The sequence below is a fragment of the Anas acuta genome, chromosome 1 (genome assembly GCF_963932015.1).
Source record: "Anas acuta chromosome 1, bAnaAcu1.1, whole genome shotgun sequence".
In the NCBI taxonomy this organism is placed as follows: Eukaryota; Metazoa; Chordata; class Aves; order Anseriformes; family Anatidae; genus Anas; species Anas acuta.
In genome coordinates this window covers 20,246,333-20,390,511 of record NC_088979.1, presented here as the reverse complement: position 1 = coordinate 20,390,511, position 144,179 = coordinate 20,246,333, and the positions used below count along the sequence as shown (strand labels likewise).

Sequence of the window (144,179 nt, the reverse complement as noted above, 5' to 3'; positions counted from 1 at the left end):
GCAAGTAAACTTAGTAAATATCCTTCAAATGTACTTGGGCTTCAGTCTCATCATGCAGATGCATGTTTTGAAGTAAAATCACAGCAAATATCTTCAGCAGATGCATTTTGCCTTTCTGAGACACAGCTCAGATAGGAGGACCATTTGAATGCATCTTTTTGTTATAGTACTTCCAAATGAGGAACATAAACTACACCTAATAAGTAAATGCTGCTGTATCTAGGTAGTGATACCTGTTTTAAGGTAAACCAAACCATTATCCTCATCAAATATCCTGTCCTGCGATAGTAGGGATACTGGGCAGAAAATCATGTAGAAGTCTGTATTTGCCATTCAGATGGGTTTTACAGGCATTTAGACGGTTGACACTGTGTGCAGCAGTATTTACGTTGGCTGTGTTGACACAGACAGTCACAGAAGCTGGTGCCACACGCAAGGCAGAAAGGAAAGAGAGCAGAGACTACACAGACAGAAGCCCAGAGAAACAGCGTTACACAAGACTTTGTTTTCCTGAATAATGCAAATCTCAATTTCTGGCTGGCGGTTGCTTATCTGTTCAAAAGGACACCGAGTTTGCTGCTGGCTTCTGGAGAGTGAAATTCCACTGGGATTTCTTTGCTCTGCTGCTAAGTCCAGAAGCTGACGACTGCCAGGCAGGGGGCAAGGAAATCTATCTGTTTGCCTGTTTTTGTAGTGTCTGGTAGTTTTGTTGCCAGAGATCTGTGTTACTGAGCTTGGAAAATGAATAGACGTTTTGCACAGGCTGGATTCTTGAATCCATGTGATGCCTCTAAAAGCAAGCAATCTTCTTTTTGGCTCTTGTAAGAAGTGGAGATAAACTAAATAATAATGACCACTCGTTTTCCTGCCACTTCTTCCTGAATGTGCTTGGTGTTGAAATCTGTGTGCTCTGGGGAATGCAGTATTCTGCTTTTACTCAAAACTTTTCTTCAAATCATAGCTTATTTCTCATCTATTGTGAAGTTTCCATTTACCGTGGCTGGCCGTGCAATTGATAACGCTGTCTGCTTTCAGAATATCTCTCCTGGTCTCTTCTACCTTTGTCTCCAAGATGCCCAGAGAGACTTTCTTAAAAAGTATCAGGTGACCCTTTGATCAACCCGAGACACGATCAAAGTTTCTCCCCATGATCTGTTACTTAGTCCCTTGCCTGTCCCCCAAGTTTAGACTTGAAATCTACTTTCCTTTGAAACAGTCATCAAAATTTAATGATACACCATTGTTAGTCCTGCGCCAAGCATAATAATTCCTATCTCCTGCTGTGGGTTTTGGTTCAATATGGAAACAAAAAGTGAGACACAGGGTAAACAAGCTCTGCATTGATAGCGGAGATTGCAGCCTCCTGCAGTTACAGGAAAGAGTTCCTAATAATGAGGTAATTTTACAACAAACCCCAGCTGCCCAAATCATCATAGGTGATTTTTATTTGTGAAATAATGAAGTAGCTTGAAGTTTTGATTCTTATTTTCAGAAAAATATTGTGGACTTGCGTATTAACCATTTGTTTTAATAGCCTTTCTTCATTCTACTCATGGTAGGAGACGCTCGTTTGACTTCTGATTGTGAGGAGAAATGGTTTTGAAGAGCGAGGCACAGTGAATCTCTGTTCTTCTGTAGATTGCTGCCAAATAGTCCATTTTGCAGTTTTTAAAATTGTCACCTTAAGTTTTTTTTAGAAACTTGGAAGGATTTCTTGTGTGATACTTTAATATAAAATATAAGTTTTGGAATTAACCCACACACATCATTGCAATTACGTGCGGTAGAAGGGAATGTGTTGCTGTGTGAGGAGCCTTTTGATATTTTTTGGAACATGAAATAATTTGCTAGTATAAGTTTTGGTCTAGCATGTTGACACGCATTAGTTCAGAAGGACCACTTCTAGTGGTGGCCTAAAAATTGCATTAGGTTACAGGTTTAATTATGCTTATATATTTTTGTCCAGAGTGCAGTTTTCTTTTCAGTTGGCAGTATAAGAAGTTCTTAATGGCTACGGTTACCAGTGATTGGAGAGCCCAAAACATCTGTGAGACCAAATATGTTAGCCAGCCAAGTTTGCCAACAGAAAACAAGGCAGGTATTGTTATAGATACCCTAGAGGGAAGAAGGGTATGAAAACTGGTGCATCACCAACTTGGTTGTTAGGCTTTCTTCTTCCTGCAGCTGGTGGGGACTCTGCCCAGACAGGGATCCTGACCTTGGAAAGCTCCACCTAGGTCCTTGTTTGAACTTGCTGGGATTGTCTGTTGTGTTCTTCACAAAAGAAATCAATGGATGATATGCAACCTAACGTTTGGAGTGCTTGCTTGTGGGAACTGTCAGGCACTACAGGAAGATGTGGCTTGCCCATGGGTGCTGAGGGCAGAAGGGTTTCATTCATGGATGCAAATAATCTGTTAAGTTGGTCAGCTGAAGAGGAGTTGGTGGCAGTAGGCATGCAGAACTAGCTTCTCTGCAGAGAGGAGATGGTTCTGACATCTTTCTGCAGCACACATTGTCACCTCGTGCACAGTTCCCCTTTTTATTGTGCTTAAGAACACCTGAGAGCAAAAGATCTGTATACATTTTCTTTGCTAAGAGCCTTTTCTTTGGAGTTTGGAGGTGACCTGACCTCATATTTAGTTAAGTAAGCCAGAGGCCAGAAATTGAGATCACGGAGATGATGTGTTTTTTGAAGTTCAGTATTGCAGTCTTGTACTGGTCACAATCACTGTCAGTTGTGGTACTGCAGTGAAGAGGAAAGTATCATTCCTAACACGTCTGCTCCTCAACTCACTTAGGGCTGGCTGGCAGTTCGAGTGAAGTATCTTGTTATCGAGTCTGCCATATGGGTCTTTGTGGCATCTGTTGTCTTACAATTTCTTCTAAGGTCTTTAGAGTGATAAATAAGAATATGTAGTCATAACTGCTGTCCCGTTTAACAGTTCGTGTGAATATCAGTAACACATAAAAAAGAGAACAGTCAGGCTGAGCAAGTGAGGAGGCAGCTGTCTTAAGATAAATAAGTGATAACCCTTAACCTCTGAAAAGAAAAGTGGTTTTGAATTCTGAAACCTTGACTCAAGTGGTGAACATGAATCTTGAAATTATTAGTAACAAAGGGTAGGTAGTAGCTACCTATTAAACTTAAACTATGGTTTCATGTAATACTTATTTTATCTATAACCTTCCCAATTTTGTCCTAGATTTACTAAGTTAAACTCATGCAATCTTAGGGCCTAAGCAAAACTAAATGCCCTGTTTTAAAGGAAATGAAGAACAGCTAAAATGTAGAAATGTTGCTGTTGGCAAAGTTTTTTTTAAAGCACCCATACTGGGTTGGGGGTGAGGGAATAACATTTATGGTGTCTATCAACAAAATGCTGAAAAGAACCAAGGCAGGGGGAAAGCTTGTATAGTTAAACATCTGAGAAAAGGAAGTTATTGGAAATGCAGAAGCCATGTAAAAGTGTGAAAAAGAGAAGACACAATAAGCTCTAATGAGCTAAAACTGTTGAAGTTTCAAACAGCTTAAAAAACAAAAAAGTCAATAATGATTTAAAAATTCATCAGAAAGAGAAAGCTTGCCAGATATTTGCTGGAAATATAAAATACATAACTGTGAAGATTCAAAAGACGAAGTGTAGTTATCAAGGGCATTGAATCAATGACACAAATCACCCTGATGCGAAGAAGTTTTGGGACTAAGGAACCAAGAGCTTTAAAGACTTTATTAAGATCATAAAAAATAGAGATCATAATATGAAAAGGTAATTACTAAAAGAATATAAGAATTCAAAAGAAAAAAAGTCTTGAAAAGCTGAGATGCAAAATGCAAGCAGTAAAGGTAATAAAAAATTTAAATAACTACTGAAGAACTGAGATGATCAAGGAGAGTATGGATTTAGTAGGAGACAGAGGAACAACCGATATTAGAGAAAGCAGAAATATTCCCTGTCTGTGCTTCAGTATTTTTTTCAAAAAAAATAAGTGAGTTTTGATTAGGTAGTCAGAATATAACTTTTTCAAAGCAGTCACTGAGCTAAAGGAATTATCGCTCACAAACTTAGGAAAAGTGGAAGTGCTATTATGATAGCTACTCTTATGAAGGGAGGAGAACTTGGGAACTGTATGCTAATTGTTCAGACTTTATCACTCAAAAAGTAGTAGAATCACTTATTAAGGAGTCTGCAAGCACCTTGAGAACAATCAAGTGAGTAAAAGAAAACTTCATGGTTTTGTTAAGAACCATCTGAGATAGCAAAATACACTTTTCATCTTAATAAAGTGATTGACCTTGGGAACAAGAAAGTAGCAGTTAATAGCATAACTCTAGACTTAGCAAGCTTTCTGTCACTCGCAAATTATAATTATTTGGGCAAGCTTTGGGGTTATGGCTGAGGCAACATGCAGAAAACATGCTGAAAGAGTGAGTGAAAGTTTCATTTGACTGGGACTTTTTAAGTGAAGGCTACCAGGCATCTGTCTAGGAATTACTGCTGTTCTGTGTTTTGATTTGGATGAGAGCTCATTTATAAGATTTATAGAAAATCCTCCCGTTGACAAAGATTGCAGAAATCATGAAAAATATAATTGAAACGATCCAAAGAATTTGGAAAGTGTTCAAAATATTGTGAATTTTATCCCGTCAAAATAAATCCAAAGTAGTGCATCAGGAAACCGATTAGATACATATTTAAAGAGCAGTAACTGCCCAAAGAGCACTATTTATGGAATGCTGCTAAAGAAAATTGTGGGGATATTTTGGTATTTGGTGTTGGGGGTTTAGCAGTGGCCAAATGTTGCGTCCTGCAAACTCCTAAAAATATTTGGACAACCTGGAAGAAATGCAGATGAGAGCATTTGGAAAGATAATAGGTTTGGAAATCTCTGAGAAAAGTTGAGAAAACTGAGTTTATTTGGCTAGGAAAGAAAAAAATTATGTGGGCACATACGAACATGTATGTTCTGGTACTGAAAACCTCTTAAGAAAAACACAGAATTGGAACTGAGACTGTGATCATGGATTTTTATGTGCAAGCAAGCAATAGTAGAAAAGAGAAATGGTTTAACACACAACAAATGTGATTATGGTTAGCACTAAATCTTTTAAACTCTTGTTAATCTTGTCCCTCTCTTGTTGAAGAGGGAAATACACCCAGCAGTTCTAGGATCTCCTTTATAGGGAGTTTTAAAGAAACTGCTGTTCTAGATCACAGAGACGTACATTTCATATTAATTGCAGAGAGTTTTCATAATGGATTGCTTTTCCACTTTTTCTCCCAACCAATTACTTGAAGAGACACTGATGGTGCACTTATTCAACTTTTTGGAGTGTTTTGAAGAGACATGAAGTCATACATCATTACTCAACCTCTTGAAGTTTGTGTAACCCCTTCAAAGTAATCTTTTACCTTGCTGTGTTGGAAACCAGAGTTGTTTACACAAAGTGCAAATCCCCGGATTAGTTTTCTTATGAGCCTTCTTAAAAGTATACTATAAAATCAAGTTGAAGAGTCTGGGTCTGAGGAAAAGATTAATAAAGAAGTACACAGTGAACTCTGGGGAAGTGATATTTCTATAAATAATTAATAGCTAAAAGCCATTTCAGAAAGATTGGTGCCCTGCTGAGTTCATTATTAAAGTAGTTGCTGGAACTTTCAAAAGCTCTTAAAGTTGCCCTTCAAGGTTTGTTTAGGTTTCTGTCTTTCTGGAGTTGAGTTCATTTTATGATAAAAAAAAAAAAAAAAAAAGCTGATGGCAAATATTGTGAAGATTTGCTTTCCAGTGGAAATATGACACTATTCACTGGGCAACTATCTACAGCAGTGGAGTGTTTACAGATATCAGAAGATATGAAGCACTTTTAAGGACATTCTTTTAGCAAGTGTTAGCCCCATGAAACTCAAACATACTTTAGCGATAGTATTTACATTTAGTAGCATTTTAAAGAACAGTGACGGAAATTGTTGCATACATTGCTTAGTAACATTTTGAGATACATATATGTTTTTTATAGATATCTAAAATATATAAATACAGATTGCTTTGTTTAGTTGTACGTATTTTTGTTCTCATATCTTACATTTCCTTTTTTTTCCCCCCAGGATTGCAGTACTGGTGCTATGTTTGATAGGAATAGATAAAACTGAATGTATCACTTCCATAAATACAGGCTAAAGGACCTGACTGAAATCCTGTTCAAACACAGTGGGAGATTCTCCTGTCTAAAAAAAGCTTGTAGTCAAACCAGAGAAGGATGAGAGAGGAGTCCTGTTTATCTCCCTTACTAGGAGTTGGCAGTTAGACTGAGTGGGGACAACAAAGCAGTTTCTTCAAGTTCATATTGCATTTTATTGCAGAATCAGGATTAGAATCGTGATTCCCTATATCCCTGTCTGGAATGGCTCTGGCAGAAGGTAGTAAATGAGCCTTATTGTAAAACATTAGCTATTTCATGTTCCAGTGTAGGTACAGATAATTTACATGAGTAAGATGTACTGGCAAATAATATTTTGCAGCTACAGCATTATTAAAAATATTTCTTATATTTTTTGTAAGAGCTTATGATGTTTTGTAAGAGTTCATGATGTTTCTTTTAAAATAACGGGGCAGTACTTAAAATTTGTTTTAATTGATAAAGTATAATAGAAACCTTGGGCTTCAAGGTGAATCTATACCCAAAGGAAAGCTTGGTGACCTGATTCTGGTTATCTGGGGCTTAAGAATTTTTAAAACTTAGGCAGTGCTAAAAGTTATTCACTGGTAATAGAGTGGTGTGTGTGTTTGTGTACGGAGTTATGTGTTAGAGCAGTAAGGACTCTTGGAAATTCTCTTGATGGCACACATTTTTTTCTGTTTTACTTTTCAAACTAGTTAAAATGTTTACAGGTAACACTGTCTCTCAGTGTGTCCAAGTAAGATCATAATATATCAGTTTTCATATCTCTGTGTCCTTTAATCAATGTTTTAAGGATCATAGAGCAATGCATATCATAAATACAACTTTTTGATGTTGGTATTCTTTGTTGTCTCCTATGTCCCCCTTCCCCCAGTCCCTTTGCGAGGAGGAGAGAAGAGAGTGAAGAGGAAATAGTTTCAAATGATTTTGCTATAGCAGCTCAAATGCATTAATAGTTTATAAATGAAAGTGAAATGTTTTTCTTTAATTTAAGTAATTCAGAGACCATATGGTACATATCTAGAATCACCTAAGTGGTTAATTGCATGTTAAATTCCTTTCCTCTTCCCTAGTGTAAACAACTGCAAAAATATTTACATTCCCTGCCTTGCTAGATTTATTTATCATTTTATAATAAAAACACAGAAGTGTTATAAATTGAATTCTTAATCTCTTGCTTGACTTGCTTTCTAAAATGTCAGCGATGTCTCTGGGTTGGTTTACTTTGTGCTCTCTCCCACTCCTAGCACAGAAATGCACCACTCTGAAAAACTGTGGAGTACTGACATTAAGCAAGTTAGGGGGGGCAGTATAAAATGTGGTTTCTTGGAATTAACTTTCTGTTATTCTAAACAAGATTAGAAACTGCAGCTAAGGAAGTGGCCTTAAAACTTTTTATTGGATTTTTTTATTATTGTGAAACTCTAGAATGATGATGATGTAATTCTATAAAACTTAGAGGAGTTCAGGCCAAAAATACAGAAAGAAAGTTGACCAAACAGGCAGATGCATACCTTTTGAAAGAATCGTCACTCAGTAGGGTTTCATCAGAGGTAGCCCCTGGCACAGAGAGTTTGCAACATCTGCACCCCAAAACTCATTAAATTGTTTCTTCAAGTGAGAATGAGTTGAGGATGTCTTCAAAGCACACTGCAAGCTTATGTAACCAATAGGGGAAGAAATCCTGTGATTTGTTTCAGAATCAAATTCTTTAAGCTATAAAATGTATGTGATAATCCTTTTCTCATGTCATAAGTAAATTAGTAGTTTAAAGAGAAAGGTGGAAAAAATAAAAAAAATGAGCAAAGAAGACATTCAGTAAGGGGCAGTCATTCAAGTAGATTAGCACATTACTTCTGGAAGTCATGGGTTTGAGTGAAAGAGATTTCAATTTTCTCTACTTGATGAATGGTGGTTGTTGCATCAAGGTGTCTGGTCCTTGTGGTGAGACCTCTGGAGTATCTTGCTTGTGTTTTGAGAAGGGGGATATTGAACTTCCACCTGGGAGAGAATACAGGTTTGAAGAGCATGACAATGCAAACTGGAGTCAAAGGTAAATAGTGAGACCAGATCTGCTGGTCATGAGATAATACCGTTTTTTATTTTGCTAAAAGCGTGCTTTTCCACTGATATTTTAAAACAATGTCTGCACAGCTAGTGCATCAGAATGGGAAATGTGCTAAGGTGGATGTGCAGTGTCTGATCGTATCTGCACCACACCATGAATTTACTGGTTTTGTGTGCTGAAAACTGGCCGTGGAGTTCTTGCTCCATAAACTGCAGCTCTGTGTTCTTCATGTGTATAGCTAGCTGGGAGAGGGAAGGGGTTGTCCCGCTCCACTCTCAGCTTGTGTGGCCTCACCTCAAGTACTGCATGCAGTTTTGGCACCACAGTCTAGGAAGGACATAAAACTATCAGAAAGTGTTCAAAGGAGGGCTACAAAGATGGTGAAGGATCTAGAGGGCAAGACATATGAGGAGCAGCTGAGGCCCCTTGGTTTGCTCAGCCCCAAGCAGAGCAGGCTGAGGGGAGGCCTCATGGCGGCCTGCAGCTCCCTCACGAGGGGAGCGGAGGGGCAGGCGCTGAGCTCTGCTCTCTGGGGACAGCGACAGGACCCGAGGGAACGGCATGGAGCTGGGACAGGGGAGGGTCAGGCTGGGGGTTAGGGAAAGGTTCTGCACCCAGAGGGTGCTCAGGCACTGGGACAGGCTCCCCAGGGCAGTGGTCATGGCACTGAGATTTCTGGAGTTCAAGAAGTGCTTGAACAATGCTCTGAGACATAAGGTCTGATTTTGGGGTGGCCCTGTGTGGAGCCAGGAGTTGGACTTGATGATCCTTGTGTGTCCCTTCCAACTCAGGATATTCTGTTCTATTCAACTCCAGCTCCCGCTAGAAGGAGTGGCTGACATTGCCACAGGAGTGCCAGTGCTCACTCTCAGTGTGCTTGTTGGCCTGCCAGAAGCAGGAGAATTGCTGTCCTAGAATCCCACTATCTTACAAACCTTACTTCTCAGCAGAGGGAAATAGCTTGTACTGATTTCCATGCTAATTGCTGTTCTTTTCTGGCTCATGAGTTACCAGAGCCTGCAGCTTCTTTGTGATTCTCAAGAGTTTTCCACCCATGCTGATAGCCAAGTTCAAGGGCATTAGGAACAGTAATATCAGCTTACTGCCAGAGCCAGGGGTTCTCCACCCAGTAGCCCCTGAGATAAGTTGGCTGCTCCTCCGTTGAGTTTCCTGCCAGAATAAGAATTTAATTAAGAAAGGGGATGGGGGTGGCACCGAATCATCTCCATCATATATTGTTCCTCATGGAAACTGTTCAACAACTTGCTCCTTGATGTAATTACTGTAGCACGCATTTTGTAATTTGAAGACTTAAATGATGTAAATACTTTTCTTAATTTAGTGTTGGTTCTTTTCAGGTCCTCACTTGTGATTTTAGTTTTAAGATGCAAAGTAAAGTGGACTTAAATATACTTTGAAAGAGCTGAAGTAACAACACAAGCTGCTGAAGAGCATTTTGAAAAGTCCAAGCACTAGTCAAGAATTTCTGTAGTTTGCTCTTCCTTTTCAAAGGAAATAAGAGGATTTTATACCATTTATACCATGTAATTAGTGGAGTCCATGAATAATGATTACTCACAGTCAAGCAAAAACTAGATTATTGTGTAGTGAGTTACCTGTAGTTTTTTGCTTTCAGTTTTGTCTTTTTAGGATCACATCTGAATTCCTGTATGAATTGATGTTTGTGGTAATCTTAACACTTGTAATTTAGAAATCAAATGATTGAATCTTTAATTAGCTTATGTAGTCTTCAAACCAGTTTATGTGAGCTGATCCTACCATGTTGTTAAAAGGAATGAAGTGGCTTAACTTTTAAATAGAAGCTAAAAGTAATAGTAAATTATTTATTTTCTCCAAGAACAGTAGTCCTATCCCCATCCAAAGGCAAAAAGATAAATATTCCTGTCCCCTGACTACAAAGGCAGCCTTTGTGACTAGTTTGGGCAAGGCTCCTAGTCTGAGGTAGCTAAAGGAAAATGAACTGAATCTTACCCAAAGAATGTATCCTACAAGTACTTTACTTAAAATTCCTGAGAAGGTGTAATGTATCAGTATGGCACGTGTATCAGTGAGGTATTTTTGTTTGTTACAGGAAGAAATGGAAAGGCTTCACACATTGGAAGCATTTCAGACGTGGTTATAAGGGAAGATTGATAATGTTGGTGAAGAAAAGGCCCTTTTAATAATTGCAGTGGATCAGTCGCACACCTTTATTTCAGCCTGTTGTGTTGGATAAAAAGCAGGCATGAACATGACCCGTGAATGGCATATTATCATACCCCATGGGCTATGCTGTAAAATGCACACTGTTTTATAAACTCCTGGAATGGGTTCATGGAACTTTTTGAAGTAGGTGATTACTCAGAGTCTTCATTAACTTTCTAACTGCGTACCAAAAATGTAACATTTAATAAGGAGAGTGCCCTAGTTCTACATGTCTAGCTTTTATCCTTTCCAAAAGGGAAATTGATATGTCAGGATTTTTATATATATGAAGAAGTCATTCAGCTATACAAATAACATGGTTAAGAAATTAAGACGTTTTTCATCTATAGGTAGTTTTAATAAAACAGAATTTCATGCTAAAAGGTGAATCATGTAGTTTTAAATACCTTTACAGTGCTGTGGTTATTTTTTATTGTTCATAGAACTTCTTAAAAGAGTACTAGTCTATACGTATCAACAAGACTAAGTGCTGGGTCCTGCACTTGGGTCATAATCTGCCAGGGTAATTTTAGACTGGATATTAGAAATAATTTCTTCATGCAGAGGGTGGTCAAGCACTGGAATGGGCTTCCAGGGAAGTGTCCCCGGGAGGTATTTAAGTGACTTGTCCATGTGGCACTAGGGATATGGTTTAGTGATGGGACTTGGTAGGTCAGGTTGATGGTTGGACTTGATGATCTTGAAGGTCTTTTCCAACCGAGATGATTCAATTATTTACTTGGGCTTTTTGCATGTTTGTTACATATATCTTAATCTCATCTGTATAAATTTTTTAACAGTTTTTAATGCAGGCAGGTAACTCCTTGTGGGGGCAGAGGGAGCACCTTAATGTTTAAATATTTGTTTACAGGTAACAAAGTCCAATTTGGAAAAGTTAATTACTAGAACATTATCAAATAGGAAAATATACTTGAGTAATGTAATAGATAATGGGTAATGGTAGAATATTGAAGACACAGAATGAAGGGATTGAGAGCGTCTGATCAAAAACTTTGTGTGAGGACTGAAAAAAAGTTAAGAACAGGGAATGATGACATCCTAGAGCATTTTGTACTCTGGAGTGTGGAAAAAGTCTGCGCTGATTATGAAAATATTTAAAAATCAAATATAGACTTCAAACCTCACTAGGAAATGGTGTGTTCATAATCTGATTTCCTGGATTGTTGTTTGCAACATGAATAAAATCTCAGTTGCACAATTCCTTTGAAGACTGAAGTTATCTTATATTACTCTAGGTATTTAAAAGTGTGTTCCTTTTGTACTCCCAATGAAGGGAGAGTTGTCTGTACTATACCTGTCTTAGGCATCTATCTCAATACAGATTAACTCATCCCAATTTCTCTCTCTCCCTCTTTTTGTTAATACCACTTTGTCGCCAATGAATTTTTGAATTCTCAGCTTCATCATATTTGAGAGCCTTCCCAAATGCAGAGAGTTTAATAGCACCTTAGCTTGGTTTGCTGTATCCCTTCCTTTTATGTTTTGAAAGGAAGTGATGTGAAGTCTCTTACTTAAATAAGCTAGCAAAGACAAAGTCAAGTAAATTTTTGTGTAGACAGAGGGAACTGAGTCCTGTTTTAGGTGCACTCTCTGAAACGGGGTTTTGGTTTTGGACAGGCTGCTGAGAAGCTGTTTTCCTTGCTTGCTTGTGATAGTTTCAATAAACCTGATGAGTGGAGTAGCTCATCAGGCTGATCATCAGCCCATCAGAGGTGAAGATGAGCTCTTTTAGGCCCAGAGAATTAAATGTCTTAGAAATAGCACAGGATCTTACTTATACCAGGGTATTTTGTGGACATTCAATGTAAAGAAAGGCAAGATGAGCAATGTAATCTGGGCTGTTGAAAGACTCTGTCCTTGTTAAAGCTTATATGATGCATTAAAATCATTCCTTTCTGAATGGAGTGATATTCTTCTATATGCCAAGCTCACGGAAAGTATTTTCCTTTGTAGCAGAAAAAGCAACTTGGATCTTTCACTGAACAGATCGATTTGGGAATTACTTAAATTTCTGGGTAGACGAAATCAGTTCATCATTAAAGCTTTTCACATGCCTGCAAGAGTTACACTCTCAAGTCAAAACTTTGAATCCTCAGTTTGAAAACTTAGTATGGAATAAAATAAAAACTGACGTGATTTTCCTGTAAGCTCTCTGGTCTGCTTCAAACTGTGCTGTTAATTTAGTGATTATGGTTATAATTAAGGGACTAGTTAGAAAAACTGGAGGCAGTAAGTACAAACACGGCAGCCATGACACTTTTCAGAGCAAACTGGAGAATCTGTATCCAAGCTGACTCTTTTTGTATGTTTGCATTCTGGTGAGATATGGTACAGTTGGAGTTTACTTTAAAGAAAAAAAACAAATATCAGTCATTCTTAGGCATTTGCATCATGCCACAAAGCCCACAGGAAAATTGAGGACTGGGGACATCTTTCATCTCCCCTAAAAGTTAGGCTTCTGCTTTAAACTAGTTGTGTAGGCTGCTTGTAGAGTCTAGGTTGGGTCACCTGTAGCAACATCCATGTATTTTGGACACCTGCATTAGGGTGGAGGAAACCACCTTTGGATGACTGAACTGCAGCTGACTAGAACTTTTTTGTGAGTGCTCCTGAGAAAAGAGAGCCAAGAGCTTTGTTTCTCATCAAGGAGATGGTCATGGATCATGGATGATGGTCATGGATCATCATAGATCATGATGATCTGGATAATAGGCTGCTGTTTGCTACCTTTTTTAAGGTAAAAAAGACTGATTAAAAGCCAGATGGTTTATTTTTCCACAGTCTTGGTTGCTGTTCTTTTAAAAATATACATACATCTTTGTCTTGGCAAATGGAGAGCAAGATGATGATTGTCACTTTCTTGAATAAAGAAACGTAGTTTATTTAATCTGCCAGGAGTCGAGAGATTGTTACTTAGAGTGTGAAGAAGAATTTCAGTCAAAGGTAAATACTTCTAAAAAAAACTGCTAATACCCCCTCACTTTTCTCTTTGGCTGCCTCAGAATTTCAGCCATCAGGTTTAGGATAAGAAAACAAGCATATGACAGGCTATGGGTTTAAATATAAAACATCTGTTAGGCTACTTTACTGTTTATCTTCTAGTTCCTCTTTAAAACTCTGTTTTCTATAGTACCTAAAAAAAAAAAATCTTGACACCAGTCATATCACAATAATATTAAGACCTTTGTCTTCATATAGGAGGACAAATAAGATATGGGAGCTGACTCCTCTTTGGTTTCCTCAGAGAGCCAAAAGGGCAGGAGTACGTTTCTCACTCCTTCATCTCTAGATTCATCATCTTCAGTTAAAAAAAAAAAAAAAAAAGTATGTAAGCCTTTAGGGAAACAGTCTCTTTTCAGCCTCCACAGGGCCGTGAGAAATCTCATAAAAGTTGGCTCTGCTTTGGGCAGAGGTTGGACCAGATGACCTCTGGAGGTCTCTCTCAATCTAAACTACTCTGTTGCAGTCAAGGAAAGAGGGGGAAAAAATGTATTTATTTCTGTGAAAGTAAGGCTGATACTTCTGATTGTATCTGCTAAGAAAACAGAAGAAAATAGTTGACACCAAAGCGGATTATAAAAGAAGTCCACCATCACTGGAATGAGTCATAAAGTAACAATATAAAAATGAATAAGAATATAATTACAGATGGTAATCTGCTATGTACATACATTCGAGAATGTGGAAACAAATCTGTGAACAATGACATTGTGTATGGATGTAATTCATCTACCTATGAGGCTTTTGGCATATGGTAGGCTGTATTTTGCATGGTATTAAATACAAATTCCTATGATCGTTTTTTTTTTTTTTTTTGTGGCAAATATTTTTAGCAGTAACTTTTCTAAGTGTGATACTGCCATTATCTGCATGGAAAATGGTAAAATGTGGCATTACATGTAATATGGTGATTATGTTTTCTTTTTGAGACCAGTAGAGCAACATGGCTTTTATCACATTTGGCCACATTTTTTATTTCTTGTTTTTCTTTCCTTCTGACCCTATTTATGTATAATTTCAATGATGATAATCAGCATATTGGATGTACAGTATTTAGCTTGGAAAATGCTTTGTATAGTAAAGGATGTGTTCATTCTGGGATTTCTGGTTGTGGTTGCTTTTTTTTTTTTCTTTTTTCAGCCGTTCCATATTGTAACACTAAAAGATTTTTTTCCATCATACTTAGGAAAACACAGAATAATTTAAAGAATTTAAAAGATTGCTTCTGTTCTGTTTTTTGTTCTCTTCTTACAGGCCTGGCATCTGAGATTCAGTCATCTTGTGGGCTATGGTGCCAAATACTACTCCTACCTCATGTCCAGGGCTGTTGCCTCCATGGTGTGGAAACAGTGTTTTGCTCAAGACCCGTTTGATAGGTAAAAACAGAGAAACTTATTTTCGGTGATGATTGAAATGATGAAGTGTTGTGCCACTTGCTTGTGGAAAGCAAGAAGCAAATGTTATACATGGGGCAACGTAGGTTGATGGGCTTTTTTAATGCCAAATAGTTTTTAGCCTTTTTGTTTAAGAGTATAACTAAATAGGAAATAGCCACAGATATAAAATGTACTTTGGGACGTGTTCATTAATGCAAAGAATTTGTGTCTATGTTTTAAAATGCAGGTGTGCCCAATGGGAGGCACTGAAATCCATATTTAGATGTAATTAGAGAACTTGACTTTCATAGGTGCCTAATTACTTGTAATTTTCTATTGAAATCAAAAGCAACTGCAGGTGTTAAACAAGCCTCATGTCACCAACTTCAAAGCTAAGTACAGCTGTTCTACTCATTTTGCTTTGTGAAATTAAAAGGTAAATTGTGACATTAAAACTTTTAACTGTTCTTACAGCTTAAGTAATTGTCCTGAGTGTTGTAGCAGAGTAACTTTTCCCCTTGGAGCAATGAAGGTTAAAATGTCGTCCACAGTTTAACTTCCATAAACATCAATGCATATTCATATGTATAAATTTTGCCTAGTTCAGTTAATTAAAGTATAATTTTAAATGTAATTTGAATTTGAGGAATCAACATGGGATCAAGGCAGTCGTTATTTCAGGGTGGAAGATTTCATTTAGTCTTTGTCTCTGAGTTATGCAGAGATCCTTGAAGAAAATACGACAAAGCTGGACAGGTTGCATTTGCAGATTACTCTAACATCTGTGTTTCTCCAGGGCGATGGGTGAGCGGTATCGTCGAGAGATGCTGGCACACGGTGGTGGAAAAGAGCCCATACTTATGGTTCAAGGTAGAAAAAACATTGGAACTGTTTGATTCCCTTGATCAAGGAAGAAATATCTTAGCTTTATTTCCCAATCTGGTCTTTCTAGTTTCATTTTGGTTTTTATTGGATTTGTTAAAGAAAACTTGTTCATTTATTTTGTTAAGTGGACTGGTTGTCAACTTTGTGTCTGGTTATCAACGTGGTGTCATGGTCAGTTGAACCATTGTTATCCACAGAACAAAACCTACACAGAGGTACTTGGGATGAATTGTTGGAAGAGGTTGTATTACAAAGCAGTCTAAAGAATTGAAAATAAGTACATCATATTTGAAAGAAAATAATTACAATTTTTAGATACAAAAAATGCATAACTTTTACATACATTAAATTTCGTAGATCTACTTATTTTGTACACAAGAACTTGAACTTTTTATAGCATCATCAAAATAGCTTCTATTATATTAATACTTTCAGTAGACATTCTTGTGAAATGGAAGTCTGAAGGTTGTAATAACGAAACATGGCTCATCATTCCTCTCAGTATTACATTTGCTTTTTGAATATGGAAAACAACTTTTAAAAATCACTTATAGCTATAGAAAACATACTACACTTAATCTATTTAAAAAAATGTCAGGAAAATGAAAAAAGTTAGAGAAACTACTACTTCTATCTCAGATCTGTCAATGAGATCAGGATAAAGACTTCCTCTGTAATGTTACAATATTCAATATTTTTTCATTAGAGTCACTATTCCTGCTCTGAGCACTTGTTAAGGACTTCATTTTAGGAGCATCTTTCAGTTTGCTCTGAAGTTGTTAATATTATGAATGTTAATTCATCAGCCACTGATCACTCCAGCTTGAATGACTGGAAATTGCATTTTTTTAAAGACAAGTAATATGGTAGTAATGTGTTTGTATTTCATCATGAACTCAACAGTTTCACAGCTAGAACATTCAGTTCTTTGACCTATCTGTTTGTCTTTGAGGCCATAACCTCAGCACTCCTTAGACTCATCATATATTAGGCAACTATATATCTTTAGAGTAGTCTTATTTTTATTTCTGATCTACAATTTTACTTTTCCTTCAGCATAAGTCTACATCTTTTAAACTTGCCCTTCTTTACCGCTCTTGAAGAGTCTGTTTTTGTAACCTAACTTTAAAAGCTGCAGCTTGAGTATGGGCTAAGTAGTCGCAAGACAAGAACTTACATCTTCACAAGCAAATCCAATTAATATTGTAGGTCATATCACAGAGGAAGAAAGAATGTTTTAAAATACCAGTTACATTTGTTATATTTTCTGTTTCATATTTCTGGGGCATATTTTCAATCGTTGAGCATTATTGGAGTCCTATTGGAATGCCCGAGAGGCTATGCTGAAGTTGATGGCAATGTGCTCCTTTAAATCAAATATTATTTGAATGAAATTTGCAAAACACATTTGTGGATGGACATACATAAAAATCTATGGACCTACATCTATGGACCTACTGCTGGCTTTCCCCCTTGCATATGGGCGAATACAGTTGAACATGGTACCATCAGTTTGGGGTTGAAAGTATGTATCAGTTATTTTTGGATAAAATTTGTGACTGAAATTGATCTGAAGAAGGAGCATTATAGTTTATTTTTTTAAGTTTAAAGGAAATCTGAGTATGATGAAGTATGGAAAGGCACAGTGAAATCACACAAACGAGTTTAGCTGTCTTGTAATGCAATAATCAGATGTTTTAGGCATTTCAGTATTCGTATTACTCATGCTTGAAGTCCTCAGCTCATTTACTGCAGATAGTTCATCACTGAGTGCTCAGTATCAGTGGTGAATGATGAAGTGACAGCTGTGCAGCCTGGTGTTTGAAGAAGAGAGTGAGCCATGTTTAAGGAATAATTGTGCAAGTTGATGTTAATGATAGAATAATGGAATCCTTTGTGATGTAACCAAAGAAACCTATGTATGGAAGATACGCAGTTTGATTTTTTTTTCATTTTTTTTTCTTTAAATCAGTAAGTTCTTAAATCACTAAACAGAATAGTGACTTTACTACAGTTTGTCACTTTAAGACTAGTAACTGTAGTGCTCCTGCTGGTACATCTGTTCAGTCGTAAAGGAGAACCAGGCAGCAATAACTCCTTTGCATCAGCTTTACCATGAGTGATACCTTTGATAAGAGCACAGACTTGCAGAAGACAGCGGATGATTTCAAGCTGTTTTCACTTTTGTATTCTGATTTTTTTCAATATTACTTTAGACAGAAATTTAAAAAGATATTCAAGATCATAACATGATTAGAAAAAGGCCTTTATTAATTGTCAGTGTCCTTGCCTGTGCACATTGTGAAGTTCATTTGTAGACAGTGTGAAACTTAAACAAGCAAGCTTGAGTTACTCCCTGAAAATTGAAATTCAGGTGACTCAGGCCTTTTGACAAGTTAATAATTTGATTGCTTGTTTTGGATTATGTGAGATTAAATCACAGAACACAAATGATGGAAAAGCTTATTGTATGTTTACACTCAAACACTCCACATCTATTAGAAGAATTGAGAATTTAAGGAGAAAATTAAGAACAACTACTTGTTCTTTAATTTGTTTAGGTTGCCATTTCAATCAGCATTTATTCCTTTTTATTTGTTATGGATATTCTATAATACTTGATTTCCATCTTCTATTGATTTTCATCAGTTACAATGCCATGCTCCCATAGCAGATGACCAGACTCCTGACTAAAGACAAATTGTACTGGGTGTAGCGGCTTGTTGGTTTTATTATTTTCCAGAGAAACACTTCAGATTTTGTGCTCAGTAGTACCCTATTTAAAAGAAAGAAAGAAAGAAACAAACAAATGAACAAACAAACAAACAAACAAAAAACCCCACGATTCTATATTTTTTTTCCTGATTTTTATTTAACTTTAATAAAGGCATGCACTTGTTCAAGCCTGACTTCTGTATGTGGCCTCACCCTTGAAGTGTTTCCATATCCAATTGTGAAGTTAGCCATATTCATTGATGGTTTGATAGCAGATAACTTCACAAGCACATTTCATTTATTCCGTTTCTTTATTATGATTTTCTTCTCAGAAGCTCTCTATTGTCTTTCTTTTGTGCTTGGATATGACCCTAGCTTTTCATCTTTCTCCCATACAACTCCATAGATGTACTGATTAGGGAAGATAAAGGATCTGACCTGCCATCCGGTGGAGTCAGTGACAAGATTCATGTTTGGGCTAGTCTTTCATTAGAAAACACAATACACTTTTTGGAGTTTGGGTTTGATTCTATTGGCACCTGTTCCCATTAAAAAAAAAAAAAATCAGCTCAAAGGCTTTTTGAAACCTTTTAAAGCATTTTCTGAAGTGACCCCTTTTATGTTACCCCTTTGATAATACAAAAATAGTCACAAATATGGATAGCAGGAGTAATAAAAAAAAAAGAAAAAAAGTGGAAAACTCTTTGTCCAAGAGGTTTTCTTCTTTTCTTTAAGGAGAAAATGCAGTTTGAGATGAACACGATGTCTCTGTCCTTGTGGGATGGCCACATGGCTCTCCTTCACTGGATTGCATGGCATTAGGGCTTCCAAACTCCTTCAAAGATAGGTAACCCAGGTCGCTTCCAGGTCCAGTTGCAGGTCTGAACAAGACTTAGGTGTGCACCATCCCTCCCCCTCTCCCTTGGCACTCCCTGGCTGGAAAGAAACCCAGGTGCATAGGCAGAAAGTGAATTGCAGAGTGGAAAAAGTACAGGGCTGGATGATTTGGGTACTGAAAGCATGGAACAGACTCTGGAGCGTGCTTGTCCTGCTGCTTTTGTGCAGGCAGATTGCCCTTTGGGTCTCTGAAGAAGCCCATGTGGAAAATCCACGTGCGGTTGTGTTCTTGATTGATCAATGCTGCATTGTTTTGCAGATAGTCATACTCAGTTGTGTGCACATGTAGTAATCAAGCCGCCTAAATCTGTAAATAAACATGCATTTGCTCCAGTGTAGTTTGAAAATTTGTTTTTCCATGCCTCAAATTGTACTTGATAGAATACTTATGATTTGAAGAGGCTGTAAAGATCTTCAGATAATGATTTTGTCTCTTTGAAAGTACAAAACCATGCATAAATCCTGAAAGGTGGTGTGAGTGGCAACATATGTTAACTCAAAATACACGGACCCAAAATAATTAGTGTTCCAAAGGGGCAGAGGCCAAATTCTGCCACAGGCTTTATTCTTCTCCCAATTTCCAGTGATTGTAGGTTACAGCTAACCATCTCTCAAAAGGGTGTGGTTAACCACAGCGCTGTAATGTGAAAGAAAACTTCAAAGCAGGGAAGATAAGCTATGCAGTTGCCTTAGGCTTGGGAGAGACTGAGCTGAAATAGGAGGGCTGAATGTATAAAACACACTCCTAGATTTTAAAACTGCAACCATCAGACGTTGTGGACATCTTACTAAATCATTTAGACCGAAGTGCTGAGCACATGCTGATCCTAGTTTGATATATTTTAATGGAGTTTAAAGGGAGACGTGGACCATTCTCAACACAGCTGGGTAGAGTAAGAGGTTAAAACACGGAAATACCATCAGTGTCTGTTTCTTATGGAGTTGTCTGCTCTGAAATCTGTAGTTATTTATTTCATAAGGGCATGCTTATTTTACTGCAGAAGTTCTTCACTGATGACCTCAGTTACTCTTCGTCCTTCCCTTTCAAAAGCAAATTCTGCTGGTGTCTGCTTTTGATGTCAGTGATGGGAAAATAGCAATGCAGTAGACCGCTAATGCAAGAAATCTGAAATCTGTTTGTATTATCAACAGCTGGAACTACTGGGTACGAGGTCATTTGACATCACTATTGCCAGAAAGGCTTTGAATTCTCCTACTTAATTAAAACAAACCATGTGGAGACTAACTAAATATAGTTTGCAGCAAGTTTTGAGTGAGATTTGGTAAGACTGTGTTTGGCTGCACGTCCGACTGTATTGTAGTTAATTATGTTTCTTTTACTCAGTTTGTAATATCCAGGGATGGAATGGTTTTATTGTGTTTTGCTAACTTTATACAAGAGGGACGTTAAATCTGCTCAAAGATAATCCCAGCAGCAGTTTTGTCTCTTCCCATACCTCAGAACTGAGCATTATATACTGTTAACCTTTCTGCTTTTGTGACATATTGATAATCGGGGCTTTAAGAATTCTTCACAGCAAAATAAATTTTAGAGTGTCAAGAGAATTAGCTAAATGTCATCCAGCCAAACTGGTTTTTACAAACTTAATATTTGAAGGTTTGCGTTTCTTTTTTTTTATGTATTTTAGGGTTTGCAGAGGTGGAGGTTATGTGTATTATGGCCATTTTTATACTTCAATGAAAAATACCGCCTAGACAGCACTACAGTCATCCCTCCATATTGATATCTGGTAGAAAAGGGCATACTGGCTATAGAAAAATGGTTCTTTTATAGAACATCTTAAAAATTGAAAGGCTCATGTAATCATTTAGGTTGGAAAAGAGCTTCAAGATCATCAGGTCCAACCATCAGCCTGACCACTGAGTTCTATCACTAGACTGTGTATATCCCTTTGAGTCATGTCCACACATCTCTTAAATACCTCCAGGGAAGACATCATTTCACCCAACTTCACATTTTTATACCTAAGCTGGTCATCTAGGTTTCTTTTTTGGGCTGTGGAAAAAAAATAGATGCTTCGTAGGCACAATTCATCTCATTATAAAGTAGACTTCTGAAAGAGATCAGATGCTTGGCAGTCATGAACTTCTTTTTACTGTTCAGTCTCTAGAAATAGAGCCAATTAGTTGAGATGTAAATGTCTGAGGTAAAACGATGCCAAAAAAAAAAAAAAAGCAAAATGATTTGCACTGTTGGGACTGGACCACTTCATCTCCATGAAGGACAAAGCTCCAGCAGTCGTGCACGTCAGTCTGTGTTCCAGTGAGCTGCCATCTGCATCTCTTCCTTAAGGCATTCTCTCCACTTTTGAGCAAACTGCAGGAAAATACTATGGGTTTAAACTGTTTATCTGTGTTAAGGCTGCTGGGGAGCAAAGATACGTGTCCCCCAGCCATCCCAGTCAGGAACCCGGGATAGTGAGCCTGCAGTGCTCTGGGGAGCACAGGTTAGCAGCTGGTGTGGGACACATCTGTTTCTCAGCCCTGCGTGTTGCTTGTGATCTTTCATTGTGAACTGGAAGAAATTCCACAGCAATTTTACTGCCATTAGAGCAGATGACAAGTTTACCAAGTGCTTAGAGATATTTATTCTGTTCTCTTTCATTTTGAAAATCGCTTGATGCAGACTTCACTTAGCAGCATTTCAATCAACCTATATCTAGTACGAGATTTGTCTTCCTCTGAGTGCTCAGTGTTAACCTACTGGGTCGTGGCAGTTGGTGTTGACATTCGCAACGTGTTTAAAACAGATCAAAATGGGATTCTGTGAGGTGTCAGCAAGAAAATTCCTTCAGTTGCTCACACAACACTACCTCGAGCCGGTCTGTTTCCTGGTGGGTTTTGAATCATTGTGCTTTAGTAAAAGATTCCGGTCTTTTAGCAGCAGGCAATTATAGTTTCCACTGAAAGCAAATATTGTTAAGGATGTGAAAGAATATAAAATTATGTACCGTAGGTATGCTGATCAGAAAGGGTAGAACAAGGTTATATTTACATTGGCAGTTGTCAGAAAGAACAGAAAGAACAGAACACATCAAAGAAGTACGAAGATTAAATTCTACGTTATTTGGCAGCCATACTGTTTTTTTTCCCCCTGCTACAAGTAATGCAGTAAATTTCCATATATAATCTTGAAAATGTTAATAACAGTGAAAAGCCCCAACACTAATGTAATATTTGTTACAAAGAAACATCTGAAAATAATTTACATGAGATATTCTTGTGCTCTCTGAAAACTGGGATGCTGGGGAGGAAGGTGTGAGATTTTTGGTTGGTTTGCTTGTAGAATTAGCTGACAGAATACTTGAACATGATTCTTCATTGTGCTCATTTCCCTGTCTGTTATTCCGTAGCCATATGATACAGCTAACATACTAGTGAATATTCCTAATAAAAGGTAAATCCTTGTACTGTAAAAAAGCAAACTACAACTGCAGCACACTGAAAGTGTGATGTGTTTGGGTATGTTTCATGCCTCGTGATGTATTTCAGAGATGTTTGTACTTCAAAAACTAAATGCAATGTTTTTAAGGTGTGTAGTACTTTGAGAAAGCACGTTGTTTTTTCTGGCTGTACCAGGCTAGAGACTCAGTAGATAAGGCTTTAGATCCTTCTCAATCAACGTTTCCTTCCAGCCATTTGGAAATGACTGCATCTAGCCTGTGTCTTGGTTACATTCCTTTGCAACAGATATAATTCTCAACCTAAGCAAGATTGTAGTGATAAAAAAAAAAAAAAGTTCACAATCTTAAACCTGTCAATTCTGTGATAACATGTAATAGGTAGCTTGAATAAATTAATTACTGCCTGTATGGTATAATTGCATTTATTTCTTGACAAACACAGTAACCCTTTCTGTCATGTTGTGACATTAAAAGCTCATTAGTTTATCATTGGCTAATCTTTTGAGGTGATAGTGTTCTTGCTAACAGTCTGTTGTCTTGGTTTTATAGGTATGCTTCAGAAATCGCCTTCAGTTGAAGATTTTGTGGATGCCCTTGTTTCAGACTTAGACCAGGACTTCGAAACTTTTATCACGGATTCATAAAAGTATTAAACAGAACTGAATTATTTTACGGAAGATTGCATACATCTTAATTGTGGTTACAGTGTTGTTGTGACTGGTTTTGCTTCTTGGTGAGCACTTGTACATGTTTGAATATCTGTGTTGGTGGAAGAGTAATAAATTATCTCATTGGATCACCTGGTTTCATGTATGAAGATGATGAGATGATGGATTTCCATTCCACAGGAGCACAGAAGTTGAGAAAATACTCTAATACGTACCGTTAAAAAAACTGACCTTGTAGAAACAGATGGTTAAATGGGAATTGAATTCATCCTCAGGGTGGGTGGAGCAGTGCAAACAGTCTTTGAGTAGACAAAGTGGTTCAGTGTTAGCACATAACTGTCAAGTGTCATGACCCATAACTGTGTGCATGGGTCCTTCTCACACGTGCCTGGATATTCTTTAACCTTTCTTAACTGTTGTTCCTTGTGGGAGTTCTGCACTGGGGAATAGAAAATTGTGTTCTCAATGGAGAAGAGAAATTGGAAAGAAAGTTGCAGTGGAAAACCTAGAAACGATTTGAGATAGGCAACAAAAAGATGGGAAAAGAAAAGCTGTAGTCATACAGGTATGTGAAGGAAAATGTTAGGATGAGAAGGAAAGAAACACCTTGCAACATGAAAATGAGAAAAGAGGAAAAGAGGAAGCCCATAAATGTTTCCCAGTGGAAGATGACATGGAAAGTAGTCATGCTGTGATGATCCAATAGGTATGTGCATGGCCACGTTTGCAAGTAAAAATAGTATCATTTTGTTATACGAAGCCATCGAACAGGTCTTCTGTAGGGTTGGAGCAGGTGCACAAAGTTGTTTGGGAGGAAGAATGGAGTTTGCAAGGTGCCACAGAACTGGTATTGCTATTGAATTCATGGTGTCTACAATATCCAGCCAAGTTATAATTTCTTGTTCCTAGGCTTACCTTGTGCAGATGTGCCACTGAGCTTCAGTACTCACACGTCAGGAGTAGTGCAGTTGTTTTCTGAGAAGTTAACTGTGTGCTTAACATTAACTGTGTGCTTTTGTCCTTCTACCTGTTTATTTTGTTCCATAGTGGTCATTTGGGTTTGTGCACATTATGTTAAGGGCTTTACTGGATGAAGTATATGGTGAGTATGGATTTGCAGGCATTTTGGTGATTCCACTGCAGGGAACATACTGTGGAAATAAGTTGGCAAAATGTGCTGCTTAGCTGGGGCCTGAATCTGTTCCTGCATCTTTGTCCACATGGATTTTCCATTTCATGAGTGGACAAGTGTTGGGAAGCGGTTAAAAGGCAGGTCTGGGGGTACAAAATTCACTTGAAACAAAGATATTTTCCAGTACATTTAGCTCCAGATAGCTGGAGCAGCTGAAGGTTACACATTACATAATGAGTGACAAAGGAGACTCTATCAGTGAGCGTTTCTTCTCACGAAGTAAATTCTGAAATGCTATTTGAATGCCTGTTTATAAAATGTGGTAAGTTTTTCTCGAAACTAATAGTCTTGTCTTTTAGAAGACAACCTTGTCTGTAGATTGACGCAAAAAGTTTCATGTGTCCATGCAAGCGCAAGTGAAAGGAGCAACAAAACGAAGGCTGAGCGATGAGGGCAATTAGCTAGAGGAGTAACAAGGGAAAAATAAATATACAGACCTTTAATGAGAAAAAAAAAAAAAAGGATGTTTGGGAAGAGATAAATAAGGAGGGTGGGAGTTTATTAGGTGTTTGGGCCCTGCTTTTTAACAGAATCTGTGCTATTAGACATTGTTTGATATTTTAACCAATTTTTTCACTTTGTTTTTGTATGGTGGGAATTTGTCTCGTGACAATGAACAGTACTGCCATTTTATTAGAACTGATTTTAGGTGTTTTTAGACATGTTTTGACTAAAGAGTAGTCGACCTATTTTCAGATGTGCCACCATCAAGCCTCCATGCTTTGTGTCTGACTGCGTTCTGCATCTGCCGTGGGTCTTTAAGAGGGAACAGTTTGGTTTAACAAACTAGGTGGGTATTTCCCTGCAATCCAAGTGCTTAAAAAAATAATAAAGAAACTAAACAAATTTAAGCTTAAGTGTGAGTTAAAAACATATTTTGAAGATGGTAGGTTCACAAGAGGAAACAATAACTCTTAAAGGTAAGTTTAGCAGTCCTTGATAGAGTACTCAGTGGACGTGTGGGAATTAAAGGGTGTCGCCAGGGGAGTCCTGTGTTGTTGGTTTTGTGTTTTCTGTACCGAGCAAACTGCCAATAATGTTTATCTGGAGCTGGCGGATGATAAAAGATTCATTGTGACAAAAAGAACTTGGGAAAAGGAAATCCTAATGCCGGCGTGAGCCTTGGAGCATTACTGTAAAGAAAATAATGCCTCATAATTGGCGGAATAAGTAGAGCATTTAAAATTAAGAGATTGCCCGTGGGTTTTAATTCGAAAGAAATTGAAGCGATGTTGGTTCTAGAGTTTACATACTTTATCAAAATATATATGGTAGTCGTTGGTTTATGCCTGTGGCCCCTGTTACTTCTTTAATTCACTGTCTCATTTGATCCTTCTGTAAACAGCACTCCTTTCAAGTTTTTGTCAAGAGTGGCATCAGACAACATCTCCCTAATACGAAAATCAGATAGAGGCAAAGAAACGAAGAAAACATTGTCTTTTGCCAGAGCAAATTGGATTTTAGCTTGTTGTCACAGATTCATAGCTCTTGGGACATTTGACAAAGGTGGGAGCTGGTAGGAAAATAAATATAACTCAGAATGACAGCTTCAGGGTTTTTTTTGTGAAGAAACTCTGTTGACTCCACTAATTTTTGTTTTATGAAATAACCTTTGAGGATTGAACAGTAGACGTGATTAAGCCTCTTGAGAACACATTATATCACCACTACGATGCTTACTACAGAAAGGGAAATGTTTTTCTAAATGATTTTTTTCTCCTTTTTTTTTTTATAGTTTCTAAAAATGCTTCCAGCTGTTCAAATGTCTGATGCTTTTTTTTTCTTCCTTTTCTTTCTGAGAGACTTTTATTTTTCAGCAAATATGTGTACTTTCAGTAATGTGAGATCTCTCTTGTGACCAGCAGTGTAACTCCTCTTAAATGTAAAAACCACTGTAATCCTTTTCCAGCATTCCTTACTTTCCCACTGGGGCTGCTGATCTGGCCGTCCAAAAGCGGCTTTTAGAACCCTGCAACTCAGTGTCATGCTTTTAATCTGAAAGTGTGCTATGTTTTGGATTTTAGCTGCTATAGAAAATAAGTAGTGAACATCTTTGGAGGAAATTATACCCTTATGCAATTCTGAGATAATAACATGCAATTAAGACATACCGGAAAAACACACATGGATTACATTTGATAGTCTGAGGTGTCAGTTATGCTCTTATTTTTTTTTTCCCCTCCATGTTTGATGTGATTGTTTTTCCGATTCACCTAAAGCAGACTGAAATCTTGCTTAATAATTGCTTTCTGGTGCAGTAAACACGGTGCAGCGTGGAATTCTCTCGATCGGCAAAACGAGAGGAGCAGAGGAAAGCAGCCAAGTAGAGAGGGCAGGGAGGAGAAAGGAGATAGGGCAAGGAAGAATTGAATATAGATTAGAAACCAGGCATGAAAAACAGTTGATACAGAAGCAAAATAACCTCCGTGATACAGATTTAGGGAGACTAAAAGAGGGTTTTCTTCCTGCATGTATTTACAGACCAGTAAATCTAAAATGGGAATTACAGCACTAACAAAAATAAAGGCAGAGGTGTTCAGAAATATTTCTGCTCTGTCTTCAGTGAAAAGCCAGATAGAAGAATTCCTACTGTCTGATGATAAAATGCTTCCTAATTCTAAAGATGTTAAATAGCACCTTGTACAGTGGCTCAAGCATAAATCAGTGTACAAAAATTAAAAAAGAATTTATTATCAAAATAATGGATCTTGGTATTGTACATGATACTAAGGTGGAAATGAAGAGCATGGGTCATTGTAACAGCAATGTTGGTGGCTCAGAAAGGATGTATTTCAGATTATCAGAAGATTGAAATATCTAAGTCATGTTACAGAAGCAGAAATGTGAGTCTGGACATCAGTCTGACAAACAAGTGTCTATTGAGGCAATAGCTGAAATTGGAAGCATTTACCCCCAATTTTTTGTTTACTTTTTGGCAGCTGGGATATCTGAGCACTGCAGCACACCCGAAGGACTGTGCTGGGGTTGGCTGATCACCACGAGAAACATCCATCAAAAATGGACAGTTTTGCTCAAAAATATGCCTTAGTTTAGATTAATTCACAGAAGCCCCAAAGCCTTAGTTGCTCAAATGGGCAGTCGTCTTCCCAGCCTTAAGGGCTCTGGATGGAGTGTTTTTGGAGGAAAGCTGTGCCATGAAGGTGGCAGGTCCCCAGTCTCTGTGTGCCTATTCTGCTCATGGTTTCGTGGCTAGGAAAGGGTCAATGAGAGATGGAAAAGTGGTGGGAGCCAAAGCGCTTCCTTCGCTGCTCCTTAGGTGGGAGGCTCTGAGCATCTGGCATTTCGGAGAGCTTCTGGGCAAAGTACAGGAGATTTTCTTTTCCCAGAGCCAGGGATTTATTTACATGGTGTTGGGAACAAGTTCAAGTGAGTGCCTTACCCTGGCAAATTCGCCGCCTGCCAAAAGAGGAAGATTACATTAAAATCAGAAGACAACTTGAGAGCTGAAAGTGAACGATTGCAGAAAGCAAGCGCGCGGGTTTCCCGGGGAGAAGCACCGTGGGAGAACAGCTAGCATGCTCGGGGAGGAGGGGAAGGAGATAAAAGATAAGGCTGTATAAATCAGCCCCGGCAGGACAGCCGGGCGGCCCCTCTGATCTTCCCCGGCAGAGATTTGTTTATCTTTCAAGCCTGCTGCGGCTGCTCTTCCCCAGATGGCTCTGGAAAAGGGGCTGGTAGGAAATCCTCACGGCTTGCTGCTCAGAGGAAGCATCCGAAAAAATCTGTTAAAAGATAAAATACTTAAACCAGAAGCAAGCGGTGATAAAGATCTGACAGAGTAACTGGTCGGTGCTCTGCTGGTGCATAATTTTACAAACAGAGGGGAAAGTTGGTGGGGTGTCCCCCCTCCCCAAACACGCAGCGGGTTGCAGGGCAGCTTGCAGATGGCTGGAGCTGGCCATGCCGCTTCCTTCCAGACTGGTGGCACAGAACGGGTCCAGAATAATAGTCTGCTAGAATACCAGTGTCAGGAATCCTGTTTTAAATTCAAAACACCTGGAAGCACCAAACTTACTGTTGTGGGTTTGGGTTGTTTTTTTTGAAGGTACCATTTCTTCAGTAGTCAAATGTCACCATTGTTTGCTTTTCCTGCCTGTCATATGCGTGAGTTTGTATGTTAATACACTTTATCATGTAACGCTATTAAAATAGTTGCAGAAGGTGCTTTTCATTAATCTTCAGCACATCCTGGGTTTTAGGAAGGTTAGCAGGGCAGTGCTTAGAAATAAAGCCTGTTTATTAACAGTGCCCTTCTGAAGTACTTACCGAAAGCTCAGTTGCAGCCTACTGCCAGTGTTCAAATTTTGTAAAAAAGAACAAATGTTCATAAACTCAATATGAGTTGTTAGTGTCACTTAGTGCAGCCCCAGGTTTGTTTCTTCTGATTCACAGAATCATAGAATGGTTTGGGTTGGAAGGGACCTTAAAGCCCACCCCGTTCCAACCCCCTGCCACGGGCAGGGACACCTCCCACCACACCAGGTTGCCCAAGCCTGAAGGTGAAACCTGACAGCCTCACGTTCCCCTTCTCAGTACGAGACAAGTGTTCTTCCAGAATAAATTCCCAAAGCTCCAATGAATTTATTAAAGACCTGCAGCGCTCATGCCTGTTGAGCATTTTCTCCCAAGGTCGTTTAAATCTGTCCTTGTTCCCAGGAGCTGAGCTGCAGGATCCAGAAGTGATCTCATTCTTCTCATGGATTTTGGAAATGAGAAAGGCAGTAAAGTTGACTCGAATGTCTTAAAGTGCTTTTCTTTACATACAGATGTGAAGACATTTACTTGTACATACATTTTCTTTCCAGAAAAATATAGTTGTAACAATGTCATTTTATAAGCAGGCCCTAGAGAACACAAGTAACATAGCAACTTTTATAAGAAACTAAAACTACAAACCAATTATATTTCTTATCAAGGTGATTCATACTAGCCTAAATCCCATTCATTACAAATAAGTTTAAATCACAGTTCACTGCCTCTGAACAGCTGCACAAATAGTGTGCACAGTCACTGTGGGGTTAAAAAAGGAAGAACTTGTCACCTTTTAAAGTTTGTAAGAATTGGAGATGTAATTGAATGCTTCGAGGAAGAGGCAGTACTGTTAGGCTTGGTAACTTGGCTGTCAGGGACAGAGGTAAAAAAAAAAAAAGAACAATATAAAAAAATATGACTTTGACTGGGGTGATGCTCTATCAGACCTGTTCCCTCACCGTCCTGGAAATTTCTCTTCTTATTTTCCCCTATTTTGTCTTGTCTTGGCCTGCCGCCAGCCCCCTGAGCCTGTCCTTCATGCAGTACAAGGTGCTGCAGCACAGATCTTGCTGAAACCCTTTAACACTGCAGGCCGGCTGCTAAACAAAGTGCTGGCTTGCTGGCAGGGTTCTCCCTAAACAGGGATTTAGATAACTTGTTCTACTTAATCAAATTAGTTATCTTTCATTCAATCAGCTGTTTAAGCCAAATTCCCAAGACAAGGTGGTTTAAGTAGTTTGTTTGGTTTGTAATCTCTGTTTTCCAACAAAATCTGCTTTTTTGTTTTTTCTTTTGGTTTCTGACTGTCTCAGATATATGTGAGAGAAAAAAAAAAAAGAAAAAAAAAAAAAGCATTGGCTGGCTGTCTTCAGGGAAACGGCTAATTTGACATCGAACCTCTTGAACATTCCTTATTTCATCAGGAAGCTGTTACATTTTCCAGGTCTCTCCCTGGGTCTGCCAGAAGCACCTGTCCAGCTGCTCTTAAGCCAGTGTCTTGCTTGGTTTATTCTGATTTTTTTTTCTTCTTGCTCTGCTCCATATATGTTTCTCATCCTGTCTTGCACCTCCAGCTTTATCTGCTTCATTTTGAAGGAAAAAAAGATACATTTCAGCTTCTTTCTGCCTATCACAATTCAAGTGGTGGCCCTGCTGTGGACGTGGTCCTGGGCAGCCTGCTCTGGGTGTCCCTGCTTGGGCAAGGGGTGACACCAGGGGTCCCTGCCAGCCTCAGCCACCCTGTGATGCTGTGAGGCTGTAAAAGCTCAGCTCTTATCATAGTTCTTTCTCTCTTTATCAGGACCCTTTATGCCGACTGAAAGCATTTCAAATTCCAGTCACCACATCCTAGATAACAGGTCGTTTCTGTGTAACCAGCCCAGAAATGTGCAGGACTTGTTTAAATAAACAGGACCTTTGAGCTTTCCTCTTACTTTTTCATTGTTCACCTTGGTTTTTAGGCTGGTTTGCTGCAGAAATGGGACAGGCAGCTGTGCTCAAATCTTCACTGTCTGTGTTTCATCCACTGCTTTCTGATCCATTCTGTCAAAGAGCTGAAAGTCACAAAGGAGCTGATGGGCCTCTGGAGACAGGCGGTATGGAAATGGAGACATCCTCACGAAGTCAGGGCTGGGGAAGGTTGTGCTCCAAGTGCCTCCTCTGCCAGAGGGCCCAGAGGCAGGTGAGGACGCTCTGGTGCCCCAGCCCTTCATGGAGGATGGTCCATCAGTGCTCTTGGCCCGCCAACACACCACACGTCCACATTTCCTCAGCTCTTAGGGGACCTGCTTTGGCAGGGGGGTTGGACCCGATGATCCCGTGGGGTCCCTTCCAGCCCCTACAGTTTTGTGATTCTGTGACCCTTGTGCTCTGGTGAGGTGTTGAGGCACCGCAGTTGGTGTGGCCCTGCTGTGACTTCTCAGGAGGCTTTGCTGGAGGTGTGACCAGCTGGGCCGGCCATCTTTCCGCCATCACGGGCGGCGGTGGCAGCATGCACGTGAGAGCAGGAGGCACGCGAAGGCAGAGCTGGCAGTTTGGCCAACGTCCCAGGATTTTGTTTCATCTCCCTCTAAATGTCTTATTTCATTTCTCTCTCTCTAAATATCAGGGTGAGTGATGCGGCGGGTGAGAAGCCCGCCTTCCGGCCTGTGTGTCACAGGAAAGGCCTCTTCGTGCCAAATCATGAGGCGGCACTGGAGCCTCCCTTTTAAGCTGTTGCTACTTCCACTGACCCAAAACCTGTACTTTGTTAATCTTTTAGGTTACCTCTGAGTATATTTTATTTGTTTTCTTTTTAGAATCCACTCAGGAAAGGATCAGAGTCCTCCCTGCCCAGGAATACCCAGCTTGCAGGAAATCCCCCATGTAAGCTCAGCCCATGTAGGCTGACTTGCCCTGAAGAGGAATCCCACCTGGAAGCCACCAGCACCACTATTCCCCGTGCACATAGTTTCTGCTTGGCCAGCACACTTCTGTCATCCCTTTCAATACACAGCTATGGGGGGAGCGTGGATTTCTGCAGGCTGGTGGCCAGGTGACCGATGGCAGCACCCGACAGGAGCTGCAGGCTCAGCATCGCATGGCCCCGCTCCCCAGCCTCTCCAGCAAGGCTGAGGCTGGATGAGGTGAAACTCAGCTCCCAGGGCAGCTCAGCTCATCCCCCCACCTTGTATTTGCTTTTTGCCTACCTCTGCCATAAATACTGCGCCCTGCTATGCAGTGCTATTTGTGCAAATATCGGCACAAGGAGAGGCGAGTCTGTAACCTCTCTCTTCGTTAGTACTGCTCTGATGCTGTGAGTGCTATTAAAAATGTTAAACAAACAACCTGCAGAGTATCAAAGAAGTTTTTGTTTGCAATCTGACTTTCAGAAACGCCAGTCAAAATTCAGGGCAAAAGTGCCCCAGAGCACAGGAGGCTGGCATCTCGGGTGTCATCATGGGACTTAGGGAGTCCTGCTTGCCTTGTAGAAAAAATTTGGATTTTAACAGCAAGGATTTGGTATCGATATTTGATTGTGAAGATAGTGCTGTTATGTGACAAATAGTTGATTTGTGTCAATGTCTTTGCACAGAGGAGCAAGATAGAGTCCCCCTTTCATGAATGTGTGTGGGATGATGTGCGCTAGAATTTCATTTCAGTGGCTGAATTGTTGCATAATGTTCATAAGTGTGTAGAAGCATTTGCAGCCAAATCCTGTGAGGATGGGTGGAACTCAGTGGAATTGTTTCCATCTGGGTAATGCAAAAGATACTCTAGTGTCTTTGTACTTCATTAAAATAGGAGACTTTCTTACAATTAGATCTTACTAACCACGTTGTTAAAATGAGCAATCTGTTCTTCACTGGCATCTAACATCTTCTGCAGCTATCCTAGTGTACCCAAAGTCCACCAGACGCTACACAAAGGGCAGCTCAGTGGCACTGCAGTGACTGAGTTGCTCCACGTCTACCTGCAGCAGGGTCAGATACCCTCACCGAGGCAGGGACAGAAATCCCATTTACCTACAAACCTCATGTGCCCGTACATGCAGCTCCTTTGTGGAGCTCCGCAGGACCCAGCACTGGAGCTGTGAGCTTCAGGTCTTGCTTCAAGGCTCCCTCAGTGTTTCTGTTGTGCTTGTTCTTGGCTGGGAGCTCCCCGCTCCCCATGGCAGGGCTCCCCAGGGCTCCTGTTTCACCCTCCCTGTGGCACCCAGAGGTCCCTGGGACCGGTGGGGTTTGTTCCTGCTGGGCTTTGGGCCAGGAGCATTGGGTTTGTCTGCAGGAATCCTGTTAAATTTAGATCTCGAGTGACTTGGGAGCATAAAGAGCTGCTAATGGCTGAGTCACTTCTGCTGTGAGTGGGACTTCAAAAGTGCTGCCCAAGGCAGTAAACCTGACTATCCCAAGCTGGAAGGGACCCACAAGGATCACTGAGTCTGACTCCAAACTGAATATGCCATTAGAAGTCACGGTATAAGCATTTGCTCCTGGGGACGGAATCACTGTGGGTACAGCTGCCATCGCACCCTCATCATTTAGCTGCAGGCCCAAGGGATTCCTGAACTCAGGACTCGTGTTGATGTTGGCTTGCTCTTCCCATGTTTTGGCTGCTTGTTGTGTACACTAAGATCTCCTAAATATAGAAAAGGACGTGAAGAATAAGCAGCCACACAGTTTGCAGATGCACCCTGTGTGAGCAGCTCAGCTGGCAGTACAGATGTGTGTGGTGGCCCTGTGTCCGGATAATGACCATCCCAGAAAGGGCTGGTAATGGGACATGTCCAAAATATTGGAGAAGGCATGGAACAGAGCACCAGAAACACGCCTAGTGTGAGTGTTTCTGTAGTGGCAACACAGGCAAAGAAAAGAGGTGGCTGATCCAAGTTTCACAGCATCGTTACAGATATCCTGCTAGCCTCCCAGCACAGAGCAGCACCTCCCAGGGATTGTTTGGGCTACTGTACAGCTGTCATCTGCCCAGGCAAAAAGCGCTGGTGTTCAGTGTGCCGGGCGGGTGACGGAGCCCTGGCACAGGCTGCCCAGAGAGGCTGTGGGGTCTCCTCCTTGGGGAGCTCCAAAAGCCGCCTGGACGTGGGCCTGGGCAGCCTGCTCTGGGTGTCCCTGCTTGGGCAGGGGGGGCACCAGGGGCTTCCCCTTCCAACCCCAGCCCTGCCGTGACCCTGTCAGTGCCAGTGTCATCAGGCAATCAGTGGTGCTTCATTTCGAGTGGGAGAGGGCTGCTGTGCTTGGCTCAGCCCTTCCCTTGCACTTTCATTAGCCAAGGGCTGAAATTTCAGGTCCACCTGTAGAAAACCCACAGGTGGCATTAAAAAGGAAGATAAAACGCACAGGATGCAGGGGATTGCTGTGCTGTCAGCAGTGAAGTCACAGGCTGTCCTGTCCCTCTTTGTGAAGGGAAAGTGAAGGTGCTAGGAGAGCAGTTTCATTTCACAGCTCAACATATTTTAACTGGAAAATGTGCTCTTCCTCGGCCTTTGATGACACCTGCATTAGTTAGAAAAGTTTCTGCTGTCCAGCCAAGGAGTAATCCCAATGCCCACAAATATCCATATACATACATATATATATATATATATATATATATAAACTTGAAAAAGAAAATGCCAGGTCCCCAGGGAAGTCCTGCAGGTGGCTCTAGCAAAACCAAGACCAGCTCCTGACCTGCTCTCGTTGCAGCCACCCTGTTGCAGTTGTGCTGCCTAACGCAGGCTGCTTGCTGTTACAGGGCATCTCCACCTCTTTGGTTTTGCAGCACTACTCCAAGCACACAGGTTGCAAATTGGCTTCCAGGTGTGGGGCCAGATTCCTGGGTGAGGCTAAGCCCTTGTGATTTATATGTTCTTCTGGGCTTACACAGGTACACCAGCTCCAACACCCACACTTGCTCTCACTGCAGCTTTGCCACCAGCCAATTCCTGCAGCTCTGGCAGTGCCCTTGCAGCCCCAGCTGCTCCTCTGGGTGAGATGCAGACTTAACTGCCCTCAGAGCTGCCAGCTGGCTCGTCGTGAGCTGTGACCCCAAGCCAGAGGAAGCGACTCTGCTAACGCAGGATGGCATTGCAAGAGCTTGGAGCTGGTGACAGCAATATTTCCAGCCCTATCTGAATCTGGGTTTTTACAGATTGCAAACTAATTGCACCCAGGAGTACATCCTTCAGCTGATGGAAGTGGAGGAGCAGTGCTAACAAAAGGGCTCGCTCACTGAAACTGCTTTGCACTTTCCCACTCCATCACCTAATAAAGGGCCAGAGCCAAACGCACCAAAGCACAGACACTTGTTTAATGCCAAGCTTCACACAGCAGCACATTGCACCACAGACTGCTTCCTGCATGAGCCCCATTCACCCCCTGTAAGGCTTTGAGCAAATTTAGCAGAACAGTTTGCAAAGTGCAAAAAGGCAGCGGGCTGCCACAGTAGCAGGGCTGTGCTTGCCACCCAGGATCGAAGCAGGCAGCCAGCAGCACGGCCCCATCCCAGCAATGGGTGGATGCAGCCGCTTGGCTCACCTGCTCCTTGCATGAGGGCAAACGCTGCATCAGGAGCATGCAAAACAGATCTGATGCCAACAATCGCTCATTTTGCTGTAATATTTTGCAGCACGATTATCTCAGGGAAGAGAAAGTGACAGCTCCGGACAAAAACGGGAGGCAGGTTTTTGTTTCCATCGCAATTCCCTCATGTCCTTGCTGGAATAGATAAAAGTCTTTGCAGCACTTTATGGTAAGTAAAATACTGGCAATTGTTAGGAATCCATTTGGTTGGCTCTTTCTTATCGGCTGCTGTGACAAAATCCCCACCTCTGGTTCTCACAGAGAACAAAAATCCCAGTTAAGGCCAGTGCTTAAAAATCACCATTTTAAGCTGTTAAGCTCGGCTGTTAGATTCATTTTTGATGTGGGCAGAAGGAACCCAACCAGCTGGACTCCTGGCAGGTCAGTTTTGCATTTACACTGACTGCTTTTCCAAGAGCACCACACAGGGAGCAGCTGGCACTGCCACTGGGCACCTGTATCTCCTTTGGTTTCCTTCTTTTATTTCCTTTGGTTTGACATGGGAACAAAGCCTTTGAGACAGCTGTGCACTCTGTTACATCTCCTAGGTTGATGAAATCCCCATGATTTAAACCTGCTTTAAATTCTGCTTTCAGGTGGTGATAGGCGAGGGGACCAGCTAGGGGAGGCAGGAGAATGGGAAACACACCTGGGGAAAAGGAGGCAAAGCAGTGCCAGCAAATGGAAGCAGCGACAGGGAAATGAACAAAGCAGAATGCTGGGGAAGAGCCATAAAGGAGGAGGGGAAGAGCCCTAAAGGAGGAGGTGGGGGGTGCAAGGACAAACCCAGGTGCATCAGGAACGAGGGGTCAGTGCTGTGTGTGCCTGCTTCACAAAATCGAGTCTCCATCAAGAGCAAGGAGCTCCAGTGACAGGTATGCACCAGGGGCAGGAGAACTGCAGTGATCAGAGGGGTTTTCCTTCCTGCACATCCCCCTGAGCAGCCTGAGGTTATTTGGCAAAACCTTCACACCCAAGTGGGAGCTTTGCTGAGTGTCTCCACAGTGTAAATCTTTGTGCAGTTATTTCCTCCTGTCTCCAGCTGCCTTCTTTTTTTGTTTGAACTGCCCATAAACCACGACACAAGGACAGATTTTTTGCAGAATGGGTTGTTGGCGTAGGCTGGGGATGTTTTGGTGTCTCTGGCCTGATTCCTGGGCCTGGGGATAAGGCACTTTTCTATTCCATGAGAAAATAAAATCGGAGTCTCACTAAGGGGAGCTTTTAAGTAATGTAACAAGAAAAATTTAAATAGAGATAATCCTTTTTTGTCCCCCACAAATTGAGGTAACTGGGGAAAGAACAGAGATTGCCTGGCATTTACACCTCCTTCAGCTCCTGCAGATAAGTTATAACAAGGCCAGATGGAAAGGTAACTTCTGCTCCCTAGGATCGTGTGGGGATTGCAGGCACATCCTCAGAGCTGCAGCAGCTGAAGACCTTGAACTACAGGCAAAGTGAGTAAGCAAACAGAAAGCAGAGTCCTAAATCTTACATATATATATATATATATATAAAGCCCTAAAATCTCATATATATATAATTATATATATATATATATATATATATTTTTTTTTTTTTTCCCAACTAACAGATATTTCTTTCTTTTTGCTTCTAGCTTGCAATTACAACAGTGATACACCTGCAGAAGGTGCAGTGTTGCATCCTGAGGGGTATTTTGGCTTCCAAGCTCCTTTACAGCTGGTCTCTGCACAGCTGGGAGACTGGCAGTGCAGGTTGGACGTAGCAGGCTGCAACAGAAAGGAAATGAAAAGGCTTCTGCTCTAGGAAAAGAAATCCTCTAGTTGTAACTGCAGCAAGACCTGCTCGATGGCATTGTGTGCATTAGGAAGCATCATCTGGTGGACAGATATTTTTGGGAATCTCTCATACAGCACTTGCCAATGCCTTGAGTAAACTCAGACGCTATCTATTTGTTGTTGAAAGCCACAGGATATGTAACTTATGGCATTCTTGAGCTCTTCCCTGCAGGTCCCAGAGCCTGTTTGAAATAACAAGGGGGAGCTGAACCCACAGGCTTGCTTCTTTTTATCCCGTCAAGACAATAGGTGTTTTATCATCTGAAAGGCTTCAAGTTTTGTCTGCCTGAGCCCGTCTGTCCTGCTAGTTAAAGATGTGTGAAAATAATTTTGAGGAGTTTTCGTCCACATGAATAGGTTAGTCCTCTTCAAGTATAATAATAATAATAATAATAAACTGAAGTTTAAAATGTAGCTAAAGATTGATCTTAATTGATCAAAAGATTGATCTCTTATTGAGGGTTTCAAATTATTTAGGGTTTAACACAGAGGGTAGCTGCACGAATCCTTGTGGAGGAAATGCTCTTATCTGATTCCACAGTATTTTTTCATCATGCAAATATTTTTTCAAGCAAGGATTATTATTATTTATTTCAATTTGTCATCTCAAAACTTCAAAAAAAAGGGGAGGAATTTTGACAAAACATACTGCAAGTTTTATTTGGTAGACCGTTATATGTCTATTTTGACATCTCAGTCAGAAAGCTCTTCTCCCCCTTGAATAGATGTGGGGTCCCCTTGGCTTTTATTGTTGAACATCCTTAGGAATAAAGTTTGGTGAAGCTGAATCTGCGGTATCGATGACAAAGGACCCAGTGCTGTTGGGTCTACTGACATGGAATGGCATCACGTTGGCCAACAACTTTCTTTTCCCCTTGGAACAGAGTGAACCAAATTGCCCAACAGATATGTGGATTTCCTCAGGTTAAACTCTGCTACCTTATGTAGCAAGAGTCAGCAAAAGTACACAAGAAAGGGCATTTGCAATGTATGAGCTGAAATGGTTCAGTAAATGCTGCTATTCTGCTAATTCATTGTCCTCCTGCAAATACATATTTGCACTGGGCAGGTGCAGAGTTCATGCAAGTTCAAGTAAACGTGAAGTTAGGGAAAAGGTAGCTGTGGACTCAGCCTTTACTTTGGATTTTAAAATCCAGTTGTCAGTGGAGACCTGGTGAAAACGATGGCCGGGAGCCTCTGGGTGTGTGCAGACAGGGCTGTTAGGTCACTTGGTGAATGCAGCCGTACGCATTTCTGCCTTCACTGGCCATTATGGGGGGGTCGCCTGGTGCTCATCAGCCTCACCTCGGTTGTGTGCCCTGTCTCAGATGGCTCCTATGGACCAGGGTCTTCAGATGCTACTGACATTGGTGGAGAAATTGCATTTACTCAGTGAATATTCTGGTATGTTCCCACTGAAGAGCAAAAAATTGGAAGTTTTTTTTTTTTTTAAATTGGTTATTATTTTATTCCACTGTAGAATATATGCTTATGAACACACGGATATTCTGTATTTATATTTACCATTACATTCCAATGAACTATCTGATACGTATCTTGGGCAAATCAATGTGATTTCTTGAATTATAGTGGTTTCATTTTTTTCCAGGCTTTAACTCAGTGCTGCCGGTTAATTGATTACAGCATGGAAGTTGATATGTTGAGCCTACAATAATGACAATTTTTGCATGCTGAGTAGCAGGTGAGTTGTCCATCCACAGACTGAAACTGGGAGCTGGGCAGCAGCAACAGAAATCGTCACAAAGACTGAGGCTCGGAGAAAGAACTTCCTGCAAGCTGCGTTATTTGTGAGTGCTTTTCCACCCATGCTTTAGAAAAATCTCATTTATAACCTCTTGAACAAGCCAAACTCCCCTTTATCAGACTGACCAACAATATTAAACTGTGATAAGGAAGGATTAAAAAATCAAATGATGGGAAAAGCTAAATCTTCCTCAACATCACCTTCCATTGAAGTGGTGTCACCAGTTAGGAGCCACAGTGTGCCCCCACCAGCCACCCCCATCAGCATATTATTAGGAAACATTCCCACTAATCCCATCAATCGCTGCTCTTGTGTGGGGCAGCAGGCCTGCTCCACATCCAGCCCCCATTATTTCACCCTGCTGAAAGCACTGCTTTATCAGATGTCATCGAAAGGGCTCATTTGCCATGTGGGGAGCCAGTGGGTTTTACCAGCGCTCACACCAAAACTAAATATGGATGAAATTGCACCCCGCCAGCACAGAGTGGGCATCGTATGGCTGTGCAGTATGCAGCCTCAGCCTGCTCTGTGGCTCCGGGAACAGCGCTCGCTCGCTTCAGTGCTTTTCGTTTGTGTACGGCCGAAACAAAGCAGCAGTGTCTGAAGTGGAATGTGCTGCAGGTAGCAAGCTCAACCTCCACTGCCACAGTCAGCAAGAGGATTAATTAAAGGAATGAAGGTTGTTGCTTGGAGGGACTTCACAGGAATGCAAACCGAAGGCCCTCAAAGAGCCCACAACAAAGGGGAAAGCCATGCGATCTTAAACTCATGCGAGGATGAGTGGTATTGGATTAAGGGCTTGGCCTACCTTGCAGAAAGGGCAGGAAACATCGCTGCACTAGAAAGCAATGCAAGCAGGAAAAATTTTATTTATTTATTTATTTTCTTTTGGTAGGGTGGATTAAAATAGTGTAGCCTTGCTGATGACATTTGTGTTATATCTGATACAACCAAATGTGTGTGATAGTCTTAAGAACACACACAGAGTTTGTTTTGTAGTTTGCTTGCAAATAACATAAACACCTGCTTCAATCCCCATTTCTCTCTTGATTTTCTTCTTTATTTCATTTTTACATTTGGCAGGGCGATGCCACTGTGATCCCAGCCGTGCTGGGAGTCACGGAGCTGCCTTTATCAGTGCAGAGGGGTACAGCAGCAATAAACGCACCTCCTGCTGCTTTGTGCAGACCTGCGAAGCGTCACGGGGCTTTTCAGTTATCTCATCCCCTCCATTAAGTCAATCTCCCCGGCTGAAATACTGATCTGCTTTTTGATGTGCTTTCCACTGTGTGCAAGCTCTGATTTCACTGCTTGTCTAAGTGTCTACAGGTACTTGGCTGCTTGGGATCTGGCAGACCCTCTTGCTGTGACCTAACTTTCCAGTTACCTGTTGTTGATGTTGGTTTTAATATTTTCTTTTCAACGCTTGCCAGCTACATCTGTGATCTTCATTCAGCTACCTGGAAAACTTTTATCATCCTAAAAACTTTTATAATCCCAAAATAGCCAAGTGAATAAATAACAGAAGTAGCTCAGGCAATCCCAGGACTGTGTGGATCCTTTATTTGGAGCACGCTAGCATAAGCCCTTTCCACTGAAGTGTTGCTTACAGATTTTATCAATTTATCGTGGCCTGTAAAGACAATTTCCTCATCTCTGCCGTTGCACGTTACATGGCCAGACCAATTTGTTGACCAGCCTTGTATAGGAAAAGGATGAGTCAACATCTTTTTTTTTTTTTTTTTTTTTTTTTTTTCCAGGTATGTTACAGTCAGTATTTGTAGGACATCTTTGTGTTTATATACAGCCGAAGCATCTATCTTGCTCAGCTTAGCTGTGGGTCTCAGCATGGCTTAGCCTTTTGTAGACATTCACCCTCAGCTTTCCACATCAAACCCATAAATTTTGCTGAAGCTAATGTGAATCTTAAAAAACATGGTACAGAATTCATGCTAGCCATCACGAACTGCTCTGCATGTTAATTACACTTGTTAAAGCACGTGTCTTACACCCAGTTTGGAACCACTTAACTTCACCTGCCAGAGACTGGCTTATGCCTCCAAGAGGTCTCCAAGGATATTCTCTCCATGAAGATATTTATAAATGGCTAAGAAATAAAAAGCCTCTTTTGAAAACTCAGTTAGGCTTTGTAAGGAACTCTAAGACTAAAAAAAATTTGAGAAAGTAACAAAGTAATAGAAATACACAGATAAGAACTAATCTGAAATTTGTTGGAGTAAGCAACAGGTCTCTTCTGAGGAGATGGGCAGTGCAGCTCTCAGTTTATCTCACACTTTCCCATAAAACCAATAGTGCTACACATTCTCTACCACAAATATCCTGACTTTATATTACCTATCATTATTATTTAGATTCAGCTTCCAGTCACTGCCTCTTATGTCTTTGCCATTAGAAATCACAGTTGTATTAATTATCAATTCACATTCATTCCTCTGAGTTCACGACTCTTGTTTGTCAAACCATGCAATCCCTTTCTTAATTGTTTAAATATAAACATTCTGGAAAATGCTCTAAAATGGCCTAGATAATCCTTGGTAATTAGTCCATCAATATTCCCTATTTCTTCAGGCAAGGTCTGAAACCACCCTTTGCTGCTGCAATGCAACACAAGCAGATGCTCTGCTGGTAGTCGTCAGGTGCCACGGTTGGGGCATCCCTCTCTGAAAAGTACGGCTACTTGTTATTTACATCACCTATCTGAAGCAGTCTACTGCGTGTAGTACTTGGTTTTCTTTTTGAAAAGAAAACCAATGTCTTTGAAGACATTAACAGGCAGTTAAAGGTGGTGCTCACCATTTTTTTTGTCCTTTCTCAAGAAGAAAACCTTTTTAAGTATTGTCACTCTAAAGCTTGATGTTAACTCATTGCTTCTTCAAGAGGTATCAAATCATGCTGTAATTTCAATAAAATTAAATTGATATGGAATTCTGCTCAAAATAATAAAATTGACCACTAACTTTGTATAGAATGCTATTATTAATATGAAATTGACAAGTGACAACCGATTCATGTAACAGTTTATTCACAAGTTAAAAAAAAAAAGTATTACAAAATGATTTATACAAGGTTTTAATTTACATTCTTAAAAGGAGTAATTAAAACAGCACTGTAAGCCCCTAGATGTGATATGTGGGCAGTCTAAATGCGGTGGTAGTGTATGTTTTCTATTGGCATGTACAACACTGCTTGCCACAGGCAATATAAAAAAGACCAATTTGGTTAAATTAAGGAAAAAAGTATATACACAATATACATATATATTTAAAAAACACTGTCTTCATTTTTCCTCCCAATTTGCTCTCAAGCTATCTGTCACTCATTTGAAGAAATGAGTAGTTTCATCTCATCTAGAGTTGCCGGACAAAAACAATTGTACAAAGTGTAAATTCCAATGGGAAACATACTTACTGTGGCAGATGCTGGCAACATTTTTGAACAAAGCTTTTTGAAGAACTGTTATTAATGAAAAGTTAAATCTCCACATGTTCTAAAAATATCTTGCCATACAATGAAATGCACATTGGATTTATTTTTTTTCTATTTACAAAATATATACAAAGAAGCACACATCTCTTCATGCAAATGTAGTGAAAAATAATATTTCAACTCTTCTTAAATGTACAAAAGCATCCAAAGAAATTATTCAAAACTACTCTTATTTGAATATATACGTTTCGGTTTTTAGTTGTATAACTATTCTCTTTGTATAACTGCATATTATTCTACTATGTCAGTGATCAAATGGTAGTACCTACTACTTTAAAAAAATCCCTTATGTAGTTGGTTCACTTTGGTTTGAATTTGAGAACTGTTATTCAACATTTCTACATGCATGAATAAGCTCACTGATTTTGGCTGCCTACACTGGGCCAAGCTATTTCTTGCACAGGTTCAATCTTCTACTGGGTGCTTCAAAGCAAAAGCCTTTTTCCATTATGGAACACAACTATGGTCTCATCATTTCCAGTGCCATATGAACAATGTGCAGAAAGATGAGTAATATTTATTGCAAAATTACATTTGTTTTGCTGATTGCTTTGCTTTTGTCAAGGCACATTGGGTATTTTTAAAGAATAATTGCTAGAGGTCACAACTGACAGGTTTGAGCCTGTTGAATGTAATGAATCATCAGAGGTTACTGGGATTGCTCACAGAAGTGAACACTATTTTAGGGAAAAATGGCTGCAGAACAAACGGTATTATAGGAAGTGGTACAACAAACTGCAGTTAAAAACATCTTAAGGAACAAGGAGGGCAGAAGGTTGGTGATGACTGACTAGGCATGCACATAACTTTTAGGATTTGGTTCAGAAGTATCTTTAAAAAATGTTACAAATTCATTTTCATATTTTGTATGGACAAATTGAATTTACACAAAATTCTACAATGAGAAGGAGACAGTGACATGAATAAAAAGAAAAGAAGGCCTACTAAATGAGTCAATTATGTCACAATGAAGCTTGGCCGCAGAAAATAATTAATTACTAAAAAATAATCAGTCATAGGTCTCACTTACGAATACTTTGATGACACACCTGCTGTAGTTTGACATTTTGATGTGAGTTGATTACACATATTTCAACATCCAAAAGATACATGTTATAACAACAAGTGCTGTCTTCCAACACTGGGACTACCAATTAAACACAACATCCCTATCTATACGGCTGACTTTCATTAACCTAATCTAATTTAAAGCTAATCTCCTGCTACATTTAACAAAACAATGCTCCCTCCCACAAACAAAATAATTGGATGGAAGGGACTTCAATCATACATATTGTAACATGCAAAGTCTTTAACTCCCCAAACTAGCTTATTGACTATGATGTAATATATAATAAAAGCTTCAGTTTATCAATAGATGATCCTTGGATAAATAGAAATGTTTAAGTCCTTCAACAGCAGGAAACTGAGTTAAAAACTAGAACCAGACAAAAAAAATCCAAATGCATGCATAAATCTGCAAGCAGAATAACTGGCGAAGTCTTGTCCCAGGCCTTCTGACATCTGTAGCCATATTTAAGACACCCATCTAAACACACTAACTTATTTATATTTTTTGCAGTATTTACATATACTTTTAAGCTCACTCCATTAGACTTTTTGAGAATCTTATGGAATAAAAGGTTCTTTAAAAAAAAAAAGAAAAAGGATGCCAAAGGTCACAAATCCACTTTTCAGGGTTCTCCTAGGATGCTCCTTCAAGTCTCATGTTACAGCTGTTCTGGTTCAGATGCAACTGCTTGCTTGCAATTTGTGAAATTATGCCATTTTTTTCCAGCTGATTTTGAAACTGTGTATCATTGAAGACCAGACCGTATTTGATGACAATCAGCAGAGGAGAATTAGGGAAGCATTCTGTTTTAGTGCTGAGAGAAGTAGCTTGGTTTCCTAAAAGAAATTGATAGAACAGTGGTTATGTAAACTCATAAAACAACTGTATGTACTTCTGTACCTGACTAAATGCTAAAAAAAATACTGCTATACTTACTGCTGACTGTGAAAATTCACCTAAACCTGAGGACTGAACCTGTATCTTCTGATTTTGTCACATTATTATTTATTTGGCAATATAATAACAAAGTATGGCCCGATGCAAGACTGTAATCCATACACGTGTACTAAAACAACTTTCCTTCTCTCTAAGTATTTCAAAAAGATGAGAAAGATGAAGAGTAAATGGGAAAAAAAATCAAAGAATACATGATTTTGACATACCAGTAAAGATTTATACATACATATATGAATCAGTAAGAAAATTTACAATTTACACATAAGAAGTAAGATGAAAATGGGACTAGGACAGGATGGGTCAATGGGCAGAGGCCAATGGGATGAGGTTCAACATGGCTAAGTGCCGGGTCCTGCACTTTGGCCACAACAGCTCCATGCAGCACTACAGGCCTGGTGCAGAGTGGCTGGAAAGCTGTGCAGAGGAAAAGGATCTGGGGGTGCTACATCAATGCTTGCCTGACCATGAGCCAGCAGTGTGCCCAGGTGGCCAAGAAGGCCAACGGCATCCTGGCTTGTGTTAGGAATAGTGCAGCCAGCAGGGCCAGGGAGGTGATCGTCCCCCTGTATTCTGCTCTGGTGAGGATGCACCTTGAGTCCTGTGTTCAGTTTGGGGTCCCTCAGTACAAGAAGGACATCGAGGTCCTGGAGCGTGTCCAGAGCAGGGCTACAGAGCTGTTGAAGGGCCTGGAGCACAAGGCCTGTGAGGAGCGGCTGAGGGAGCTGGGGGGGTTTGGTCTGGGGAAGAGGAGGCTCAGGGGAGACCTCATTGCTCTCTGCAACTGCCTGAAAGGAAGCTGTGGGGAGCTGGGGGTCAGCTTCTTCTCACAGGTAACCAGTGACAGGACCAGAGGGAATGGCCTCAAGCTGTGCCAGGAGAGGTTCAGGTTGGCAATGAGGAGACATTTCTGCTCAGAAAGAGCAGTCAGGCACTGGGACGGGTTGCCCAGGGAGGTGGTGGAGTCACCGTCCCTGGGGGTGTTCAAGGAGAGGTTGGACGTGGTGCTTGGGGACATGGCTCAGTGGGTGACATTGGTGGGAGGGGGATGGCTTGACCAGGTGATTTTGGTGGTCTTTTCCATCCTTAAAGATTCTATGAAATTTAAGTTAATTTTTGTAACGGTTTAATGAAATTCTATGGTTCCTTCATCTACAAGAACTTGAAATAACGTTAATCACATAGGGCTTAAGTTAATGCTCAGTTTAGCAGGAAAAAACACATAAATGATCTTTTGATTTTTTTTAAATCTTGTTAATATGGAATTCTAGTCCATTAAAATTCACTGGAGCATTCAACCTCCATTGATTGCCTCTGAAAAACTGCAAAATAGTAGCATTAAGATCTGCATTTATAGCCATGTCATTGTCCTTTCTTATAAATACTAGAGAATACGACTACCACCTGATACAATATTTGGCATATTCCAAAGTGAAACTATGACAATTGGTTAATGACACATGGGATGTTTGTGGTAGACAATAACTATTTGTATTCCAGCATTACAGAGAAAACTATTTATTTCCAAACTGTAAATTGTAAATAACAGATTGAAAAACCTATGTGCAACCTAGATCAGGTTGCTATTTTTAGCGATAGCAATAGATTTTCAGGGTCACTTATAACTTCCATTGAAGTCAATGGCAAAAAAAAAATATCTTGACTTAGCACTGTTTATCTCCCTTTTCTCCTCTTGAAAATGTCATCTAAAGATTAAGGTTTGATCTGCAAAGAATTAACTTTTGCACTTACATATTTCCAGCATATGTATATTTTTGTTAAATACTAATTGCTTTCTACTTCTTATTTAAATTACTTTCTACTTCTTATTTAAGAACAACATGAAAGTGGCATGCAAACCGAATGGAAGAGGATCAAAGGAAGGCAGTTTTATTTCTGCAGATGACCTGAAATTTCCATAATTACAGATAGCATAATATTCTTAATTGAATGTGGTAGATTATTAATATTAGTGGCAAATGCTTCTATTCCTGTCTCTGTGTTCATGTTCAGAAGACTACCTCAGCTTTCCAGCCACAGCCTACATAATCCATGAATAACACCACTAGTATACGTGCCATACCTGGGGATCCTTTCACAGATTAGCTATTTGTTGCTCAAAGTTACTTTCAATAGTAGAAAGTAACTTTTAGTAATAATAATAATAAAACCAACAAAAGCAAAGCACAGCTAATATAAATGATACAATGATCACAACAGTAGCAGACTGAATTTCTGTGATGCTTACACTGCTACACAGTAGAGACAAGTGTTTATTTCCTCTTCTCGTTTTGACCTGAGACTTTTGTTTTCTCTGAGTTAGAAAACTGAGCATTTATAGATTAAATTATATTTATATTTTATGGACAAACTCATGGAATGTTTTATCTGATGACATGGAAACACAAACAACATTTTAAAACATTTGAGATTCTTGTCTGTTTCTCTTACTTCCATAAGAACTTCATAGAGAAGGCTTTGTGCTTCTTTATTTTTAGATGAACACTTGCCTGTATTTCATGCTTTGTGTAAGACAAGTCCTCAGTTCTTCCCTCATAAAGAAGGACTAGCCTCACATAATAGTTTGGTAATAAGACTGATTTTTTTCCCCTGAAATGTAAAGAAAAGTTGATAAAAACTGACTGATGTACAGGCTTACCCCTTTATTCTGGTTCACATTACACCTGGAGTAATTACACCTTTCAAGTTCAGTCAATCATTTTAAAATGTGAAACTGCTGGCTCTCTTGAAGAGTTTTAGCTTATTTCAGTGACAGCTAGGTGTAACCTATGGAGAAACACAACCCTATAACTTCTTACAATTCTATTTTTATCTATCTGTCTGCAGGACTCATTCTCACTCCTTCTTTGTAGTTATGTTCCTTACCTCTTTATCACTCTGTAGAGTCATCTGCTGTTCCATTACACTTTGTCTTTGGCTGGGTTTCAGCAGCCGCTGCGTTCTGAAGTGATGAAACTTCTATATATGTTCTGTGTTCGGAGATTTCAAAGGACTTTGCAATGTTTCCATCAAGAGACTTAGCTGAAATAAGTACATCACTTAGTTCCTGGTTATTATCTGACTCAACAGTAGTTGCATTTTCAGTCTCCGGACTGCAGGATTTTGCAGCAACTCCAGTCAGTTCTGAATATGATTCACAGAAAGAAATGCTGTCACAACAAGCTGAGTTTTGCATAAGAGGCCAAGCATCTGAAATGTCTCCACAGGCAGAGTGTGAAAGAGAACCAAGGAAGGTAGGAATCATTTCTCCAACAGAATCAGAAGCCCTGCAGATGAAAAAGACACATGATTCAAGAACATTCCAGAAAATAATAGTAATTATTGTCAATAGCAGTTACAGGTATTTCAAAAAGATTAAAGAGGGTCATACTAAGTTAGCACTCCAGAGGCACCCTGTCCAAAAAAAATTCTTTTGAAAGGGAAGCCAGTTTATCCTTCCCCTGGAAATGAAGAGAGCTCTGGAGATTGCTACTAGAGGTAAAGAAGGATGCCTAAAATAGAAAATATGAAACACAGTTGGAATGTTTAGTCTAAAGAATGGGAATGTGATGAAAAGTACTGTAGTAGTGTTCACATACAAAAAAAATGTTGCAAAGAGGAAGGGATTTATTTGTTCTCTAATTTGCGTGTGTGGAGAAGGGTTAAGATAAGACATAATGAGCTTAAATTGCAGCAAAAAAGATGTTGAGGAAGAGTATGGAATGTTCAACACTAGTGTTTTTTTTTCTTTTATTAACATCTAATAAATATATTAACAAATATTAACAATACATTGAGAAATATCTAATGGAAGTAAAAGAAAAAAGTGGCACCAGATTGAGGGAAGCGAACAGACCACATGACTGGTTAAAATTTTTTCTATTTGCATGATTTCATATTAACCATCCATTCACTTCAGATTTTTCAGTTCGTTCTGTCTAATCTTCAAAATGTGAACAAAAAAAGTTTGCCTCCAATTCTCTTTCATGTAGAAAGGGCCTAATGTTAAAGAAGGGTAAGGATTTTAAATTCTTATAAGAATTATTTTATGAAAAATGGAAGAAAGTGGAAGTAGAAACTCAATGATCTCAAATACCATGATACTGACATGTCTCAAAGCACTATACATGCCCATCTCTACTGAAAGGCCAGTAATGCTTCCTAATACAGTACACCAAAATAAATATTAACAAGAAATTATACAGTAACATACTTTATTTTGAAAACCATCTACAGGATTTATAAAAATGTAAAGGCTATATTAAATCCGATATATAATAACAATTTGTGAGTCCAAAACTCATCCCATGTTAACATTGCCTATAGCGTATTTTAAGTAGCTTTACTCATTTCCAAAAGATGATGCTTTAACAGCTTAGATATATACACAAAGCATTTTTATAGATGAGGGTAGAAGTCAGGACATTGCACCACAATTGAAGGAAATACATTATTTTGGCAAAGGAAATTGGAGCAAACTCCATTTCTGCTGGAAGGAACCACAGATCTTTGATGTCCACATAGCATGGATATGACATTTATTTTTAAAGCCTCAACCAAAAGACCTTTCAGAAAGTACACAACTCTCAATTTGTCAGCCTTGGTGGTATAAAAGGATGACTCAAACTTGCTGGTATTTAAACAAGTTGCAATAGAAAATTTAAGTATTTTACATCTACTTAAGTCACAAACCTAACTATTGCATAAGCAATACTTATGAAGAAGCTGCTCCTATGGTTTTAGTTACATTTGGCCAGAGGAACAAAACAGCTGGAAAGCAATTTAAACCCGGTATGGAAAACAATTCCAGTTAAAAGAAATAAATACATCTTGTGTTAATATCTGTAACCAGGAAACTCTGAATGACACCATAAATTTTATATATTTAGCTCGTTTTGAAGAAATACTACTGTATTTATTTTCATCTGTTTGGGAGAAAATAATGGTTACAATCTGGTAGCAACTCAGGAACAGTAGATATTTTAAGCTTCACAGTCATTTAGAGTTTCTAAAAAAAGAAAATCCTCATGACAATTCTAAACTGTATCTTAATCCCTCCAGATTCACCCGTTTATACAGCACCTTGATAACCCATAGGAGGAACATGGGTCACCAAAGCCTCTAAGGTACCATAGAGTAAGAGGAAGAATACTTCTCTCTACTTGTGAGAGAAATACTCACTTCAGAGAAACTGATGTAACATGTCAGCACTTATTAAATAATACTTAAACATTACATATTTTTTTCTTCATTTATTGATAGATGTTTTTACCATAAACCCATTTTTGCAAAGAACAGGAGGATATGGCTGCAGGATGAAAATCATTTATTCCATTGCAAACAGCTATTTCCTGTAAAAACATTAATTTGCATACAAAATAGCTAACGTTTAATAGACTTTTATAAAAGTAATTTACCTTTCATTGAGTGTAGTCTGTGAGTGGAAAGCACAACTGTGACTGCTGTGCTCCATGCTACAGGTCTCATCACAGCATAGTGATGGAATCAAGTGAACTGGTCCTGAGGGAATGAAACTTGAGTTAATAATGTTAAATGTGTTAAAGCTGTGTATAAACTTAGTCTCTGTACTCTTTCAAACTTGAGTATTATTTTACTAATTACACTATAATATATAGATTGAGGAAATACTTTTCTTATTGCAAAAAATAGGTTAATTTATACTTTTAAAAATAGTTATTTATTAAAGGCAAGCCCTTCCCCCAGGATTAATACAGATGCCAGTCAAGATAATCTGAATATCCACCTCTTAAATTAATTTACTTTTCAGTTAGGTACATGCAAGAGGAAGTACCACATTCTGACAATTAACATACTAGGCTATTTAAACTTGTGTTCTTGTGTTAAATTATATACATATTAATATCATAAATGCATCTGTTCTGATAGTGCTTCACAAAATCTCGGTGATCTGAATTGCTCAGGTTTTTGAATGTCCTTTAGAGGACATATCATGTTCTTACTGTCTGTGAAATCCTTCATACCAATTTAAGTCTCCAAGGCAGATGCAGTGCTATTTTTACCAGAATGAAATGAGATAGACATTTAAAGATTTTATATAAGTGAATGGTCATTGGAATGAAAACAAAACAAAAAAAATCATAACCAAATAACTACTTAGCAATTCTATGTTCTCATTGTGAAATTAGCCTAGGACACGTGGTAGTTTGACTATGTTTGCTTTGCAGTGAAAGCTAAATGTCACAACTCCATTGTTAGATAAATGTTCATCATGAGTTTCTGCTGCTTGTATTACTCCTGTTCCATAAAGTGACTTTTAAATAGACCTAACATACCACATGTCTGTGATGTGCTTCTCTGGCACTGGCAACAAGTTCTGTGGTCATACTCATTTAGCCGTGGTCTATCAAAACATGACAATTCAGACCCATTGTAGTGAATGTCTTGTGATCTCAGAGACCCTTTGGATAAAATGAATAAAAATATATATTAGCAAATGATACCTTTTTTCCTGTTCAGAGTCTCCTATCTTCAAAGAACACTTAAATGTCATAATATACGGCATTTCCATACATTTTCCACCCGAAGGATCCACAATGATGACGGGGTTTGACATAACACAAACCACAGATTTTGCAACAAACCCTACAACAGCTGGTTCAACTACAGCCTCTCGTAAGAAGACATCTGCTCTTATTTTGATGATGATTTGAGAGGATATCATATTCACTGTTCTATTTTCTCTGTGGTTAATGATTCTCAGTGATTCCAATCTGAAATTTTCTACATTCAGCCACTGGGGTTTTGTTTATGTTACCTTGAGGAGCTTTATATTAACAGCAGACTTCATTTAATCTGTATAACTGTAGGCCAGGGCAAATGAGTTATTAAATTTCACTAACTGAAGTTTGTATTCGCTATGTCTAAATTTTTTAAAACTTGTATTGGAAAGGTTAAAACTTATATTGTCTAAGCTAGGAACAATTCTTACAACTCCCCTCTAAATCTTTGTATTTTTGTTCGGGCTGTATACAGTGATGACATCAATTCTTCCAAGTTCATATTATTGTTTGACATCCAGGGTTCATTAAAATACCGTCATAAAATATTTTTTTAAATGAAAAATGGGAACTAGAATGCTTTCAACTTTTCTCTTTCTTAATTTAAACTCAGTGCCAGAAAATATTCATGATATGCAAGCTGTTGAATAATCCCATAAAAACGAATCTTTACTGAAAATTCTGCCATTTCCATTGGCCACATTCATTATCTCAACAAGCTCATCAGTATTTCACAATGGCATGTGACACACAAATCTTTCATCATGGTATTTCCACATTGTTATTGCAATTATATAATGACATCCCAGGTTGGATACCCAATGGTCCAAATATCTCTCTGCAGCATTTAACAGAGTATGTTACAGAATGAATGCAAAACTATTTCTGGACATCTGCACAGCATTTTCTCAGTAGGAGCTAGAACATCTTCACTTGAGCCAGCAGACGTGACTGGATATATAGTCTTGGGCTTCTGCTAGCTTGTTCATCTCAACGCTAAACATGTCTGAATGTTGTAGACATGTAGACATAACAATCCTTTCTTTTTTTTTTAATTCATATGTGGAAAGGTTTGTGAGCCTAATACCGATATATGAATATTACAAAGAAATAGTAATAACTGGAAACTTACAGCTGGGTTTCTTCTCCATGAATTGCCTCTTACAATAGATAACACACAGAATAAGAAGAGCCAAGAGCACTGTCGCAAGTGCGCTGCATATAACTGCTGCTAGAGCAGTGTCTCGTGGACTGGAAGCAGTCGATGGGATCTTCACGAGGTTTACTTTGGTGGTACCTCAAATGCAATTAAATAATAATTTAAGAAAACTGTAGAATTTCAGGATTATAAGGCTATGCAAATGAAAGTATGGAAAACAGAAGAGGCTCTTAGCACAGAATAAAAAGGATGTCCCATCTGCTAATGTATAAGTATTCACATAGGTAATCAATGACATGACAAAAATAAAAATACTAAAAAAATACATTGCAAACTGAGTGATAATGAGTGGAGGAGTATACAAGGGCATTGTCTGTCCATGAAAATGAAATAAGACCTTCACCATGAAAATAAAAACTTTTAATATTGAAAAAGATTTTAATATTGAGCACATTTCCCAGTGTCTCGTTGAGAACGCTGCCCACTAGAGGGAGTCAAAATTACGTGAACTTCCCTTCAAAAGGATATTTTCTGAGAGTTGAGGCACAGGAGTTTGAATGCTATCAAAGGTACCATTTTGCTTGGTTGCATGTCATGACACCATGCACTTCTAGGATCAAATCAAGGATTTCACCAGTGCTAAGTTTTTTTTTTTTTTTATTCAGTGTTAACTTTTAAAAATACAGATAATACCCTTAGTTAAAATTCAACGTATTTACTTTATATCTGTATTACTAAAGAAAAAGGTAGCATTTCTCGCTTTGGCAAACATTTTCTTTTACATGGGAAGTCAAAAAATACTAAAAGTATCACAGGCTTAACTATTGAAGCTATCTTAAATACAAGTGGTCTTTTTAAATTAAATAATTTTTAACAGATTATTAATCTTGATAGTTCATCTGTTTCAATCTATTTTGAAGGCTACATCAATTCAGCAGTATTTTATGAGGAAAGTAACAAAAATTTGAGTATTTCTCTGACAGCAAATTTTTAAAAAGCCACAAACCACATTTTATTAACTTATAAAAGTAAGTAAAACGTGCCTATTTCCACCAGAAAATTCTTGGTTAAAACCTAAAGACCATAATTTCCTAAAAAATAGTCTATGCAGTCATAAGTTTAAATTGGGAGATAAATGTCTGCCAAAGTATGTTAAAATCACTAATCAAGTCGTACATAACTACAACAGTTTGTTATCCTAACTGCAATATAATAACAGCAAGAGAGAACTTGCTTACTTGCTAACTTCATGCAATCAATGGAGTTGTATTACTCGGGAATACTTTTCTGAAATAATGATGCTATTTCCTTAACACACATCAAACATGGGCATTAAAGTATTTAAAATGCCATATCACTTTGTTATAATGGTCAGATTGCTTGCCAAAAAGCTAGGTATTTTGAAAATCAACATCATTACATCAAACTCTAAGTCTGCAGACTACTTATATCAAAGAAAACATTAACTCCTATGAAATAAAAAATCCAAAATTAAAACAAAACAAAACAAAAAACAATACACATGCATTACAAAATAAAACCACTGTGTCCGTCAGATCATTGCTATTATTCACAAGTATGACTATTTAGTTGTTAATTCCTTGATTTGAATGTGAAGAAACCCAAGCGTTATTGCATTTATAGATATATTTCTGTTAACCTTTGATTTGTACCACTGTGTTCTACCCTTAGATCAGAAGTAAATTTACAGCAGGTCTTTTTTGCATCCTTTTCATTTGCCAAACTGGACTGAGCAGGTCTACTGGAGAGCCCAGTGAAAGGCCACAAAGACTGTGGGACTGGAGCACCTCTTCTGTGAGGAAAGGCTGAGAGAGCTGGGGCTGCTCAGCCTGGAGAAGAGGAGGCTCAGGGGGATCTCATCCATGTCCCTAAATCCCTGAGGGTGCAGAGAGGATGAAGCCAGGCTCAGTGATCCCCAGAGAGGCTGTGGGGTCTCCTCCTTAGGGAGCTCCAAAAGCCGCCTGGACGTGGGCCTGGGCAGCCTGCTCTGGGGGTCCCTGCTTCGGCAGGGGTGGCACCAGGGGGCCTCCAGGGGGTCCTGCCAGCCTCGGTCCTTCTGTGTTTCTGAATTATTAAAAACCAGATCTCAAAACTCATCAATAAAGAGGCTGGTGTCTTCTATATGAAAAAGAAGTAGATTTTGAAGCTCTGTCCTTGTACTACAGTTTTGCAATTTTCCTTATTACAGCAGATGGTGTATTATTTGTATTTCAGCTAACAGAGCAAAATTCCAATTCATGGTTACAGGTACTTTTCCTTCTTAAAAATGATTACCTGTCCTTCTCTTCTATAATTCCCATTATTTACAGAGCTAAGTCCTATGACCTCCTTTCCAGATCTTCATTGTTTTTTTAAAAGAAAGAGCAACCAGTGTTGTAATCTTTTTGTCACAACTTCAACGCCCCTGACAGGAGCATTACCATCTTCCACAGAGAAAACTTTTCACTCAGTTTCTAGGATCCTTGCACCAGTAGCTTTAAGTTTACAGTTTCAAGGGATTGCAGCAATTTCGGCATGGTATGTATATATAGCCAGTATATAATTCTGTGAGAAGCAGTGAAATACTGCCAAATTTGTTAGCTTTGGTGTGAAAATTAAGGTCTGTACGTTGATACCAGGTTTTCAATTTGGGACAATTGCCTGATTGAGTATTTAGAAGGTTAAAGACAGTCAGGACATGTATTTAAAAACAAGACAATAAAAAACTATCAGAATGCCTTCAAATATTTTTCATGTCCATCTATCCATCAGTTCCAATGTACCTACCTAAAAGCACTAATCAGTTCCTAGAAATCAACCTTCAGTTAGCAGAAAAAGAGAATTGTTGATTTTGAAAGGAAAAACTGAACAAGATCACTGGAGGTGGAGCTGCTATATACTTGTCTCTTTGTTTGCTCACAAAATCTATCTATTTGTAAGTATAATTATGTATCAGATTTTCCTCTGGGAAACTGCAAATTACATATCTTTCTTTAATTCTCATCAGCAGCCTCCAAGTGGGAAATACAATGATTTTATTTTAAATGGGATGGCAAAAAAGATATATATTTTTTAGCCATCTAGCAACATAAAGATTTATTTTATTTGGCTTTTTTTTTTTTTTAACTTGAGAAAGCAATTTTCTGCTCTTGAGAATGTCTACCACTCATCTTCACCTTCAAAGAACTTTTTAGAATAGCTGCTGTGAGCAGTCCATTGTACTTTAGCTCTAATTATAATGATAGTGATCTTCCCTGCAGAGACCAACATTTCAGAAGTGGATTGCTATTGTAAAAGCGGCCCGTTGGGCATTGCTGAACTCTGCTTTCAGTGTTACTCAGATATGTATGCATTTTCATAAACTCTTTTCAGGCTCACAGACTTAATGGTCCCATTTCAGTAAAGCAAGGAGGTGTATTTTAAACTTGTACTTGCATCTATTACATGATTAAATGACTAACTTTAAATATGTAATTAAACACTGAATTGGACATGATACATTAAGAAAGAAGGGAGGAGGTGCATGCTGTTTTACAGTTCTTGAAACCATGTGCATATTATACATCACAAAAATAAAGTAACAAAAACCTTACTTTATTTAGGGAAAAGATTTTGTTTTCTAAGTTTTAGTTCCAACATATTCTGGAAATGTGCTGGTGCTAAATGTGAATTACCCCAAATACCAAGCTGCCTCCTCCATCATTTTGAGGAGTAAACTGAAATACACATTATTCCCCTAATTAAGGAACAGTACATTGTATATGCAAAGGTGTGGCTCTTAAAAGCAACTAAAGTTTTTGTTAATCCAAGGTGGTTAAATAGCAATAGCTCTGCTGATACTGAACATATGAATCCCAGCTGTATCGCTGTAAGGTCTGCCAATAAACAGAATAGTTGATTTTTTAGTCAATGATACCAAGCAACCAGAGATTGGACAAAACATAAAAAGACTTCCTTTATCATTTAGTTCATGTTTATTTTCTCAGATTTTTTTTGTCCTTAGAACCATGATTAGCTACAGTCACTACTGGAATCAGCATGCCTAAAAGGGAGTTTTCTATGGTAGATTAACCATTTGAAAATAGAACATGCAGCACTTTACATTCCTTCCATGGATATAATAAATGACTACTGAAGTTAAGGAGGACATAATGTGGAATTTTATGTGTGTTTTTTTTTCTTTTTTTTTTCTTTTAGAAACTACTATTACCACATCAAGTCAATGTTAACCCAAAGAGGGTTCTCAATAAAACATAGCTAATCAAAGCTCCACATAGAAATGACATGACAAAGTGCCATGTTTTACAATCAGGCCTGAAAATAATTTAAAAAAGTAAACTAAAATATGGTTTGATTCTTGGAATATGGGTATTTCTGCCCAAGAAAGGGAAAAAGAACATTTGTGAACCTTTATGATTTCTGATTGGTTCCAGTTTGCATTATCCATCTTAATTTTACAAGAATTAAGGGCTCAGATATACCCTCAAGTTACAATAATTTAATAAGCTACTGCCTGTCAGCTGAAATGTGGTGGCTATCTGTATGCGTGCTATCTATCCATGGAAAATACGAGGTAATGGGACTTATCTTGAAACTCCTTCATTTAAAAAAAAAAATGTTTAAGACATTTGTGTTCATTTAAAAGTAAAAATACAATATCTCTACCTAGTCCTCCACTCTGCTGCCCTATAAGCAAAAGAATGCATTATATATAAACATGAGGTACAGATAAATAAATCAGGTACTACATGTATTATAGGTATATATGCATAAAACACATGCATAAGGCATACTACTATTAACATCAATGGAAAGTAAGTTGTCCTGAGTATATTCCTGAGCCTGCACAAAAGAAAATACTGCATCCCTTCTGCAGATCTTTCATGTACGAGGTAAGGAACTTTATTACACATTACTGTTGCAGACTGTGGTAAACACTGGAGAGAATCTCCCAACATCTGCAAAAGGACAGCCATTTGCGTGCATGGCCTACACCCAAAAGTTCATCATGTCAAACCACATCTTTCAAATGTACTCAAACTGCTGACATTAAAGCCTTTAGATTCCAAGTTGGTGCCCTACAATTTTTGTTGTTGTTGTTTTGTTTTGCTGTTCTTGTTATTTTTTAATAAATGCACCAAGATGCCTTAAGGGAGAAAATGACTGTTCAAGTATTCATCCTTTGTTTGGAAATCCTGAAAAATGTGCTTATAAATTGAAATCTTTGAGATTTGATTTATTAATTTCCAAGCCCATTTCTCTTGCACTGTGTTATTTTACAGAACTCCAATTGTTGACAGCCTTTTATGTTTAAAATCGTAGAAAATTACGTGGCGTACATGCATTTGAAATACAGCACTGAATATACACTGCTGTGTCTGTAAGGCACACTCAAACTCTACAACAGGGTTTTATTTCGGTAATTAAGAGATGTTCTTTCTTGGTCCTACTATGGTCATCTAAATTGAAATGATACAAAGGCACAAAAGCAGCATTGCTTTATAGTTACAACTTACAGCTTTGAGAACTGTCTAGCAATTTAAAAATATAATGTGACAATAAATTCTCAAGTCACTGGTACCCTCAAATAAATTGAAAAAAAAAATCAGACAGTAAGAACAATAGCAGAGGAAGTGGAGATATATTCACTATATCACTGCTGAACTATATATCCTCCTGCCCCTCCTACATAATACCACTGGTTACTAATGGGAGAAGATGTTTTGTCTTTCCTCTATAACCAAAAATAGTCACCATGATCTGGTGGCGCAATGACTATATTGCTGTTAATATATGTTGGTGCCGGCAATTACTCTTCTGGCTTTTGCTTCTAGTAGCTCACTTTGTGCCTCTGACAGCTGAGGATGTCTAATACCTATTTTGCATAGAACGCAATTTCTTTCTCACTTTTTACAAGTGTTCTCATGTTAAATCAGTATCACATAATGCTTGTGTCAGAACATACGAGACTGCCAAGCACAGTAGAAAACCTGTTTTCCTACTTCATTTCTAACTTGTACGCTTACCCAAATTCTTTTCCATGTTTTGGAAAGCAATGTTTTGGGAACAAAAATATAAAATTTTAGGATATTCTCCTGTTCAAATCCAACTAGAGAATGCCAGTGCTTACGCTTATCTTTCCCCTTTTAAATCAAAAGTGGTTAATGACTGCCCTTCTGACAAACTTCTCTCTCCTGATGTAATGTTGGAAAGTAAAGGGGTTTTGCTGTTTTTGGATAAATGCTTAAAATCTCTAAGGTATCTAGAATAGGTAAATACTGAACTTCAGAAAATCTGCTTGAATTCCAAGTTATCACAAATTCTGACATTTGAGGCAAATGAAGAAATAGTGGATAAGCCCTCTGCCAACATCTTAGTAATGACAACTACTGCAGAACCGATAGCACATAATATGCGCATCAAATCTTAAGAAGCTATTTTTACTACACAGGGAAACACTCTTCACACAAATACCACTTTGAATGGTGTGTACCATTGATTATACGATTGGCATGCAAAATGCAGGATTGAAACTTTCTCTTCCTGTGGAATGTGCAAATTTTTTCCCTGGATGTGTCACAATTTTTCAGACATAAATCTTGCTGCATAGGAACTTTTCTTAAAAACCTCAGGGCTGTAATAGTTTGTTCTTGCATCAATCCCACATCAACCCCAGCTATGAAAGTTGCTTTGGTTTTTCAATAGAGATAAAAATATCTGTTTCATACCCTGGATGTACAGTCCCATTTCATCTTCAGAACTAACAAGTTAAAGAACTAAAATAACCTGGTGCAATTTTTGAGTCAGTTAAGTCTGTTCAGGACAGTTACATCATTAAAGCTTACAGTTCAACTAGCCGATGTTACCACGACTGAGAAAAGTTATAGAAGCCATGAAAAAGAGAATCAGAAGTGAATGATGCAAAGGATGGATCCACAACTCTTTCAGGAAATCCAAGATATTCTTGACTCCTGATGTTAGAATATTAATTTTGCTTGCATAGGAAGGAGGGAAGCTTATTGAGTTCAATGAGTATTACTTAAGATAACTGGAGGGCTGGTTTCTTTTGGTTCCGACAAATTATTCTGGAGTATGTTTAACTTTAACTTCTGCATGGACACAGTAAAAAAATTAAATAGTGAAATGTGCAGGGAAAAAATATCTTCCACAATTGGCCAAATAAACTGCTACAACAATTTCTTTTAAACCACTAGTCAGGGCACTGCACAGACTTCAAGAATAGATTCTCTGTGACTAAGCTAGCCACTCAACAGCCAAGCCACGCAGCATGCTTTACCATGCTTTATACAGACTTTGGAGGCAATTCTGCAACACAATTTGGACAAAGGGCATCACTGTCCAAAACATGAAATAGTGAGTTTTAGAGAACAGAGTGACTCCTATTGTCATGACTAAGTGAGCACTATTAAATTTATCTTGGCATTGTCCTTTCTAAACTTCCTATTAATTTTCTGGTAACTCTAAAAAGCAACTAGAATTGGAAAAAATGCGCAATAAAACACTGACTTCTATTGCAAGAGCTACAGTGGCCATGGAATATGGGTTGTGACTGCTGCTGGAATGGAAATCTTGTTATTTTCCTTGATACAAATGCATTTGGTTTAGAAAGACCTACATCAAAGCAGGTTCCTATAGTCTTAGTTTTCAGACTATTCTTATTCTTTCACAAAATTCTGCTGTAGTGATCTGTTAAAACACTTCATCATAAGAAAACACGAGCAGATGACGGTAAGGCTGTGGATGTACGTGTCCCAGAGTGACAGAAGGGGATGGACTTCTGGAAACATGCCATTCCTCTATCACTCATAAAAAGATGAGAGAAAAGGCTCTGTGGCTTTCGGTTCCACAACGCTTGTAGAAGTCATCCACAAAAGCAGACCAGGAGTTTGCACTGCCTAGAGATATAGTATTTTCAAGTGGGTAACTACTGCCATTACATGTTTTCTGGAAGAAGAGACGAAGACCGTATCCCCACTGGAATGTAATCATATATGCAGTAGTTACATGACAATAGCATGCATGTACATGTATACATGGAGCATAAGCATGGCTGAAGGTTGTTTCTTTAGCTAACAGAGATTAATCTACTTCCAATAATCAGAAGCATAACAACATTGTGAACTGCACATACACGGGCTACAGACCTGTATTAAAAGGTTCAAAGTAGATCTCAGTTGCTGACCTTGTAGAGTGATGCATGGACGGGTTTTCAGTATGGATTGAAACATGACAGAGTGGAAAGCTCCTTCCTGTAGTCATGACCAGACAGGCAGGATCAAAAGCTGACTGCGTAGCTATGACCCATCTTTGCTAGCACCTGGCCAGGGAACACACGTGCTCCTCCAGGCACACGTTGCTGAAAGTGTATGGATTTCAACATACAAGTAGGTATACACTTGGCATGTATCCCCCCAATCACTGAAATGAATACTATCTGTATTTATATAAATACCAGTAAAGCAAGAATTGAATCGTAAATGAGTCATAAAAGAGTTTTTGTCTCCCTCTTCAATCAGATTTCTAACATTTCTTTTCTAACACAATTATTTCCTTGTGATGGTTCAGCCATGGGAAAAACTTGCATGACAAATGCAGGCTTGTATTCTAACTTTATTAATACAGACTTTGACAAACATTGTTAATAAGCAGACATTTTCAAGAGCTATACCTTTTTTTTTAATTTTATTTCTTCTTTCTCAAAAAACGTTTTTAAATATTGAAGACAGAAGTATTCAGCTACCTTCTGCTTAGCAAATTACTAATTTTGCTTAATAATAAGATTACTAGATTGGCTAAATCATCTAGTCCAGAATGCTTGGAGCTCCAGCAGTGATGTGAAAATTCAGTAAAATTCTGGTACCAGGTACAAAAATGAAATCATAAACCTGATGGTTAGAGCCCAGTCTTCAAAATTTCTGTAATGTACTAACATTTTTGTTACTGCAGATGAAAACAAGGAACAAAACCAACATAAACGCTAAAGAAATCCTTGTAGCTGTTAGAAATCCCACGTAGAAAGAGCCTACTTCTAAGACATGATTAATAAATTTGAGCACTGAAAGAGATACGGAAATGTGTATTCTAGCATCCAGTTTGAACAGTGACAAAGGACTCGATCCTTTGCAACAGGTTTTAAGCATACAGAAGTTAACCTTAACATTTGCAATTTTTAAATTCAATGTCTCTGTCCAAGAAACTGCAGTCCTGGATTAGGCCACACACCTCTCATATAGTCTAAAGAAAAAATTAAACACAGAATAGATGGCAATAGCCATCACACCGAGTAACGTTAGGCTTAATGTCACCATACTCAGCCTACTTATAAGGAAACATGGAGAATTATTAACTTTTTTCTTCCATAAATTATCTAGAGTGGCTGAGAAGGGTTTCCATTATCTCTTAAAACTGCTGAAAACAAAAAATCTATGACCTTACTTTAAAATTAAATTAAAGGGATGCGGGAGAAGTCATGAACAAGGCTTGTAAATCCCTTCAGATACAGCTTTTGAAAGAAGATGTAATGATTGGATTTCTCCCTTTGGTAAAGGGCTCTTAAGCTTTTACTAAGAAGCACAAGACTGAAGTTCAGCTGCACCCTCTGCCACTTCCCTAGAAATGTTTTAGCCACTAAGTTATTAAGTGTTCTGGGTAAAACCTTACTTCACCTCTCCAGTTGAATTTGCCCAGTCATAAAACTTCAACAGAAGTAGTAAGCCCCCCTCTTAGAGCAACCAACATTCACGTGAAATGTATTTGTGGAATGTAAAAAAAAATCAAGTAAACCATACTCAAGCCTGCACACCACTTATGTTTCTCCTGTTTAGAATTATGCCAGAACCTAGTTTAGGTTAAGCTCTCCAGGCAAGGCAACTACTTCTGATTTTTTTTTTTTTTTTTTTTTTTTTTTTTTTAAGAAATACAGCCACTAGACATTTTCATGTACTGGGGGAAAAATATGTTTTTACTGTGGAAAACAGTGAGTTGATATAATTAAGACTATTTCATAATACTTACAACTGGGCTGAATTATGATTCTAAATTACGGTGGAAGTTAAGGGTTGCATAACCAACTCTACTGATATTTTCTAACTTTATGTTCAATTTTGTAACCTCCAGATTTTATAAAAACACTTTTTTTTTGTATGCAATCTGAAATACATAGGATTAAATATAAATTTTCAAAATTTTATAACTTGCACCCTTAACATCTGTAGAAGCTGGACATTCATCACCAGCTTATTTTAATACTGCAAATATCAAAGTAAATTTCATTATTTACTGCAAAGAAACTTAACTATTGTGTAACAGAAAGCATGCACGTGAAGACTACAGTACAGATGAAAAAGCTGTGGCTTTGAAGTCAGAAATAATAATAGCTTATATAAAGCAGTTTTAATTTACCACTTAAAGCTTTGGGGATAAAGTAAAGTCATACAGAACAAAAGGCTGCTGCATACAAGCTCCTTACTTTGCTATTTTACCTAAGCTGAGATGTAACATCTCCCTCCTTTTATAAGTCAATAGAAATTAGTCATACAACACAGAAGACACTCTGAAAGGTTATCTTTGAAAAATCAAGCTCTGTTGGTGATATTCATGTGATCAAAGCAAACATCTCTATGTGAGTGGGTCACCTGAACATTCTCTGCACAGTGAGAGGCACCAGGGAAGACTCCTTTAATGTTCAGTTAATCCAATTTGTTCTAAACAACATAATGGGTCTATGTGGCAATGGTTTGGTAGCAGTAGGGCTGCAGAGATGCTCTGTGAGAAGAATTCAGAAACTGTTCCATGTCAGATCAGAGCCAGCTCCAGGAGGGATCAGCTGGTGGCCAGAGCTGAGCCAGTAAGAAGAGATGGTCGTGTCCCTGGAAGAACAGATTGTAGAAAGGGACCCCTACCCAAAACAAAACAAAAACACTGCACAACAGCAGCTGGGAGAGAGGGGTGAGAAATGAGAGAGAAGCAGGCCCTGGAGGTGCTCCAGGCAGGCAGCAGCAGTTCCCCTGCAGCCCGTGGAGAGGCCCCTGGTGGAGCAGGCTGTCCCCCTGCAGCCCATGGGTCCCACATGGAGCAGATCTCCACGCTGCAGCCCCCCCATGGGTGGAGGAGCCCCCGGTGGAGCAGGTGGATGTGGCCTGGAGGAGGCTGCGGCCCATGGAGAGCCCCCGCAGGAGCAGGCCCCGGGCCGGAGCTGCAGCCCGTGGAGAGGAGCCCACGCAGGAGCAGGGGGTCTGGGGGGAGCTGCCCCCACCCATGGGGGACCCGTGCTGGAGCAGTTTGCTCCTGGGGGATGGACCCCGTGGGACGGAGCTGTGTGGGAGCAGTGCTTGAAGAGACCAGGAACAGTTTGGGAAGGACAGCATTTTGTGGGAGGGACCCCAGGTGGAGCAGCAGAGATGAAGCTTCAGGGACTGACTGCAGTCTCTATTCCACGCTCCCCTGCACCACTTAGCAGAGTTAGAAAAGGGTGGTTGGGGTGAAGGTGTTTTTAGTTTGCTTTTAGTTTCTCCCTGTTTTAGTCTGCCAGTGATAGGCAATAAATCATATTAATCTCCCTATGCTGAGTCTGTTTTGCCCATGATGATAATTGCTGAGAGATGTCCCTGTCCTTATCTCAACCCATGAGCCCTTTTCCATCGTGTTTTCTCTCCTCTTTCCTCTGAGGAGAGGGAGTAAGAGAGCAGCTGTGAAGGAGTTCAGCTGCCCAGCTGAGTAAAACCACCACACACACACTTCCCTTGATCTTTTCTCACCACTGAATACAGCGTGAGCCTAAGGCCCCCAGCTTACAGAGGTAGCCATTAGAGATGACCACATTCAGGAAGGAGGCATCCTGCTCTGGGTTTGTCAAATAAGGGTGCAGGGTTTTGGACACATTTCACTATTTTGGCTTTAATCTCCCTCATTCACTTCACTAACTGTATAAGAGACACTGTATCATTTTACATCACTGTTCTATTGTGAAGATAAATTCAATAACAACCGGAAAGTTTCTAATGACCGCTTTACTGTGGAAAAAAACACGGAAGGGCCCAGCAGTAATTAGTAACTCAAATTCTGCATGGAATATAAAATAACGTACGGTAAATAAGGCCACACATAGAATTAAGGGTTTGGCCTAGCCTGTGCTTTAAATGAATAAAGGCACAATGGGAAATAACATATACAATAACGTAAATAAAACCAGTAGCAGTGACTATATGCAAAGGAACCAAATTAGGGTTGGAGGCCTTTAATTCTAGCATATACCAACTTTGTCAAGGTTACTTTTCTTAGAATGGGGGCTTTGGTTTGTAAGAAATATTTCAAAGAGTCAGAAAAGTATTTTTATTATGTTTTTTAATAATCTTATGTATCAAGAATGAAAAAATTGTAATCTAAAAAAAATCATTTTCCTCCTTAAAAAGGTCAGCAGAAGATCAGATGGATACAATCACTCAAAGTGGAATTTGCAGTTTTCCTCTAGCTTGATACTGGCAACTCACTGAAAACAAAACAAAACAAAAAACCTTCTAACTTCAGAAGTCTAAACATCTATAGATAAAGTCAGAGCTACTCACCTTAGTCTCTCTTTATAAAACACAGCTAGAAATAGGCATCTCCAGAGAAGTGGTTTGCCTGAAATGACTTCATGGAACCACAGGCTTGAAGGACTACTTAGTGTTAGTTATGGCATCTTACCTTAACTGGCTTGCCTGAACTCTTGAGGTACTTAAGTCTCTCCACTGATTATCAGTGGGAGATGGGGCTGACACGTTCAGTGTTAAGCATAAGCTTTTATATGCCTAAATTAGGGTGCGTGAATCCATCCTAAATTTCTACATACAGATATGGTAGCTATAAATATATGTACATTCAGTAGCATGCATGTTCATTTTTAATACTGGACTTAAACAAAACATTATTAAAACTGGTGGATGCAACCTTTTACTTAAGAAAGAGACAGTCTCTTTTTAAGAAATAGTCACAGCCTACACCTCAGAAAAAGGCACACATCACTGCCCAAAATAACACATAGGACTGCTCTACCATCTTTGTAAAAGAGTTGGTTGGCAGGGCACCGCTTTAGCATAGGTAAACCAGAAACAGTAAGAACGTGTGAGGCCTATCACCGGAAAAGTTAAAGGGGAGCAAAGCAGAGAACAACTGGAATCAGCAAGTCATCGGTAGGCACACACTAGAGCCTTCTTCTATTAGTTCATTTTCAGCTCATGAGGTGTTAGTTTATAATGAATCATCACTGTTAAGGCTCTTAGTGCATGACTCTTGTTTTAAGGCTATTGCATCTTATACTATTTCCAATACATTCCAGTCCTCCGGGCCATTCATTTCCTTTGGAGTGATACTTCAGTGCTGTTATGCTTTTCAATGATTTTCTTAATGGATGGTTGGCAATATTGAAAATTTCAGCCTAGATGGGTTCCTTATTTTCCACTTAAAAAGCAAAACAAAACAAACTGTAGGAGAAACAGCCTACACATTTTGGAGCCAAGCAACATAGCCAATAGTATCTACCAGCACAAACCAGGATAAAAGAAACAACAAACATGCATTTGTTTAACAGTATTTTATGTTCACATCAGTCACAATTTCAAAGCTGTGTACCCAAAAGCCACAGCAACCCGCAGTGTTTATATGGAAGGCGCCAAAGCTCGGTGCTGTTGAAGTGGTGTTAATGCAACCATTTCCAGAATTAGCTAGGGTCATTACATAAAATAAAATGAAAGTAGTATTTTCAGTCTGAATATAGCTTAAAAGCATGATATTCAATTAATACATTTAAAGTACAGATGTTTCTGTAATTAGAAAAATGACAGAAAGTCCAACAAAAAGTTACCAGAAAACTGTAACTGCTACTTATTTTTTCAGATTATCTTCAAACACAATGAAGTAAAAATTAACTGAAAAAAAAAATTCAGCTCTACCACAATGCATGTGACACTGCAATAATTTTGATCAACCTAAGTTTCCATGTTAAACAAGAACCTTGCAAACCCCCTCTATACACTGAACAGAGAATTACTTTTAGCCACTGCAAGATTGAACTAAAGGGCTAGCTACATTAGTAAGCACACAAGAAAAAATGAAATAGTACTTATTCAGTACAGGTCAACGATTAGCCCCTTCTCTGTAACTCAGGAATTTCAAGTTCACTTTAATCTAGTGTAATTGAGCTAACCAGCTCTTACATTAAAAAGTAATGATTAAGTTAAATTTCTTGCAGACATTCTGTACCTAAAACAAACATTCCGTATGCCTCTGGCAAAGAAGGATACTAATTATAGGATTGACTCATAAGATGAAAGGTTGCACAAGTTACTACTAGAAACAAAAGTATGGTAAACTGGTTTGAAAAAACATATTGAAATTCTCATACTCTGCAGTTAAGATGAGAATTTTGTTTTGTAACTGTACTTAACAGTGTCTAGGAACAAAACTAAATATGCTTGCAAACTGCTTGTTCTTATTTTATGTGAACAGACTAGAAGTGAATATTGCAACTACAAAGCTCATCATCTACAGCCTAAGGAATTTTTTAACCTAATAAAAAAAAACAGCTCTCTACAAGGTTTTTTTTTTTTTACTACACAAAAACATGCAAAACCAAATATTTTGGTCACTCTCAATTTGCTTCTGTTATATAAAATACAAAATGCATATTTCAAGGGTTCATCGCATTATCAGGCAATGAAACCCTAACTTAACTCTTCATGCAACACTTCAGTCCCCGATTTAAAAGGAATCATGAAAGGAACACATCATCAAGGCCCCAGACATCTGTGGGGAGGGATACACAAGTTCAAAAGCAGTTTTGTATTTCAAACTGAAGCTTCCACTGGGATTAGCAGGCAGGGTTGCCAGCTGTGAGTTAGAACAAAGATAAAAATTCTGGGATTCTGCCCTATACGTTACCATGTATTGATTCAATATAACCTTCTGAATGCCAGATGAGCACCACTTATGTAAACTTCTATTAACAGATGAATGAGCTTGTGATGTGAATTAATTAACTAAACAGAATGTGATTCAATTTATTTTAAAATCATACGCTGACATTTCCATTTTAATCTCAAGCTATATATTTTTCATCATCCTACAGAAAGCAATGAGGTATGTATGCTCAAAGAGATTTACATTGGAATTCTGTGCTCTTAAGTATATTAATACATACTTTAGCAGATAAAACGGGATTACGCATAATTAGTGAAATTTTCATGCTGCAACTACAAAGCCAATGCCTTTCAGTGCAATTCAGCTTGGTCCAATATAAACTCAACTTTAAACAATCTGCTTAAAACTTTACTGGATTATGCTCATAATGTATATATTACATTTTCACAGATTATGAACAAATAGTGTTGCAAAACATTATTCCACTCTTAGTTTAAAGTGATTTACATTGTACAAATGGAAATCATACAATATTGCCTTCATTCACTCCAAAAATCATTTAATGATTAAATTGCTAACTGCTTTCTACTAACAGTAACCTAGATCAGGGTAGATAATAAAAAATCTACTCTAATATAAAAATTAAGGTTTCAAACTTGTAGTCTTCAAATTTTCCCTTTTCCCTCCATGACCATAACAAATAAGTATTTTCAAGAGGTCCGGAAACTGCCATTTATTTTTTTTTTTAAACATTGGTTTCCTTTCCGTAGATATTCTGCTGTTGAAGAATGTGGTATGAACTTATGCTACAACCTTCTCAGTATAGGCACTTATGTAGCTCCCTGTGCGCTATTAGATCACCTGCTCTTGTAAAAACAGAAAATTCCTCATTTGAGGTCTCTGTTACTCTGTCAGGATGGACAGATATTAGTCATCAGGGCCAAGAGTTTTTAAAAGGAATAATACATGACAAAATTACTGTGTATACTGTGTTCACTTAGGAAACCAAACTGAAGAAGATATAATTCTAATTTTATGTTCCTTAAATTAGATCTTTAAAATATGAGGTGTGCAGTAATACTTTAACCTACTACTCCTACTCTGAAATTATTTTTAGCAGACAGAAAAAACAACCGTTGCTCTTATGGGCCACTGACAACACCTTCAGTACATTTCAAACATTTAAGTACTAAAATCAATTAAAGACAAATTCTCTGTTCTCAGAAACATGACCTTAAGTGCATAGAACTGTACCCAGTTCTTGAGGAAGGAGTTCATCCAGATTATAATTCTGAGCTGTATTGGATTAATCAGCAGAAAGAATCCATTTCAGTACAATATATTCATTTGGGATGAAGATAGCTCACTGGTTGAAATGAATGGCAGATTTAAGGGAAGATAAGGCTTTGAAACTCTGACAATCTTCATTTTTAGCTTATTATCAATGACAATCACAAACTAAAATGACAAAACACACGTGAACTAATAACATTCCTCATAAAATACTCTAAAGAAGGAGGAAAATGCTTCCCCCCAGAATGTCAAACTGCCAGGAAGGAAAATTCTTTCACAGTATGATGTGTGCATTAAAGAAATGATCCATACACTTGATGATAACCAGCAAACACTCTGACAGGTGTTCAGCCAACAAACCCAGTTCAGCCAAATCCAAGTGAATTCAGAACTTAACTGATACAGATGTAGAATGACAGATAACGTTTGGCTGTCAGCAAGAAACCAATTCCTTTCCTATCTATAGCCTCTTACAGTCTCAGGGACATCTGTAAGGGTCAATCAGCACATATGGGTGGGACATAAGCCCACCAATTCTGGAAGAGGAAAACTTCCAGCAGCCCATCTGTGGTGCATCACAATCTTACACAAAGTAAAAAAACAGGAAAGACCTAGTAAGTGTTTTTTGTTGTTGTTTTGTTGGAAGACCTAAGGCATTCTTCAGCTGCCTATACTAGTGATCTTCACAGGTCTGTGCCATCAGATAGACAGTAAACTCTGAATCTTGAAAAAATACAAATATCTTAATTGGCATATTAAGATAAAGAGTGTTCTACTTCTTTTTTTTAATCACTTACTAGCATCAACAGCATTTTGCATGAAGTGTATATGCATGACTGCCCCCAGGTAAAATGAAGGAGTGTTATTACCAGACATAAAAAGCATAACTTTTACTTTTGCCAGGACAAAGTGAGCTTATGATATTGCTTATTTACTTAAAGATGGATGGTATTCACCGTCTGTGCTTCAATTTGGGCTTCCTTCTTCCATTAAGTAGATCTCTTTATGATCAGACAGATTTCACATTCAAAACCCTCTGTTCACTGTGAAAGTTTCCATCTACATTTTGACCAAAATAAATTTTCACAATGCCACAATTAAGGATGTTAGATGGATCGTGTGTGAAAACAATTTAACAAATAACATTTTCCTTAAAGAAAAAACACAAAGCTATTATATGTAATAAATGGAAAAATTTAACAATTTCCTTCAAAAATGAAACAAATAAAAGGGGGAGTCAAAGCACATCCTTTTGTAGCACCTCCAGAAATAAATATTACCAAGCTGTATGTGTTAAATCTAAATTTTACTTAGCTTTGCCTTGTTATTGCGAAGTCTATGTTAGCAAACCATACGTTGATCTTGCATATGCCACAGAAACATTTGTTTTTATCTCAAAGGCGTTTTGTGTTTTTAAAAATCCTCAGAAAATATTTTTAGAGAACTACAGATGCAATTACAATAAAAGAAAGAGAAAAAGATCATTTTCTGAATGAAAATGATATAAAACCATACCAGCTAATATGAGAGAATTGTCTTTTCGTGATTTTTTTTATACTGATTTGTTCCCTAATGTGCAGGATTACTCTTAATGCATTGAACTTTTCCAGTTCAATAACTCTTACTTTAGAATGTATTCCTAATGCTCCCCTTAAACTTCCATCCTATCATTCATACACAAGTTTCTGGAAAACCATGAATTGCATCATACTTTCCTTCCTGTTGACCACATTTTTTCTTCTTAAGAAAAAAATAGATGGGGTAAGCTCCTTATGTGTTTTTTTCTTTTTTTTTTTTTTTTTTGACATGCATTCATTTTTGCTAATATTTGCATACCCTTTACGCAGCCTTACTCATCTTTTTTTTTTCCCCCCTAAACTTCTGATGAATATTACCAACAGACCTACTTACTATGATCAGTCTTACTGCATCCGGTAGGACAAAGGTAGTGAGAAGCAGAACAGGGGACTGCCCATTATTTGAGATTAAAGAGCAGAATAATTGAAATAGAAAGTCTGACCCAGTCACCTGTACTTCACACAAGCAGGAAGCAGGGAAGAAAGCTGGGCTGATTAGTCAGAAAAATCATTTAAATGGAAATTAATCATTCACTAACTTGCAGCTTTACTTTAAGAATCCAATTGAATCTCTTAACTTTATTTGAACTAATTTCCATTCAAGAAAAGAACAGTGTTATTGGTAAACTTTCATTAGCATATCCAAGCAGCAAAGATAAGTCATAAGTTCTTAGAACAACTGAGCTATATTTGGACCATTCATTTGATAAAAGCTTGTAACTAGGATCACAGAAAAGACAGATCCTGCAATGCTAAGCATTGCACTGTCCATGCTGCATATACAATGCTGGGAACCTACTTACGATATAAGAAGTGATTACACATTCAGTCAATGCAATAAGGAAAGAATCCTGGACTTTTTGAGGCTTGAGAGTTATATTCTGAACTCAAAGTTACAGAGAAAAGGATTTCCAGCATAGAAAAATATTACAACCTGATTTGCCAAGTTTGGCATCAGAATACACAGTAGATCAGATGGTCCTGAGATGGGTGAGAGACTTTTCTGTTTGTAGATCCTGATAGCTTCAGTGCCATCAGGGCACAAAACTGCTCAATGCAGCAAAAATTTTTGGATGACTACTGAGGAGTACAGAGAACAACATGGGTACCTCCTTAAACTCTGATTCCATTGTGTCTTTGATGGACTATGATACAGATTGAGATCTGTCTCTTCCAATTAGGCCCCTATTAAGAGCACCCTAAATTCCATCCTAAATAAAATTTCACATGTGAAAAGAAATTTAAGTCAGGCTTGAGGTAGCAAGCACTAAAATAAAATAAATTAAATAAGTGACTGACTACTATCAAGCCAGATAGCAAGAGCTTCAATGAAAATCAGAAAATTTCAAACACTTATTAGAACTGCTGAAATTCTTCAGGTCACTGTCCTACCATACAGAGCTCTCATAACAGCAGAAATGATGTATTAAATACATCTGTTCTACTGAAGTTACTAACTAGTATGGGAAATAAGTCATCAGAACAGCTTTCACACCTACAGCTTTACAGCACTGAGCTGTATTACAGCTGATTGGAAGTCCTTCTGATAAAACAGGTTTTCCTTTGTAAAGACAGAACTGCATGGAACAAAATGTTCAAGGGTAGTGTGCAAGGAAGTGGACAAAAGTCAAACAGCTTAGACTGTCTGGAAATGTGGGCTTTCAAGTTCTGATTCCTTGGTAAACTCTCTGCCTAGCTACACAGAAATTCTGCTGTATTTGGGAGTTGTAGTTCCTTGACAGGGTTTCCTAAATCCTCCAGCTTATCACAGGAATCCACAAATCCAGGCTGGTATCACTTTGCAAAGCAACATGGGATGCTTTCTTAGGTATTTAAAAAATGCAATGTCATTTCAGTGTTTTCACATAAAATTTTTTTCTATGGGAAATTCTTTTTTTCCCATGAAAATTCTCCTCACCTTTTTTAATTCCTCCTCCCCCCTCAAGGAGTAGATGGTGGATATAAGTGAGGGAAACTTCTGTTTCTGTCCAGGTGTCTGTCTATTACCTGTAGTACCTGCTTAGTGATAAATATCTACACAGTGAAGTACTTCTATAGATAGAGGCACAGAAATGAAAGGTACAAACAACATAAGTTACCAAAAATAGGCTGGGAATGTATATGCAAAAAAAAAAAAAAAGCTATTATCTGATCTAGGCAAGGAGAAAGTTTTGGAAAGTGATAAAATCATGATATGAACCTACATTTTCCCCTCCATTAACTGTTTCAGAACTACTGTAACTGATTTTGGTGGCAACGCCTCTGTTACTAGAAGGCAAAATCTGCCTCCTCTTGGTTTACAGCTTGTTGTTTCGGGAGGAACGCCCAGTGTGCAAAGCAAACTGAAGATAGGAAAAGGAGCTGTTTGACTAAGTTGTATGATGTGAATTTTTCCCCAGTGGGTCAGAACCGTTGCAAAAATTAATGCCAAGAAAATTAAAGCATTTAGGCTCTCTAGGTTAACTCCCTTTGATCAATGATGAGTGAAAGAAATAACACTGTAATAAAACTTTATAAGACATGAAGAGCAATTCTCATCTTTCTGAAACACCTAGTCAAATTTGTTTCAGACTTCCTGAAGATAAGTCACCCTACCATCAGGTCACATATGGAAAATATCAGACGGACTTGTTACATTTTTACAAAAGTATACAATTCAGTTATGAGATAATGGAAAGCTAATGTCTCTGTAATAAAAGAGTACTGATATTTATAAGCTAGTGATGCTATTAGCTTTACTTAAATTAGCTGTCAGTCCTTATGACTTTTGTGAAAGGCTTATACAACATCCCAGCTGCTTTCTATCTATCACAGTGTCCAACACGGACAAGAGGATTATGAGGAGATGCTATATGTCACCCCAAAACCACTGAAATACAATGGACATACATGTTGAAATAGAACCAAATAATTAAGATTGGTTTTACTTGTTACATACTTTCAGATGCTGATTTCCTACCATGCACATGATAATGCCCACCTCCAAAAGCTGCTTTGCATTAGTAAAATAAAGTTCACTATATAAAGCAACCAAACAAGAGTTAAAGAAAAACTTAATAGTTGGCAAAATGTTATCTGGAGTCCCACACCTTTCAAATCACAGTATTCTGTAAACATAGAAAAGAACGATATGACAAAATGAAAATTCCACTACGTAAATAGAAGAGCTAGTGTGGAATTGAATGTCATCCAAAAGTTACTCAAGATAAAATGCTATATTTATGTTATTTCTTTAACATAAGAAAAATTCCCACTGTCTCTACTTCCCTGGATTTTTTTTTAACCACTAGCAAAAGCATTTTATAGAATAAATACATACATGTAGCCAGCAAGCTTCCAGCTACTCCCATTAATTTATCATGCATTTTGCCACCCTACAATATTCTCCTGCAGAATGTAACTTCTAACTTTCTGTCTTCTGTGCTGAGCTACTTTGCTCTGAAGTAGTCCTAGTACATCCCAAAGATCCATTACATCCATGTGAAAGTTTACAGAATCACAGATCCTAATCTTGTAAATTCAAGTAAGATTTATACCAAATCTTACTTTTATTATATTAGCTATGTTTAACACCAGGAAGAAGGAAATGCTATCCGATTTTATCCCTTAAATAGTATCTTTCATTATTGAAACAATGAAAGAGTGGGATTCAGCTGCAGCTTGGACACCTATGATTAATTCTCAGAAGAGATTATTCTGTAATCTCAGAAAAAAAATGAAAAAATCTGTAGGAGAAAACTGTGAAGGGAGCTTTTCAACCTTAGTGGAAGTGCTCAAAATGTTGTACAGGTCCTTAAAAAAAGAAAATTTAACGTAGATGAAATACAAGTGCCTAATATAAGAATGTAATGTTTTCACTACGATCTGCTATATGCATCGTCTCAACGAGGCATGATCCTTACTTTTATTCTTCATCTTAATAAAACTTTTTTTTTCAAGTTTGAAATTGCTATTGGAGATATTCTTTATATTTGAATCTACTATCACTGAAATCAATATCACAAGACGCAGCTCGTGACAAAAATAGTAGCATATTTTTATCTGAGTGCAGGATTATTTCAAACGCACATGATGTTACCATCAAACTGCAGATATTTCCACTGCTGTGATTTATTCAACAAAACATTTCTGCTTCATTGAAGCAAAGAATGCATTTATTTCCTGGAACATGTAGAGGCGAGCTTCCCAAGCTCCACGTGGAATGGTATCCCGCCCCCGCTCCTGCTAACCCAAGCTCACCAGTGCTCCTTGTTTTATGCCATGAAGAATAGCAGAAGAAATCCTGAAAAACTGAGTAAGAACTGACTTAGGTTGGACATACTTTTTATATTAGAGGCACAAGAAGGAAACGCACAGGCAGTGGAAGCAGGGACGCGTGGCCTGGGAAGAGCACAGGGATGCTGTCCGGGTGTGCAGGGATGGGGTCAGGAAAGCCCAGGGACAGACTGAACCGAACTTGGCATGGGATGCAAACAACGAGAATGTATTCTACAAGTACGTTGCTCAGAAAAGAAAAGCCAACAGAGTTCACCCCCTCTGACAGACGAGAAGGGAGAACTGGTAAGGACAGATGTGGAGAAGGCTGAGGTACTGAACAGGTTCTTTGCCTCAGTCTTCACTGCCAGTCAGGCTATGTCTCTCAAGTTCCTGAACCTCTAGGTGGTGGCTGGGGGAGCAAAGTCCCTCCCACTGTAAGCAAAGAGCAGGTCTGAGACCACCTGGAACTGAACAGGTACAAGTCTGTGGGGCCCGATGCCGTGCATCCCAGGGTCCTGAGGGAACTGTCTGATGGAGCTGCCAAGCCTCTCCCCATCATAGTTGAAAAGCCCTGGCAGTCAGGTGAAGTCCCTGGTGACTGGAAAAAGGGAAACAGCACTCCCAGTTTTTAAAAGGGTAGAAATGAGAACCCAAGGGAACTACAGATTGGTGAGCCCCACCTCTGTGCCTCAAAGGGTCACAGAACAGATCCTTCTGGAAGCAATGTCAAGGGAACATGCAGGACAAGGAGGTGATCTGACACAGCCAGCATGGCTTCACCAAGGGCAAATGGTGCCTGGCCAATCTAGAGGCCTTCTGTGATGGAGTGACTGCATCCATCAACAAGGGAAGACTGACCAGTGTCACCTACCTGGACTTCTGCAAGGCCTTTGACACTGTCCCACATGACATCCTGATCTCCAGACTGGAGAGAGATGGACTTGATGGGTGGACCATTCCGTGGATAAGGAATTGGCTTGAAGGTCACACCCAGAGAGTTGTGGTCAATGGCTCTATGTCCAGGTGGAGGCTGGTAATGAGTGGCGTCCTTCAGGGGTCTGTCCTGGGACCAATGCTGTTTAGTGTCTTTATTAGTGACAGACAGTGGGATAGAGTGCACCCTCAGCAAGTTTGCAGATGACACCAAGCTGAGTGGTGCAGTTGATAACACCAAAGGAAGGGATGCCATCCAGAGGGACCTGGCTTGAGAAGTGGGCCTGTGTGAACCTAAAGAGGTTCAACAAGTTCAAATGCAAGGTGCTGCACCTGGGTCAGGACAATTCCAGATATGAGCACAGACTGGGTGAGAGCAGCCCTGTGGAGAAGGACTTGAGGGCCCAACACGAGCCAGCAGTGCGTGCCTGCAGCCCAGAAGGCCAACTGCGTCCTGGGCTGCACCAACACAGGGGTGGGCAGCAGGTGGAGGGAGGGGATTGTCCTCCTCTGCTCTGCCCTGGTGAGGCCCCACCTGGAGTGCTGCGTCCAGGGCTGGGGCCCCAGCACCAGAAGGATGTGGGGCTGTTACAGTGGATCTAGAGGAGGGCCATGAGGTCAGAGGGCTGGAGCACCTTTCCCGTGAAGAAAGGCTGAGAAAGCTGGGGATGTTCAGCCTGGATAAGAGAAGGATCCCAGGAGACCTCATTGTATCCTTTAAAGGGGGCTTATAAAAAGATGGATAGAGCTTTTTCTCAGACAGATACTGATAGGACAAAGGGGAATGGTTTTAAACTAAAATGACTAGATGTTAGGAGGAAATGCTTCACTCAGAGGGTGGTGAGGAACAGGTTGCCCAGAGAAGCTGTGGATGCCTCATCCCTGGAGCTGTTCAAGGCCACTCTGGACAAGGCCCTGGGCAGCCTGATCTAGTGGTTTGTTTTGAACTGAACAAAACAACAGGAAACACTTGTAGGAATAGTTGACAGAGCCAAGTTAAGCTGATTAAAATTAAAACAATGCAATCATCTGCCATCCTCTTATGACTAAAAGGGAGGAGGAGGGGGATACACAGAGGGTATGGCTCATTATATTTTTTTTGCCTATTCACTACTACAGATTAGCTGAAAACATAATGCTTGCTCAAAGAAAGTAATATCTTTGGAAAATCTTCTGCTCCTTACTGCAGCCTTTCATACATCTCTCCTTCAGTTTGCCAGCACATGTGTTTTAGGTTTAACAAACTTATTAGATTTAAAAATAACTTTAAGAAGGTAGGGTTTTTTTTTTTAATATTATTAAATATTCAGTCTAGTTTACTGAACAATTTCATGAACAGTTTCAGAGTAATCAGTGGGACAGCACAACACTGGCCTGAACAGGCAGGAGGGAGAACTCTGCAAGCCTGAATCGCGCTGAGAAAAGAAAGCATCAAACCACATCTACATCACTGTTTCTCTGCTGCGCAGACACCAGTTTTGGACAAACTATACTGCCTAGATTTCAGAAGTTACACCTGTGATTGACTGGATTTTCACTCTACTTCCCAGTTCAAAATTACTCCTTTTCTGTCATTCAGCTGAAACTTAATGTCTACTGCTGAGCAAAACATCTTTGGTTTAGAAAGGAAATATAAATAGTAATTTAAAAACATGCTTTCATTTCTAATCTAATGTTTAGAAGCTACCCCATGTATGGGATTGGTATTTACAGTTTATTTACCTGAACTAAGCAAATTAAAGTATAACTATCATTGTGTATTTAAATTTCTGACATCCCAAAATACACATAAGTCATTGCCTTCCCTTTAAAGTTTACACAAAGGTGATAGCAATTCTCCTGGCCTCTAATACTCTTTACTTGCTCATTATAGAACCCTTTCAACTTTGCCTTTAGCAACTCACAAACTCATTTTTTCATGAGTAAATATTTAAACCAGATCTGTTTTAAAACGTCTGCAGAAAGAAAGAAGATAAAAGCAAGTACTCAGATTTATAGCTAGCTGGGTAATAATCAACTGCTCCTAGTGCTGAAAGGACTTCATCCATGCCTCAGATTTAACACAAACCTTTAGTGCAGGCAGGGGGCTGCGAGCCTTTGTGTTCTTTTGGTAATGTTCTTAAGCAAATAAAAATTTGCCACACACCTCACAGGACAATTAATTCATTGAAACAGGACATTTAAGTTTTTCCTCTTAATGTGTAATGACAAATATTAGTGCAGCTAACTCGTATTTCTGTTTCACAGTGGAAAGAAAGAAGGATAAGAAAGGTAGAAAATTAGAACTTCGCCTGCTGATAATTCAGAGCTTGCCCCATACACCTAATGGCTTGTCTTTATTTAACCTCAGTTAATGTAATCTTAAATATTTTAACTATCAAAATATATTCATTACCAAAATAAACAACACCTTCGGTGTTAAGTGGGAAAAACTTACTTTCACACACTTATTTTTACTTCCTTGTAGAAGCATGCTTTCTGTTTAGTCTTGAAACAGAGGTATTTCCCCCATTTGGTGGGGGATGTTAAGTAAAGCTCTCATAAACAGGTTTTAGTTCATTTACCGACCACTCTAGGAATAACTTCTGAGGCTGCTCTGAGGAAGGCAAATACATTTGCCTTTCTTTTTGTGCTAGCACAAAACAGAAATTAAAATTAACATGAGGGCATCAGGACTGGACTCAATCAAGTGGTATGACAGGTTTATCATCAGGTGACAGGTCATATAAAGGGAACCTTCTAATAACCATGCTACACTTGCTTAAATGTATTCACAAAATGATTTACTAACAAGAAAACAAACTGTTAAAAGAATCATTCACTAACACGACTAATTTTTGCCAAGCTCTCACATTAAAAGAGAAAACATTCTAAAGCAAAAAAAAAAAAAAAAAGTTAATTCATCTCCAACAAGAGGTGAGAAACACTTACAGTGAGGTTCATAGGGAGGAGGGGGATCGCCACAAGGAACACACTCCATATCTTGAAAGCCTCCAAGCTTGGTCTTCCTATAAAAGCTAGAAGACAAAGGAATAATTCATAAAGACAAAAATGTATTTTTCCTCCAAAAAATAACCATGTGCTTGAACATTATGTCAAAGTACTCTATAATCGCAAACTTCTGACAGGCTGTGTCCTGATGCAATAACAGAAAATACAAGTACTATGTAAAGTAGATATTAATTACTAAGTACAGAAATAAAATTCTAAATCTGTTAGTCAACATTCATAACGACTCTAATCTTACATTCAAAACTCTCCCTAACCAAACAAGATCTGTTGGTGGTGATAACTACCTTGACATAATACAATGAATCAGCCAGTGCTTTCTAGTCAAGATCCCTAATATCCTCCACTTCAGAGAAGGGAAAAAAAAATCACTCTAACTGGTTAATTAATGTACTCATACAGGAGGTTATCAAAAAAAATAATAAAGTTTTACCATGCTGTGTAACAAAATCTTTAGAAAAAAAAATGATTTTGATCTATTCAGCGGATTACAAAACAGTAAAATGCCTTTTTGGAATTACATTTTAACAAACCAACTATCCTTCTCTGGCTCCTCCTTCTCCACCACGAAGACCTTTACCACCAACCAAAATCACACTGTGTATGCAAAATCACAGCATGCATGCAGATTAAGGAAGTCACCACATGAGTCTCAATCTACATTATCCAATACTCCACGTTGTTTTCATATTCTCACTTGCTATCTAGAATTTATGAAGTTCACACTGAAGTCTTTCAAGGTATGAAAAAATTGCTTTTGGAAGCAGAAGTATCAGTCAGATGATTCATAAAAATAGCAGCAATGGAAGGCTACAGGTAAACAGTAGAATAAAACTCTAAAGCAATGAAACCCACCAGCTACTCATTCCTAAACAAATTAATGCAAAAATGATGTTAAAATCCCTAAGGACAGATCCCTCATATCCAAGGACAGATTTTATTCCAAAGACCCTTCAAGAACGTTACTACTGAGGTTATGTTTGAAGCTTTTTGACTTCAGTGACAGGAAGAAGGCTGCACACATAAACCAAGCATTAAGAGTAGCATCAAATGAAAAAGAATTTTCTGACATTCTTTAGAGTCTTATATCTTAAGTTTGTATTAGAGTATGACATCAAAGAACTTATCTAAAATACCTTCCTAATCTAGTAGGTCTGGCATTTGCTCAACTAGTCATTAGTACTAAGATAGGATCAGCTGTGGTCTGTTCAAGTAGAGTATGTGAATTACGTGTTTTCTGTAGTGGCACATTAAGTAAAATGTACTAACTCTACTTGCATTAAATTTTTAATACTGCAACTGCCAGCATATAGCAGCATTTGACTGCTAAAATATGAAGACTGTACCAGCTAAAGTAAGCAATTTCCCAATTGCCCAAGAAATTCATTCCAACAACATGACTAGAAACAGCTTCACAGACTGTAAGATTGAAGGGCCCACTATGATCATTCACTCTGAATGAAATGTGTTAATAATTGTTTGTAGCTGACATGGTCACTGCATCATTTTGAAGCTGATAAACAGGAAATAGCACATTGGAAAGACGATGCAAAACAGATATAACTACGACTGCTGAGAGACGAAGCATTAGCTAAACTATTTTGTTTGGCTAGGTACATATTCCATTCTCTTCCGCAGCATCTTAGCTGATGGCCAGGTGTGAGTGGTGCCATGTTCTACAGCTTTGCTCACGATAAGGTCCAGACTAGATGATCTGTGACTCCCCTACCCACGTTTCCAACTTTTCTGCCAGTAAAAGCAGGTTATGTCAACAGCTGTCAGCTCAACATATACATAGACCAGAATATTGAGAAGCACACCCAGGTCCCACCATTAGATTTATCCCAAATTCATGTTTTATTCTGGCTTCCTTTTTCCTTCCTTTCTTGCGTTGCAAAAATATAGTTTATATTTACACAACAAAGTTCTTTTGTTTAGCTATCAACTAAGCCCTAAAATACATATTAATTATGTTCTTATTGCATGTTAATTTATCATGTGTCTTTACACAGTATCAGACACCATTGTCAGTAATATCTAATTTCTAGGGCTGTAGCCTTAAATTGACTTAAAAGCTAGTTACCAAAGTTTTACTAATTGTTTTTAAATGAAAAGACCCCACTTTTGGCTCAAGAGGAGAGAAGTAACTGTAGGAGCTTCAACAGTATTCAGGTAGTTGACAGCTGGTATTATAATAATTATAAAAATAAATAGCTGTGATACACACACACACACACACACACACACAGAGAGAGAGGAGATAAATGCATGAACTCTTAAGCATTTCTGAAATAAATACTTCGGAATTATAAAGGCTGTTACAATTTCAAATCAGTTCTCACAATCTACACTTTTCAACTATACTGCCAACCCATAGTTCAAAAAAGGCATCAGAAATATCTTTTAACAAAGTCACGGCAGGTATTTATAATCGTGGAACTTGACATAATGCAAAGAATTTTTGAGATCTTACAACTTAATACTACAAATGGAGAAGATTAGAAACAGAAACCTGGGATGACTGGATCAAACAAACTAAACACAGATTTTGATTTATAACACAGCAGTTTCAGTGAGTCTCCACACTGTTATAATTTGTTCCAAAACATTTCCTCCAGATCCCTTATTTTCAGCCAGGATTGTGCTCTATGAATTTACCAAAATGGTGACAGAAATTCAGGAACATGAACCAGTCATGACTTTTAACCTAAAAATATATGTGTATGAGAATTATTATGCACTGATGCAAGGAGACAGAAAAGAGCAAGCAAGTAATGGAATCAGTCTTCAAGAAGGTAACTGTGTATGTTATAATGAACTAAGCATTTTGAAACAATGAAATAACTCACAAGTAACACTCAATATTTGGTTTTACTCAGGTATTGTATAGATAATTCTCTAATAGGTAGGTAGTTATCTGACTATTTGGATAGATGGGATACTTAAGATAGTAATTCCGCAATTGGTTGCTCAGATGATATAGGAAATTACTGGCAAAACCAAGATTAGAACACGATACCTTCTTTCAGACATAAGGGACCTATCCAAACATTCACCTGGAAAACACCACCAACCAAATGTTAGTGCAAGTTAGTTTTGAATTTGTTCAAGTCTCATCTCCAGAAATGGCCTTACCCGGGTAAACAGTCTCCGCATAGTGCATTGCTGGTGGCAGAACAGTTGGCCTTCTGAAACCGGTTAACTAGCGCACAATCCAGACAAGGCTTGCACTTCTGAAAGCCCCAGTCTTCCTTGAATCTGTTTGGCCTGCATGTCATGCACTGTGCATCCTCCCCATATCCAAAGCCGCATTCCTGTAGGGATTAACAAGCAACAGCAAGCTATTCAGTCACTGAGAGCGCGAACAAGAAGAGAATGCTGGGATAAAATGAAGACCTAGCATAATTATTACTGAGAGTAGGTCTTTCTAGAGACAAAAGCCATCCTTTCAGCAAGTTCAAATGTGTCTTCCACTGCTAATAATCTCCCTTACTTCTATAAGTAATACTTAGTCATCCACTTTATTCAAGAAACCACTGTGTATTTGAATGATAAAGGGCTTCGAGGACTCCCACAGTTTCATTATTACTAGCTTATGGTAGAATTATTGAGCTGTCTGTTTTTTAATTAGGTCAGTCATGTGAAAGTGCAGAAACTGGGACAAGTGAAGTATAAAGGCACTTACTCAGTTACAAATACAGCAAAGAAGCACTTTGATATTAAGGTTCATAGCTAAGGTGAATAAAGTTAATTGCCAAATAGAGTGTACTGATCTTCAAAGGCTTAGAATTTCTGTTACCAAATAAAACAGAGATGGTTAATGACCATCCACTGGGCATGAGATGTTGCTGAGCCACTAGGAATTTCAGAAAATCAAGCCGCTTCAGTTCTAACAGCTCTTAACCTGTTGGCAAAGTGTAATAGCTCTAGGAATCAGAGGGATGCATGCTATTTTACTATAGAAGTAATACTGTTATGGTTGGTTATTTATCCCTAGATTTAATTATTTTAAATTCTTTCCATTCATTTGCAAAAGGGCACCTAGTACAACTGACAGGCTGCAAAGATACCACTGTATCCAACAGTCCCCAGGAGTTTGAGGGATTGGATTCTGCAAACTGATTATCAAGAGCTATCGATTAATTTAATTTTTGTCACTTTTCTTTTTTTAGAAAGAGATATCAGGTTACTAGGAGCTGTTACATACTTTTCTCATTCGAATACCCTATTAATTTTTAGCCGTACTTAAACTGGAGGCATTAGGGACACATCACATCATGTTAACAGGAATCTGTCAAGTTGCTGGGAAGGCCTTCTTGGGAAGGGAGTAGGTGGGAAAGACAACACAAGGACCTCTTTCTACCACATGCTGATATAGTGTAAGTACAGGGTGTCTTCCCAAGGGAAAATCTGCAAGAATTCTTCAACTGGGGCAACTTAAAAGGTTTACACTAGCTTCCTTCACAACACATCCAAGTTCCATGCATGCAAATATTTTTTTCCCCCTCAAAATCACCCACCTAAGCAAACCTGCTGCTGTAAAAGGTTTTGTTTGTACTTGACAAATGTTTTCTGGATTCTCCAAGGCATTGCCTTGAGAAACCATCTATGAAACAAGCTGTGCTGGATTCAGCCAATATGCTTTTAGTGCCTCAGATATATGATAAAGTATCAGAAATAAGCAACTTCTTGAGATGCATTTTACTAGACAAACTAAGAATTTGCTATTTTTTTATGTTAGAAAATATATATTTACTATCCTCTGAAGGAGAATAAATACTCAAGTACACAGATAATTAGCAATTCTAAGAAAACAACTGCAAATAGACATTAAAAAGTCATAGAATCATAGAATATCCTGAGTTGGAAGGGACCCTTAAGGATCATCAAGTCCAACTCTCCTGTTCCTTCATCTCTAGACCCATGAACTGAATAGCACATATTGGAGCAAAACTTAGAAATAAATTTTAACTTGTAGCGTTTTTTTTAAGCTGAAATGTAATTTCTTGCTATTGACTATTATTCATATTAAGAAGGAAACCAACAAGTCCCTGCAGTTAGTGAACAAGAAAAGCATATTAAACTTTTATATACTGTGCTGTGTGCTCCTCCTGGGAGATAACTGCCCCTAATAAAGCTGGTATGCAAATGGCAACACAAATACTTCAAATTATTTTTAATTGACATCAGCCACTCAGCATTTTCCTACCGTATTATTCCAATCTTCCTGGTTTCTGTTAGGAACCAATGTCAAAACAACGGTGTGGTTCTAGCAGTTCTATTTTATGTTGTCTAAAAATGTCTTACGCTGTTGTTCAGTTTTACACAATTTCATCCACATAATTGCAGGGCCTTACATGAAGGTTCATGCTTACCACTGAAGACTGGAACCAGACTAACTTCTGTTATGCCTTTTTAAAAAAAAATTAAGTATATGAACTTTTTTATTGAATCTCATTATTCCTTACTTTTTTTTTTTTTTTTTTAAGTGGCTGCTCTATAAACTTTCATCCAAATAGTAATGTTATATGCTATGTAATATAGCTCAAACTTCGTGTATTCGGATCTTTTGATAAATCCCTTGGAAACAGTCCCTCCCAAGTCCTAGAAATTTTCAAATATAAGGCTTGAATTAACTTAATTATAAGTTTTCCTTTCCAGACTACCTTTGAAGTTTCTGATTAAAACCAAGCAAACACCAGGAAATAAAGTTAAATGCTTTTTAACTCATTCACCCAAACTACTCAAGCTTGAGTAAGCTGTTTCTAGCTCTAACAGATCTCCTTTGCTATAGCTGGATATATGGCCACATCTTAGTGGTCTTTTGTAATGCAGAGTGGTTTACTATTAAAGCAGTAAAATGGGGGATGCAATATAAAGAAGTCCTCTGCCCAAGGAATTTACCATCTCCAGCCTTGTCAAAGATAACACCCAGGTCTTTGCTGGGAATTCTGCAGATGTAATCCAAAAGAACTGTAACCTTATGTATGTGAGTTTTATCTTCACATAATATTTGAGGTAGTTAACTGTCTGGCAGGTGCAAATAAATATTTAAGCTTGTAAACCCAGCAGAACTTCAAACGGATCTGTACCCATAATTAACCGCATTCCCCAAATTGAAGGATATTATTTAGATGATGGATTCAAACCCTTTGAATTTTGGGGCTTTATAATTTAGTAGTCCAGCAAAGATAGAAACAATTGACTGTTCTTCTTTTATCAGTACATGTGCAAAACTGATGTGCATCAGTCTTCTTAGTGCTCTATTTACAAAGTTGTCAAGTTATACGGTGGATGATTTGGGAGCTGTTCAGTTCTCTCCTCATCCCTCCTACCGTCACACTCAGGTTTTGAAAAAAGTGCTGATCTCCTGTGGCACTTCACCTCAAGACTGCAGAAGAGAAACTTATAATCTCCATTAGCCAGATTTCAAAAAAATAAATAAGCAGTTTTCATGCCAGAAATAAGAGCAGGAAAATATAAACTATATATCTTTTTGTGAAGCATGCTCTGAAGAACACTTAGCCCATTCTTCCTATTTCCCTTTGCAATGCTACCATCATTGCTACCAGTAATATTAATGAAAAATTTCTCTTTCGAATGAAAAATTAATCTAGAAAATTGCAATAAAACTAAAAAAACCTCAAAATTCAAAGGCACTTCTATTATATGGATTATAACTGATGGATATGGATTATAATATATGGATTATATTATACAGATTTCACTATCACAGTACCTTGATATCTCATTATCTTTAAAATGTGTATCCCCAGAACAACTTCGTTCAGAAGTAGGTTTTACTAAGGTAACAAGTGAGATTACTGCTCAAGGCCTCCTAGGCATCTGTAGTAAACTAACTCAACTCAAAACTTGGTTTCAGGCTAAAAAAGATTAAATGCATACAATCCAAGCATTTCTTAAAATACTACATTGGCAGCTTTAAACATTTTCTTTCAGTATACACTGCCCAGACACTGACTCAGAAGGAACAGAATCACAGCAGACTGACTATAAAGGGTAATGGAACTAAGTGGTATGTTTTTTCCTTAAAAGTTGAATGCAGCATAGAAAGTAAATTAACAGTAAATTAGATTTGAAACATTCTTTCAACTAAAATAACCTCTAATTTCATTTAAAAATTCTTTCAGGCATCATTAAGATTGCAATCTGTCAGTACTTTATACAGTTTGTTTCTAGTTCCACTGATTATTCTCAACCTACAAGAGTCCTTAGACTGCACAGTACTGAGGAGCTCCACTTAGACCATCATGATTACACAAATACTTGGATATTCTCACAAAAAAAACATTCCAGTTAAGACACTTTTCATGGCCTTGTTAAATAGTGCACAGTTTTGGCTTCTAGAAGTACCTTAGGGCTGCCGATATGCCTCATCTAGACTCCAGTAATCAGCTGTGTCTGTCAACAGAAGTCACAGAGCAGGACAGGCTGCAACAGCGTGCTGCAAATGCAAGATCTGGCTCCTGTGGCAAAGTGTCAGAAAAGTTTCATGCTCAGTAAGATTTGACATGCCTACTGCACGCAGCTGCTCCAGCTTCCAGCAGATTGACCCTGAAACACGTGTTAGCCTCCGCTGTGCTGAGATAAGGCAGGCTTCTTCACAAGGAGCCCTCTTGCTTTCAAGTTACAGTCACTGCTGAGCACAGCAGCAGCTGCTCTCAGTAACACCACTGGGACAACATCAGATACAGCACACTGCCACATTTTCTTTGTGAGGACTGTGACATTCATGAGTAGCTTCAAATAGTACCTTTCTGCTTAATTCATAATTCCTTTTCTGAGCTGTGAAGCAGGTATCCTTTACCTTCATCACATTTCTGGCACAAGGAAGCAACGTACGATGCAAAGAATCACCTCGAGGTGCCTCCATCCCCATAGGCAACAATCTCCTGGTGACAGTACTTATCATCATGCATGTGGTGACAATGCTGGCTTAAGGCATTCTCTCCCTTTCATCTCTTCTTTTTCTTCCTCGTCGTACACTGTCCTTCCTGATCTGTACTGACACAACTGATTATGAGGCTGGGCTGTATGATAATCTGATCATGAGACCGATCCGGGTTAAAAGTGATCGGTTCAATGATCTGTTTTCTAGTACACCTTAACAAGCTGCTGCGTTGGCACAACTGCATGGCCAGGCAATGCGCTGCAGAATGGACTTACTGCTGGCACAACTGTCAGTTCAGTGCTTCTGAACTACAGGCTCGGGTGTCATCTGCTGACAAAACAATCCAGAATTCCACTTGAAGTTCTGAGTTGCAACATAAGCTTGATGAAGCTGAGACACAGATTGCTTTTTCATATGAAAATTAAAAAATATAAATAAAAATCATAAGAGCTACAAAGAGATTGAGAACATTTGTACAAACAAATTCTAGTGAAAAGACTGGAAGGACTCAAACCTCTCAGTTCTGTATGGGAAAGTTTTCAGGAACTGGTTGTGCCTTACAGCAGCCAAAACTACTCCAGTTTGTTTCTGTGCTAGATGTGACTTCCATAAATTTGTGTCATGTATAAGGTTTGATTTCTACAGAGACAAATTACTGGTAAGATAGGATGAAAAAGACTCTGGCAGTTTGAAGCCACTTAAAGAACAAAAGATATTCAACCACTTGTGTAACCGTATGAAGCTTTATTTTCTACTAAATGAATGAAAAATGAAATAATGCAAAGCCACATGAAGTGAATTAATACAATCATTTTAGCCTCCCTCTCCAGAAGAAAGTACCCTTATGAAAAAAAAAAAAAAAAAACAACACTCAAAAGCAAGATATTTCAGTGGTTTTAAGGCTTCATAAACATCCCACATTTCTAAGGAAAGAAAAGGATACATTGATTTTTAAAATCAACAAATAGAAGTAAACAGAATGAAGGGAAAAAAAGCTGATGTTTTCATTCTCTTCCCCAACAATGGTAAATAACTGGTACAGTAACAGCTTTCCCATGATTGTAATATGTTACAAGTACTTTATAAAAATACAATTAACCGAAGTGATCAATGGATTTTAGTTCTAAGTTATGGTAATTCCTGACGTGCTCCTGTTAGATCAGTTCTAACAGTCGATAAGCAGTCAGAAAGGAAAAGTTGAAGGTATGCTATTTTTTCTTATTTTAAGGAACAATTACTTTTAAAACATTCATTTGATTTATTTTTCAACTTTTAACCTAACTTTCAACTTTAACTTTTAACTTTGTAAACTTTTAACTAACACAATATAAGTGTGTCTGAAGTTGTTTATATGTGCAGACAGGAATGTCAATCCAACAGACTGAGCACTAGTTTGCAGCTAAAATTAAGCACTATTCAATAAAACTTTCCTGCAGTACAATGGGCAAGCTGATTTCTGTAAGAGTGTCCTATGTAAAAAATTAAGACAACAGGATTTTGTTCTTCAAAAAGGGATTTTGAAACGCTTATATACCGTAACAAAAAGTAACTGGATTTAATAGTTGTAACAAGTGTATGTATACACACATATAAATGTAGACATGTATGTACATATACACTCATCGTGCACAAGAGTAATCTTGCCCTGCACACTTACCCATATTGTTATTGGAAATCTGTTACACCTGAGCATACCTGATGACCTGGAAACAGACTGGACAGCCATCCAGGACCTGACTTGATTAGGTTTTAACCATACCTTAAGTCACTTGTGCAGCTGGCATTACAAAACATTTACAAGTCCTGTGTTAGTTGTCACTGTACTTCCACTTAAGTGGAGGGACAACTATTGCCTGCTGACTTTACCAAGTTTTATAAATCCTTAATAAAAAATCTGTGAAGTTTAAAAATAAAACAGACATCACAATTAGGTGATAAATCAGCCCATTAATATTGATTTCTCTAACATTACATTCTCAGTTTTACAAAGGCAGAAGTAAGGAAGTATGTGCATGTGTGTACCTAAGCAATAAACTGGTTGCTGATCAATTCTGTAGTAATGTATTTGTTAAGGCATGGCATCAATCTGGAACCTGTCAGTCAATCACTTCAAACACTTTGGGAAAACAAAACTCAGATAAAAAACACACTGATAAGACTGTTTTACTATATACTTAGATGTATATTATGCTCACACAACAGTGTATCTACTTTTATCTGTAAGACTTTTAAATACCAGCAGTCAATATTTGAAAGGAGAACAGCAGACATTTTTGATAACTACCAAGAAACTGTTATTAAAGTCCAGCATAATTATACGATCACTTTCTCATATACCAAAACCCAAGCAAACACTCCCCCTACCCTGTGCTGCAAATTACTTCAAGTATATCATTAAACCCCTTTTCCCCTTTGCATTCTGACCTTTGACTTTAAATTGTTCTTTCGAGCTGTAGTTCAGCAAGGCTGAACTTCAGTAACAACCACAGGACAACATCTCTTGCTAAGATTCACTAAAAACTGTACATCTATTTCTAAAGGAAATTATGCTTCCATTCACATTTAGGTTTGAGCAAACCCTGTTTAATTATTTTAGTTATTATTGCAATGTGGTGGCAAAAAATAATAGTATGTGGAAGCTTGTTCATATCCAGGAGAAGTAATTGCTTACACATTGAAATCCAATTAAGCGTTCATGTTTTCAGAGAAACTAGTCCTAAGAATCAGAACTATCAGACTATAAACAAAAACAGTTACAATAAAAACATAATTTGAATAGTGTATTACTGCAAACTATAACCTTCCTATTATAGCACTTTACTTTTAATTAAAGAAAAGTGAAACAAGTAATTACTAAAGGTATTAGTTTCTTGCTTCTTTTCAACATGGCATTTAGGTAAGTACACTGCATCAATGCTCATAAGACTGCAGCTATAAAATGCCATATTTACAAATGTGCCTTTGAATTAACCCCCCATCCCCAACCTTTCATTCCTCAAATTCAAGACCAATCCAAAAACACCCACCCCAAGCCAGCAAGCATCCAAACAAAAGCACAGCCATACCAATAGTCATCTTCAAACCACTACTTCAACAGTACTGTTTGTATGACTTCACCTTAACCAACACTGCCTAACACAGAAAGCAATCCTCACTGAAGTATGAAACTATTTCATTGAACACAAGCAACAAAGGGTGGAGAGATGGGAAAACATGTCACTGTTCAATAAGACAGCCACCCTCTGCTGATTAATAAGCATCATAATTTCAAGTAAATCTCTTCAAACCATCCACAAACCACAATACATTACTTCTGCTGTTTTCAGAGCTGAATATAGTAAGAAATGTAAAGAAAGCAAGCTGAAATCTTCTTTTTCCCTGTTGTTTAAACAAGCACACCAGATGTAGTGATGTTTCACGTTAAAAAACTCAAAAATAATATTCCAAATCCCCCTTAAATCTACATAGCAGTCTTGCCTACAAATGCAACCCTGAAAATTAAATTTCACTGCCTCTACATAATAACCTAAATTCTACTTTCATCACCCTTTTTACACCATCAGTGTGAGCACAAAACACAGCTTGCCCTTCTGCATGGAAATGAAGAGGTACTGCTTTATGACTTGTACTATCAGGCATAGATTAGCGCAATTATCTCTGGCCCCCAGTTTCATGCTCTAACAATTGGCAAGATGTAGGTATGGACACTTAAGCAAGAGTCTCATGCATGAGGTTGACAAGTCTGCTTACTTTTCACAATATCAGCTTGTGTCCTCTTTTTTACACCTCTAGAATGATACACGTGGTCACCCAAAACATCCAGCCTCCTCATGACTCATAGTTCATAGAATCATTCAAGATCATCTGGTCCAACCTTTAACCTAGTACTAAAGTCCACCACTAAACCATGCTATTGAGTTCCAAATCTACACATTTCTTGAAGACCTCCAGGGATGGTGATTCAATCACTTCCCTGGGCAGTCTGCTCCAATACTTCACAACCCTTTCAGTGAATAGATTTTTCCTGACCTAAACCTCCCGGGGTGCAACTTAAGGCCATTTCCTTTTATCTTGTCACTTGGCACCTGGGAGAAAAGACCAATCTCCACCTCTCTATAGCCTCCTTTAAGGTAATTGTAGAGAGCAATAAAGTCTCCTTTTCCCCAGGCTAAAATTAATTCTGTCCTCCTTCTCACCTCTCTCTTGTTCTCTCTTTCATTTCTTGTTTCAACTATGTCTTGTTTCCTATCCTTGCTTATACACAGCATCCACTTCTTCCACGTTGAAAGCACCTTAGATCTCCCTCATTACTTGCATTCAGACTTGTAATTTTGCTGGAAGTTTTTCCAAGCTAACATTCTAGAGCTACTGAATCCCAGTCCATAACTTCAGTCACCATTCATCTCCATTGCTCCACTTCTGCACTCCTAAGAAAACTGCTAATTCCAAATTTCCACAGGGATTTTATTTGGGAAGAAATGTGGTTGTTCTAAAAGAAAAAAAATAGTTAAAACTCACTGTAACAAGCTTTCCTTCTCCACAACGTTAACAAAGGCTTCTTAAGTGTTTTTTACATACTGCCTCATATTTTTCTGGCCTCACCCTTCTTAATAACTTAACACATACAGTGCAGACTAGACTTATGGCATTCAAAAGTTGTAAGATGAAGGAACCAAGCCTCACTTGAAACTAGCTTCCCAACACACCAAACTGCTGCAATCACAGACCTGCTGAAAACACAGATCACCTGTTTAAAGCAGGTCTCAGATCTCACTTGAATCCTATTTGGAGTTTACTTGCTCATGTGCTTATTTTTATTACATACGATTCTGTTAAGACAAGTTGCAGTATGGAAGACATTTAAGCATCATTTATACTGATGTTTTCACCTAGAATTCCTAAACAATTCTGAAAGTAGGTATTGTAAAAGCCAACCCTCTACATTTCAGAGTTCTGCACCAATCACCAGTTTGAAATTCGTGTTTCTTACTCTTGTCTACACAGTGACATTAATTAGTCTTAGTTTCCTGTAGTGCTACAAAGGGGAAAAAATGCTAATCACCTTTAGAAAAATAATTTTAATTTCAGAGCCTAGATCCAGGTACTGCAATGGTACTGCCTACTATATTAATGGCATAATTTCTTAACTGAAGATTTCATATAAAAAGAATCAGAAAACATTATACTTGAAAAAAAATGAAGAAGGTTCAAAAGTTAAAACATCAAAAACATACACACATGTAAATGCATTTATTGGAAACAAAGTCAAGAAAACATGATCTGCTTACCTTTGAAAGTTCCATTCCAGGTCCACATTGTTTGCAGAGGATACAGTTTCCAGTGTGGTCCCTAAACTCTTGCTCTCTGCAGTCTCCAGTCTCACAAGTTACTTTACTTAGCTAAAAGTAAAAAAAAAAAAAAAAAAAAAAAAAAAAAAAAGTAAACCTATACCAACTCTGAAAAATAAATTATGTTTCTTAAAAATAATTCTCTGCATCATCAAAAACTTTAAACATGGCAATGAAAATTAATCATTTAACTCCAAATGTGGATATACGTCCTGATTTTTAAAGGTCCTTTGTGATTTCCAACAATTTTATTAGTTTTAGAAGACCTACTTATATTTGGTACTTGTGGGAAGTTAGGTCACTTAGTTGTTTGAAAATGAGTTTAAGTTCCTTGCTTTACTCAACACTAAGAAAAACGCATATGGACATTTATTGAAGCTACAATTCACGTAACAGTAAAATACTGTCATGATGTTATATTGATGTGTCTCATTTGCGTTTTCTTTTTTAAAATGACGCTATCACAATTGAATATATTTAAATGAAAAGGTTTAAAATTATCTAAGTATTTAGAGATTTTCAAAGGTCAAACCTTTTGGTCACTTAATATTAATAATATTTGGAGTGGTTATCCTAAATTTCAGTATCACTATATTTTAATGGGCCAAATGCGAGAAAATTCAATTTTTGCCATCAAAGGCGTTTAAATACCTTATATTACCAAATCAGATACTAAGGACATGAGGAATGCTATAAACAGTAATACAAACCATGCAAAGTCTCAGTATAACCAATGGTATCCTACCTACGAACATTAGAAAACTCTGACAGCTCTCTCAACCATATTTTAAATTAAATGTCCACAGGCTTGTATCACAGAGAGTGCTCTCCACAATTGCTTCTGAATTCATACTTTGTATATTTGTCTTTACAGAAAGATCAAAGCCTTTCTGATGGCAACAAAGGGTTAATTAGCCTTAGTTCTAGAGCTTGTTTCTGCCGGTCAGAGTTGAAGTATACTTACAAGGCAATGTAACTGTGCACTACACTATGTTATATGGATAAGCTGGACACTTCAAACTCCTGAACTATATATATACATAGCATATTGTACTAAGAGATTGTCATGGCAAATATCCACTGAAATGAAATATCACCTCCACAGCTCCATATTCACATTTTTTATCCTAGTCTAGTCCTTCTTTCATGAAGAGGTTCAGTCTTTTTTTCTTTTTAAATTGTGTGAGGAGCAGCAAGAAATGACGAAAAGCAGCTGACCAAGCTCACTTTTAAATTGAAAAATTATGTATCTAATTGTGTATATGGATTTAAGACTTTCAGACTTAGCAGCAATGTGTAAAAGAAAGGAAACCATTCTTGTCTGCTATAGTTTTCAACATTCACCTTGGAAAAAAGATTACTTACCAAATATGCTAGTAAAATGATAAGCATCTTCAGTTTATCTTCTTGTAATGCTTTAGCTTCCATTTCTTACAATTAAACCTTTATCTATAAAAAAGAAAAAAAATATAGTTTCATTACAATATTGTTTAAATAGTCACATGTACATAGCACACATCTAGCTTGTCAAAATATATAGATATGTTCACATCATCAAAATATTTCTGATACATTCCTGGAAGCTAAGTAACTAACATAACTAGCATGTAAAAATTATGATGTTTATATAATAAAAATGACTTTTTTAGAAGACAAGCCAATACACATTAATATACATAGCCTTAGCTCTCCAAATTAAAAGACTGCTATCAGTCCAAATGAGAACTTCAACCTTTGTAGATCTAACATCTGACATTGACCCCTAACATATTTTCCACGCTTGTTAGATGCTGACTAAGTACAGGATCAAAAGAAAATCATTGTCTTCAAATATGTCACTTATCAGGACATAGCTGATCATGTCCGTGTTCCTTCAGATAGCCAATCACATCCTGTAATGTGGAGCAGAATGGGCTCTGCAACACACTGGAGGCACACACAGGGTTTGTTTCTATCGCTCGCCTAATGGATGTAAACTTCTTAAAATGTTATAAGTATCTTTTACGATCAGGTAGGCAGAGACTGTTACAGAAGACTTTTCAAACAGCAGAATCAGATCATACACTAGATCAGGTTTTTGTCACCATATCAGAAAAAGAGCACAGAAAAATCCATAAATTCTCACTTAATTACTTTTTAAGAAGTGGTAACAAACAATGATAAAAAAAAAGAAAGGGAATAATTTGAAACTGTCATATATCTGTTGCTATATTGCAACAAGAAGAAAAGAATAAGTAAATCCAGCCCATGTAAAATGCTATTTGAATTGATACTAATTTGCCGATGTTATATGACAGTAATATTATATCATTCGTTTCAAGTAGATGATAAACATTATTTTTTATCATTACCAAAGCACTTTTGTCCTACTTCAAAACTTCAGGAATGATGTTTAATTACACTGCTTGAAAACATAAGATTAGTTATTTTTATTGCTTCAGAGTACAAGAGACTGACAGATGAAAGGATGGAACCTAAGATACAAGCAAAGAACAGAAGAATCACAGAATGGTTTGGGTTGGAAGGGACCTTAAAGCCCACCCAGTTCCAGCCCCTGCCATGGGCAGGGACACCTCCCACCACACCAGGCTGCCCAAAGCCCCATCCAGCCTGGCCTTGAGCACCTCCAGGGATGGGGCATCCACAGCTTCTCTGGGCAGCCTGTGCCAGGGCCTCACCACCCTCTGAGGGAAGAATTTCTTCCTAATATAGTCCAAATTTACCTTTTTTTTTTTTTTTAGTTTAAAGCCACTCCCCTTTGTTCTATCACTGTACCTAGCCCCTGACAGAGTCCCTCCCCAGCTTTCCTATAGGTACTGGCAGGCCAGCTTCTAAGTGTTTTATGCTACGGAGCTATAATAAGTACAATACACTTAAGTAAACATGACTTCACATTTCCCCACATGAACGCCTTTCATTCATTAGGATGAATTCTAATTGATAACAAAAAAGCAAAGTAGTGGCACTACTAATGTATTTTAAGAGTAAAAAAAAATTATTGTCAAGTGTTAAAAAATAAAGCCTACCAAGGAAGGCCAGAAGAGGCAGAGAGGTGTGTCAGGCAGCACTCTACAGGAAAGCCAAGATTACATTTTTATGGTTATTTCTCACTTAGTAATGGTAACGGTCTATGGGCCAATAACAATTATCAGATTATATGCACGTCAACATGGGTAAAAAGAAGACATAGCACCAAGTAACACAAATACACACAGATACAGCATCCTATAGAGGCTGCTTTTTCAAGACTGAGGGAAAAACGAAGCAGAGAAATGTGAACTGGGAAGTCTCAGAAAGAATCCTAGATGGCTTAAATACAACAATTTAACCTAAGATGTGCCATAGAAAAAATGGAAAATGGGAAAAGAGTGCCAATAAACTTTAAAAGTTATTAGGTGCACAAAGATGGCATGAGAAGCTGACATCGGTAATGCAGCTAGGAAAATTAGGTATAAAGGAACAGCAGCATAAAACAATTCCTAGTAATATTACAGACCGAACAGTGGACAGACAGTAAAAGTTCCGTTAAAGAAAGAGGTTTCAAGAAAAGTTTCTTATCTGTGTTTGGAAGGAACAAGATGGATAAAAACACACATCGCACCATATATCTTCTGGCTGATCACTAACTGAGCATCTGCTAAGTAAAAACAGATCAGACCAAAGACAAATTGTGAGACTTTGCACCTCTGTGACCTTGAAAGAAAGTATCAGGAAGACCTTAATTACTGCAAAGAGCGATGCTGAAACTGAAGAAACTCTTACTGACTTCTTGGTATCATATAATGGCCTCCAGTAGGAAAAAAGTGAATACTTTGTATGCCTTCTTAACTGCTACAGAAGGCAAAGCTTCATGTAAGTGTGCAGTTGAAATAAAGTTTTAAACATAACTGAGTTGCTTTGAACCGAATATCAAGCGATTATTTTAAGTTGTGTGAGTTTATATTCACTATATTCCTTAATATTATTGTTAAATAAAACATAACAGTTCTAATTTAATTATGTTCATCTGTGTAATTACCACCAAAATTTTAAAACAGATACTTTTAATCCTATAAAGACTCTGGTTTTATATTAAATGTGAATATTTACTTTTGCTTGAGAAAATAGGTAAGACATCAAAAAAGAAATGTAATATAATTGTATGTGTTTATGTCAAGTTTCATACAGCATCATCAATACCAACAGTATTGCTAAGCTGTACTAAGCCTAATGATCTAAAAACAGAGCTGTGGTATAATCTAAATAGTCCGTATTTTTCTGAGCAAGTCACTTCAAGTATGGGGAAAAAAAAAAAAAAGAAAATTAAGAGCAGCCTGACTTACTGGCCAGAAGATTCAGTACTTGCCATATTACTGCAATTAAAATATATTAGCTTTATGTAATGAAGCTCCAGTCATCCTATATGTTTTTCCAATACGGAATAACCTGAAAATGTATTATTGCCTATATGCTAACAAAAATTATTACAATTTATTAAAATCAGTATTGAAAAAAGCTAATGATCTATATATTTTTTTTTAATGTTTACAATATTCTTTTGCCACAATGGCACTAAAAAACGGATGTCACTTCTTGATAGAAGGCAGTACAGAATGACCAACAACATTTTAAATGACAGAAGAATATATTTCTGTAACTCAGCTTTTGAAGTTGCCATATCCGTTACAAAATGATCTTATTATAGCACGTACCTCAAAGATTTTTAGGACTCAGAAAGCATATGGAGAAGCACGCTGTACTAAAACACATTTTGTTGACTTAGGTGTGGAAATTTTATTGCAACTGTAAAATATTTTCTATTGAAAAGAAAAATCTACTGCCTTTATAACACCCTTGCCAAATCCAACACCTTCAAACATCAGGAGTTCCAAAACCCAGAGTAATTTTCCAAAATCAACTGCTTTAGAACGAGCAGCAAACCACCATGGACTTCTCCAACTCATCTACACATTTTAGTATGCTTCAGATTTGTTGACTGATCATACGTGTGGTGTGATCTCACAGCTTTAAGCCTGTGATATGAGATAACATTAGGAAAATTTATCTTTTATAACAGTCAGATCTTCCAATATAAGCTTGCAAATTTCAGTGCACTTCAGTGCAGGTTTAGTAGCTCCAAAGCACGTTTAAATCATTTCAGTAGACATGTACATGTATGAATGCCTGTGGCATTGTATCATGGAATTGTAGAGCTTATTGTCCCAGTTCCTACAAAGAAAAATCAAGGACAATGCACTGGCTACAACATATGAGAAAGAAATTAACTGGTAGACAATAAAAACCCTCTGTTAAAAACACAAAAAAGATGCTTTTCATGACAACATGCAATAATACAAATGGTTAAGGCACATTAATAAATCATTGTATTGAAAGCAAGTCCCAAAGGAGACATAACTGTGCCAGCTGCTTGTTTCCTGTTTCTGCCTCCAGTTTGATTAAAAGCCCTGATTAAAAAGCAGACACTGCAGCCCTTAATAGCAGGATGCCCTTGGGAAAATTAGTTCTCTCTGGGTATCAAGCAACATTACGCTGATATAAGTTGGACATGAGCTATTCATCTTATATGTATTCAACTGAATAACAAGAAGAATATTTTGCCTCTAAAATATGCATAAGTTCAATGCATTTAAAGATTATGCGTTCTTTTTCCATTACTAATATTTTCTACACTAAGTTCGGTTATCATAATGTTTTATATAAAAGAAAACGCTGTACATGCGTTGAGTACATGCTTTCAATAAATCATTTTACGTGCATCTTCTTCGGTTAACAGAAGTACGCTAGCCCAAAATACACAGGGGAAAACAAATCAACAATGATAACATGCTGAGATCAATACGTAGAAGCCCCATTAAGAAGTACAGTTGCACAGTTTTAAGGTTGCGTGGGTCCTACTATGCATATGCATGAAGAGATCAACATTAAACAAAAAGCTAGTGACAGTGATAAACGTATCGTGGAAGTAAGAACTTCCAGTCTGCTCGAATCTTACAATCTACTGTCCTCCAAAATGTGCTACGCAACTACTTACTTGTCTGAGCAGAGCAGTCACCACTCTGTCTTAAAGTCAACTTGCCAAAAAATGTTTCTTCCTCCTCTCCAAAACAGAGGAAATTTCACCACAAGAGATGCATCACCTCAAGGCAGCAAGATTAAATTACGGCCTAACAGCAGGTTACTTATACGTATAAACAACACTTTGCAGTCAACACCATCTACCTTGTAAGGGAAACTTCCTAATGGGTGAAGGGTCCCAGCTTGAATTTGCCTCACTTTCCTACTTCTTTTAAGTCCTGTATCCAGTTTCGCATTCATACTTGACCACCACTTTCCATGCTCTCCATAGTACTAACAAAGAATACTTTAACAAGTTCTGGATAAGAAAGAGGACTGAAAATATAATCATCTTATGTTGCCAGTGGAGGTCTCCGGCGTCCAACGAATGGGACCTCTGCTCCCTTCTAACCACCCCGTTTCCCACCTGCAGCTGTCAACCGCATGCAATAAAATGACGAGGAGTGGCAGATGGCTTTAGCAGAGTCAGTGCCCCACGGGCAAGAAACAAGAGAAGGGAAAGTACTTATGGTGCTGTAAGGATAGAGACAAAGGGAACAAGTTAGGGACAAGAGCTTCCACTACAAAGCTACACATTGTTATTCTGTCTCTTATGTCTAGAACACCTTCCCCTTACACCCTGCCCACAGCCCTTGTACTCTTCCCCTTTGTGAAGTAAATGAGGTCTTGTCGGACTGCATTTGCTCCAACTGCTATGAGAAGAACCATGTGGAGAAAAATTACTATCAGCTAGGAAACATTCATCACATTAAACACTGTGTTGAATACGTACATGTTTTTTCAGAAACTGCCAGACATGAAATTGTACAAAATCAGGCAGCTACGGATTTTTTTTTTTTCCAGACAGGATAGCAGAAGAAAGCTGGAACATCACTGGCTATAGGAAACATTCACATCTATGTTAGGGTATGGGGGAAGAGAGAAAGGAAGTTTTCACATAGGCAGGAAATATTTGTGCTCCTTGTGCTTTGAGCACCATACGCTTTGATTCATGTTAACTTAAGTACCTGACTTTACAGGAGTAATAATGATAATGACTTAACTTCTCCGTGCCCCACAAAAAATAAAATAAAATAATAAAATCATCTCTGCAGTGTCTTTGCTACCATATACAGTATTTCATAATGCGTTATATCCTAGCGCATCAGAAAGGGCATAGTCCGCAAAACTTGATGATCTGCAGAATTCATCCCTGCTGTTACTACTTGCAAATGATGCTCCCAATCTATGATGATAAAATTATAGAAGACAGCTCATTATCCATGTTCTTCAACACATCTGGACTATTATTAATTAGAAATTATAGTAAAATGCCGTGACAAAGGTGTAATATGGTGGCGTTTTTCCTATTCTTTCCTATACTCAAAGCTTTATACAAGGTCAGAGCCTGTGATTCACACAAGAAGCCCTAATCCCATTGAAACCGACGTGACTACTCAGACAAATAACGAACAATTCTCTGCTTTGAGATTAAAACTTCGGTAAGAAGTGTTACTTCTTCCGCTTAATACATCTCATGCATCTCAACTGCTAGGAGACAACAGTTTGCTACATGGAGCCTCAGCGTAAAGCTTCATTTATATACACTGGCACTTAAATGCATGTGTAGGTAATACAATAGATCAGGAATACCAACAATATATTTATATTTCATTTACACTAATGTATACCGATAGTTTTTTTTCAAAGTCATTTTTAGGAACGGTAAGTTATGAAGCATTGACCTGGTTAACACAGTAGCCAGCGCAATGCCAGTGTGTCCCATCTAGCCACCCTTTGGCAATTTTACATGGCATACAACGTTTTAAAAGACCATGGACACGAGCTATGTTCGTTCTCAACACTCTATTTTATTAGGATTGCAGCTGTGGGTTGTGGAAACTGTGGAAAAAGCAATGCATCGCCTCCTTACTAACAACTGAAACATCTTGGTGCTGGAGTAATCAAGTAAAATCAGAGCAACTCTCTGAAATATGGTTAATAACTCGAACAAAACCAGTTTACTTCTATTTGTAAGATATATATATATATATATATATATATATATTTGTATATACACTGAGAAGTGTCCAGCCAGCACACCTAACTTGACTTCGATGTGTTGGTGCGCTCGAAAGGGTTCGTGAAGCGGCTAGCAAACCCACCTACAGCCTGAACCAATTTGCCACTCCTGCTCGTATTAAACGCTACCAGATCCCCCTGTTAATTTGATAAAAGCAGTCATCTAAAGCAGCTGCAAGCACGGGAACGGTAGGCAGGTATCGAGTATCACAACTTTTCAAGAACACCAGGCAAAGCTTTTCATCCCAAGGTCAGACGAGCGGAGACAGACACCACGCAGGGAAGTTAAACAAGCAAAGGCAGAACCACGATCGCTGTTTTTTTTGTCCCCTTACCGGCCCAAAGCTCCTGCTCCGGCTGCCCCAGCCCGCAGCAAACACCAATCCCTCAGCCGTCGAAGCAGAGGACGCCTCGTGGGGGCGGCCGCCCGCTCCTCGGGGCTCCCTGCCCGCCGCACCCCGGCAGCGGAGCAGCCCCCCGAGGGCTACAGGGATGAAAAAGGCGACGAAGGAGACGGAGGGGACCCCTCGCAGCCAAAACTGGCCCCCAAACACCCACCTGCCACGTCCCGGCCGCGGCGGCGGGGCTGCGGCGAGCCGCTCCCACCAGCCCCCGCCCTCCTCCCCTCACGTCCTCCCGTCGCCCCTGGCAACGCCGCGCCGCCGCCATCGCTCCCGCCCCCCTCCGGCCGGCTCAGGTGACCGCGGGCAGCCAATGGGCGGCCCCACGTGCCGCCGAGCGGGGCGGTGGCTGCGGCCGTTAGCGCCTCGTGAGGGCGGCGGGGGGGCGTTGGGAGGGAGGCACCGAGGGAAGGACAAAACCCACCCCAAAAATAAAAGCACCACGCAAAAACTTCGCCTTAGATAAGGGCTGTCCGTGTCAGGTGGGCTGGGTGAAGCCCTTTGCTGCCCACTGGGCAGGTGGAGACCTTGCAAAGTCCTTCCTGCCTGTCCCACGCAAAGACCACGGTGATGACCCTCACTGATTCACTGCAAACTTCTCTCCTTCCCTAAATAGCTAGGCAGGGTTTTTTTTATTATTATTTTTCTCTTGCTATCTCAAAATCTGAAATATTCTCTCATTTTGCAAATATAAATTTACCAAATATAAAATTACCAAGGTAGAAGTATACAGCCAATACCAAATGCCAGTTCAGAAATCCAGCCCTCCGGAGAGAAGAAACTGTTCGCAGTCACCAGAAAAGGCACGGCTTACTGCAACTTAACTGTATCACAGAATCATGAAGGGCGGAAAAGGTCTTCAAGATCATCTGGTCCAACCACCACTTACCACCCACTAACCCATGTCCCCAAGCACCACGTCCAACCTCTCCTTGAACACCCCCAGGGACGGTGACTCCACCACCTCCCTGGGCAACCCGTCCCAGTGCCTGACTGCTCTTTCTGAGCAGAAATGTCTCCTCATTTCCGACCTGAACGTCTCCTGGCACAGCTTGAGGCCATTCCCTCTAGTCCTATCACTAGTTATCTGTGAGAAGAGGCTGACCCCAGCTCCCCACAGCTTCTTTTCATGGAACTGTATCAAGCAATACGGTCTCCCCTGAGCCTCCTCTGAACTAGGATCTTTGTTTTGGTTAGTGATACTCCAACATCGGTGAAACCAATCTCAGAGTCCTTGGTGAAAAAAAAAAAGTAAAAAAGAAAAGAAAGAAAAAAAAAAGCCTTGTGAGGATTTCAGGTTACTAGCTTTAATTTGAATTAAAAGGTTAATGATATCGCTGCAGTCTAAACAATTGTATGGATACATTGGGCATTGAGTAGGGTTATGAAGAGGATGAACGGACATGTATACTTGGCAGTAAAGCACTTTCAAATAAATAGTTTTGGGGAGCTTCTCACAGAGATAAAATTTTGGAGTTTGCCAACCATGTGGACAATTATGAAACAAGTAGTGCTTATTGAAATACAGCAACTTGTCTGTGAAAAGATAAATGGTTGCAACAAAATGAATTGCTTTCAATTAAAAAAAAAAAAAAAAAAGCCTAGCTCAGAAAATTTACGGGGGTTTTCATTTAATTATGTTATAAAAGGCCCTGCAAAGAAGAGTTTTGTTTCAGGACTGTTGCCAGAAGGAGCTCTGTAAGAGGCTGGAATTCCTGTGAGGAATGGCACGCTACAGCACAACGGCGGCGCATCTGTTGTGCATGGCAGCTGCTGCACAGCACTGAGCTTTCTACATCCTCTTGCTATTTACAGACAACTGTTTTGAATGTCATGTTTTGTGTAGACACCTGTAAAATGTATTGCATGAGGTCTTAGTGGAGTCACTCCGTGTTTCAGATACTCATTTTAAAGTAATATATTTAGACAAGTGTATTAAAACATCCCGGCGTTCTTAAAGTATTGACTAAACGCTGAGGACTACCATATGAAGAAACATTAAGACTTTCTCATCACACGGGTTTACTGTTCCTGTGAATTAAGAGCAACATGAGAGTCTGTAACATTGAAATGTGTTTCAGTCCCTGTTGGAGCATGTACATGTAAAATGAATGAGTTAATTACATTAATCATTGAGAGATGTTGAAAATTGCAGGCTTTCTTTTGTTTTGAGTCATGATATTTCTTCAAAGGAAATGGAAGACAGAGAACTGTTACAGCAACTAGTGTAGATGCAAGAACAGAGATTGTCTCTACAGCCAGGAAAGCAGAGAATAACTATTTGGAAAGTAGTTTCAGCTGACCCCTTTGATAAGACTAAGTTGCGTGACATATCTGATGTGGAAGCAGAAATTGTACAGCAATAGGAAGTTGTTATCTCCATATCTCAAATGCTAACACAGTTCCCCCAGTCAACTGTGAGATAGATCTACTCTTGTTATGACAGCTGTTGGAAACTGATGTCAGTATATCTGTACAATGTCTTTTGATAGTCTTAACTATTACAAATCTTAAAATATGTTTATGATGTTATCTAAGACACGCTGTTTGGAAATGGCTCTATTTATAATCAGAAATTGCTCAAGCTATTTTAATAAATAAATGATATACTTGTGAGTTTCCTAGTCTGATTTGCTTTGAACTTTTTCCTTCTGAAAACTTAAGCCTGAGGATTAATTAGTGTTTATACAGCACTTTGTAAACCCAAAGTCATAAGCGCCAAGAATTATTATTACTTAATCGTTAAAAGTCAGATCAATGAAAAATTAAACTGTCAGAGAACTGCTTTTTGAAACAACAAAAACGCTGAAAATCCTCTGCCTCCCCCCATATGTCCAACTGTGCTTTTATTTGTCTCACATACAGACAAACAAAGATATTTTTCAGTTTAAACAGGTTAACGCCCATCTGTGTTTAAATAAATGGGAAGATTACCTAAAATCCTAGGGACTTTTTACATAATGAAGAAATCTTTATTTCCTAACTGCAGTTTTAAGACCTGAATATTGCAAATATTTATATATTTAAATCTGACTTGTCAGTGCAACCTATCTGATTAGCAGTGTTACTTCTGTGAGCATCTTTACTAAATTCTGTGATTGTAGGGTCGGATCCTTACAGTGATAGTTTAAATGTATTTGGCTCAGCTATTTTGACTTCTGAAGAAAACTAAAAGAATCCTCATATTATTTTTTTTTCTTTGCTTCTCTTTCTACTTTACAGCAGACACAGGTATGGTTTAAAAACAATTTTCCTCAGAAAATAAATGTACATGTCAGAAAAACAGCAACAATCAAGGGAAGATTGGCTCATCAGTGAAGCATAGATTTAACTAGAAAATAAACCCATCTTTTCAGAGTTACAGAAACATTCTTTAGTACATCATTGTTATCTAAAGAAAAATTCTAAATTTTGCTTTGGCTATGCCTTCAACAATATTCTTCCTTGACAGCTATACACACATTATTCATGCAGTGCTAATTACTTTCCTTATAATATAATTGACTTGTTAAGCCAGAATATGAATTAATTGGTGGTATAGAAAAGTAAATGATACCAAGTCAGGCCTAGTTAATCTGTGTCTGGCATATTATCTCTTGATATTCAGTAAATTTTAAATTTATATATACAAATATACTTTTAATTAGAATGAAACAAAGTTTGCAGACTGACTAATGAAAGCTGACTACATTCAGCTGGAAGTGCTGATGATCTTATTCAGATGCAAGCAGACTGCTAAAATTTAGTTTTGCATGTTACTGTATTGTATCATGAAATATGAACATCTTGAGGGTCCTGGACTGGTAAATGTCCTAAGGAACAGAGTCCTGACAATGCTTAGCAGCTATCAGTTTTGCTGTCTTTTAGCTGCAATTTATTAATAAGTGGATGTGCTTAAAATTTGCATATACCTAAATTTAGATTTAAGCATAGGCATTTAAAGTCAGTATTTCAGAACTCACTGTCCACCATTAAGACTCGATTTTCAAAGAACACAGTGTCTGGAATGTTGAACTTCTTTGCAGGTCTTGCCCCAGTTATATGTTCTAAGTTCTTCTGAAAATCTAAGTTATCTTAAAAAAACTACAGAAAAGGACTGAGTCTTATTTGAAGAGCCTGGCTTTAGCTACAGGCACAGAACACTCACAGATTTGGTCCAAATTCATAAAAAAAGTCTGACCCTTTAGAAGTGCTAAAGTATAATGAATAATCCTAACTCTTCTAATGATTCTTTAGAGTGAATTTTTGGAGTAGATGTCTTTGATTTTCTTAAAAATTACATATTCAAATGTATGAATTTGAAGAACAGAATATAAAATACTGTGAACTGAAATTGCTTCACTGAAATAGTAGCAAAGCTTCCATGGAATTCAGCAAAACCAGGTGTTTGTTCTAGATAAGCTAGAGATTTCTTTAATATCCCTATTAAAATGCCTTAGAGGAAACTTCTATCATCAGGTTAAAACGTTAACCTTATTATCAAGATTTCTTTTCATATTTGATAGCTGAACTAACATCTAGTTAAAATAAAAAAAAATCTCTTCTGTTTATAAGGATGTGATATTTTTAAATGTAGTTCTAATAAGTTGTGCAAGAGGACGCCTTTTCATCTCAAGTATGCAACTAGTGGGATTAAAAGTGTTGCTTGAAGAAGGCAGGCTTTAATAAACACACTGAAAGCAAATAAATATACAAAATGTAGGAAATATGGCTGGTCTTTTCTCAGAAAATAAACATTCCTCTAAGTCCTGTAATGCTTGTATTTGAATATCACTTTACAAAACTACAGACAGTTGGAAGGAGCAGTGCACACCAAAATATTATACCCCCCCCCTCCCCCCCCCAAATATTGAAACAAATTAGATTTAGCTTCAGTTTTTAATTGTCTATATGTTCTAGGTACTCTATTTTCCTATAATTCTGCACGAGTTGCAAATAAAAATGCTGCATAAATTATATATAGTCTTTCAAACTATATACACACAATGACATGCAGTAGTACTGTTTATGTGAACTCTAATTTCTTAAAGCAAAGCAAAACTGAAAAAAAACAACAACAGCTAAACAACACAAAATCCAGTACCTGTTATATGATGAAGTTTTCCAGTGCCCAGACTTTCTGCAACTTAATTTCACACTGCCAGAGCTTCTGTGTTAAATGCTTTTACCTCCTTAAAAAAAAAAAAAAAAAAAAAGAGAGAGAGAGAGAGAAAGAAAGAAAAAAAAAAGTATGTCAGCACAAGCCCAGACGAAACTCCAAATCCGGGAAAATAAAATTAACCATGCAGATCAAAGGCAGACGAGCACTGAGACCAAATGCCTGTAATCTGATCAGTGATCAGTTGCCATACATCAAAGGCAGTGCTTTGGAGAGGAAAAAGAGCTCTTTTTTTCTCCAGCAGGTAGTTGTACTCTTAAATTCTGCCTTTCAGTAGTCTCGTTCTTTTGTTAAAAATCGATCACTGGCTTTTTTTCCCCCCCTTTTCTTTCTTGTGCTGGGAGAATGCACACGATTCTGACATGCTTAGAGTTGAGTGGCTGGATCTGTAGCTTTTTGAGTTCCCAAGCTGTGTTGTGGATTGTGTGTTGGAAGCTTTCCCCAGTGCCAGCGGGTTCCGCTTTATCCCTTTCATCTCACTGAGCTGCAGATCCCATGACATCATTCAATGCTGTGGGACTGGTTAGAGAGCTATAATACAGCCTGTGGGGGAATACAGCTAAAGAGCAACAAGAGTTTGCATGATTTCTAATCAGGTTAGTCCATTGTAACAAACCCAAGGCTCACTTCAAAGTTTTCATTATATTAAAGTTTCCTCCCAAGAAGGGAGAATAGTGTAGCTATAAGGTTTTCTTAAAAAGATGCTTTATAATTTTGCCTGCTACAGGAAGTGACAATTTTCCATAAAGTTCTGGAAGTCAGACATGCAGGTCAGTTTGCTAGGCAGCTCTTACAGATGACAGAAAACTACTTTTGCTTGTCTCTTTATTGAGGTTTGGAGAGGAGGAAGTAGTGCATTTTGTGCACTGCAATTGTTTTTTTTTTTTTTTTTTCTTTCTTTTTTCTTTTTCTTTTCATTGGTAAAAGCAAGCACAATAGAGCATGCTCTTACTCCCTAGTTTGTGTCCTCCCTGCTGCTTAATGTGTGGCCTTTGCAAATCATTTTATTTGGGCCTGATTCATCTGTGGCTCATGATTCCTTTATGTAAATGAGCCATAAAGCTGCTGTAAGTAACTCTCAGAAGCTCTTTAGTGTGAGGGCATTTTTTTTTTTAGCTGGGATAGATTCGAAGTGGTCACCATTACGCTGTCAGCAGAAAGAGGCTTTGGGGGGAATGAAAGGCTACTGGCAGACATTCGCTGTGCTGCTGCAGTTCGTGGTCTCAAGAACTGTTGGAGGAGCCCATGCAGCCGCAGAGAGCAGGAGAATTTTCAAGGTGGAACAAACGCTGAAGAAATGTGCAACTGAATTTCATTTTCTCTGATCGGAGGCAAAGCTAGCATTTGGCACAGAGATTAATTCAACCCTCTGTGCTTCAGCTGTTAATAAAGCATACAGATATCAAGCAGGCCGGCTTTTAGGCTAATCAGCCATCCTGAAGATATCACTGCAGTTCCCATAAATGTATACCCCCACACTTTGGGTATACCACATGTGGAGATGAAAGTGATACGAGGCCGTCGACTGGTAGCCATTGGTAGATCCCTGCAAATATTTGCACACTGAGTAACCGAGAATTCATTTAAAAGGCAAAAGTGAAAAGAGGAAACATGGTTGCCTTGAGCGATAAAAGCAAAAGCAAACCATCAGCAGATAATGGGTGCTGGATAGTTGAGTGCGGGAGCAATGAAGTAAGTGTCTGGTGGAGATTCCTCACCCTGCGCCCTGTTTGCAGGCTGAAAAAAGAGGCCTGCCCCTCTCTGCACAGTTTGGGGCTGCATCCTTCTGCCTTCAGCTCTCCCTTCACGTTTCAAGCTGCTGCGGTGCTGCTGCTTCACTGCTGCTGTGCTGCTGCACTTGGTAGATGAGAGAGCCTTCTGCTGGCTGCATGATGTACTGTGGGCAGATGCACTGCAAGCCCCAGTGAGAGCAATCACTTCCAAAAAGTTTTGAGATCCTTCTGTGCGGTGCTACATGATGTGGCCTTGTTGCTACTTGGACATGGTTTAAGTGTTGTTTTGGATCAGCTATCCAGGTAGGCCTCTGGGGGATGTGCAGGTAATTGAGATGGAGGAGCGATGTTGCAGGTACAAAGGAGTGCCATGAAGGTAATGAATCGACTTTCAGGAATACACGGCTGGGAAAATATGTAAACAAACCATAAATTTCTGTCTTTCTCTAATTCCCACTTCCAACTATTTCAAATAAAAGAGAATTATTCAAGCTGCTTACTTCTATTTTGCCATTAATTTGCACTCATCTGACATACAACTTCCCCCTACTCACAGAAAGATTTCTTGATAACAGTCCATTTGTCGCTTTCATGATAGAACTGGAAGTGCTTATGTTGAAGTAAAATTTGCAGGTGAGCTGTACAGAACTGAAATAACCCTTTTCTGTTCATTTCAAAGGTGCTTTTCATTAAGAATAACAATTCACAGAAAGTACCTTTTAGTTCTCTGGGTTTTCAGTAAAAGCAAGTTCTGAAGGTCTCGAGTAGAGGTCTTTGATCTTTCTTTTGTACATATCAAAAAGAGAAGTGAGGTTAATTATTACCAATATAACCTTCTGAAGCTTAAGCATTGCTTTTTGCATTCATGACGCTATTTTTCACTGTGGAGCCTGGCAGCCTGAACAATCTGCTATTTCCCATGCTATGACTTCTCCAAAATTTGATCAGAAGTGTGCAGTAGAAATAACAGTAGTCTATATAATTCAATATTTACCCAAAGGTTGATAATCATCTTTTCACCTTATGTATAATGAGGATAACATGTATATAGTGATTCGTATAAGGCATGCAGCAGACGAGCACCTGAGCCAGAAGCAGAACCTGTATAAAACAACACTCAATTGGACCATCTGATCATCAGCTCCTGCTTCCTCCTGAGGTTACAAATCTACCAAAACATTCAGGCACAAGTGGTCTGATAAAAATCCATTAGACATCTCAGTAAATGCTTGATTTTAATCACTGAAATTACTGGGCCGAAGTCTGACCTGAACTTATTGAAACTGGGTATTCAATTTGTGGTTAAACTTTTAGGTATCTAAAAAGCTGTTCTAGAAAAAGTGCCTGTGTTTTCTCTGTGAAACCAGAGAGAGGTGTCTCTGGAGTCCTGCAGAGGGAGATGCTGTCTGCCTAATTCATTGCTTAAACTTTTTGAAAGACTCTTTCTTGAGAAATATTTAGTGGGCTTTTATTATTTTTTTCTAACATTTTTCTTTTTTCTCTCCTAGACCTCAAGCTCTTAAAGAGGTTGCTTCATTTTTCTCCTAAAGGTCAGGCAAGAATTAGACAAAGCTTGTAATTTAGGCAGGTTAGATCCCATTTTAGGAGTTTTTAGGAAAAACAAACCAAGCCTAAGGCAGCTATTCATGTCCAAAGTGCTTTACTGGATCAAAGCCATAAAGGATAGTCAGAAGATAGAAATGACCTTTTTGGAGATGTTTCTTAAATATAACTAAATCTTAAGAAAACTTCTTCGTGGGAGAAGAAATCAAACCTGTCGGAGAACTTCCAGTGACTGTACAACCCCGTCCCATGCTTATAAAGGCTCTTCCAGTGTTCCTGCTGTGCCTAACATACTGGTGTAACATGCATCAAATGGATTACCTTGTTGCTTTATTTATATACTTGCTACCTGCACCACTTCACCATTCCTTTTCTGTTTCCTTTCCTCTACTTCAGCCCACGGGAGCTCCAGTAGAGGTTCAGAGAAGACATCAGGAATCCCCATAGGGCATGCAGTGCCATCGCTGTAGGTAACTCACTGACCGTGCAGCCATCATTTGTGCTAACCACAGCCTAAGTGTGGCACAGGCACTGGATGTGCTATTACAAATGTCAGGTCAGCAGCATGAAAGTGGTTGCAAGCTTTAATCATGTACCTCTACAGGGACAGTTGTATCTTGATGATTACCTATGGTTTCTCTATAAATAGAAGTGGAATACTATTTTCAGAGCCTTTTGTGCCAGGTCAGCACTAGTTCTGAAGCAGCAGCTGTCATTCTGGGCCTCAGCTGTAGTCAGATGTGCTGATCATCACCCTCCTAAAGCATTAGGGGGTTATTGCTCCATGAGACTGGTCAGTCTCATGGTCAGGAGAGATGCTTTAGAACGCACCAACTCATCATCCTGCGTGATCTGCATTGCCATCCTGATGAAAGCTAACACCCTGTTCCCACCCCATCACTTGGTGTTGCTAGTCCAGGTATTGCTGATATCTACTCCCACACAGCTACAGTGCTTACAGCCTCCTTGATAGTCGTAAGGTTCATAAGATCTTCATCTACAGCACATTTAGGCAGAAAAATCAAGACCTTTTGGCACTTCTTGAAAGAGCGTCTCACTTATTGCAGAGTGTGTCATCAGACTTAGCATAGTCTGCAACACTCTGCAGAGTCATTGCAGAGCAACATGTTCTAGTTAATGTCAGCTTTAGATGTAGACCCAGAAGTTTTTGACATTCAGGGAAAAATCCCTGTATGCTATTTCTATATTCTGCAGTGACAGGTCATTTATGACATGACTTACGAGGAGCTTGGGCTTGCATTTCTTTGGTCCTGAATTTTCACTAACATTTTTTTTTTTTTTCCCCATGGCTCTTCATAGGACCTAGCTTTGACTGGTTCCCCTATGGGTAGCCTAAGATCTAAGCAAAATGGAGATTTTGGGTTTTTGCCTTATGGGGTGAATCACGGTAAGGGAAGCCTCAAGGGCATTCTCGCAACAAGATAATGCAGAAGGTTGGGAATTTGGCTTTGAGGTTGTCCTCAAGGATAATGTAGATGCACCCTGTAGGAAGTATTAGTTAATTCACCTGTGACTGGGAGTCAGAAATTGTGGTTTTATTTCTGGTTCTATCACATGGGTATGACTTAAGGCAAGTTACTTTTTCTCACTGGATTAGATCCTCAGTTGAGTAAGTTAAAATTAAATCAAAAGAGCAATGGCAGTTTATGCCATATGCCCACCCAGTCCTCTTCACATAGTTTCTTATTTCTTTAAAAATTATGTAAAGATAATTTTTTGTAATACTGTATTTCAGATAATGCAAAATATTTCTGTATGACTTCCAAACCAAAATAAACTTCAAAAGTCTCTGCATTTAAAGTGTTCTTGTAGAATAATAAGCATCCCTAGGGCACCAGTGCACCTCTCACTTCACTGTGCACAGAAGTTTCACAGCCCTTAGCTGTCCTTACATACATCTGAGAAGTGAGTCAACAGTATGAGTTGTGTCTTTGTAATTGTTCCTTAGGGTTTCATTAAGTGAAAATTGAAAGTTCCTTCCCTCTGTTACATAGAGTTTTTCACTTGTACTGAAATGGTCCCCTGTGATTTTCTAACTGTTACGGTGGCTGAAGCTCTTCATCAGCCTACAAACTTTAATCACGTAACATTCTTTTCAGAGGTGCCAGTAGAGTTGTGTCAAAGAGCTGACTTCCCCCAAGGCTGTGTGGGAGCTTGATCAGCAATGTTGTTCATGTAGCTAAAATGGCAGATTCGATAGATCTGTGATTTCGTAATTTCTCTTTCAGAAGGTCTCTTTCAAAACAAACCAAAACCCTACAATAAGACAGGTATCGAACATTTGATTGTCTAACCTTTTCTGTACCATGTTTTGCTAGATGTTGCAGAAAGCTTAGAGTAAAAAAAAAAAAAACTTGACTTTTCTACAGAAAAGGCAAAGAAAGCAGGCTAGGTGGGATGGAAGGGAATGGAGAAACAAATCTGATATGTGCAATTAACTGATCAGGAGGAGAGATCATAGCTGGCCAGCTGCCTAGTTGTTATCAAAACACATGTTTAGAAGTATTCCCTTAAGGCAACTACCAAAACCATTTCTAAAAGATCATGGAGTTAGTTTCAACTAAAAAGAATGTTCTTATTTTAGACAAAGTGATGTTTATAAATAGTTGTGTCTGATCATAGGGAAACTTCAGGCATATGACCACACTTCTATCTTCAATGTTTGTTCAGTTTTCTGTAAAGCTGCCCTTTATTTTCACTTTGTAGTTCAGAATTTTCCCCACTTAAGTAAAACACCCTCAGTCTATCTCAAAGATCTTGTATCACTTCTCCCTTCCTCTTTCTTTTTTTTTTTTTTCCTTCCTGTCAATCTTAACTAGAATTAGCCTTCTTTCTTTCTTTTCTTCTTTTTTTTTTTTTTTAATTTCATGTAGTCAGGAACAAATTCAGAACAAGTTTTCTTACTGTTTTACCAGTGCTTCATTGTAAGATATGTTCTAAAATATTATTTTAGCCATATATTTATATTTAATTTATATTTAGCCATTATAGTTAGCCATAGTTTTGATTCAGTGGCCTATTTAGTTAATACATAAACTTTCAGAAATGTATGTCAAGATACCTGTAGCGAATTCCTCAGCTAATAACATGTAGTTACATGGCAGTTTTATCAGCACAGACCCGCTAAAGATACAGTTTTCTTGATTTATTATTGCTTTGGTACCTGGGAGCTCAGTTCCCTTACTGCCTATATCAAATTCTATACTCCCAAGTACACACACTGCAAGCACAAATCTAACTTTCTGTGTTGAGAAATTTGTATTCTTTTTTGAATGACTGTCAGCTTTGTATATTCTTACATCTGCAGTTAAGATCCTAAGAGCCTGAACTTAATGACTGAAAAGTTGATAATTGGCTTGAGGAGCGCAGAAAGGCTTTAATTCTATCCCTATTTCTTTAATTCTATCCCTATTACAAAGCGCTTCGATGTCTGTGCATTTAAGCACAAGACAGTCAACAGGATTTAAGTGCATGCATATTTCTGACTTGGGACCTAGCCCATGTGTTATTTTTGGAGATTCAGGCACAACAAAAAGAGTCTTTCCTCAGATGATGACACAGTAGCTGGCTTGTAGAGTATCATTAGTATAATATTTGGATGGGTTTTGCCTTCTAGAGAAAATTAGATTTATTCAAAGAAGTTAAAGAAAAAAAGATGTAGATTGTCACCACTTTTAAATAGGCAGCTTTGATAAATAGCACTATCATTAAGGAGACATCTCAACAGAAACAATGTCTTAGAAGAAATAGTAACTAGATCTAATCCCCAAGCAATTCTCTTCAGCCCTGATTGCAATATATATATATATATATTTCACATATGAAAGAATTGACATTTGATTGTTTTTCCTTTTTTGTTCCTGGTTATAGATGATAAACTATCTTTTCCCTGTATGGTGTGATAGCATCCTACCGTCTGCAAGAAATCTTCCATATTATCCAGAGCCATGAAAATGCCAAAATAATAAGGAAAAAGATAAACAAAAGAGTATAAGTTATAAAAAGGATCAGGCTCAGCCAATACTTGCTGCCAGCTTTTTTAAAGCAGATGTTCTTCTTTTGACATTCATCTGTTTTTAGTCTAGAGTTCTGTATCTAGTTTGACGCACATTTCCTAGCTCATGATTTGTAAAGCTTTCATATATTTTCCCTAGATATATATTTGCACTTTTCCTCACCTTAAAGTTCTTTATGTTCTTCCAAAAAGCAAAGAAATGAAAAAAGAGCTTAAAACAACCTAAAAACAAGACATCATAAAAACTATATGGAGATGACTAAGGAACAGCAATCATGAGTTCTAATGATATCTTCAAATTATACAAGTGATGAGAGGACAGCTTTAAAATTTGTTTGGAAAAGGAGCAACGTATGAGGGCAAAACAGATTTTTTATTTTTTAATCAGGAAAATACTATGATGACAATTTATCTTAGGAAAGGCAACAAAAGATTTGTAGTCAAGATTGCTGACTAAGAGCTAATGCACGAGTTCCTCACTGAAATTCCACAAAAAATAACAATAATAAAAAATCTGTTCTTAAAAGCCTATTTATTCTGTAAAACATTACTTTGCATGGCAAAATGCTTCATTTTTTATTTATTTTCATGTGATGTACTGGCTGTCTCTCAAAATGTTGAGCTTTTGAAATGTGGATCCATTATTTATCTGATATATTCCAGTTTTTGCCCTATTCAATGTACCTTAGTGTTAAATACATACTTTTATCAAAAAAGGAACTGAACCTTTAAGGAAACGCCAAAATCATCAGAAATATAATGCCCATATTTTACTGCAACTTAACACTATGTTGTATGAAGCAATTCTTCCTTTTGTTTGTTCTGGACCTGGTAGCTTTTTGTTTCATTTCATACCCACGAGTGCTTGTAATAAAATAAACAGGGAGTACTTGCTCCATACCAACATGTGCGATCTTATTTTAGGGTTTGAATAAACTTTGTTTTTTGCACCCTAGAAAATACTGTTATGAAATAGCTGTTGCATTTGGCACCTAGTATTAATACCTAGCAGTTGAAGGGCTCCATCATCTTTGGGATGTTGGATCCCTGACATGTTCCACAGTATCACAGATAATGTCTCGATCAGGCCTTATGTCCCACTGGACGGCTGTGCATGTTCATGCAGCAATGGGGACCTGAAAGAAAATCATCTGGAGGCAATGTTTATATGTAGAGGTGAAAAAAAATGGAGGTAGCAACTTAAAGCAAAGGGATTGGATTCAGAGGAATCAGGCGTCTGGGTGGAAAGTGTCAAAAGGTCAACAAAAAAAGGGAAAATCAGTTAATGTGTGGGCTGGGGATGTTTTAAGCAGGAGCGGTGGTGTGCAGACGCAATCTAGAAGAGACCAGTAGTAGCTGCAGAGTGGGAATGGATCCAGAGGTAAATAGTGGGTTATGTATGGAGATCACCATAACACCTCAGCAGCAAGAGTTTCCAGGGATTCTAGGTGCCGCTGCTGTGACAGTGTGACAGTATGCAGTGGTCTACACATCTTGTGCTTGGCTCCTCTTGACCCTGCAGCATCTGGCCCTGTGTTGTCTTTGCCTTTCTCCTGCAGCCCAGTAGAGATGTTGCTTGCACAGCCTCCCCTCTCCAGCAGAAGGGACAGAGGCAACAAGCCTTTACTCTGTCCTTTGAAATGCCAGCTTCTCCCCAGAGCAGGCTGGAGTTTGTATTCATCAGGGAACTTGTGTCCTAGAAGGGGAGATGAAGGAGATTGCTGTGGCATAGGAAAGCTAAAGGAGATGAATGTGGAGGAGATCTCAGTGCTCTGAGAATTGGTCTGCTTTGTAGCATCCACCGTGGGAGATCTTGTTTTGAAGGAGAGGTCCTGGTTCTTTTGTGAGTCCAAGTCACTGCTCTGGACCTGCACTGACCTGAGATTTAATAATACTGAAAAACTTATGATTTCATTATATTTATTTGGTACCAGTATCACTGAAAAATTCAAAAAGTACCTCCCAACACTCCTACAAGAAAAACACGTCATGTCTGAAGGGATCTCTGAAAATGGTTTGCTCTTATTTCCAAATGATCTTTGCCACATTTATTTACTTAAAGTGAAGAAAGCCTGTTAATTCATCAGTTTTTATATGTCTAATATAAATATAATGTAACTAACTCAGTAAAACCAGCTACAAGCTCCTGCTCAGCACAGCTATGCTGTGGTCACATTCAGGTTAACTGCAGCTTCAGGGACTTTTGCAGCCCTGGTTAGGCACTGGGCTTCCTACAGCCATATCTTTAGGTCCTAAGTGCCAAAGAAAACCATGCCACTATTCATATTGCTTCACAGAGCCTTCTGGAAGAGCCTTGTGTGACTTTCCCTTTTACGTGCCAGGAAGCGTAACATGCCAACAGCTTAAGTTAAATAAAGCACGTAAGGCTACGTCCAGCCTTCCCTCTGTGAATTACAGCCGCTGCTGCTGGGACACATGCAGGTTGTGCCTGTACGTGGCATTATATTGCCACCAGGTGCTGAGTTTAATAGCTGTTATCTGCTGTGTTAGGCAGCAATTGGAAGCAGGTTTGCTGACGCAGACTTGTCAGATCGCTTGTAGACGACCTTCAGTTCAGCCACACAGGACAGCACTGCCAGGCACTGCCTGCAGATATTCTGGTTGAGGAGGAAAGTCTGTGTTGCTGGGCATTTGTGAGGCAGTTATTCCTGTGATCTGTCCAATACTGCTCTTTGGCCATGAGCACTGCCGATGAACAAGCACCTGGCTGGGACAATGCAACAGCTGGAACAATCAATAATGCACGTGCTCTTTGTTTCCCTTCCTGTCCCCACTTGGCAGATCTATATAAGTACTTCTAAAAGAAAAAAAGGTTGTTCTTTCATTTTAAAGCTCTTCATCAGCCACAGAAAAAAGAATGAACGCCAGTAAGGATGCAGTGGTAGGACATCTGATACCTCTGAGACTCATATATCTGAGGGACAAGGAGGGGATCTTGCTACCTCCAGATAAATGTGCAGGACAACTGTTCATTGTTCAGTCAGAGAGCCCAACCTGTTTTCAGCACACAAAGCAGTGTTCTGTACCTGGCAGAAGATCTAATTACACATACAGTAGCTACTTGATAGTGTTAGAGCTTTGGCTGGTTGAAAACAAAATGTCTTTGTCTTGCAAACCTGTCCAAGTGGTGATGTGTCCACAACAATTCATGCTATTCATGCTGTTGGGAAAGAGCTGCAATCAGAAGTGGCTCAGGCTAGTCCTGATGACAGGAGTGGCTTCAGGAGCCCTGAGACACCACTACTTCATGAGGGAGAGGGAGATGCTTTCCACGAAGACATGGAAGGGGAGATAGGATGGATGAATCAGGTACTAGTAATTTGACGCATTTTTATGTCATCTCAAATAAACTTCTTTCCTTTCTTATTTCCTAAATCCTTCATGCTGACTGGTGTGTGCAGACACAGGCCAAATCCCATTACATATTAAGTTTAATGTCATGGAAGCAATTTTTTTTTCCTGATGATAGCACCCATTATTTTAAGAATGAATACCAGTGGAAGACATTACATTGCTGTAGAAGCCACACAGCAAGTCAGTGGCCAGACTGACAGGTGGACACAAATAAACAAGCATTGAAACGTGCTTGAAGATGATAATAACACAGGTTTTAGACTGAATTCCTGGTGCAAAGAATTGGAGCCCTTTGAAGTCAGAACCTGGGCTCTCATAGCTCCTTCTGGCACCCTAGCTGAATGGTGAGGAGCATACAAACTTAGACTTTTGCACGTGGATGCTGAGGCAGACCTGGGCAAGAAGAATTGGATCAACATTTACATCAATGTCATGCAAATGCATAGAAGGTCACAAATTAGTGCTGTTTGCACAAAGCATTCACTGCAGAGCAGCCTTGAAAAATATCTACAAGACCTTGCAGAGTTTTGGTTGCTCAAAGAGGGTATTACTAATAATAAGTGATACAATAAATACTCCATCTTTCTCAACAAAATAAAAGCTTCTGGTATTTCAAGAATCCCTCGGGAAACTTAGTTCTGTAAATAACATTGTTTGTTATTGATACTGTGATTTACTCCAACTTTTTCATACTGTGTTAAAAGCTTCTATTTTAGGCAGCTGTGGAAAAGTGACTTAATTTTCAGCCTTTCTGGGCTGTACTGACATGCCATGGTGATCAGCTCTGCACATCTCCTGGTCATTCAGCAGTGCAGGTAGCTCAGCCACAGTCAAAGCTCACTGCTGCCTGGCCAATACCACACCAGAGGTTGTTTTGGGGATGCTGACTCCTTTGCCAGGAGATGCCTTGCCTGAATGTCATGCTCAGCAGGAAGATGTTCCTCCCTCCATCCCAAGCCACAACCTGTGCAGGCTCCCTGAGGTCCTACCCTGCAGGACTGGTGCTGCCCCTGTGTATTTGTAGCTGGGTCAGTAATCACTGGTTGTCTTCATCATGGGATGTGGAACAACAGTCCCCACTGACTCAAGGAAAAAATGCTGCCTTTCACCCTGTAAAAGGGTGATATATGGAACATTATGTGCTTTTTGGTTCCTTCTGCCTGACACATGGAGAGCAGTGTATTAGAGTGCTTGGGGACACCACTTTGTATTGGGCTAAATCAGTGTAACTAATTGTGCTATCTACTGGGACTTTAATTCTTCGAAAGTCACGTAGCACTGTCTTGCTGTTTTGGATATTCACAGCTTTGACATGCCTCTTCCTTAGCATACAGGCTTTGGAAATAGAACTGTGTCTTGGAATAAAACTGTTTAGAAGAAGGAGAGGATAAGCTTAACATTTTGGGAACCACTAATCTCTCTGGTTTAAAAGGCTTTGATAGCTACCTTTTAATTAAGGATCTGCAAACAGCAATTTTCAGCCTTATTTCACTGAAACGCAATTCTGTTCAAAGCTGTCCTTTTATAGTGTGATATGATTACCTCAAATACTCTTTTCAGTTAGGCTCTTTCTCTTCTGGCTGAAACTATGCAGATACTTATTTTGAAAGAACATGCATTGTGGATATGATTCACATTTGCCATTCGTTATGTCTATTTCATCTTCATCTTTTGTGATTAGTATTTTGTACTTCCAATAAGTGATTCAACGTAACCACTGCTTTCTGTAGAAGCTCGGAATTAAACTCTGAATTTAATTTAGTTTCCTTTGATTATAGAAATGCATCAGGTTAGTTTGTAATTAAAGATAATGATAATGTTGTTTGATACCTTGTGGGAAGAAATTTAAATATTCCATAACCAAGGAGATGTAGAAAGGAGGGCGGCAAAGACAGCAGAGTTTCTTTTTTCCTCTCTGCTGGCATGGAAGACAAAGACAACCACCATCCCCCAGCAAATTCTGCCTGTAATCCGAACACAGGGAGCTCGTAGCAGTTTTAGATCCACTGCGTGCAGAAGAGAGGGAACACTGGAAAGCACAGAGTTGAGCACACATAGATTTTGAGGCCCACCTTGAGGAAGCCACCACCCCTCTCTACCTCCTCCCAGTGGCAGCAGAAAAGGGGCATCAGGGCACTCAGGCCAGATCCACTTTTTAAGTTAAACTGTGTGTAAAAATGGGTTATGCGAAGATGATGAACTCAGCAGGAAAGTGACTGAGGCTTCACTGTAGGTCCCCTTTGAAGGACTCTCTGATGGATTAACTTCTTTCAAAGAGGTGGAGCAGTCTGTTGGAGCTCCTGAGTTTGTTAAGTCACCACAGTAATACACACAAGGAGTGTTTTGTCAGTGCTCTGAAGTGGAAAGGATCACTGCTGAGTGATTTCTTTGCATCCTCATGAGTGAAATCATTATCTACTACAGACAAATGCATGTGTCAGGATTGTTAATAAACTGGAATTTTGTCAAGCTTGAATATTTCTTAAAAAGATTGTCTTATGCCTGAAATTAGCAAAACTTCCCCATATACTTTCTAATTACATCTTCACAGAAGGGGAAGGAATGAAGAGAATGAGGGCAACCACACAACTGCACAATCACAGCTAATTATTACTGCATTGAAAAGTCAATATATCCCCTGACTATATATTCTAAAAATTGACCTCAAACATTCCTGTTGTTTCAAACCCTCAGTGCTCAGCCATGTAGTTAGCTTGTATATCCCTCAGGAGGTTTTAAATTCCAGCCTGTAAAACACTATGCGTAGGGATGCCTTTCCTTCTCTACTTAGCCAGAGGAAGATAAAACTTAACTGGCATTTTGAAGTTTGCTTCTATTTCATCTCCTTCCTGCTTCTTATGTGTACACGTTAGTAATAATCGCAGGCAGGTGTTAATCCATCACGATGGGGCTGTTTTTACATGTGAAGTATACTGACATATGTGGGAGACAACACAAGAATGGGAGACAAGACTTTTTTACACAGCTGTAAGGAATGAAAGAAAATCAGTCTGTTCTGGTTCTGTGGGTTAAGTATTTCATTTGCTGAACTTGTGGGATATACTGAAGACTAGCAAATTCTTTTCTTGAGTTTGAAAGACTTGATTATTTATTTTGTGAAAATATTACTTTAAGAGACATTGCAAATCTGTAAAAAATCTGTTACAGCGTTGCTTTATCTGCAGATGTTAGCTATTTTAGAAGGCAATAAAGTTTAAAGCTGAGATCACATTTAAACCCATATTTGTAATATTCTCTATCTTGCTTTTTAAACATTTTTTGACAGAGATGTGGCTGGTCCTGTACAAATGCTTTTGGATAGGAGAAAAGGGGTTATAATTACCTACATTCTTTGTGTTGCCTGATTACAAAGAACAAGAAAAGTAGAATTGAACATTGACTCTTGAGGGATTGAAGAAGGCAAAGGAACTCAAATCACGCCTTAACTGAAGAGATCAGAGCCTCTCCTTTGATGTGGGTTTGCCCCCTAGCAGCATCAGCTAGAATGCTTTTGGGGATTCCTGTGAGGTACACCATTGCTCTGCCATCCTCACTACAGAAAAAGTGCACAGCCCCTGGACTGTTGCTTTCCAAAATAAAAGTGGCTTTGGTCATGTAACAAGTGATGTCATGCATATGTTGCCACTGGGGAGGTGTGATTGCAGCATGTGTGGGCATCTTGAGATAACTTTCATCTAGCTAGCAACAAGCTCAGTACCCATGAGACTTTAGCAGCACTGGCTTTACAACAAGCTTCCTGAAGATTCATAAGTACCTGGTTGTCTGTGTTTTGGTGAAGTCAGTGCTGCCCACCCTTACATTGATGCTGCTCCTCAAACTGGAGAAATCAAAGGTATCCAGACTGTCTCTATAGGCTATAATTGCCCCTTGCTATAGTGGAATTTTGTTTTGTTGAAGTTTGCATTTACAAAAGGTATGAGCAGCTACCACAGCACAGCAGAGACACAGCAACTTCTCATGTCTCTGAGGCCATGAGTTTAACAGGATCCTTCCTTTAGGGTAACCATAAGGGAAAAATAAATTGGTTGGGTCAGCCATCTGAAAGAATGGTATAGAAATACTACAAAAACGAGTGGGGATGACTCAATGAGCATATGTTTTGATGATGGATACAACAGAAAGACCAAAACACCTCTAAATAAGTAGTAGAAAGCCAGGACAGAATAACAAACACTGCAATACAACACTGCAGCCAAAGACGTGGTGAAAAGCTTTTGGGCTAAGGGCTAACTGCTGCAGGATTTGCAGTTACACTTCCCATTGCTTGAATGATGTTGTGTCAGGGAAACAAGACTGCCCATTTTCTGTACCAGCAAAACACCCAAATCTACTTAATAAACTCTGTACCTGGAAGAAGTGTGCAACTCTCAAAACTAGCTAATAGGTATAGCGATAAATGAGCATTATGTGTTAGTAATGATATGAAATATATTGATTTCAATATCTGGGAATGATTTTCTGTACAGTAGGGAGAAAGTAGTAGAGTTGTTAGGCACTGGAACGGGTTGCCCAGGGAGGTGGTGGAGTCACCATCCCTGGAAGTCTTCAAAAGACGTTTAGATGTAGAACTTAGGGATATGGTTTAGTGGGTACTGTTAGTGTTAGGTTAGAGGTTGGACTCGATGATCTTGAGGTCTCTTCCAACCTAGAGATTCTGTGATTCTGTGACTCTGTGAGAAAGAAAACAAAGGAGTCTCCCCATATGATGATGATATTTTTAGTTTTACAAATAACACAGAAGATGGAGATACAATGACTTATCTAAAGGACTCATAATTCTCAAAGGTACTTTCTTAGAGTTACTTACTGTTACCTTACTGACTCTTGGTCCTTTTTACTGATTCTGTTTTTTTTAAAAATCCATCTATTTGCATAAATAAATACGAGTACTACAAAGTCTGGGCTTGTTCAATTTGCTGGAGGACTTGGTTAGATTGTAGTGTGAACTCTCCCACAGTACTCAGAGGGACAGGACTGCTGAATTTTCTTCAAAGGGTTCCTCTCTCTGACCTCTAACTATTCACTAGGTGGAAACAGGTGATAACTGGAACAATGGAGCAGGCTCCGCAGGGCAGTGGTTATGGCCCTGAGCCTGCTGAGGTGCAACAATCATTTGGACAAGTCTCTCAGACACGTGGTTTGGTTTTTGGGTTGTCCTGTGTGGAGCCAGGAGTTGGACTTGATCCTTGTGGGTCCCTTTAACCTTGGGATGTTCTATGATTCTAACCTCTCATTCCAAATTCTTTACCGCCTGACACTGCCTTTCTCATCGAGTCAGTCTCTGTGTGCCCTGACCCTTTCAGGAGCACATGTACAAGGTTCTGCCAAGGTGGCACAGCCCTCTAACCCCTGCTGACATCTGCTGGTGTTAGATACTTCAAAGGAGAGCATGGAACCTTGAAACATTTGACTGTGGAAAGAAACAGCCGTGAGAGTCCACACAAAAATTCCTGAAAACTACTAGCTGAATTTGCTGGACATCCTAAGAGTTTTGCAATTCATAGCTAAAACAGCGAATTCTGTCTAATGTAGAAGTTGCACAAACTTTTATTAAATTCAGGGATTGTGGGAGGTTTTGGACTTCTTTTGTAAAATTGCAGTTGTTCAAACATAAGCTACAGTATGTTGAAAATTCTCAGTTAATTTCAATCTCCTGTTTTTTTTTTTTTTTTTTTTTTTTTTTGTTTTGTTTTTTTTTGTTTTTGTTTTTGTTTTTTGTTTTTTCTTCACAAAAACTATTCAAAGTAGAAATTCTTACTTGTATGAAATGCTTCTCTTCCATAAATAAGAGCCAGTGAAGGACATCATAGACTGAAAACAAAACAAAATTAAAGTACTTATCTTTATTACTTAGGAGGACAATACATTAACACTGAAAAAACAATGACTGTTAAAAATAAGGTATGTGTTATAAGTAATTTAAATTTAATGACTTAAAGTATCTTAAAGTTAAAGAGGTAGAAGTTATAGGGAAAGTTTCATTTTTTTCCTTTGTTTTCATATACGCTAGTTGAAATAAATAAAACTATTCATTTTACTGGAAAGAAATTTTTATTTTCATGCTTTAAATTGCAGATTTCATAATGTAAATTTTCACTTCAAAGTATGATCTGCACAGTGTACTGAAGCACGTTTTCACTTGTTTCCTAGTAAGTACCTGCTCCTCTCAGTAGGAGGGCAAGATGTAAGATACTGCGAACAGAATTAGAGGACTCTTCAATTAGTCCTGTTCCCATATTTTAAGTCTCGTACTTCCTGATGGACTTCAAAGACTATCTTGTTCTGCCCACCTATAGTGTAACTTGAGCTATTGCTAGTTAGAATTTCTGAATATTGTAATTGATTTGTGTGATTTATATTCTCTAGGTGCTGCTGTCTTCTAGCTGTCATTTATCTGGCAGGAATCTGTTGCCACTTGTCACGGTGGAGATATAGTTTCCTACAGTACCTGATGCTATGCAGCCTTATCTAAGCTGGAGACGTGTCACGATTCCATGTTTTATCTTTATATTTTAATTTACTGTTTTGAGTCTCGTGCCAAAATCATTTCCTGTAACTTAAGTCTATCTTGATGCAGACAATTGTAGTTTCCTATTTTACATGTAGCCTCCCTCTTTTGCATGCATATATAATTTAGTAGGAGGTGGAAGTGTGTATAATCTGATGTAGCTGTTCCACGCATACACCTACCTATTAAGATGCTACATGCACACACAGATGCCCTAAGATCAGAAGTCTTGGGCAGGTTTTTCTGGGTTATCAAAACGCCTTGGGTTTCTCCTTCCTGTGGTAAAACCTATATGAGATATTCTTGGCTAGGAAACGTGTGTGAAAACCTGAAAAAAAAATCTGTGAATATGAATAATGTGTTTGCTCTTATACTAGCTTGAAGAGCCCCTCTCAACCTGGACAGATGCCCCATATCCTCTCTGGTCCCCCCCATTTGTGCTTATATTGAGGACTGGCTGTAAGCATGGACACAGGCCAGCAAGCTCAGGCAGCACAAACAGTCTCAACCCAGTGCTCAAGGCAGGGAGCAGGGCACATTAGCTTGGACGGAGCACCATGCTGCCAAAGAAGCTATTTGCAAGTGAGATGTAAGTTATTTGCAAGTGAGTCTTTGCCTTGCACTGCAGCCCACAGCTCAGTCATACCGCTGCCTGCTGAGACATAAGGACATCCAGGCTCTGGGCAAAGGACAATAACCTGCAGCTTTTCTACTTTCATTTTGGGGGATGCTGCTTGGCCTGTGGAGGAAGCTTTAGTCCTGCTATGTCAATCTCCAGCCCTGCCTTTGGGACCTGCAGCATCTTCTGCCAGGTGCTTGAGAACCCTCAAATGCCCTCAGATGTCTCTTTTCCAGAGGAGGCAGTGAATGCTTTGGGTGTGGAGTAAAGAGGGCTGCATACAAGGAGTTCCCTGAAGGCATTGAGGTGGGCCAATGTTTTCGGCATTGTAGGAGATCATATTCGTTTAATGAGATCTTGGCTAGTTTGATATTCATAGTGGTTTCGTTTCTCTTGCCTTTTCCCACCCTACCAAGGAGGGATTAAGAGCTATTTTTTGTTTGATTGCTTTTTAATTTTATGACTTTAAGTGGTGAAATGAGATAAGATATATCTAATGCATCATACGGCTTGCACTTTATGGGTACTCATCTCTTTGGAGTCACACGAATGCCAAAAGGATCAGGATCAAAAATGACACCTGCCCTTTGAACACGCAGATTTGTTTAGACGCTTGCATGCATTTCAGGGCCTGGGGTGAGGAAGCTGTAGCCCTTCAGCTGTGACTTGCAAGGCAGTTCTCACACGCCTGGCTGTCAGCAGTTCTGTCCTGGATAACAGGGTCTCTGTCTGCAGGTGGTGGCGAGCCAGTGGGAGCATCAGCAGGAGACCTAACACCAAGCTCTGTGCTCTGTGCTGCCCCCAAAACGTAGAATCATAGGATCATTTAGGTTGGAAATGACCTTCAAGATCATCAAGTCCAACCATCAAACGCATCACATGCAGCAGGATAAATGAATTCCCACTGCACTGTTATCGCCTTCATCCTCTGAACTACCCCTGGAGCTTCCCCTGCACTGCCGATCTCAGGGTATGTAGTATGTGCTGTGTGGCCTTGAATCCTGGGGAGGTTTTGAATGCTCACATCAAAAGCATAGCCACCACATGGCAAGTCCTTAAAGTACTTTTACATAAAGGAATTAAAAGCTGTCTTCTTTAAATGCACTACCAGCCTTTCCCCCTTTTGATCATATCCTAATAACACCACTTTCAATTGTTTCACTGCTGTAAGGGATCCCCTGTGTAAACGACTTTCATTTGGTCCGGGAGCTGACTGAAATATCAAGTCTGTTCAAAGGAAAATAGACGTGAGACATTCTGTGCCTGCACAACTTCCTTGAAGCTAGCCTTTGTGACTTTGTGACTGTAAAATGTCAAAATTGCCAGTGTATACACTGGCAAACGCACACATTCACATATAGCCATGTACACACGTGCAGTTATAAGTACCATGTGCTGGAATATTACTGTCATTTATTTCACTGCATGTATGTGTCACATAATTCTGTTGTATAAATGCTGATGCCAATTTCAGAAAGAAAAAGCAGCATCTGTTTTTTTTTTTTTTTTTTTTTTTTTTTTTTTGGGGGGGGGGCAGTTAATATGCTGAAAAGGCTAAGGAAAACATCAAGAATCAGAACGGAAATTAAAGTTATGGTAGGTTGCACACTGGGCGTGAGATGCAACCAGTTAACACAAGACAGCTAAACTATTTCCAAAGTAATAGAAGTGTTGAAAAGTAAAATAATTATCTCAGAACAAGAGCGCACATTCCTACTGATATAAAATACCTAAGAGAGCCAATTTTTTCCTTCTGGCATGTGCACAGCACATAGAACTTCCCAATAAAATATGCCAGTAATTATGATAAAAATGGTTTGAATTGGTAAACCTTTTTAGGTGAGAATTCCCAAATAGCTTTGCAAAGGAAGAAATCGGAATTATTATCATAAAAGCAACAGGGGAGGGCAAAACAGAGACCCTAAAAACAAGACCAGATGTGTAGATGGAGAGGAATTGCTATATCCTTGCTGGGGTGGTAATTTACCAATAGAATTTGTTGTGGAATTCACCCTGTTCTGCAGAATTGTTTTCTCCCTTCAGAGGGTGTGTCCACACTTGTGAAGCTACTGGAATTTATTGAAATAATTACACCAGAACAATTTGGTAAATCTCCAGAGAAGCTTCCAGCCCTAGTTTTAAAATATTTCTGGCCCTGATGTTTGAGAAAAATAAGTGGTTTTATTTGTATGGTTGTATGGAAATATAGCTGTCTTCCTGAGGTCACAGAGAGAGCCAGAAATAATAATGTGGGAGATGTGATCTGCCTGGTACCAGGCTTGTTCAAACTTAACAAGGCAAGTCCACAACACAGTAAAGGTGAAATTTAGACCAAAAGATGAAATAAAACCAATTCACTATCAGGTAGCACAGGCACATCTTTATTGTATACGTTATTTTCATATTAAAACAGCAACTTGAATCTTAGGGCCGTGTGAAATTTCTGGCAAATTACACCCCTGCATTGTAAAATTTGGGGTCCTCTTGCAAAAATGACACCCAGCTTTGTGCAGAGCTCGAGGGCTACGACAGAAGCAGCACAATGAGTTGCATTCCTCAAGGCTTCAGGAAGAAAATTTTCTTTCTGGATAAAACCACACATGCTTTCAAACCCAGATTGATATGGCTTTGTATATGAACTTTATTCCCTACAAGGGCTTACACGTGAATAGCTTTTGATAAAGGTGACATACTCATGCAGGATCGATTAGGTATGAGGAGAAACACCGGTCAATTCAACAGAAAATCTCAGAAAGCTATATTGATACCACATATTCTCCAGAAATATTAATAATTTATCTTCCCCTTCAGTGAAGTAAAATGATTTTAAGTGTGCACATATGTGAGAAGTTATTAAAAACACTTAGTATATTGGGACAGGCAATAGTGATTTAGTAGTAACAATTCTGATCAGGTGGATGGGAAATCTGTCTTCTATAAGAAGAGTATCCACCTCCTCTCTCACACATGATGATGTCTTCCATAAACCCTTATAGGTTCACTCTATTTCCTTTTTTTTTTTTAATTAAAGAAAAAATAAATAAATTTTTATAACACGGTTGATTTAGACTTTTTAATGTTCTCTCTCCATTCATTCTTTTCTCCTTGACCTGTATTGTTTTTTAGGTAGATAAAATTTTTAAATTCCCTAAGAATGTGTGAATGAAGCAATCCAGTCCTAGTTTTAAGGCACTGATCCAAAGACACTGAAGTCAGAGGTAGTCCTTTAGCTGATTTCAGTAGACTTCATTTTAGAATATGATTAGTTTGTCTTAACTTATTCTTATCAACTGTTCTAAATACATGGAAATAGCAGCAAGCTACAGCTGGAGATAGACATGTTCTTGTACATAAATTTAAAATTGCTTTGTTGTACAGATATTAAAAAATATAATCTAAATATTTTGCAGAATATGTGTTGTTATGAACCAGTGATATTTTTCAGTTCAAAAACCTTTGATGCACTTTTTTGATGCACAAGACAGTTTTGACATATATCAAATGTCAAAGTTTTCAGAAGCTCCAAGATTGTGTAGATAAATGTGATTTTTTTTTTTTACACCTACAATTATCTTAATGCATTAAGATAAAATGAGATTATACACCTGTAATAGACTTAGAAATACGTAAAGCTCATTTGAACTTCTCTTGGGGAATGAAGGACATTTAATATAAAAAAATACCTTTAAATACGGAAACAATAGTATTTTTCCTATGGTGTTTTAGGCATATTTGAATATTTAACATCAAGTCAGTCTTTGTGAAAGATAATGTGAAAATGATTCTCAGTGCTCTCTGTGAAAATATGTTCTGATATGGAGATGCATGGGGAAGAGATAAAGATAGATTGTGAATGCAGGATTTTCTGAATAATTTGGGAAACCTGTTTTAAAAAGATGCTTGGGCACACTGAAAGTTTTCTGTGCTGAAAGGGGTATTCAAGCCATAATTACAGGCAAGTAGCCTGGAAAGGAGAAGCTCTGGACATGACTTGAGCATCTTGTGTCTATGTCTCAAGAAGGTAAAGAGCACCCAGAGGAGGGCTGTAGGAATGACAAGAGTCCTCAAAAGCATGCCCCAGGGCGAGAACCTATATCAAAACCAGAAACACACCATGAACGGGCTTTTTGAACTCTAAAACAAACTAGGCTTTAATAACATCCAGTTGGTGCAAGATGAAGCAGATAAATGTAAACTACAAATAAAGCACACATTTTTAATAGAGATGTTAATTAAACTCTGGGACAATTTATCATGGCTTGTGGTAGATTTACCATCACTGGAATCATTTAAATCAAGTTCATATGTATTTCTGGAGGTCTCCTCCAGTTGAAAGGGGAGTTAATTCAAGGCATTCCTTTGGCCATTATTATTCAGAGAGTTAGGTCAGATGATCTCAGTAGTTTCTGACCTGGTTAAATATTAATCTAACTAAAAAAAAAAAAAGCCAACCCAAAAAGAAACAACAAAACCTACACTCCACAAACACTTTTGCCTGTATAGAATGAGAAGAATTAGCTTTCAGAAACAGATAATACATCATAAACTATTTTCAACAGGAGATAGCCTCACAGAGGGAGCAGGGGCTGAAGCAGGTGGCTAGGGACCTTGCAAGGCAAACAGTTAAAGATGTAAAATGAACCAGAGATGTCAAACAGCTAATTTAGTAGCATGAAAATAAAAATAATAATAATAAAAAAACACACCACACAGCTTCTGGGGGAGGGGGGAGGACACGTTGGTTTTGACACAGTTATAGTGAATAGTTGGAATTAAGAGAACTGTACATTTCACACATCTAGAGATAACATATTCAGAGATTATTTATGAGACATGGCAATGGGAAAAAAATCAGCATACTGATCTCCAAAATCATGTCCCTTCGGTCTGAGCAAATGAATATTGGATGCACTGATATTAAAACATGCAATTCCTTTCTTGTCATGACATTGGACTAAATGATATTTATTTAAGCAGTGGTGATCATCTGCTCAGCACAAGTCACTGATGTGCATGAACTGCTCCAAATGGTAATTATAGAGACATAAAAGTAACAGTAAAATGTTTTTGAAAGCTGATGAAATTCCTGAAATGTTCCTTAGCTGATCAGCATATATAAGGCTTGTTAGTGCACACATATTTAGTTAGATTGCAAAGTTATGAAACCTTTGAATTATCTTATGTGCCATCCTTTTATTTCTAATGAGGTGTTTTCCTTGGAATATATTTCAATAATTTTCCTTGTATCCTTACACATTTATTAGGTGTAAATTTTAATGACCTCATTCTGATTTGGCAGGTTGCTTCCCAGTGATTGCCATTAACTTCACAGTTACCAACAAAAAGTGTTTGTAGTGCTGGCACAGCAGTGAGATAAGGATGGTCTCATTTGTTGTTAGCATTTGTAACCAAAGAAATTGCAAAATTACCCCCAAAACAAGACTCAAAAGTAGTGGAAACTCCAAGTTTTCTATACAATTGGTTAATTACACTGAGATGTAAAAGAGCTTCTCAACCACTGCTGTTCTCCAGCAGGTCCACCTCTGCAAAGGGACAACACATTGGCATGCTGTCATGATATGGACAACACTTCCTCCAGCGTGGGTCACTTGGGGAAATCATGTTCAGGCATGAACCTGAGGTACCCCCAGGTAAAATGTTGATGAAAATATAAAATATTTGGAGTTTGCAAAGGGGTCCTCCTCCAGCCCAACTTCTGTGAAAGGAGGTCATAGTAATGCAGCTATGGAGCTTGGAAATTATCTTTTTTAAGATAATCATTGAATATTTAATTGAATGTAAAGGAAAACTTTAATTATAACACCACTTAGCAAGTCTTTAAAGTTGGATTTTAATCGGGGCTGTGCATCAATGGTGCTTCTGCTTTGCAAAGAAAAGCAAATCACATCTGTGTGTGACAGGCAGACTAGCAGATCAGACCCTGCTGCAGCAGGAAATGTAGCCCCAGGAGGTGACCAGCCTGCTTTTTTACCCAGGATTTGAAGCTTTTTTTTTTTTTTTTTTTTTTTTTTTTTCAGGGACAAGAGCTCTAGGAGCAGTCTGAGTCCATGTCACTTGCTCCAGGGGAGGTATGTCCCAGCTGGGGAGGGCTGTCGCTGGTGGCCACTGCCATTTCCCTCTGCACACCCCAGCCATGCTCTGCCTCCAGACACCTGCAGCTTATTTTCTCATAAAGACATCAGGTGGGAACATGACTGATAAGCCTAAATCACAGTTAATTCCTATGGTCTTTACTCTTTGTGCATTAGCAGGTAGCACACAGTGATCAGAAAAGGGCTACCTGGGGATGTGCGTGGCATGAAGGAGTGTGCCCGTGGGGCAGGGCTGCTGAGGGCACGGGACAGCAGGAGTGGCAGCTGTCCCACTGAAGTACTGCGACAGCCTTAGACCTGCTCACATCTGATACCAAGAGTTAATTTTGCCAAAAAAAACCTAGGATAAGGGCAATGGAAAAGTGACTGATATGCTTTTTCTACTCCCTTGACTCCTCTGCACCAAATGAGCACTGTAGTCTACTTTACACACACAAACACACACACCGTTGTCATTTCATGATTGTACTTCAGGCAAGGTTTGGGACACAAGTCACCAGATCCCGGCTTTTTAAGAGCCAAACCATGCCTATGGGTAATATTGTAATATTTTTTTTTTCTCCCAAAGACTGTGTTTTTGGACACAGGAGTACCAATGGCTCAGTGGTCGTAACTTCTTTTGGGACAGCAGCATGACTAGCAGCAAAACACGTGCAAAATGAAAGCACCATGCTCTGGTGGCCAGCTGAGGGGAGGATAACATGCTGGTCCCAGAAGCACTGGGCAGGTAGGGCAAATACACACACACACATACACAAGGTTTTAAGAGGTTTTAAAAATGTAGATTAAAGTTGACATCTGAAGGGTTGAGTATCATGCAGCTTATTAACTATTTCACCATTGCAGCTGTTGTGTAAAGGCTTGTCAGAAAAGAGTGTAATAAATGTTCATTTAAAAACCTGTTTTCTTTATCCTTCGCCTTTGTGCTAATTTTCAGGGCATAATGAAGATATCTTTTAAAGTCTGAGGTTTTAAAATTAAGTAATTCTTAAAAATTATAAACATAAAAAGTCAGACACTTTGAAACATGTGAAACCAGATGACATTTTTATTTGCATCTCACTCATACAGAAAGGGTTTGGTGATTTTCCATCAGGTGGGGCTGGGAAAAAAAAAAAATCCTTAAAGACCTTTTCTGCATTCTGGCAATCAACAGGGAAAAACGAGACTGTGTAGGGTGGGGGGTGCAGGGTAAGGAAGGGCTAAGAGACAAAAGGAAAACCAAAAAGCTGACAAGAGGGAAACCTCATTTCGGTGGGAACTTTGATTCTGAAAATGTTGACACTGATGCCAAGTTTCTTCTCCTAATTTCAGGGCTTCAGGACTGAGTCTTTCATAGATGCCTTGCTAAGCTCTTAAGGAGGATAATTTTTTTTCGTACCTGAACTGCTGTCCTTATATTTTCATTAAAACTTATATTTTTCTCATTACATTTCACGGATCCCTTATTAATTCTCTTTCCTATTGTTAGGAGTTTCTTTACACTCTGATAGCACTTGCATCTGAGGAAGTTCACTAAGATGTACCAAATCTACATTCTTCAGTGAATGACATTTAAACTTCATTACTGAATAGCAGGGTTTTGATCAATTTCCCAAAAGGAGGGTTAAATAGGAAGAGAGTTTGATCTCAGAAGAGAACAATGTTGTTATATGTGAAAATAGAAACCAAAACTGTAAATGAATCTGAGAAGTCCAAACTTCAAGCTTCTGTCCCACCATGGTCCAGGTGTGGGACTCCTCTGGAGCATGGAGGTGCCACCTGAATGTGCTGAGCCTGTGACCAGAGCTGTTTTCTCCTTCTCCCTGCAGAAAGCTCCCTGTGCACCAAGTGGGGAGAGAAGAGCATGTGGAAACAGTCTGTGAAGCCTGGAGAACAGGCTTTGTAAAGAAGAGGAGAAAAATGAATGCTTTTATGCAACAGTGTGCTGCTGGTGACCCACTTTCTGCAAAAAGAAATCTGTCAAGGCTATAAAAATTGTAATTGGATTTCCCTTCAGAAACCAGGCAATGTGCACACCCTAGGAGAAATCTGGGGTAAGACCACAGCAGCTTATTCTTCCCTGGCATGGATTGTCTCTAACACTCATTGAATTTGTCCTACAATTCTCTCTATTATAATAAGAATAGTTATGAAATTATGAAGAAATTTGTGGTGTATTTCTAAATGTTGTCAAATGTCAGCCTAACTTTGTTTAACATTATCCGTGCATGAATTTTGCACCACCTTCTGGCAAATGGTCTTTCCAGATGTCAGTGGAGGCAATTTTGCCCACTGAGATGAATAGTGTCTTTAAAATGATCAAGATAGTCATCTGTATTAAAACATGTAACTACCATTCTAGGCAAATATTCAGCTCCCTGTCACCACCCCATTAACAAGTTATAAATGGTTGTGAGTGATAGCAGGGCATGACAGATCTGAGGGTGTCACGTAGCATGGAGAAATAGCCATGTATCTGAGATGGAGATTGTATTCAGCTCTCAGGAAGTTTTGCTGCAGCTTCTGTTCTAGTTCAAAACAGCGAAATAAGAGCTGAGGGCTAAAATTACTCTTCATAGTGTTTGTGCTTGGTGCTGCTTATTTTTTGTGTCCTAGAGCCTGTGAGATGCTCTGACCTCAGAAATACAATGTCTTGGTGTCAGAGTGGTACCTGAGTCTTCAAATGCAAAGCTGCAGCTTGATTTGATCCTTTCATCCCACTCTTTGCTGGCACCTGGTGGTGCAACAATAAAATGTGTAATAAGGGAAAAAGAAAAATGTGAAGAAAACAAACAAACAAACAAAAAGATGTTTCAGCATATTTTTTTAGGTTTGGCTCCTGCTGATTCTTATGAGGCTTGCATTTTCTCCGTTTTCAATGAGTAATTTTAAGGCATAATTTGAAGTTCTGCAACATGGAAATCATCTGAAGATATCTGAGCTAGCTTATTACAGACATTACATTCAGTTTGTAATTTATGGTTCTTCCTGCCCTAAAAGCAGGACATCTCTTACATCCTTTTCCCACTTCACCTCTGCTGACCCATGAGACAGAAATTGCAGCTTACGTGTGCCAGCATGGCCAGGTGAGCCCTGGAGGGTTTCACCTGAGTGCTCCTGCTGCCTTCCCACCCCCAGGTCTCTGGATGAGCAGAGCCGCAACATTTGGTGAAAGCTCCTCAACATCCTTCCATCAAATAAAGAGCAGCGAAGAGCTAAGCCTCTTGATTTCCAGCCACACCACTTATGCCTTTGTCATAGCCAGCCCTGCCAACTTCTGGGATACCCTTTGTTACTAGCAAAGAGGAAAATGGGTTAAGATCAACTAAGTAAGGTTTTGGGTTATGAGTCAGAAAAAAAATTGAGATCTGCTTTTGTCCACAAGTAGTAGGGGATCTCCTGAGTGATGCATGTTTTTTGGCAAGGGTGAGCTCTTCTCCAGGTCCCCCTAAGGAGTCTAAATTTAGGCAGGGAATCTGAGCACTGTAAATAGTTTCCCAAAATCTTCTATTGTGCTTCACCGATGGGGAGTGAGAGTCCAGCCCAGGATGCCAATTCCAGATTTTAATCGTTTTGCTCAAAATATGGGATAATCTAACCCAGCATTCTCATGAAATTCAAATGACTACAGTTTTAAGAAAGAACATATGTATACATTTTTGTAGTCTTCATGTGAACACCTCACTCACCACACTTTTCCTGTGAGATGAGTGTTGTTCAGATGCCCTCTAACTGTTGGAGAGTTGGAAGTTGGGTCTCACAGCTCCTAAGGAGAGCATCAGCAATTCTATTGTGTGATTTAAAATAATAATAATAATAATATTAATAATAATAATAATAATAATAAATGGACATACTACGAGTACTTGCATAAGGCATAAACACAAGCATTGTGTAGAAGACTTATTTGGGGGATTTATTTATTTATTTATTTATTTAGAGACTTCTCAGTTTTTTTGAGAGGGCACATCAAGGAGACATTTAAGGCTTTACAGGCTAGGTCAGAGATGGATCAAACCACATCTTAGCCAGTTCTGAGCAGATCCTGCAGTGGGATGCTACAATCTGAGGGCCCCGGGGAAGAAATTGGGACGTGCCCCATTCTCCCTGTTTCCTGCTGGTTAGTCTAATTGGTCATGTAGTTTGTGTGTTGCCATGTAAAGATCACTTTTGTAGGTGCTCAAAGCTTCACCAAGCACTGTGGATATCTGATCTGGGGCTATGAATTTTGGTGTGTGCTGCAGCACCTAAACATTAGGGGTGGCATTGCTCCACAGAGGTGCTTCAAGCACTGTGCTGTTCTGAGCTGTTTGACATTGATGGGAACTGAAATTACACAGTCATGACGGAAGCAGCTACATCCAGGGTAGCTGAGCTAATGTCATTGCTGATACAATTTTTCATTTCAGTTAATTATTAATATCACTTAGTGTTACATTGGACATACGTTCTTCTCACAACTGTGGGCTCTTTCACCTTGAGCTGAGGGGCAGTATATTAAACACAGCAATAAAACTATAAACTGAGAAGCCTCGTAGTGTCTTTAAAGATATCATAATTGATTTTATATTTTATTTTTCTAAAGGAACTGTCTTTACAATTTTTAAAGCCTTAGGGCTGACTCACAATATGCAGTATCTAGTTTCATACACCAGATAAGTGCTTAGAAAAGATTAAAATCAATTATGCTATTGTGAAGTTTTAAAGTTCAAAGGGCTTAAGATCTGTAAAAAAATGTTTAGATGTAATCTTCAGGCAAAGAATTAGGCACTTATGGCTTCATTTGGAAAAGTGCTCCGCAGTCACAACTTATTTCATCCTCTCTGTCAGTCTTAGCTTGGGTCCCAGCACCACAGTGTATTAACAATGAAAAACTGCTTGACGTTAGTGTGTGGGATTGTCTAAGAGGGATTTGATAAACCCCTTTCACGCTGAACTTCAAGAATCTTGTGGCTGAAGGGGCATTGCAGCAGACACCCCTTTAACTTCCATTTAGTCCATTTAATCCATGCAGAGACTGAAACCTTCTTTCCTCAAAGCCCCTGATAACTGGGGGCGAGCTGAGCTGGGCTGGTGCTGGGACCTTCCCAGCCAGTCTGTCTGCTTTGCTGAACACAAGATCCCACAGACCCTTTTCCTGCAATCCTTTAATCTAGCACAGGATGATATATATACAGCCATCTGTGCCAGAACTGAATTTCATCCATAAAGACTGGAGGAAGAAATAATGGTTTGCAGGTTTATATCCATATTCATCAGCAGAGAATTTGTTTTAATGAAAAAGAAAGAGGCTAAGGCTTTATCTTCAAGCAAGCTATGTTAAATTCATTGGAAAAAGTAGTTCTGAGAGACAGAAGGAATGTTATCTGCATATATATGGAAATGGAAAAACACAGACTTTTGTGCTGTGTCTGTCTGGGTAAGTGTGGGCCCTTGCGTCCCGGAACTTGCAAGACAAGAGCCAGCTCAGAACTGATATCCATGCAAGCATGCTGGTGAAATAAGAGATGCATAATACTACAAGCTGGAAAAAATGATTTCCTTACACTCAGTGTTCTGTTAATATAGATTCATGGTTTGCCAGGCCTGGGAGATGGGTATGGCAGTTATTCAATCACCTGTACTAAAGCACATAGACATGTCCACAAGTGTCTCTACAGACATAGGAGGGGTGGTGGCTTAGTTTCCTTTTGATTTTTTCATGTCTGTTTTTATTTTTACCACTTTTCCTACTATATCTCTATTCCTAGACCGGTGTGCTCTGCAGAGGATGCTGCCAACATCTAGAGGATGCTGTGAGTGCGGGCAGGTGTGGTATCGAGGGGCAGAGAGAGCCTCGAGCAGCCTGGCAGCTGGAGTGAAGGCACAGAGTATCCAGTTTATCCTGGGAATGACAGCAAAACTTAAAAAAAAACACACAAATGAAACAATAAACTTCCTTTTTCTCTTATAACTATTCTGAAAACCCATTTGTTACAACAGCCCTTACTCCTTCCCATTAGTTTAATCTTCACTCTCCTTTCCCCCAGCTGTTGCCTCATTTCTTTCCTTGCTAGTTTTCTCCAGTTTGGGGCACATGAAGTGTTCATGCTGTTCTCTTCTGAGGCTCCCAGTATTAGATGGCGAACTTGTCAGGACATACTTGCATGCTGCTCATTGCATGTGAGTACACTTTGCTACTGTGTTTGCAAAGTAGCACTTAAGAGAGTTTATTATTAATAACAGTAAATTATTCTACATTTTCTTATCAGATAATATGAAATCAAGTAGCTGTCAAGACACGTTGAGCAGATATCTACAAAAACAATGATATGTGAAGATCCACAACAAAAAGGAAAAATTTGGAAGGCCTTCAGTCAGCTCCCAGCAGCTGCAAATGTTGCTTTGGAGGAAATAATGAACCCATCCAAAAGGTTTCTCTGAACAGTCTCACCGAGTTGTACTTGTCAGAAGTTGTATCTGGCTTCTCGTTTGGGTACATTCTCCTCCCCTGCTCCCCCCCTCCAAAAAAAAAAAAAAAAGTGTTGGAAGAAATAACTAGAACTGGGTAAATCAGTATGCTATCTAGCTAAGATTAGGGTGTATAAATAATAAAAAGAATAGTGACCCTCTATTTGCAGAAAATATGACACTGGAAATACTGCTGAAGTTGCTTTGGTATTACTTACCTAATTTTCTCTCTCATTATCTATATTAAAATTTTACAATACATACAATATGATATGCAAGATAAACTTGCATTCTAAAATCAGCCAATGCCCTTAAGGCTGTGATACAAGTGCTTCTATTTGTATAGTATTTGATTAACTATTATATTCCTCCTGTTTCATAGGTTAGATTTCTGTAACGAAAATGAGTGCCTGTGCTGGCAATTAACAATACAGAAACCAGTAAGGAAATGAAAAATAAATAAATAAATAAATAAATAAATAAATAAATAAATAAATAAATAAATAAAAGGATTAGTGGAGCTTCAAACACAGTGAATCAGAGACAACAAACTGATATATAAACCTTTTTATTTGCCATATGGAATCCTATGTCTTTTTGTTTATTTGAGGATATTTATGGTCTTGACCAAATTGATGTTTTCTGCACAAAGGCAAATACCGGACAAATACACATTTAATAACAAAAAGTTGGATTTGCCTTAATTATCTTAATTTTTATTTTCAGAGACAATTGTGTTCAACATCAAGTCTGACAACAATTTTTTGCTTGAAAGTTTAAATCCTTTTTTGAAAAGCTTTTTACACAGTGTTGCAGCAACAATGGTATTCTATTTCCTTATTATTGTATTTTAGGGCAAAGCCTATACAAGTTTCATGAACATTTCAATTAAATATATATTTACAAATTTTTGCCAGACTTACTGGTTGGAGGTGTATTAATCAGACATATATTAAGTACATCAACATAATGCAGATGCTGTCTGTTAGCTGAAGGAAGTAATTAAGAGTTGTTCATTCAGTGAAAGATGAAAAACTTTCACATGCCTTTTGCACATACATGTGGGCACGTATGCGTGTGGTACCACAGTACTCCCCCATGCATCTTTTCTTCTGTGTGCCTCATGTTACAATAAAGCCCTTCTGCAGAGCTAAATTAGCTCTGTTAAGATAGCAAGTAAGGTGTTTCCCAAAGTTTTAGACTTTAATGTTGTGTTTTGTATATATTCCAAATCTTTATTTATCTTCATGAAAGAAACTAATGCTGTGTGTGGTGAGTGACCTGTGAGGTGTCAGCTGTTCAGTTCTCATTTGCTTGCTGAGAAAACAAATGACATCCTGAGTATATGCTGGAGGAGCCACCAAATGAGAAAATGCACAGGGAGAAAAGACTTTATAATCTAGACAGCTACAGAGTCCTCTGTTTTGTCCTTTCCTTTCTGGCCCAGTAAGTATCAAGCTTCAGAAACAATACTCATATACAAAATTGGGAGGCTAATAGCAGTTGAAACAGTCAGGGTTGCTGTATTAAGAAGGGCGCTGAGATGTGTTGTCTAAACGAATAAACATCAGTTCACGTTGTGGGATGGGTGGCAGGCCATGTTAATCAATAATTTAATTACCAGTGACCCATTTTGCTTACTTCTAGTTGAAAGAGAATTTCTGCATTCTTGCATAAGTTATCATTTATCCAACTTCTTACAGATGGATTCAGATGATCCTTTTCCTGCCTTGAGGATGAGATGAACTTAATCCAATATTATAAATGAAAAACAGGTGTCTAGATACACATTCTTTCCCTCATAGCTCGCATTGCATTTATTTATCTAAAATAACTCATAACTCAATGTTTTCTGCCAAAAGTTTAACTTCCCCTCATTTAAGGTGAGCATTGGTGTAGATGTGATAGCTGCAGCAACAGAAAGCGACTCTTAGCAATGTTTTGAAAAGTTGCAAGCCCTTTCAAGAAGGCCAATGTTCACATGTTGTAGTTATTATTATTATTATTCATTTTTATTGGAAAGGCAGCTGGCTGGAGGTCCAGGAATAGAACAGGTTTAAAGTGAAGCAGAATTTTTCATTTGTACCTAAAAATAGGTCATCTTCCAGTATGGAATTTGAAACTGCCAGTTTTTATGCTTTTGAATACCCTATGTTATTCCTGTTGAATCTCTCTTCATGCAATTTTAATAAGAACTCTTTGAAATTGGACTCTGGCTGGAATGTTTCCTTGGCTTGAAAGCCTGCATTTCACATTCAGTTGCTTTAGTTTAAAAAAAAAAAAAAGGAAAAAAAAGAAAGAAAAAAAAAAAAAAGCTGGATCAGAACAGGTGGTGCAACACACATTTTTTCATAAACATTTTGGATTTATGTGGTGTGTGGCACTGTAGTCATCTCCACAGTCAGGTGGACAGCAGAGAAGCAGAGAAGTATGTGTCACATTTCTGAGAGATTAAACTTCTATTTTAACTACTCTTTTTTGATTTCTGATTGTATGATACTGTTCACGTAGATGCCCTAGCACTTTGCAACAAATTACTGTGCATGTACTGATTATAATACTGGCTAGAGATCTAAATAGAAATCAGGATCTTCCTGTCTTGACTCCCAACAAGGAACTCAAGAGCCAGTTCTTGCCCCAATCTAACAGCAACGTGGACAGCACAATGGTAGCACTAATGCCTCCACTGTGATGATGAGAAGCCTAAGCACAGGAAAATGTAATTGATTGTCCCAGATGCACTAAGCCTATGTCTAGACACCATAACAGGGAAACATCTGAGTTTCTGAGTCGGGATGTGCACAGAGGCCGTGTCTTGATCACATTTTGGATGGAAGCCATGTGCATGCCAGCCATCCCTCCCGAGGTCCCCGGTCTGAATGGAAAGGACATGTGGGATGTGAGCCAGGCAGGAGCTACAGCAATCCCCACCAGGTGCTTGCTCTGGTCGATCAGGGAACTGGGTGCAGACAATGGAGCACTTTAACAGTTAAGTGAATTTAAGGCAAAACCACAAGAAAATAAAAATAATTTAAAAATCCAACCTTTGCAACAGCAAATCCCATGCTTAGGTGCACATCTGTACTCTATGTGCCCAAACATTTAACAGGATTAAAATGTTCAGATGGTTTTCAGTGCACAGGGACAGATTTTAAATAGAGTGATGGGGAAATCACTGGAATAGTTCCACTATTGTCCAGGGCCATTTGCTGATTCCTGGGAACAGCACTTCTGTGCAGCCTCCCTTTTCAATGCGCAGAGACACAAAGGAGATTTATTAGACATTTTGGAATGTGAGATATTTATTTTAAAAAGCAAGAGAGAGTTGTATACCACGTTACGGGTGGGTTACTGATGAGCTGCTAGATGTTTTAAAACTGTGAGTTTACTGAAGAAGAAAATGCACGGATGCTTCCAGCAGAATACATCCTGCAAGCAGTGCCTTCCCTTACACCCCGACAGCGCTGCAGTAGCAGTCACCATTTAAGGCCATAAGCCTCTGAATAGAGGTAATATGGTCCGTATTACCCAAATATGGTCTTTATTACCTCTTGCCGCAAATACCATCTTCATATACTTATTTATGATCTGTACCACTTTTGGTATAATGGCCCGTAGCTTTTCCTAAAAGATTTTATGATAAAACGATTGCCTGATATAGACTAAATTACAAAAAGTCTTATGAGCATCTGAAGCCAAAGACTTACTGTTATTTGCACCACAAACTTCAGTGCAGCTATAGGATTCATGGCTACACAACTAATCACATCTTCACTGAGCACATTACTTTCATTTAAAAATGCACCTCGAAATGTGTAAATTCACAGATGTTAGTGATTACACACATGTTTTCCCTTATTGCTTCGAAGCCAGCAAAGGCCAAATTCTGCTGTAATTTGCACTGCATTGATGAGATTTGGATTACTATCAATGAAATGAAAGACTGAATTCAGAGGCTTTTTGCTTTTTGCAAACAATGGGACATTTCTGGTTACGTCTGCTTTGGAGGAAGAAGTCCTACCCTCCAGGCAATGGGGCAGCAGGAGAGGATGTGAATGAGAAGTCAAAGGTGTGCAGTGTCAGGGAGAAGAGGGAGGACAAAAAGCACTTTCTTTATCCCATAGCAAGATCTGGCTTTTTGGAGCAGAACCATGGTTCATACCTTATGGAAGAGAAAGAAAAAAAAAAAAGCAAATAGAGTGGTGGATAAAAAAAATCCACATCAATGTCCAAATACAGCAGCAGTGGTATTGTTTGAGTACCACACACATTCTGCTACCAAAACTCCCATCATGACCTTTGTACCTCTGTATTTTTTTTCCGTTGTTTCATGCATTTCCATGCATGAATTTTTGTCAATATATACAATTTTAAACAATATAATTTTCCCATTTCTATACTAATCCTGGTACCAACCATCATAAGCTAAGACACTGAAATACACACAAAAAAAAGTTGAAAAAGCCCATCTATCCAAATATGTGTGATCATAAATAGCTTATTAACTTGTAGAAATGCGTGTCCTATGAATAAAATTTTCATATGCTTTTCTGTCTTTGAAGCTGATATAATTGAAGTTGATGTAAACATATGGGTTTATTCAAGACCTTCTGTGTGATGCCTAAGATTTTCAGAAAAGCCTGGGCTCCTAAACCCCAATTTGTGGTTGTATATAAGCCCTATGCTGTACTTTCCGTTCATGTCAGTAGGACCCACTCAATACTAACAATTTTAAAAACTTTAAATAAGGTGGTTTAGTACAGTTTTAGCAGGCAGACTTAAGACATCTACTTCCTAATTTTTTTTCATCTAATTTTTGCAATAGTTCAATCGAAGGGGCAGTCCCTGTTTTCTAAGAAGCAAAGCATTTTAAGTGGAATTTAATGTTTGTACGAGCAGACACGCAGGAAAAAAAAAATAAAAAAATCTTGCTTCTTTGATGTCAAAACAAAGAGCTGGTGTCATGGCTAAGGGCGTGAGGCACCAAGCTGACAATTCTCATGTGCTGCAGCTTACCGCACACCCATGCTGCAACAGAAGTCCCTGCAGCACAAACCATGGTGTCCTGGGGACAGGGACAGCCCCACTACGGGCACAGCTCCTGCCTCACCACACAGCGGGTCTGCCCTGATGGCCGCTGTCCAAATGCCTGCTCCGCTCAGCATCAGAAAGCAATTCAAATGCTTTTCGTGCATGTCTTTGATCTGGAAATTTATTTCCCTCTTCAGTCACTCTTTAATGACAGGATAAGGTTTTTGCCTTCTAATCAGCCATTTACAAGGTTACTTCATTTCCCCCCGAGGTCATCTGGTGCTAAAGCTTTAGCGTTTATGAGTAGCTGCATGCAAATACACGCACTCTGCTGTGTGCATTGCAGAGCATCACCAAGGTATGTCACCGAGGCATTGAGCTGAGGTGCCTCCGTGTTCAGGCTAATTCAGCAGTTCCACTTGGTAACAGTGCTGCCCATGTACAGAACACTTCCTATTTCAGAATTAAGTAGGGTTTTTAAGAGTTTTAGGAAAATAAACATTTATATCTACTGGAATATATTTCTAATGGTGTCTTAATCAGAATTTGCAGATTTCTGAAGGCTGTAAGATAGCAGGGTACTTTGTTAAGCCAAGGCATAGCTTAAGTTTTATGTAAGCTAACGCTGTTCCCCTGGCACAGCAATGATCCTGAACGACCAGGCTGAAGTTGTGTTGGGACTCGGATGGAGGAAGAACACAGTAGGAGCCACAGTACATCTTTGCAGATGGTGCATAGAGGCTTTAGGAGACTTCACCAGGATTATAGGAGACTTAAGCAGGAAAATAGATGTCCTATTGACATCTGCCCAGGTGGAGCTTGTGGCAAGACTGGGCCTGAAACCACCTGCTTCTTGCGTTATGTGGCATCACTATGGGTAAAGGAAGCTGAGGAGCCAGATTTTCAGACACTAACAGGAATGGTGTGATGTGAATAGAGGGAGGGTATCGAAGGGAGAAGTCTGATCCTGTGTGGCATTTTCACAGGTGCTTCATTTCAAACGTGAGAACAGCCATAGTGCTGTCAGTGAATTGCTTTTGAACTGAAAATTAAGTAGAGGCTTTGTTGGACTCAGGCTGCAGTACAGCCTTGCCAAACTTAGCCCCTGGTTCTTTCTAACTGTACGACTGGGCCGACCTGTTCCTCGCCATTCCCCTCCACAGTGGTGATTAATGTACAGCAAGCAGCACTCAAAGTCTTCAAAAAATTAAATTAACAACAAAAGAAAAGACCTGTGACAGCCATGGGGATGCAGCATTGACCAAAACTAAGAGGGTTGCCCATATGCTGCCACTTGCATCGCCCTTTCATGCCGATGAATATCGCACAGATATCTGTCACTTTCGCTACCACGAATCATTAGCCATGTTAGCAATTCAGCTGGAGCACACCCAGGCCTGCAGTCATCTGGATGCCTACCAAAACGCATCTCAGAATATGCTCCAGTAAAGTCATATGGCAAGCACTGCCAGAAAAGTGCTCATCCGTTTGCTCAGGGCCCCCACTGGCACCAATAAATTTGCACTTCCATGTTAACTTTGAAAGAAGCTTTGGAGGGAAGTGAGAGTAATTGAGTTTATTTGAGGTCTGACCAGAGACAGAATGTTTTTATGAATGATTCTGAATATTTGTTCAGGGGCATTTTTTCCTATTTCTGGTTTTGTGAGGTCATTTTTAATTTTCTATCAAAACAACAGCATCAAATACAGCTTTGGTCTTTGAAACACGGGGATGTACAACTGCAATCACAAGGCTGGCACGCATGGAGTTGCAGATAATGTAGCTTTAAACACTTTGTCATCTGAAGGAACCCCAAACCCAACTGCACACGGTGATGGACAAGTGACGAGCAGAGTCTGCTCCCTGCTCCGTGTTTCCCGTCAGTGTGTTCTTATTCCCAGGGGAAATAAATTAATTGAGGGGAGAATAAAAATAAATCAAGTCTCATATTTAAATGCTCAGTTTTAGACCCCCGGGTTTGACTAAGTGGCTGGCTGGCGATCACACGGGCTGCTGCTGTGGCTGGTGCCGTGCCGAGCCCAGCCGTGCCTTCTGCGGTGACAGCGCCCCCGGCACGGTTCGTGGGGCTCTGGGGACCTCTCGTGGTGGAATCGCAGAATCACAGAGTCATTAGGGTTGGAAAAGATCTCCAAGACCGTCTGTTCCAACCATCCCCTACCACCAATGTCACCCACTGAGCCATGTCCCCAGGCACCACGTCCAACCTCTCCTTGAACACCCCCAGGGACGGTGACTCCACCACCTCCCTGGGTGACCCGTCCCAGTGCCTGACTGCTCTTTCTGAGAAGAAAATAAGTCTTGGAGCTGTCGGCCCTGGCTGCCTCCAGCAGTGCTCTGCCTGCTGGTGAAGCTGAGGGGCAGTGGGACGCGGACACAAGCAAAGATGAGCCCGGAGAAATTTAGCAGTGCAATGAGTGTTACATGATAACAGCGCTGAAAGAAACTCAGGTCCCTGGCTGTATTCTAAAAACATATTGCACAAAAACTCATGCTTTTTGAAGTAATCGGTCCCTATATTCATTCTACACATATCATTTTCCTTAACACTCAGTCCAGGAAAGATTTTCCATATCCATGGCAGTTGGAGGGACCTGCTCGTTAGCCTTCACCAGGCAGTAATCCTGCAATCCGTTATCTCTTTTTGTAACACTAGTTTTGAGGAGCCAAAAATATTTTTAGTTTTATGCATATATGATTTAGGATCTTTTAGTTTCTTCATTGCATTCTGGATTTTTTCCCCCAAAATACCTAAGCCCTGAGTTTGAAAAAAAAGAATGTAAAACACTTGCTTCTAGTGAAATTATTATTATTATTTTAAATTATGAACAGTGATTTTTTTTTTCTTGTAATAAACCTCTATAGCCATGACCCAAATTATCCCTAAATCAGTATGAAAATGTTATCATATAAAATGTACCTTCATTTACTTTTCATTGAGTTTTAACAGAAAAACTTCTAGAATATTTTATGGAAAACTCTTAGTCTACCACAGCACGTGGGTCTCTGAAGCAGGTAGCACAGGCTCCCATTTAGGTTCACCAATGGACATAAACAGACTCTCATTCTTTTTTGATCTGTTCTCATGAATGTAAAACAAAGGTGCAGTGTTTTTCTTGATTTTATCAAGAGCTACTCGTAAGCAGGGATTAAGGAGAATTTCCTATTCTGTTTCCAAAGGAATCCACTGCAGTCCTCCTGCAGAAGGTGGACCCAGCCAGGTGGACCAAGCCTATGCAGTGCCAGGGGTTCTTTCATTCCAGGAGCAGGGCTTTGCATTCATTCTTGAATCCCACAAGGCTGGACCAGTCATCCAGACTTTCTAGGTCCCTCAGAAAGGTATGAATTACTAGTCACTAGTTCCCCCTTGGGCTGGTATCATCTGCAAAATTTAATTAGAAATAGATCCTTGCATGCAGGCCATGTGTATGGCTACATGATTCCATGCAGACTAACATGAGCTCGCTGTATCCCTGCCCCAAGTGTTTCTGTGGCATCCGGCCTAAGCTAAC

At 38.8% G+C, this 144,179-nt stretch overlaps 2 protein-coding genes and 1 long non-coding RNA gene across 7 annotated transcripts in view; 2 read left to right on the top strand and 1 right to left on the bottom strand.

Moving 5' to 3' along the window:
- MIPEP (mitochondrial intermediate peptidase) overlaps nt 1-23,569 on the top strand; it is an 83,971-nt gene extending 60,402 nt beyond the window's left edge. The window contains exons 17-19 of the mRNA XM_068671817.1: nt 14,730-14,851; nt 15,648-15,721; nt 23,323-23,569. Of these exons, the coding sequence (XP_068527918.1) occupies nt 14,730-14,851; nt 15,648-15,721; nt 23,323-23,417 (291 nt within the window). The 3' untranslated portion in view covers nt 23,418-23,569. The remainder of the gene's footprint in view (nt 1-14,729; nt 14,852-15,647; nt 15,722-23,322) is intronic.
- Nucleotides 23,570-36,032: 12,463 nt separating this feature from the next.
- On the top strand, nt 36,033-40,797 carry LOC137851023 (uncharacterized). Its single transcript, XR_011092960.1, has 4 exons — nt 36,033-36,337; nt 36,798-36,919; nt 37,081-38,686; nt 38,892-40,797. It is a non-coding gene; the product is annotated as an uncharacterized lncRNA (long non-coding RNA).
- Nucleotides 40,798-42,068: 1,271 nt separating this feature from the next.
- On the bottom strand, nt 42,069-105,717 carry TNFRSF19 (TNF receptor superfamily member 19). 5 transcript variants are annotated; one of them, XM_068671691.1, is made up of 11 exons: nt 105,581-105,717; nt 105,144-105,231; nt 92,889-92,972; nt 91,464-91,574; nt 81,399-81,577; nt 78,186-78,271; nt 52,252-52,416; nt 50,895-51,020; nt 49,998-50,100; nt 47,467-47,867; nt 42,069-44,462 (listed from the first exon to the last, which is right to left on the bottom strand). In XM_068671691.1, exons 3-10 carry the CDS (start codon nt 92,949-92,951, stop codon nt 47,474-47,476), a joined length of 1,227 nt encoding a protein of 408 aa, XP_068527792.1. In that variant the 5' UTR covers nt 92,952-92,972; nt 105,144-105,231; nt 105,581-105,717; the 3' UTR covers nt 42,069-44,462; nt 47,467-47,473. The 5 variants fall into 5 exon arrangements, with proteins under 5 accessions (XP_068527792.1, XP_068527782.1, XP_068527810.1 ...); XM_068671681.1 differs by having other exon boundaries at nt 105,412-105,682; XM_068671709.1 differs by lacking the exons at nt 105,144-105,231; nt 105,581-105,717 and adding an exon at nt 100,218-100,238.
- Nucleotides 105,718-144,179: the final 38,462 nt, after the last annotated feature.

Excerpts from the sequence above, each read along its gene's own strand:
- TNFRSF19 (XM_068671691.1), bottom strand. The coding sequence starts at position 92,951 with ATGGAAGCTAAAGCATTACAAGAAGATAAACTGAAGATGCTTATCATT. Across the intron at positions 51,021-52,251 it reads CATGGAGAAGAAACCCAGCT|GGTCTCTGAGATCACAAGAC; the intron begins GTAAGTTTCCAG and ends TTTTATCCAAAG. Across the intron at positions 50,101-50,894 it reads AAGCACATCACAGACATGTG|GACCAGTTCACTTGATTCCA; the intron begins GTATGTTAGGTC and ends TCATTCCCTCAG.